We start from the raw sequence: 144,179 nt of genomic DNA on the forward strand, positions 1-144,179 counted from the left end.
AAATTTTTTTTTTAAAGGAGTTGGATCTTTAAACTGTTTTTCTTATATTTCCTGGAATTAAACAACCAGCTTTTACTCCATTTTCCTTGAATTAAATAACCAACTTTTACTTTTCTGCTGTACAGAAGCATTTCCTGCTATTTAATGAATAGCTTGTTTTCACTAGAAATATGCTTCCTATTCAGAGAAAGTAACACTTTTGTTATAAGTATTATCAATGCTAGAATTGTTAGGATCAGTGAGATTAATCTGATCACTATTTTCACTCAGTCTGATGTTATCTCTACTGCTATTACTATTACCGCTTAAGTCTAAGGAAGTCTGTCAGTCATTTCACAATTACTTATTATGGTGAGGTCTTTGCCAGAAAGTATTCTGAGACTGACCTGAGTTTTCAAATCAATATGACATGCTACAACAATATCTCAAATGACTTATTGGCGCAGACCCTTATTCTGGCTCCTATGCTAGCATCGTGCAGAAAACAAAGAAACCACAACAGCCCCTGGAAAAATTTGTTCAGTGTAGGGCTAACATTCACAGCCTGGTGCTGCCCATCTCCCCTGCATCCCCTGGCAGCGTGACTTGCTAGGAATGTAAGGGGGAGTGGCCATAGTCATGCCAGGAGTGGCAGCCTTATGTCAGTGCTTTGCGCAGAGGCTGCTCTAATTTACCCAAAGAGCATAGCAGCCGCTGGAGCAGGCGAAAGGTGTGAAGGTGATGTAAATCTATCTCAACCCCCATCCTCTTGCGGGAGGTGCAGCTTAGAAAGAATCTAACCCAAAGTTAACAAAACAAACATTATTCCTTCCCCCACACCCAGTGATTTGAATGAAACTGAAATTAACATGACTGTTTGTTTAATAACAACATTATCTTAAAATTACATAACACCTTATCATGCCAACACATTTTAGTACACCCAACAATAACAACAATTTAAGCACAGCTCAGTGAAGTGTGCTCCCAGCTAACTCCTAAGAAGTACTGAGCACCCACAATTCCCACTGGACACAGTGGAAACCTAAGATGCTCAGCAGCAATCGCGATCAGGCCCTTTGGGAGCAGAGGAGGCTGTAAATTTGCTCTTTACAACAGAGAACCCTAAATCTGGAGCCTAATTTAAGGCAGAGGGAATTTTGATTTAAATTGATTCAAATTTGGACCCCCATCCCCTTTCTAAAGTTTTACAAAACTATTTACTCTTTTTAACATGTATTTCTTATAAAAAACAATAACGGGTGCTAAATATCTATAATCTTGAGAATTTTATTCCACTGGTAACAATTTGAAGAAAAGGAACATTGAGTCTAAAACATACCTTGAAATATTTGTTTGTGACAAATATTTAACACTTTATTTGCCACTGAGAGCAACTAGTAAAGGTTAATAATTAATATACTCTCTGTGCCTGGGGTCAATCTGCTTTGGAAGGGGAATGGATTACAGCAGTGGTTCTCTTTTTTTTTCCATGGACCACTTTAAAATTACTGAGGGTCTCGCCGGACCACTTAATGATCTTTCCTAATGTAGTTTGTACCATTAGCTAACTATTGAAAAGCGCTTTGGATAAAAGCGCTATATAACAAAAAACCCCTGAATAATAATTAAAGTTATTTTATTCTACAAATAAAAGCACACAACTCATATTTTAATATAAGTAGTCTTACCTTTCTAATGAGATGGATGTGCCCTCTCTCCCCAGTCACATCAGCCCCCGAGCTGGGGGTAGGAAGGATGGGGGGGGGTCTATCCCTCTCTCACCCATTGCAGAAGCCCCCAAGCTGGGGCTGGGAAGGAGGGCGGGGGGGTCTTTCCCCTGCCACTGCGGCCACAGAGCTGAGACTGGGAAGCAGGGCCGTCTCTCCCCAGCAGCTGCAGCCCTGGAGCTGGGGAAAGTCGTCTCTTTTTCTGGCCGCTGCAGCCCTGCACGTCCCAAATTCCTCTCACCCCCTCTTCTCACCCCACTGCCCCTTCCGCCCAAGGCCACCACCCCACCTTACATGTGCATCTTTTCCAGGGTCTAGGCACCTAATTAGTGGAGCCACGCCTGCACAAGTAAATAACACCATTGAAACCAATAGGTTGGCAACTTACCTTCCAGTTACTGTAAATCTCATTTGTTTCTGATTCACAGCAAATAATTCACACAGCTTCTTTGTCTTCCTCTTATCCCATCAGCTGCAGTCAGATTGCCATACGAGCATCTGCTATCTTCATCTATCTGAGGCAACCCAACCCAATTTTGGTGCAATCTATAGTTGCTTCCTTGATTATGCTCGTGATCTCTTTCCTAGAACCCTCTCCTGCTATTCTGTCTTACCAGGTCCCCTTCATTCATTCTTCATGTGTCCAAACCAGTGAAGTCGTGTTTCCTGGATTTTGTCTGCCACATCCAGAAATCATGTTTCCTGGATTTTGTTGACTTCCATCCAGAAATCTGTCTTTGTGCAGCTCCTCTTAGGGCGCAAAGTCATCTCATCACAAACACCTGTGGGTACTGAATGTGTCTGTCATCCATGTTTCTGCACCATACAGCATTGAGGGTTGCACCAGCATTCTACACATTAGCGCTTTTAGTCTGAGTGGCATATAATTGTCATAAGAGATGTTTTGCCACACTCTTCCAGCACTCCCCAGTTTGTACTGTATCTCACATTCAAGCTCACCGTCTTCTGTAACCCAGCTGCTAAGGTACTTAAACTGGTTAGCCTGGTTTAGTCTTACTCCATTAACATATATGTCCAATTTCCCTGTGGCACCTCTACTGGTCCACAGGACCTCAGTCTTAATCATACTAATTTTACATAAGAAAATAAGAACGGCCATACTGGGTCAGACCAATGGTCCATCTGACTCAGTATCCTGTCTTCCAACAGTGGCCAACACCAAATGCTTCAGAGGGAACAAACAGAACAGGGCAATTATTGCATGATCCATTCCCTGTCATCCAGTCCCAGCATCTGGCAGTCAGAGGCTTTGGTACACCCAGAGCATTGGGTTGCATCCCTGACCATCTTGGCTAATAAGTTAATTGAGGATAGGTCAATCAATGGCTATCAATCCTTTTTCATCCCATGCCACCTTATCTCGGCATACCACTGGTTTACTATTTCCTCTAAGTTTTCTTTTGAGGATACCTTTATTGCGATGTCATCTGCATATAGCCGCTTCTCACCTTTTGCTATTGGGATCTTCCTGCTAACATCGTCCATCAATATGACAAACATTAGGGGACTTAAAGCTGACCCCAATGCAGTGTGACTTTCACTTCAAAGGGGCTTGTTATTCCAAAACATATTCACATCACTGTATTCACCAGAGATATTAAATCCTCAGACACTCCATATTTTGTCAGCACTGGTGTGAGCATCCTTTTGTCCAATACCTCACAATACTCCTTCCCTTTACATTTAGTTTATGTAATGCTATAAAGCTTTTCGCCAGCCCGCTATGGGTCATTTTCAAACTCAGTATACACACTGTCTGTGGCACTCTCTTTGGCCTTCTTCACTGCCCACTTGGCAGCTTGCTTTGCTTCTCTGTATTTTTTTTTATTTACGCTCAATGGATTCATTTCTTTTTATTTACGCACCATTTTCTTGTTTCCACTCCCAATGTGATATATGCCATCATGTGCCAGCAATGCCCCTCTGCCATGTACATTGGCCAAACCGGACAGTCTCTACGCAAAAGAATAAATGGACACAAATCAGACGTCAAGAATTATAACATTCAAAAACCAGTCGGAGAACACTTCAATCTCTCTGGTCACTCAATTACAGACCTAAAAGTCGCAATTCTTCAACAGAAAAACTTCAAAAACAGAGTCCAACAAGAGACTGCTGAATTGGAATTAATCTGCAAACTGGACACCATTACATTAGGCTTGAATAAAGACTGGGAGTGGATGTGTCATTACACAAAGTAAAACTATTTCCCCATGTTTATTTCCCCCCCCCCCCTACTGTTCCTCACACATTCTTGTCAACTGGAAATGGCCCACCTTGATTTTCACTACAAAAGATTTTGGTTTTTTTTCTCTCCTGCTGGTAATAGCTCACCTTACCCGATCACGCTCATTACAGTGTGTATGGTAACACTCATTGTTTCATGTTCTCTGTGTACATAAAATCTCTCCACTGTATTTTCCACTGAATGCATCCGATGAAGTGAGCTATAGCTCACGAACGCTTATGCGCAAATAAATTTGTTAGTCTCTAAGGTGCCACAAGTACTCCTTTTCTTTTTGAGGATACAGACTAACACGGCTGCTACTCTGATACTTGTACTTTGTCAGTCCACCTGCCTTTCCTTTGGTTTTCTCCTTCTGCATCATTCACAAAGCTAGCTTGTAAATATAACACTGTTTGAAGAAAACAAACATACATTAAAGCTGTCCGGTGTTAATGGAAAATAGTATAAATAAGAACATTGTGAAGTGTTACCTGATGAATAGGTTTGGCATCTTACCATAGATATAGCTCCTATATGACAGGATCTCTTAACAGCAGGAAAACAGCTCTGTAGATACCTTTGTCATGTATAGAATTTAGTTTAGCTTCCAATGTGTAATCTCTGAGGATATGTCTACACTACGAAATTAGGTCGAACTTAGAGAAGTCAGTTTTTTAGAAATCGTTTTTATATAGGTGATTGTGTGTGTCCCCACACAAAATGCTCTAAGTGCATTAAGTGCATTAACTCAGCGGGGTGCTTCCACAGTACCGAGGCTATCGTCGACTTCCGGAGCGTTGCACTGTGGGTAGCTATCCCACAGTTCCCGCAGTCTCCGCCGCCCATTGGAATTCTGGGTTGAAATCCCAATGCCTGATGGGGCAAAAAACATTGTCGCGGGTGGTTCTGGGTACATGTCATCAGGATCTCCCTTCCTCCCTCCCTCCATGAAAGCAACGGCAGACAATCGTTTTGCTCCTTTTTTTCCTGAGTTACCTGTGCAGACGCCATACCACAACAAGCACGGAGCCCGCTCAGCTAACCGTCACCGTACGTCTCCTGGGTGCTGGCAGACGCGGTACTGCATTGCTACACAGCAGCAGCAACCCATTGTCTTGTGGCAGCAGACGGTGCAATAGGCCTGATAACCATCGTCATCATGTCCGAGGTGCTCCTGGCCGCCTCGGTAAGGTCGGTCAGGAGCGCCTGGGCAGACATGGGCGCAGGGTCTGAAATAGGAGTGACTCGACCAGGTCATTCTCTTTAGTCCTGCCGGCAGTCCTATTGCACCATCTTATGCCAAGCAGCCAGGAGATAAGGATGGCTAGCAGTCCTACTGCACCATCTGCTGCCAGCCAAAGATGTAAAAGATAGATGGAATGGATCAAAATGAGAAATAAACCAGATTTGTTTTGTATTCATTTGCTCCCCCCTCCCTCCCTCCATGAAAGCATCGGCCGACAATTGTTTCAGTGAGGTCTGTCAGGGGCACCTTGAAAAGTTTAATGGAGATTCAGTCCTGCCTGGAATACCAGGGGGAGGGATAGCTCAGTGGGTTGAGCATTGGCCAGCTAAACCCAGGGTTTTGAGCTCAATCCTTGGGGGGGGCCATTCCATGTGACAGTTGTTCTTGTTTCTCCTTGATGTAAAGCCACCCCCTTTGTTGATTTTAATTCCCTGTAAGCCAACCCTGTAAGCCATGTGAGAAGTGAGCTGCAAGGGTGGCTTTAATGAGAATTCCCTTAAAGATTACGTACAAATAGGTCATCTAGACCAGTGGTTCTCAACCCGCAGCCCAATCAGTACACAGCTGTGGCCACAGTGACATCCTCAGGGCCATACAGGTAGTATATATATTGTGTGGATGCAGCCCACACAACACACAGAGAGCTGCATATGTGGCCCACGGTGGTAAATAGGTTGAGAACCACTGATCTAGACTGACCTCCTTTATATCCCAGGTGGCTTAATTTCACCCACTTACCCCTATATGGAGCCCAATAACTTTGGCTAAGGTTAAGTATTTAGGTCTTCAGGAGACTACACTGTTGTGTGCCACAGGCAAAGAGCAGGAGGGACCAAGGAGCCACCAATGCCCTTTTACAGCAGCACAGTAGAACCACCTCCCTCAATGGCCATGGTTAACCTGAAGTTCACACAATGTGATTGTAGACACTGTATGATCTGTGTCAATCCTAACTGTCCTCCAGCAGCAGTCCCACTATTCTCTGGGACACCAATTGATCTGGTCACAATGTTAAACTCCACTGCCCAGGGGTCGCAAAGACTGGAAGCCAACTTGGCAAGGACACCTAGCAGCTCTCTCTGTTTGTGCAACTGCCCAACTGACCATGCTGACCCTATGCACTAGATGCATTTGTGCTTGGAGTAGTTACTGGATCTCTGGACCTGTGGGGAGAAGATGCTGTGTCAGCACAGCCATGGAACAGCTGTAGAAATATGGACCTCTATGGACAGATTGCATGGGGATGCAGGCACAAGGGTACAACAGGGACCCCAGGAGTGCCGTGTGAAAGAAAGGAACTGTGCCAGGCATACCACAAAGCCAGGCCAACAATAGATCTGGTGCTGAGCCACAGACCTGCCACTTTTACAACAAGCTGCATGCCATACCCCAGCACCCTACAGGCCACCACAGATACCTCAAAGGAGCCAGAGCCAGAGACTCCTGCTACGAACAGGGAGGAGGTGGGGGAGATGCAGCGGGAGGGCTCCATGCTGTGAGCCATGAGCTGTTCAAGACTCTACCCCAGTCTAGCCAGTCCTGCCAACTGAGCACAGATGAGCCTGCTGAAGGGGAAGGGACTTTGGGTAAGCGCGTGCGCGTGTATTTGGCCTTACAATGTTTACATTTAAATATAGCCCCCAGACCATCCCCAACAGGTAGCACTGCAACAGAGGTAGAGTTGGTATCTGCTTTTCATTCCCCTATTGAGTGAGTTGGGGGGGAGCCACGCAGAGCAGTTTGGTTATGTACATAGAGATATCCTTTGAATACTATTGAAAGATCTTGATAGAACTTTCATGGAGCTACTTTGAAATCCTCTCCTGAAGGTTTCTCGGGATGGCTGCCTTATTAATTCCTCCATGGTAGGACACTTTCCCACACTACTCCGCGATGAGTTCGGCTGGCATTATTACAGTAATCAGGCTAGCCGCATACAAGCCTGGGTGGCTTCGGGATGCCAGTGGCAGCTGTTCTTTCTGTGCCTTTGTTACCCCCAGGAGTGAGATTTCAGCTAAAAACTCCAGTGCCTGTGGAAAACAGTGTCTGTATTCAATATTATGGTTCTGTCCTTGTATCCAAGTAACAGGGACTAAAATTTTATTGCTTCATGCAACCTAAAATTCTCTCTCCCCCATTCCCCCCACCCCCGCCCACAAAATGGACAGACATGTTTGCTGCCTTTCCAATTCCAATGTTCCACAGTTAATTTATGTTTAAAATCTGTATTAAAATTGCCTGGAGGGGGTTTTCTGTACTGTTTTCCCCACTCAATCAATTTCTATTTTTGGTGAACAAAAGTATCTCTATTAGTTCACACACACACACACACATTGGAGAATGCATAGCGGTACTCAAAGCATGCAGTACTTGTTAATGTACGGCAAGCACTCCACAATTCTTAGCAGCACCCAAAGTTCCAGGCCCTGAGAACATTCCCGCACAGAACACTACTGTGGCTGACCATTAAAGTACTCTTTCAAAGCTTTCCTCACCTGTATAGCTCCACACTTAGCTCTTGTAATGGTCCTTGTGTTTGGCTGTACAAACTGAGCAGGCAGACACTCCACCTTTGCCCTGCACCCTGGCTGCAGCTTTCCCCACTTCGCCTCACAGATATTATGCAGGACACAACAGGCCACTGTAACCATTGGAATATTTTTTCTCACTGAGGTCCAATTGAGTGAGTAAACACTTCCAGCATCTCTGCTGAATGTGCTTGTGTTAGACTGCATGTGATGAGCCAGTAGTTGAATCTGTTCTTGATGCTGTTGAGTGGCCAGAGTATGGCTTCATGAGCCAGGATAGCAAGGGGTAGGGTCTCCCAGTATCGCTACTGGCATTTCACTATCACAGTGGTAATCTGCTGGTCAGGAAAGAATGTCCCTCCTTGCATGTTTCTGAATAGTCCCGTGTTTTTAAAGATACAAGCATCATGCACCTTCCCAGACCAGCCCAAACTGATATCAGTGAAGCATCCCTGGTGATCCACCAACGCTTGTATAACCACAGAAGAATAGCCCTTTCTGTTGATGTACTCTGTTGCAAGGTGGGCTGGTGCCAAAATACAGATACACATGCCATCTATTCCAGCTTGGGAACCCCATTGCTTCAAATCCATCCACATTGCCAAGTCACGGTTCTGCATAGCAGGGGATGTTTAATGGCCCTACACATTTTTTGACAACAGCCTCCAATATGGATTTGCTAACTCCAAAGTGGTTTCCCACTGACCAGTAGCAATCTGGTGTTGCAAGCCTCTGGACTGTTATCACCACTCACTTCTCCAGTGTCAATGCAGCTCTGATTCTGGCATCCCTGTGCCAGAAGGCTGGGGTGAGCATGGCACACGGATCCCGGAATGTGGCCTTTCACATCCAAAAGTTCTGCAGCTCCTGGTGTTCAGTCTATACCTGCATTTTGATATGATCCCACCAATTAGTGCTCATTTCTCAGCCTCAATAGTGGTGCTTCACTGCCTGCAGCTACTCTGCGAATGCCACCAACAACCTTGAATTGTTTTTCTCTATGTCCATTTGCAAATTGTCCTTGAACTCCTCATATCCCCCATTATTGCAATACTTCCAGCAGGTCTGCAAATACTGGAAAATCATGAGCCCTGGTATTTGCCATGTTCATAGAAATAGTGGAGAGCTCTGTGGGCTCCATGCTTCTATCAGAAATGGCAGACACTGAAAAGGGCTGAACGGGTTTGTGGGATTTTTTAAAAAAGGCATGAAAATTATAGAATATGGATGGCATTAAGGGATGGAGAAAGTTGCATGTTGGGAACTTGACCCTTAGCTCTCAGAGATTCCTGGTTGAGCCATTTTCTATTCCACAACATACTGCAAAAAGTTCCCAAAAGGCACTGTGCTGGACAGCAGTATGTGACACACTGGGATACCTACCTGTGGCGCACTGCACTTTGCATTGACACAAGCACTCCTGGTGAGTACACACAGTCAGATGCAAGTAGCCAAGTGTGCACGTGCGTGAGCAATAGATGGACTTTGGCAGTTGTATGCCAACGTAACTTGCATCTACCAATGCTTGTAGTGTAGACATGACCTAAGTGGGTTTAAAAACAGATGTCATTAAATTGATGCAAGCTGGGATATGTGTCGAGACAAGACTTTAGAAAGTGATCATTTTTCCAATTGTGTTGCAACTCATGTCTGTAAATTATCTTATTAACAAACCATTTAAATAAGTTTCCTATGTCTTTAATCAGTGTCTTTGATAGGGAAGTTTCTCAGTAAAATAAAAGAAAACATGAGTTGCTGTAAAATGTGGTAGACTATCTGAAATATATATAGCTTCATGAAACTTAGTACAGAGAAATGTTCTAAATATTTTTCATTTACCACTAGATGGCATTTTGTTCCACGGAAATCAATGGTAGAAATCCTGGGTTTGGATTTACATGTAATAATAGGAAGCAGGAAATAATAGGAAATGAAAATACTTAGCTGATTCAGTTAGTAATTTAGTCTTGATTTTCTTTTGCAGGTTAGAGGCCATTAATGAAAGCTCAATTGTACTAGCAAATGTCTGAGCTTTTCCATTCCATTCCGTTTCTCTTTGGATTGTGAGCTCTCTCACGGGAAAGACCATCTTCATTTTATGCCACATACAGTACTGAGCACACTGTCAGTGCTTAATAATGCACTGCTGGGGGGAAGCTCCTTATTTTTAAATGAAAGACAATTCTAAGCCCTTTCCTGGCTCCTGAATATACCCAGAATATTTGGCAAACATACACTGCTCCAGAGATTGTTACATGTAGCATTTCCTGATGTTACCTTAATGTCAGTTTAACATTCAGGACAAAGAGCAGCATAGAAGAGGCATTTCTATCCAGCAGCAAAGGAGTTAAATGTTCTGCTTGTAATTTAGTATACCTTATATTGGACCATTTTAATTTTAACTCACACTGATTTGTGAAATGGTGACATGAAAATTATTCACATGCCGAAACAGATTTTGAACAGAAGTGGATCTAGGGTGACCAGATGTCCGATTTTATAGAAACAGTCCCGATTTTTGGGTCTTTTTCTTATATAGGCTCCTATTACCCCCCATCCCATCCTGATTTTTCACACTTGCTGTCTGGTCACCCTAAGTGGAGCTGGAGGCGGGGGGTGCCCACGGCAATAGGTCATTTGTGATGGCACCTTCAGTTACACCTATTGGCTTGAAAAGGCCCCACTCATATACTTAAAGCAAGGTGATGCCTGAGAGGGTCAAGAAGGGTCACATGCCCCTTCCCAGATGCCTTGGGGGGGCACATTCAGCAGTGAACCACAGTGGCAAAAGGAGCAGAACGTGGGGCCGTCGGACAGCCCCACGCCGGCAGCTCCTCCCGCAAGGCTCTACCGCCCTCCCTGCCCCCCAATTCCATAGGTAGTTTTAGTCACTGAAGAGTCACCAGGGATGTGTCTGCACACAATTTTATAGTAATGTGGATAAATTAAATTGTTAAATAAGAATCAGCCACAGCAAAATTCACCAAGTAATCAGAGCATCAATACACCATCCAAGGAAACAGTAACAAGAAAGTGTGTAATAAGCAACCACTTACCACAGACAAGTGCTCATTAACACATTTCCTACCACAGTCCTCTGTAAATAGGATTGCATGGCAGGAGAGACGGGACTTCCACACTATTGCTGGGATGTGCACTGGCATGTTTGCAAGGAGCATCAGGGCCTGTGCTACTTGTTCCCTAAAACACTACTAACTATGGGCTTGCCTACATTGGAAAGCTTTGCTAATACAAGTTTTTCTTCTATAATTATACAGGTACAAGTATACTGAAACAGTGCATCCACACCACTTTCTTTAAGCTATTTAAGTCAGCGTGTGCTTTTCTGAAATAGCCACACAGCATTCTGGGCAGATGGCCCATGGTGCAATGTTCCACTGATAGACTCAATGCATTCTGGGATTTTTCTTGCAGCACACAGAGAGATACCTACTGGAATTCCAGAACTTGAGGACAAACTGACAAACTCCCATGATTCCTTTCCTGGTATCCCATAATTTGTCTGGTTTTAGGAGACCAGCACCATTTTCAAACTGCTGTCACATAGCATGGAGGAAGCACTGCTGAGCACTGAGATCCTGAACGTCATTAATACCAACAGGGTGCTCCGGATGTACCTGGAATAATGAAAATGGGTGGCTTTGGATGAGCAGTTAGCCAACCACCAGCATACCATTGAGCAGATGCTGCAAAAGAAGGATGAAGAAACTAGCTAGTGACCCTTAACAGACACGCTCATGCGGACATAAAGCAATGCATAAGAACATAAAAACGGCCATACTGGGTCAGACCAAAGGCCCATCTAGCCCAGTATCCTGTCTTCTGATAGTGGCCAATGCCAGGTGCTTCAGAGGGAATGAACAGAACAGGTAATCATCACGCGATCCACCCTTTGTCGCCCATTCCCAGCTTCTTGCAAACAGAGGCTAGGGACACCATCCCCGCAAGTAGCCATTGATGGACCTATCCTCCATGAATTTATCTAGTTCTTTTTTGAAACCTGTTATGGTCTAGGTCTTCACAACATCCTCTGGCAAGGACTTCCCCAGGTTGACTCTGCGTTCTGTGAAAAAATATTTCCTTTTCTTTGTTTTAAACCTGCTGCCTATTAATTTCATGTGGTGACCCCTAGTTCTTGTGTTACGAGAAGGAGTAAACAACACTTCCTTATTTACTTTCTCCACACCAGTCGTGATTTTATAGACCTCTATCATATCTCCCGTTAGTCGTCTCTTTTCCAAGATGAAAAGGCAGAGTCTTATTAATCTCTCCTCATATGAAAGCCATTCCATACCCCTAATAGTTTTTGTTGCCCTTTTCTGAACCTTTTCCAATTCCAATGTATCTTTTTTGAGATGAGGCAACCACATCTGCATGCAGTATTCAAGATGTGGGCATACCAGGGATTTATATAGAAGCAATATGATATTTTCGATCTTCTTATCTATCCCTTTCTTAATGATTCCCAACATCCTGTTAGCTTTTTTGATTGTCTCTGCACATTGAGTGGATGTTTTCAGAGAACTATCCACAATGGCTCCAAAATCTCTTGAATGGTAACAGCTAATTTAGACCCCATCATTTTATATGTATACTTGGGATTATGTTTTCCAATGTGCATTACTTTGCATTTATCAACATTGAATTTTGTCTGCCATTTTGTTGCCCAGTCACCCCGTTTTGTGAGATACTTTTGTAGCTCTTCACAGTCTCCCTGGGACTTATCTTGAATAGTTTTGTATCATCTGCAAATTTTGCCACCTCACTGTTTACCCCTTTTTCCAGATCATTTATGAATATATTGAATAGGACTGGTCCCAGTACAGACCTTCCCTCTTATCCCCGATAGCCTACTTTGCTTAACAGCCTTTGATGAGGGACCTTGTCAAAGGCATTCTGAAAATCTAAGTACACTATATCCACTGGATCCCCCTTGTCCACATGCTTTTTGAACCCCCACTCCCAAGAATTTTAGTAGATTGGTGAGGCATGACTTCCCTTTCCAAATTCATGTTGACTTTTCCCCAATGCAGTATGGTATAGCAGCAGGAAGACTGCCTGAAGTGTTACAGTTAGTAAAACTAGTGAAAAACCTTGTCTTGCATTATGGTTTAAGATTTTTTTTTCTTTTCAGTTTAGCTTAACCCTGTTCCCAATTGACATGATGATTACCCTATTCTGTTCATTCTCTTTGAAGCACCTAACATTGGCCACTGTCGGAAGACAGGATACTTGGCTAGATGGACCACTGGTCTGACCCAGTATGGTTGTTCTTATGCTCTTTACTCAGAGGCAGATTACAGCAGCAGGTAAAGATAACAGTGTATCTTGCTGTTGCTCAGGGCATAAGCAAGGAAGGGGGTCACAATTTATAGCAATTTGCTGCATAAAATGGCTGCCCAGTCAGCTAGAAGGGGGAAGTAATGGGGAAGCATCCACTGCATGAAACATATCTCCCCTCTCAGTGCACTGGAATCTACGCTGCAGTATGTAGGCTAGGACAAAACTACATGGGTGCAGCCAGGGTGACACCATAGCAATAGAACTAGTAGCTGTGAGGACTGGCCTTGGGGAATGGTAACAGTTTTGCAGACCCATGGATGCTTCTTGCTTCTGTTTATGCTGTATCCAAGTAGGTGCTAGGTGTTTTAGAGAAGAAATAAAAAAACAAGATCCCTGCCTCCACTCTAATGGCCAGAGATCTAAAATGTTTGGATTGTTAGAAATATTATAAGGAAATATTTTATATACTCACACATACGTGACAGTCATAGAAGTTGTAAATCTGCCAGTTTAAAATTCATGACATGCTCAACAAAATGATCAACAGAATTAACAAATGTTTCTATCACACAATGACGGATATATAGCATCTGTTCTTAATTTACCCGGATTATCTATTTTTTCAGCAAAAATCATTAGTCCTTTAATGCAGTTCTGCTGAAAGGCTTTATTTGTCTGGATGCAGAAGACAAAAGCTATTACAAGAAAATTAAAACATTAGTCTCTTTTCTTATGAAATCATAAACAGGTAGAATATAAAGTTTATACTTCGTAAATACAAGCTTTATACTGATATTTTACAGAGCAGAAAATGTAGAATGACTAAAGCCCAGTCTACACTACAGAATTAGGTCAATGCAAGGCAGTTTATGTCCATCTAACTCCATAAGTGTCTACACTAAAATGTTGTTCCCTACAATGTAACTTGCTCACCACACTGGCTTAATAACTCTACCTCTGCAAGAGGTGTAGCATTTAGGTTGATGTAGTTAGGGCAACATACATCAACTTTAGTGGCCTCCAACAGGTGTTCCACAATGCCTCACCACTGTTCTGGTCACTGTTTTGAACTCCATGGCCCAGCAGCCAGGTATGCGCCCCTCCCCTTTTAAAGCTCTGTGAATTTTTGAAATTCCATTTCCTGTTTGCTCGGTGTGGAGAGCTCACCTAGCACATCTAGCAACTTCCCCGCTGACCATGCCAGCTCCACGATGCAGACACGCTCCTGCCTGGAGTACACAGAAGGTGATGGATCTCCTGGGTCTGTGGGGAGAAGAGGCTGTGCAGGCACAACTCCAATCCAGCTGTAGAAACATGGACATCTATAAGTAGATTGCTCATGGCATGGGAGAGACAGGCTACAAGAGGGACATGCAGCAGTGCCACTTGAAAGTCAAGGAGCCGCGGTAGGTGCACCAGAAGGCAACAGAAGCTAACAGGCACTCTGGTATGGAGCCGCAGACATGTTGGTTTTACAAAGAACTGCATGCTATCCTTGGCAGAGACCTCATGACGACTGCCAAGAGTCGCATGGATACTTCGGGGGAGCTGGAGCCACAGGCCCACAAAGTGAACAATGAGGAGGTGGTATTGAATGAGGAAGAGGAGGAGTATGTGGGACAGGCAACTGGGCGAACCAGTGGCGAAGTGAGCCAGGATCTGTTCTTGACTCCAAAGCAGTCGAGCTAGTTCCTACAGTCCAGCATGGGCGAACCTGATGCAGTGGAAGGAACCTCTGGTAGGTGTGCAGGTTACTTTGATATTGCAGGGACACCTCTGTTCATTTACTCTTTTTAAATCATTTCATCTTTTTAATAGTGACAAGGTAGTAAAATAACCAAGTGAGGTAGAGTTGCTATCTGCTTCTCATTCCCATGTACAGTTTGGCAGAGAGGGCCCTGTGGAACAGTTTAGTGCACCAGTATGTCCCATCAATCCTCCGTAGAGATCTCAAGGAAAGTTTCATGAAGGTAGTCTGCAATCCTCTCCTGAAGGTTTCTGGGGAAGGCCGCCTTAGGACACTTTCCCACACCACTGAGCAATTACTTCAGCAAGCACTACTGCAGCACACAAGCTAGCAGCATATGGACCCGGTCTGCAGCCGTATGAATGTAGGAGCTGTTCCCTTTCAGCCTGTTACCCTCAGAAGTAAGACATCACCTAAAATCACCACTGCCTGTGGGATACGGTGCCAGTATTCAGTTCAATGGCTCTTTCCACAGGCACTTATGCCCGTGAGCTATCCCCTGCTTATTGTCCCAACTTGCCAACCCCGTCCCCCACCCCACCCTGTCGTACTCACCCTGGCTGGGACTTCTGCTGTGCTCGCTCAAGGAATCCCAACGAGAAGTGAGAATGTAGTGCTTGCAACTTGTGTGGATCAAGGGGAATGAGTTCAGTATACCAAGTTTCCATTTATCCTGTGAATACACTCACAATACTACCTCTGTTCATTGTATCTTTTGTAGCTTAAAATGTGGCCTTGAGGGTCTCTCCAACCACACCAGCAGAGTAGCTCAGCCAGATGAGGAGTAGAAGGAAGAAAACGGAGGATGACATGTTCTAAGAGACCCTGCAAGCCTCTGGCTCTTCGGATACCAAACACAGGGCTTTCAGGATCACCATCTCGGATGGAATGGACAGATCAGAGAGGAGCAAAGCACAGGACAAGGAGAGAAACAAGCAGCAGGACATGCTAGTGCTTCTCAAGAGGCAAACAAATGCTGGAGACTCTTGTTGACCTTCAGGTTCAACAGACCCATGGTCACCTCCCTCTGCGGCCCACAGAGAACTGTACCTCCCTACGCTCCCCCACTCCCACTCCGTGTGGTGCCCAGGGCCACCACACTACCCCTGCCACTTTACCCTGGAGAACAGTACAGATAATCACAGCCACACATACAGTAACCACGTCCCTCACAAACGAAAACGACTGTTCAAGGTTTCATTTCAAGGTTCTTTTCCTTGTATTTGTAACATTTCATTCAGTTATAAATAGGTCTGTTTGCATGGGTTTGGAATAGAACTCTAGTTCTGGAAACTTAATTCATCTTTATTAGTTCACAACATATACTGGCTGGATCTCACATTATTCAGAGATAATAGCAAGAGGTGCACGTGCAATTTTATGTTAACACCCCCCCCTCCACACACACACACAACTCATTACAAGGTTCACATCAGGGTTCCAAAAAACCCAAGAAAAACAAAAAAAGGCCAGGCAGAACACAGTACAGCAATACACATTATTGTGGCTCACTATTAAAATGGTCTTTCAAAGCCTCCCTGAGCCATATATCTCCCTATTGAGCTTTTCCTATGGCCTTGGTATCTATCTGCTCAAAATCTGCAGACAGCTTTTCCACCTCCTCCCTCCACCCCAGAAGAAACTTTCTCTCCTTTGTTTCACGGATATTATGAAGCGCATAGCAGACAGCTCTAACCATGGGAATATTTTTTTCACTGAGATCTAATCTCGTGAGTGGACTGCAGCTGTGGTTTTTCAAATGGCCAAAGACACATTCAACTGTCATTCTGCACTGGCTCAGCCTGTAGTTGAAGTGCTCCTTACTGCTGTCGAGGTGGCTGGTGTATGGCTTCATGAGCTATGGGAGTAAGAGGTAGGCTGGCATCACAGCATCACTACTGGCATTTTAACATCCCTAATGATGATCCTCTGGTCTGGAAGAAAGTCCCTGCTTGCAGCTTTCTGAACAGGCCTGTCTTCTTAAAGCTACATGACACGTGCATCTTTATGTCGGTAAAATGTCCCCAGTGATCCACCAGTGCTTGCAATACCATAGAAAAGCAGCCCTTTCTTTTGACATACTCTGTGGCAAGGTGGACTGGTGCCAAAATGGGGATATGCTTGCCATCTGTCGCCCCACTGCAGTTTGGTAACCCCATTGCTGCAAAACCATCCACTATGTCCCGCACATTGCTCAGAGTCACAGTCCTTTGTAGCAGAACATGATTAATGGCCCTGCACACTTGCATCACAGCAACCCCCCAGTGGATTTCCCAGCTCTAAATTGATTCCCAATCAACGACAGCAATCTGGCACTGCAAGCTTCCACACAACGATCGCCACTCACTTCTCCACTGGCTGTGGAGCTCTCATTTTGGTGTTGCTGTGCCGGGAGGCTGGGGCGAGCTCCACACGCTTCCAGGAATGTGGCTGAATATCGGAAAGTTCTGCTCACCATCCCCAGCCTGTATAACAATGTGATTCCAACAGTCAGTGCTTGTGTCTCCGGCCCAGAACTAGTGCTCCACCATTTGCAGCTTCTCCGTGAAGGCCAACAACCGTGAATTGTTTCTTTCTGTGTCCAACAGCAAGCTAGCCTCCAAGGAATCATCATGTTCCCCGCAGCTCCTCTGGCAGGTCTGCAAATGCTGCAGATCAGGTGCATTGCACTTGCAACGCTCATCACAATAGTGCATGGATCCTGCACAGCTCTGCTTCTCACAGAGATGGCGGATGCATGGGTTTGTGGGGCTTTTGAAAAGAGACAACGCATTATGAGATGCAGATAAAATGATGGGATGGAGAAAACTGCATCATGGGACATTTGAACCATGCTCCCAGTCACCCCTGTATGACTCATTTGCCCCTGTGAGGTATTGCAAGCCCTTCCCAAAACACCCTGCACTAGATGGTGCTGAGTTGCACTGTGGAATAGCCACCCACAGTGCACTGCTCTCTGCATTGATTCAAGCGCTGGTAGTGAGGATGCACACCGCGGACATAAGGGGTGTAGTGTGGACATGGAAAAGCAACTTAATTACTGAGGGAGCAGTATGTTGTGTAACTTTGGTTGACTTAATTTTGTAGTGTTGACTTGCCGTAACATGCATTTAAAATTCCTTAAGCATATCCATACAAAATATGTATCCATGGCTATTTTATAATACTTACCTGAAGTATGATCAAAATAATTTTATAACTTTTGATTATAAATACTATATACACTGAAGACATTTAAATTAATTATTATTGTCCTTCGGATACATTTGACTGGATAATAGGGTATCAGTAATAACTACATCTACCTTAAGTCTTTTTCTGCTGTTTAGATTTCCTACATATATTATTTAGCTGTAATTTTCCATTTTGTTTTAAATATCATGGAAGCCAACAATAAGCTGCTTTTTGAAACAATTCAGTTTTTTATCTAGGGTACTATTTTGTCTCCAGTAGTGACCTAATACTAGTGATTCAGAAAGAGTCAGACAGAAATGTCCATTATGTTCCTAGCCAGTAATGCTGTTCTGGAAACAGGTGGAGGAATTCCTTCCATGACTATTGAGAAACCAGTTTATGCCGTAAAATTTAAGATTTGAATGCTGTCATTCAAATTTGTTCAACAAGCCTACCATACATTCTCACACCCATTGCGTTCACTCTGCTTGGGGGCAGGCTATAACAATGACTGCTCTTACATACTCATTTCACTGCATTTTTCTGATTAAATCTTCATTCTGAGATAAAAATTAACTATGTAGCTTTACTGAGTAACTGAAGAAAGTATAGACCACTCCTTCCCCTACCTCACCCCTGCAAAAAAAAGTTATTAACAGAAAAGAATTACGTGCAGGTACAGCAAATAAAAATATGGAACGCCATTACAAAAATGGCAAAAGATGATGGGGAGATGTTTTACAGCAAATGAAATAAATTAAAAACTATCAAGTTGTTAATATACGAACTGTAATCCTATTAAGTGATAGACCTAGACCAGCCGTACAATTGGGAGATTAAAAAGCCTCTTTTAAAGGCACAGTCATGCTTTATTTTTTTATAACTTGGAGGCAGGGCCCCATGTGGTGCACACAAGCTAAATTCAGTTGCAAGAGCTCCTGATTTCTGCGTCCATATTAATTTTCATGCCACACTGAAAATTCTGTAATAGCGTGATGTATTTGCAAAGTCATTCCAGAACATACTTTAATTAAATCTAAAAATGCAGTATGTAATCCATGTGACAGGTTTGTTCTAGAGAGAGATAAAAATTATACCTTCATAAACTTTTTGGTTTCCATTGTGCTGTGGAGTATTTTGCAGTGTATATAGGCTGCAAAAAGCTGACATGTCAAATCAGACTCCAGGTATACAGGCTGCAGAAAAAGCTCCCTTTGGCTGCTCATTGCTGGAATATGGGGGCTGGGAGGTGTGTGTGTGTGAAAAATGGCAGGTCATTACAGTCCGTATGCTAGGGGCAAGCAAAAAATGAGGAAAAAACATGAAAAAATTCCAGTGTAGCCCACTGAAAACAAACAAACAATTACAGGGGCAATCCACATGGAGAAAGAAACACCCGGGGGAAAACAAGGAAAGAGTAAGATTTTAAAACCCAGGAAAAGCATTTGGGGAAAAAATACAGAAAGGAACCCATAACAAAATACAAAAATGGAAAACAAGAAAAGGTAGTGGGCAAGCTACAAGGACCATTTTGCATAGAAATGTGGAGAGGGGGAAAAAATAAAAGGAAAAGCTCTGGGAAAATATAAAGCAAAGTTAAAGTAAAAAAATCCATATATATAAAAGAAATACATCTACAGGTGGAAATTAAAGGAAAAAAATCAGATTGGGAAAGATGCAGGGAAGCAAGGCCAATACACTGTTTCTGCATGGCTATTATCTATGGTGTCTAAATCTCTTCCCTGACAGACTGTTTTTCCTTTGTCTTGTACAGATCTAAGTGCACAGTCGCCATTTTAATAACAAAACATCAACAAATGGGACAATGTCTCTGAAGTGAGATGCCTCCTGCATTCCTGCCCTCAAGTGCAGCAGTTGTCAGGACCCAAAAAGTCAGGAAGACAACTGAACTCTTTTTGTTTTGTATTACATTTTTCTTAAACATTTCCCATCATACTAGTGTAGATAAGATTCCTGTGACCATCAGTAGTGCAGTCCAGGCCTGTTCTGTGCAGTTACATGAAACAATGGTTAAAATGCTAACTGCCAGTATATATTAGTGCATTCACAATTACTGACACAGGCAATAATGCAACACACAGTAAGAATTTTCACAGATAATACAAACAAGTAACATTTACAATACTACAAAACAAATCTCTTTACTGCTAATCATTTCACTAGTGAGAGACAAGCAGATAGCATATTACAAGAGATATAGCTATACACAGACAAACTCCAGTTTCCCAAAATAGGTCCATTTCCTCCAGTGTATGAAAAATATATCAAAGAGTTATCTAAAATCTTGTTCAGCTTAATTTAACATCACATTTTATTGGTATCTATGAGGACTCACTGTATTTAAATGTAATGTTATCTAGAGGAACCAATTTATTAAAGTGTATTTTTGCCTTGTCACTGTAGCAAGTTCTATTGTCAGTGTACTTTTGTCTGTCTATAGCAAATTAATTCTAGAGTTTGGATCTAACCTGGATACATAAAATGCCATTTTAATCAGTTTTCTGCAGGCAGTAAACGTGTGATACCATGAAAATAGCTAAGTAGAAAGGTTTGGTTTTTAGTTTAAAAGGGATAGATTTTAAGATATTTTAACCAGCAAGACTGCCATGTGCAAATGAACCGAGAAGTGGGATCAAGGAAGGAGCCAAAACCTATTTACCTCTGATGTGACAGTCCTATTACTAAGCTATTAACTTCAAAGAGCAGCAACAAGAGGGAAAATAACAAGGGGCTAGGGGCATGAAGAAGCAAGATGACAAGAGGATTAGAAATCAGAGTACTGATTAGCCCTGGCTGGAATGATTTAGTTGGAGATTGGTCCTGCTTTGAGCAGGGGGTTGGACTAGATGGCCTCCTGAGGTCCCTTCCAACGCTGATATTCTATGATTCTATGAGTACAATTTGTCCGAGATATTCTGCAGTGGGCCAACAAGTATTCACTAGATCTGAATGAATCGTTTACTCCATGGTTATGACGAGTTTGTAGCCAGATCATTTTCTTAAAAAAAAACTGATATTTTTATTGACTTTTTCTTTTATTACACTAGATTGACTAGAAACAGTTTTGCTGTGAACAGTACGCTATGTCTTCACTGCAAAAGAGGTGTCTTTTTTACATCAAGACGTAAAATCATAGTGGATACAAGATACAGGTAGTTGAAATCAACTCTATACCTCCCACTCATTTACATCAACTCACTACATCAAGATACAAGCTATCCATCACTCATCTCCATTAGGATTCTACATTGCAATAACAACTAACCAGAGACAGTTATCTCGGTGAAGTGAAGACATAGCCTCGGATTGGAAATTTTTGGGGGGCAAATAGTAAATTTGCCAATAAATTGGGGGGAAACTATTCACAAATTCAGATCAAATTCAGCAAATAGCTTAACAGATTCATAGATTCCAACGCTAGAAGGGGCCCATTGTGATCATCTAGTCTCCTGTGTAACGTAGCCCAAAGAACTTCCCCAATGTAATCCCTACAGTATATCTTTTAGAAAATATCCCATCGTGATTCAAAAATTGCTAGTGATAATGAATTCATTATGACCCTTGGTAAACTGTTCCGATGGTTAATTATTCTCAGTTAAAAATGTATACCTTACTTCCAGTCTGAATTGGTCTAGCTTCAACTTCCAGCCATTGGATTGTGTTATATCTTTCTCTGCTAGATTTAAGAGACCATTATTAAATATTGGCTCCCTGGGTAAGTACTTATAGACAAGGGGCGGGCAAACTTTTTGGCCTGAAGGCCACATCAGGTTTCCGAAATTGTATGGCCAGTTATGGGAGGCTCTGCCTCCCCAAACAGCCAGGCATGGCCCAGCCCCCACTCCATATCTGACCCCCCCCCCCCATTTCTCGCCCCTGACTGCTCCCTGCTGCTCCATCCAACCCCCTCTCCTTCCTGCTGGGACCCCTGCCCCCCATTCAACCCCCATTTCCCACCCTCTGACCGCCCCAAAGCCTATCCACACCCCCACCCCCTGATCACCACCCCAAACTCCCCTGCCCTCTATCCAACCCCCCCACTCCCTGCCCCCTTACCGCACTGCCTGGAGCACAGATGGCTGGCGGCGCTACAGCACCAGAACCGGCAGAGCCAGCCACACCACTGCACAGCACAGAGCACCGGGTCAGGCTGCGGATCTGTAGCCCCGCTGCCCAGAGCATTGTGCCAGCAGCGCAGTGAGCTGAGGCTGCAGGGGAGGGGGAACAGCAGGGGAGGGGCCGGGGGCTAGCCTCCTGGGCCAGGAGCTCAGGGGCTGGGCAGGAGGGTCCTATGGGCTGGATGTAGCCCGTGGGCTGTAGTTTGCCCATCTCTGTTATAGACTACTCAAGTACTTCCTTTACCTTCTCTCTGTTAAGCTGAAAAGATTGAACTCTGAATCTATCACTGTAAGGCAGGTTTTCTAATCCTTTAATCATTCTTCAGAGTAACAGCCGTGTTAGTCTGTATTCGCAAGAAGAAAAGGAGTACTTGTGACACCTTAGAGACTAACCAATTTATCTGAGCATAAGCTTTCGTGAGCTACAGCTCACTTCATCGGATGCATACTGTGGAAAGTGTAGAAGATCTTTTTATACACACAAAGCATGAAAAAATACCTCCTCCCACCCCACTCTCCTGCTGGTAATAGCTTATCTAAAGTGACCACTCTCCTTACAATGTGTATGATAATCAAGGTGGGCCATTTCCAGCACAAATCCAGGGTTTAACAAGAACGTCGGGGGGAGGGGGGGAGGGGTAGGGAAAAAAAAGGGGAAATAGGTTACCTTGCATAATGACTTAGTCATTCTTGTGGCTCTTCTCTGAACCCTTTCCAATTGATCAACAGCCTTCTTGAATTGTGGACACAAAACTGGACACAGTATTTTTGTATTTTGCACTGGTGCAACTGCTGCTGAGATAAAATTACCTCTCTGCTCCAAGGACTGCATTAGCCCTTTTGGCCACAGCATTACACTGGGAGCTGGTGTTCAGCTCATTATTGATCACGATCCCCAGATCTTTTTCAGAATCACTGCTTCTCAGGATAGTCTCCTGTCCTGTAAGTATGGCCTATATTCTTTGTTCCTAGAAGTATAATTTATCGTTAGCCACACAGCGAGTGATCCAGATCTCTCTGTGTATCCATGACCTGTCCTCTTCATTATTTACCACTCCTAACTGAAAATTTTATCAATGATGACTATGTTTCCTTCCAGGCCATTGATAAAAATGTTAAATAGCGTAGAACCACAAACTGATCCCTGTGGGACCTCACTGGAAACAATCATTTGATAATTCTCCATTTACAATTACATTTCGAAACCTATCAGTTAGCCAACTTTTAATCTATTTAATGTGTGCCATGTTCATTTTATATTATTCTCGTCAATGCCTTATAGAAGTCTAAGTATATTACATCAACACTATTCCCTTAGCAGCCAAACTTGTAATCTCATTAAAAAAAGGTATCAAGTTAGTTTGACATAAACCCATGTTTATTGGCATTAATTATATTATCCTTCTTTAATTCTTTATCAGTGAAGTCTTGTATCAGCCGCTCCATCATCTTGCCTGAGATTGATGTCAGGCTGACAGGCCTATAATTACCTGGGTCATCCTGTTCACCCTTTTTAAATATTGGCACATTAACTTTCTTCCTGTCTTCTAGAGCTTCCTTGGGGTACCAAGACTTACTGAAAATCAACAGCTGAAAAATAAATGGAAAATAAATTTTAAAATGTCTAAACTTTCAGCCATTTTGACACTGAATGTTAAAACTGTGTTTGAACCATTTTGAAATGAAACTTGACATTTCAAAATCCATTTTGTAAAGGAATTTAGCTAATTATGAAACAGTTTTGGGTTTGAACAAATTTTGTTTTGGGTTGAATGAAATGTTTTCGAGTTTTTTGTTCCTGCAAGAAAAAACAAATAAATCCAGTTTCAGTTCAAACCAAACTCCCCCACACAGTTTGGCCCCAGAACCACATACACACACAGTCAATTATTTACTTAGGTCTGACCCTGCACTCAATATTTGAATAATGGTGGTGAGTAGTGATTTTTCACATAAAACTCATGGTATTGTTTCTCTTTCCTGAGGTGGTGACTATAATTCCTATAATCAGGAAGGGAGTTTGATGAAGCAAAAGGGTATCTGAATGTCTCTGGGAGAAAAGCAAGAATAGTAAAATGTTACATTTCTCTTTCTTTATCATGTAGCCCTTGTTTGAAGCAATTTTCCTATATTAAACTTCTGTAAGAATGAATGACTGCATGCAGAATTTAAATTGAATTTTCTCATCACATTTACACAAAATAATTGCGTGCGCAAATCTAGCTTCAAAGGATGCAGTCAGGTTCCTGTCTGCTTTTTTTTTCTGCCTCTGTATCAGCGCTCTGTGGAGAGATTTTGGGAACCATATCTCTATACCAGGGATCATCAACCTTTGGCACGCAGCCCGCAGGCCAAGGGATGTGCTGGCTGCCGCTTCCCAAGGCCCCCATTGGCCTGGAGAGGCGAACCACGGCCAGTGGGAGCTGTGATTGGCTGAACCTGCGCATGCAGCAGGTAAACAAACCGGCCCAGCCCGGCCCACCAGGGGACTTACCCTGGCGGGCCGTGGGACAAAGCTTACAGATCCCTGCTCTATACTTTAAGGGGTGACCCATACAGAATGCACCACTTTCAGTGTGAGCATGTAAACTTGTAATAAGCTTTCCACAAACATTTATGAGAATAAAACTTAATCAACCCAAATCTTCAGAAAAAGCAAACAAAAGGGGAACATTTTATTTTTAAATTTGAATGCTCATAATTTTTGTAGTATTTGCCCACCTCTATTTTCTACATACTTACTGTATTTATTAAGGGATTATATGAGTTAGCTGTAGATTTACATTACTTTTGTAACTTTACAGATTATTAGCTGAGAGACAAAAAAAAATTAAACTCTGCTATGGAACTCACTGCCAACAGAAATCAGGTTGAACCACATCAGTGACCTACGGGTCATGTTGCAAGACTCCTTTCTGATGTCCATCTTCCGCTCCTGGAACTAATGATGGAAGAATAATTCCTCTAAACAAAGTAGTTTGAATCCAAGGGTAGAGGAATGGAATTTGACTCCTTCTCTAGAAGACAGGGATGTTCTTCTATGTTTATCTAATGTTACACTGACACTTTAGTGGTGAGTTCCACATAAATGCTAACAACCATTAGAGAAAAAAACCCTGGAGAAAGAAGTCTGAGTACACCACTACCTTTTTAGAACAGTTGTCATTTCATTAAAATAGGAACATAATTTAAAGATTATTCTCTGATGATTTACTCATGCAAATTGCACATAAAAGAAAACAGTACAGTTTGTGAAATGTTAAAATGTAAAGACTTGAAATGATAAGTACAGAAGTAGTGTGACACATGTATCAAAACGGAATTCATGGTTGTACAACTAATAACGGTTTTCTCTATTTGCTGAACACAGACATGTTTATTATGGTTCTTTTCCCAACCCCATTCGTTAAATGCTTACATGTCTTCTCACACCTATGTAGACTTATTTTACAGGCACAACAGTTTTATTAAAAAAAATCACTTGCATAAATAAGATAAAAAATGCCTTAGTGTTTAGGAAAGAGAATGATATTGTAACCAATGAGGTTTTATCTAGTTCACCAAAATTACAATGAAACATAGTAACTGTATAGCTTTCCTGTGTAATTCACATTTTGTGCCTTTGAGATAAATTCCCTTCTCACAAGACTTATGGTATATTTTACCACTGCGGAATTTTTTAGTAACTAACTTTTTCCCCCATGAAACTGGTAAAAGTATTTAAACATATGGATTTATCAACTCAAAAATTACTTCCTTGTTTTTAAAATACAAAATATTTAGAATTCCTATTTTCACACTTACAGCACTGAAATGACATACACACAATTCAGATATGTCTTTGTCCAGTTTTGATTATAGTATGATTGTATATTATACAAATTATGTTCTTCCTCTGTATTACCAATTACATTTCATAGATTTAAAAATGAATCTCATAAGGAATTTGATAGCACTGAGATTTAAAACAGTGTAGCATGGAGAAGGAAGAGAAAATGAACTACACAACCCATTATAAATGCATTAAATCTTTGTTATATACATAATGGAATCCTGTCTTACTGCCAAAATTTGCTACTCTTTTGCTATTATACGAAGTTTTCTGACCTGAAAGCACACATCTACTTTTTTCCCCCCAACATAATCTGTTGTAAAATATTGTACTGTATTTTGAACATGAGTACAGAATCCAAATAGGTAATGGCACATTTAAAAAACTCAATATCCTACAGACGACTGGATAATGAGAAAAAGTGTACCTACAATCATCTCATCAGAAACAAACGTACATCATGGAATGTTAGTTATCCAAATTCACACTGTAAATAACATTTTTAAACTGCAATCTATCAGCCAGCATCACATTGAAGGCATCTTTAAACATTCAAGCAAAGATTGCTGGCATAAACTACTGAACCATCCTCACACACATACGCGCACATACATGCCACATTATAATTACATTGTTTCCAAGATATGGTAGATACTGATTTTTCCACAAGAAAGGTATCAAAATTTTGCTACTAAAAGATGACAGTGCTTTCACAAGAATTAAGTACAAGTTAGCTTGCAAATACAAGACCATGATAAAGAAGAAGGGAAAAAGTGTTTAACAAAGGTTTTTTAGGCTTTTCTGGCATCCATACTCGTATATGAGTAAACTCCTTAGTCTGTGATTCAAAAATCCACAACGTATCAAGCTAGCTATGAAAAGTATTCCATATTTGATAACCCTGTATTGTACAATATCTTTTTACTGTTTTCTACTAGCCTACCAACAAAGGGTAGTTGTAGACCATTGTTTTGACAGCAGAAATAAAGCTCCTGCTTTAAAATTAAAGTGTTGAAAAAATTGGCATCAGTTTTTAAAGAAAATCTAGTTAGTAATGACCCTCATCTAGTTTAGGTATGTGCACAAAAGTACTGTATGTCCCTACACCATACTGGCCCTGTTAAACAATTAAAAAAAAAAAAAAAAAAACCAACCAAACAAAACAGTTAATAAGCTAAACAAAATGCTACACATGATACAAAGCAAACATTTTCTCCCAATGTTCTCTCTCTCATAATGTGCAAAACAATAAAAAGGCAAAAAGACTAAAAGCAAATGTACTATTACTGTCTTTTTCTCTTGCCTAGTGCTTTATGACCTTGCCAACATTACAAAGTCAATAGGGACTATGCAGAACTTTGGTATAAAATGTCACATAATATTACTATCACAGTCTTGGGGATGAGCTTTAATAATTCACCCCAAAGTTGGCTGAAATAATACCAAATTAAAAGTGAAATAAACCACATTGTACTTTACACACACTTTACACATTGAGCACAGAAAATAACTAGTAAATCATCTTTTTTTTAAAAAAAAAAATCCATCTTCTGCAAGGAGACTAGAAACTGCTGTTCAGTCTCCTCTTCATCTGCCCATCTTTAAAGCCAAATTTAAATTTAAATTTTAAAAATGAGTAATTTTAAGCTACATATTTTTTTAGATGGAGACTGGTCTTGATTTCCCTTTAAAGTCACAAATGTATATCTAAGAAACTGTTGCAATGCAAGTTTTTAATCAACTTCCTGAAGGCTGTGACTGGGAAGGTGGAGCCATAACGATCTGTGAAAGCACTGGCTCTGGACTCTGGTCCGCCATCTGGGTGAGAACGGATGTGGCTACGGCTTCTGCCTTGGAGGTGGAACTTACTCCGTTGGAAGTGCTGACAGAACTATGCTGAATAGCTTCTGCATGTGGACTATTTGGCACTGAAATGTCTTCAGAACTGTCATCTTTATCTGCAGCTAAAGAAAAAAAATTCACTTGCTGTTTTTTCTAAAATATGCATAAAAAATGTTCAGCTAACAATACGAGTTCTGTAAATAATCACAATTAATAGCACATATACAAAGACATTTTCAAAAATTTATTTTTAGTATAATTGCTATATATATATATATATATATATATATATATATATATAAAGATGAACAGGTAACTTGGTTCGTATTTTTTGATAAACAAAACCAGGATAGAAGGTTAGAATATTTATGGACACAGGTACATTTTCAAATGATTATTCCCACCTATTTAAAACCACAGTTAATTTTGGTTGATTTTCCATCTAGTGCAGGAACTGATGACTACAACACCTGAGTCTAATGATGCACACATATGAGAAAAACAGTATTTATAGTCTAAATGCCACCAGCTGTTCTATAGTTATGTGAATTAATTGGATTCAGATTTTTTAAAAACCACAAGATACTGCATTTGACTAGTAATTCAGCAAGAGAATCATTCTCAGTTTGATCATTAATAATGTTTATGAAAATCACTCTCTGTAATACAGTAAATTGCTATTGCTCAGTTGGACAAGAAAGTTTTCAATATGCAAAATCTTCATTCTTTCAACAGGGTGAAATTCCATTTGTTTTGCTTAGCACTTAAATATCTGCCAATAAGAGTTAATTAATGTATGATATAAAAGTCTTTAAAAATCAGAAGACATCCAAGAACTTCTTTTGTTTGGCTTGCTCTGAATCAATGAAGTACTCAAATGAATTACCCAAACATTCCTGTCCCTAATTTTTTTGATCAGAAAATCCAAGTATTGAAAAAACAAAAAAATTTTCTTCCTGTGCAAATATAGTTTTTTTTTTTTTTTTTTTAAAAACAGAGGCACGATTTAACAGGAATTACTCTTTCAATAAATGCATCAGTTACATTTTACAACACAATCCTTTCATTTAGAACAGAGAAAGTTCATATATATATGGGGCATTTTAGGAGATAAGGAAGTCAATATGAGATGTGAAATCCACTTAATAGATTATCTGATAGACACATATATTTAGATGAGAACATTGTTTAGACATCAAACTTTTATTTTATGTTTATATGTGATAATTGGTAAATTAATTAGTGTTTTAATTAAATCTCTTCTTCCATTGTGTAATCTCTATTTCTGATTAGTCAGATTGTTGAACAGGCATTATTATCCAGTGACAATAAATTGAGGAACTCAGATTTTTTACCTGTAAGTGGTATCTTTCAGGTAAAGTAATTTCAGTTCACAACCGGTTTTTGCTCACATAAAAATGGAAAGTTGAATGATAAATTTAACTGCAAGATTTTTTGGTACCATCCCAAGCTTCCTGGAATGTTGCTTGAGTCTCCTGCGGCAACTTCCAAAGCATTTACTTTTGCACTTAATAACTGAAATGGAGACGGACACCTGGCTAGAAGTTAAGGAGGAAAAGAGCTCCATTCTAAAATGGCGCAATCAAAATAAAGATTTTTATTGAATAGGGTATGCATAGAAAAACTGAATCCAAAACTAAAAAGGATAACAAAGACACAAACAAACACTGTCCAAGGAAGGATACACCAAAGTTTACGATAATAACTAAGAACCTAGCACGGACAACAAAAAAACCTTGAAGGTAGATTATTGTGGGCTGAGGTTTTTTCAGTGCAGAAATACCAGTTGCAAGAATGAAAATTCACTGATGAGCAAGTCAATTCTACAACATAATGAGATCTTTATAGCAGTCCTATATCCACACTAAGAAGGGATTACTTTCAGAGACAGAAAGTAACCGTTTTACACAGTATTGCTTGAATAGAAGCAAAGTCAGACAAACATGCAAGTAGGCAGCCTTGCAAATGTATTCCAAAGAAATGTTAACTAGTATAACAGCATAAGAGTGGCCATACTGGGGCTCACCAATGGTCTATCTAGCCCAGTATCCTGTCTCTGACATCAGCCAGTGCCCAAATGCTTCAGAGGGAATGAACAGAACAGGGCAATTTTGAGTGACCCATCTCTGTCATCCAGTCCCAGCTTCTGGGAGTTGGAGGTTTAGGGACACTCAGAGAATGGGTTGGATAATAGCCATTGATGGACCAATCCTCAATGAACTTAGCTAATTTTTTTAGCCTTGTTATACTTTTGGCCTTCACAACATCCCCTGGCAATGAGTTTCATAGGTTGACTGTACATTGTGGGCAGAAGTACTTCCTTCTGTTTGTTTTAAACCTGTTACTTATTAATTTCATCAGATGACTCATAGTTCATGTGTTATGTGCACAGCTAAATAACACCTCCCTATTCACTTCTGCCATATCACTCATGATTTTTTAGACCTCTGTCATATCCCCCGTTAGTCGTCTCTTTTCTAAGATGAACAGCTCTAGTCTTAATCTTTTCTTGCATGGAAGCTGTACCATACCCCTAATAATTTTTGTTGTCCTCTGCATCTTTTCCAATTCTAATATATCTTTTTTGAGATGGACCAACTGGAACTGCATACAGTAATTCAAGATGTGGGAATACCATGGATTTTTCAAGTGGCATTATAATATTTCTGTTTTATTATCACTTTCCTAATGGTTTCTAACATTGTTAGTTTTGGGGTGCTTTGTTTGTTTTTACTGCCACTGCACAGATGTGTTCAGGAAACTATCCATGATGACTCCTAAATTGCTTTCTTGAGTAATTAAAGCTTGTTTAGACCTCATCAGTTTGAATGTACAGTTGGGATTATTTTTTCAAAAGTGCATTACTTTGAATTTAATATTGAATTTCATCTGCCATTTTCTCACCCAGTCACCCAGTTTAGTGAGATCCTTTTAACTCTTCCCAGTCAGCTTTGGAGTTAACTAAATTGAGTAATTTTGTATTGAGGTGGCAAAATTTGCCACCTCATGTTCACCCCTTTTTCCAGATCATTTATGAATATGTTGAACAGCACAGGTCCCAGTACAGATCCACGGGGGACCCTCTATTAGTCTTTCTCCATCATGAAAGCTGACTGTTCATTTTTAACCCTTTTTTCCTATCTTTTAACCAGTTACTGACCCATGATAAGGCCTACCCTCTTATCCCATGACTATTTAGTTTGCTTAAGAGCCTTTGGTGAGGAAACTTGTCAAAGGCTTTCTGAAAGTTAAAGTACTCTGTCAACTGGATTACCCTTGTCTAAGAGATTGGTGAGCCAGGATTTCCCTTTACAAAAGCTGTGTTGACTCTTCCCCCCCAACACATCATGTTCATCTATGTGTCTGATCATTCCGTTCCCTACTACAGTTTCAACCAATTATCTGCACTGAAGTTCAGCTTACGAGCCTGTAATTTCCGGGATTGCCTCTGGAGCCTTTTCTAAAAATATGTGTTACATTAGCTACCTTCCAGTCATCTGGTACAGAGGCTGATTTAAGCAATAGGTTACATACCAGAGCTAGCAGTTCTGCAATTTCATATTTGAGTTCTTTCAGAATTCTAGGTGAATACCATTTGGTCCTGGTGACTTAACATGGTTTAATTTATCAAGGTGATCTAAAACCTGCTATACTGACACCTCAGTCAAGCACAGTTCCTCTTACTTGTCACCTAAAAAGAATGGCTTGAGTGTGGGGATCTCCTCTGCAGTGAAAACCAATGCAGAGAATTCATTTAGCTTCTCCACAATGGCCTTGTCTTCCTTGAGTGCTCCTTTAGCACCTCAATCGTCCAGTAGCCCCACTTACTCTGGCAGGCTTCCTGCTTCTGATGTATTTAAACAAATAGGGTAATTGTGTCCTTAGCTAGTTCCTCTTCAAATTCTTTCTCGGCCTCACATGTTATATTTTTACATTTGACTTGCCAATGTTTATGCGCCTTCCTATTTTCCTCAGTAGGATCTGACTTCCAGGTTTTAAACTGCGCCTTTTTGCTTCTCACCACTTTTACTCTCCACTCTTTATCCATGGTGGCATTTTTTTGGGTCTTACTTTTTTTTTTTTTAAATTTGGGATAGACATTTAGTTTGAATCTCTATTACGGTGTTTTTTACGGTGTTTATGGAATGAGTCCTATTTCAAGAGTGCAGTGCTGACCTTTTGGAACAGACTGCTACAAAATCCCTATTAATTTAGATAGCATGTTTTTGTGGACTTTGTTCTTTTTTTTTAAATGGATGCTTCAAACATCAAAGGAGACAGAAATGGTATCAGGATAGGAGGGGAAGCTCACTGACTGGTGGCTGTTTTCACACATCTCAAAAGATCATGTGGCAAGGGAATGCAGCAAGATAAAGAAAAAGGAGATAGAACAAATGGCTTCAAAAGCTGTTCAAGTCCCTAAACAGGGCTGTAGCCACCCATGGTGGGGAGCAGGGAGGGAGGAAGGGTGGGAGAGAGAGAGAGTTTATTCATTCAGCGTGCACCATTTGGTAATGGTCACATCCTTGGTATTCCATACCCCATTTCAAGCAGTATACAAACCTCTATTGATGTAAAACCAAATAAAAAGAGAGATGCAAAGAGGTTAGAGATTTGTCCCTGAAAAATAATGGAAACTTCAATGCAATTTCCTGTATTTTACAAAATGAAGAGATTTAAAAAACAACAACATTTTATGAAACTGACAGGAGAGCTGTGAAGTGTCCCTTCTTTCTTGGAGAGACTAAGGAGGTAGTGGATGGAGCATCACTGGAGAAAAGGATGTACAATGGGGACTCCCAGCTGACAAACCTCTTCTTCCCCTGTCAGGTGCTGCTGTTACTGCTCCACCCACTGACTGAAAATACTGAAAGTCCCAGAAACTCCTCAACCTATACACCAGCTCCTTCTGCTGCTCACACTTCAGAGTCCCCTGCCTGGTGAGTCCTTCATATCACCCGCAGACAAAGGCTGGAATTAAGAACTTCCCTTTGAAGAGCAAAAAATTCTACTCAGTGGAAATATAGTGCACTTAGAGAACTGCTCGACACCAAAGGAAACTTTTTTTCCTAAATCTGAAGTCAGAAATGGAGGTGGGAAATTTCCCAGGGTATAAAAAAAAAGATAGAATTGCATTCTGACACAGCTATTGAACAATTAACCTTTTATGTGCCCAGCTGTCAGGGCCAGCATCTTGAGATCCAAATGTAGGAACAGTTAAATCTGGAAGCCACCATGACAGAGTGGCATTGACAGAGTAAATTTGTCCAAATTCAGTGGTCTTGATGGGTTCTAACTAAAACTCAGGAAAAACTGCAGTCTTGGTGACTTCACAATTCTTGTAAGGCTTGCTTCATTTTGACTGTCTTCTTCATAGATAGGAGGGCTCTGCCCACGCACTTTGGAAGTGGGCTACCACGTAGACCAGAATGTGTTGGAAGTAGGGTATTTTGAAGAAATTTACAACAAGATTCGAAGTATGGGCGAATGCCTTCTGGGTACACTAAAAAGTATTGCTACACACTCGTCAGACATCCAAATGGGAAAAAATTGCGAACACTTTCTGCCAAAGGTGTAGTCTGACTAGAGCTGGTTGAAGTTTTTTGACCAAACCTGGAGATTTGGGTCAATCAAAACATTTAGTGAATGTGTGAATTTTGCTATATTGTTTTAGTTGAAAAATTCTTTCAAAAAAAATCTGAAAATATAAACCAACATTTTCATATTTTCTAAATGAAAATTGTGATTTTTCTATTTGAAATGACTTTGTTTTAGATTTCCTTCAATTTTATTTTTAAAAGATAAAGCTCAAAAGTGAAATGTTTTGGGTCAAACAAAACACTTCACTCTTTCCAATTTTTTTTCCTTCGAATTTTTCATTTGCTGCTTTTTTTTTTTCTGGAAATGCCAGCAAACCGAAAAAATCAGTTATTCACACAGTTGTGACAGCTTACATAAGGTTGGTGCAAATGCACAGAACGGACAGAGTCAAGTGCAGAGTGCAATACTGAAGATGAAGTCTCCAGAGATAAAAGCAGATACTGAGGGCGCAAGGGGACTATGGGAATATGTAGGTCAACATCTAGGCAATTCTACAGTAGCCAGAAAATTCTCTAGGGTGGTGGCTAAATCACAGAAAGGGTTGACTTATCCTGAACAATTTGTAGGCAATGGATTTACATAATTATTGTAATGGCGGGACCCCAATTGTTTCTTTACAATTAACTAGAGCAGGAATCAAAAAATGTTTGATTCAATCATGACTCAATTACAATCCCTATTTTTATTAAGTTTTATTCAAATGCGATCATCTAGCGTTCTGGAAGCTTCCTGAATCTTTACTAACAAAGAGAAGTAATGTCCTCACACCTACAATTCTCCAACTACCCTCTGCCCCTTCAAGATTATTCATCCTCCCTCATTTCTCCCCATCCTCCACACCAAGAAGAAGTTTAAGAGACTATATAGGCTTAGCAGCAGCGTATTCCTGAAACTGGGTCCGAGATGGGACTATAGATAGAAAACATAGGGTTTAGGTTTCTCTTGTAGATTACACATACGATTTAAAAATTTTGTTTAAGGGCTTGTTCAAGAAATTTCCTAAACAACTGACCAGTAGCATATCTGCTTGGGAATGACATGAATTTATACGTGACTGACAACTCTTACATTGCTTCAGGGTTTCCTCCAAACAGCCTCATGAAATGTAATCACTTCTCTTTTTGCCTTTTCTGGTTTCTCGCCTCAGAAGCAGGTGAAAGGTACTTAAAGTAACTGGAAAATGCTAGTAAGAAAGAGGGACCTAGTACTCGTGTTTTTCACTCTATGTGAAGCAGAAGTTGTTCAAAAGATCTTTTAAAGATACCTAAATAAATGTCAAAAAATCCTGCAATGCCATTGTTTGCTTCTGCCTGTTTAAGTGCGTTTTAAGTGAAACCCCATTAAATTGTGGACCGAATTGTTAAAGTCATGTCCGCAGGATATAAATTAACTGAGTCCCAGCAGCACACAATACCTTGCACTGCAGGAGTATTCTAATTCTGCCTCTTTTATACCACACAAGATGATAAGAAACTATTTAATACTTTTTAAAAAAGTTCAGCTAACATGGTCATGCTGCTGATGTACATAGGACATAACTTTGTTAATTTTTTTTTAAAGATTTGAAGTTATTTTCTATTCATGCCACAACCACAAACATTAACTAAAACCATTTTAATTGGTACTTGCTATGACTCATCATATAGTCTTGCACAAGTCACTTTGTGTGTGTGTTGCCCCAATATCTGTAAAATTAAGATATTATTTAATTCTCTCAGAGATATTGTGAAGTGCTTTGGACATAACACTTAAACAGAGAGAGATGAGTTTGGTGTGTATGCGCATTCTTTATCTACTTACATGTACCTAGATCACCCCCACACCATATTACTCATTATACTAATCCTGTAGATCATTATTTTGTGTGGCACTGTGCCAAAGGCTTTAAAAAAATACTAAGTGAACTATGCCTGCACGTTCCCTTCTGAACATCTTTTTATACTTATTTTAAAATGTAGTTCCTTTTTTCAAAAATAGATATTTTATCAACTTTACATTCTCTGTTCTGGTTAGTAGTGAGTTAGTTTTACTTTGTCTTTCATAATGAAGACAAGCCTAAGAACTTCAAGATCTGCAGTGATTTATAAATACTGTAGCATTTTTGCAAGTATGAAGGTCAACAGTATTACTAAACATTTAGTTTTTAGAATTTTAATGAAAAAAATCCTTAATTTGGAATTATCTGCCAGTCTATTTAAAAAATGCATACGTTTAATAATTTTTCATGCAAATCCAGAGAAACACATGTATCTTCAAACTAGCAAAATTCAAGAAACCTAGCCTGTTTAGGAAAACCGTGCATGCATAATGGTATCTTCTAGTAGCTTCTATATGAAATTATGTTGTTCTGTCAGATGGGAGCCATAATGGCTTCATTCCTGCAGCAATCATTGTTAATATAAATCCCGAACATATTTCTATATGGTTCCAATTTACTCCAAGATGCTATTTTCCATCCTGTCAAAATGACTGGAGATCAAAGGACTAAGATTTATAAGCTCAAACTGACAAAATCAGTGTTCTAAATATATATGGCAACAGAGAGTTGCTAAATCTCCTGAATCTTTTAAATTAAAAAATATTGCCCATTCTGATGAAACTGCTTACAATGACTACAAGTAAAGATGGTGGCCATTAAGTTTTATCGCAAGCACCTGAGGAACTGTTTGCATGCAATACAAAATGTTCCTTTATTCTCCCGAATTACTGACACTGGCAAATTAAAACGAAGTGGCTACATATGGCTGAAACAATCTTCACATTTACAAATATCCTGAAATATCACTAAATCATAAAAACGAAAGCTGTGGGTTATATATTATGAATGTTGCCTAATGCATTCCCAGCTCAGTTATTTGTTACGAATTTGTGTACAATGGACAAAATTGGCCATTTATTCTAAAACAGCAGCTGGTTCTAGCTCTGTGCATCATATCCAAAAAAAGAAGTTAGAAGTAAGAAAAGCATAATTAACTTCTAAAATGCTTCAAATGTGAAAAATTAAGTGAATAACAAACTTTATTTTACAGTTTTACTGATTTCAGTTTAACTTGAGAATTCTCAGTAAGCCCTTCACTATTAGAATCCTATTTTAAAAATTCAAAACATCTTAAATTCGTATGACAAACAACAGTTATTTTAAGTCAAAACAATCTCAGGGACAGCATACAGTAAGAGCCAGGAACCTGCATCTGATTATTTTAATGGGTTGACTGATCCTGGATGTGCTAGTAAATAAGGACAGCTGTTACCCTCCCCTCAATGGAAATCTCATTATGAAATGGAAGAAACAAGGACCTTTCATCTTACCTAAGATAATGCATTACAGAGATTGTTCACCATATACTGTCAATACTTTAATCATACATACTAGAAGCAGCTATTGCAGCTTAGAGTCCTTTAGTATTAATTTTGGGTATATACGTATAGAAAAACCAACCAAAACTATCTTTAAACTTCAGATAATCTACAACATTTTTTAAACTGAAAGCATTTAGAAAAATAATTGCAAAATATCATATATTCATTCCTGTCTTGCAATAAGCTTGCAGAATTTTATATATTAAATGTTAAATATTATAACTGCACTTCTCATTTTTAATGGTTGCTCAGTTCACTTTGGCAGTATTTCACTGTTGCAGCCTAAGGCTATAGGTAATGGAACATTACTCACTCTGATAGCCAGATTTCTTCTGCATGGCGGTTACAGGGCAATCTTTATGAGCCAGAAGAAGCTGTTTCAGCTGTGCCACTTCATTTCTCAGCAGGGTGACTTCATTCTAAAGGAGAAGAAAGTTATGCACTTTACCAGGCTCAGACTATGTGCATTTCAGAGGTATGTATTAACAGTCTTAAATTTTACAAGATCTTTGAATGCTCATTTAGGGGTAAATAAAACACAGTACACATTTCCATGGCTGCAGATGGCAAAAAAAAAGAACTATTTTTGACTTTAGAACACTGTAATATTAAACTATAGATATTACTTGTAAAAAGATTTTTTTTAAATAATATATGCCATTACATTTATTGTATTACATTTTGTAGTTAGTAGACTGCAGGTTCTACACATAGTCCAATTCACATGATCAGACTGTTTTAAGTCTCTTCTGGATGATTTTGTAGGTTATCTTTCAACCACGTAAACCTAATTTTAACCATCCACATTATAACTTATGTTATAACCCCAAATATGCTCAGTGAGTGTGGAATGAATTTTTTTATAAACACATTTAGACTCTATAAAAGAGTACCTCCCTACAAAATGTAACAGGAATGATAATAGAATAGTGATCTATTAATGTTCTGGTTTTTTTTTTATAGCCATTAACAGGAAACAATCAGTATGCAAGAATCAAGTAATGGGAATGAGAACAAACGCACTGTAGGAAAGAAGAATTAATAATGATACACTCAGATGCAGTGTAACCTAGTAGAGCACTAAACTGGGACTCAGAACAACTGGATTCTGTTCCTGGCACTGTTACTAGCCTGCTGGGTAACCTTGGGCAAGTCATTTCACCTCTTCATGCCTACGTTTCCCAATCTGTAAAAAAGGGATAATGATACTGGCCCTCCTTTGTAAAGTACTTTGAACTCTACTGATGAAGAGCCTGATAACAGCTGGTATTATATTAGACAAGAATCAAAATTAAGAACAGCGTGACATTTTAGACATTAAAAATAGTTACAAACTGTCTTAAGCAACATCAAATTTTTTACAAAACATTAAGTTACCTGTCAATATTTGCTGCTCCCATATCTTTTCAAAATGTATTTTCAATGCAAGTTTTGATGGCTTAATTTTTGCATCAAACAAAAATCCTTCATAGAAATATGCATATTAAAGAGGAGTATGTTCTCACAGTAGCTTATGAAACTTGACATAGCAAAAAATTGTTCAGTTTATCAGTGTGTTACTATATTCAGTAAAAGAGGGGAATAAAGGAAAGAACAGAAGAAAATTAGGTCTGAAAGAGGTCCTTGAAGATAAAATTATGTCAAATATGGTATATATTAGCTTGGAGGTTAGAAATAAAACACTATGGTTTTTAAAAGAACTGAAAAGAACAAAGGCTAAAGAAATAAAATTTATTTGAGAACAGATTTTGATAGTTTACTTTACCTTGCACTAAACAAATAGAAAAGGAGTACTTGTAGCACCTTAGAGACTAACCAATTTATTTGAGCATGAGCTTTCGTGAGCTACAGCTCACTACATCTGATGAAGTGAGCTGTAGCTCACGAAAGCTCATGCTCAAATAAATTGGTTAGTCTCTAAGGTGCTACAAGTACTCCTTTTCTTTTTGCGAATACAGACTAACACGGCTGTTACTCTGAACACTAAACAAATGTAATTCTACAAATGAACATTATTATTAAAAATGTGATTTTTATTTCAAAGGGATAATGTTTTCCTTTAAAACCCCCAACTCCTACCTTCTCATACTTGCAATGCCCCTCTTAGCAATTTAGCAGGTATTTCTTTTCTATTTGGTCCCCCAACATTGCTTGAACAGATACACTGAAAGTAAACATAGCTAGGCAGAGAATGATAATTCTGTTTCACAGAGGATTTCAAGATTTCTAAATTGTATTTTGTTCCTATTTGTGACAACCCCCCAAAATTTCAAATATTTAGGGAAATGGAATTACTGTTTTCTGCCCAGCTTTATAAGTCCTGCCTCCTGGGCAGTCCACATGGCAGGTTGCCCTGGACCCCGGAAGCCCCGGTGCTGGGACTCAGGTTCTCTGTCAGCCAGCCAGCTAGGCTGCTGAGGAGCAGAGGAGCTCAGGCTGATGAGCAAGCGAGTTGGTAGGAAACCAGGCAACTTTTGAAACTTGCTTTGCACACAGAGTTCCATCAGAAACCTACCCAGTTTTCAGTGGAATTTCATCAAAAATTGACATTGTCCTGTGGAATGCTCCAATTTCAATGGTCAGAAATTCAGACAAAAAATGTTCATGAAATTTTTCTTGACTAGCTCTAGTAAATAGGTGTTTGTCTACTGAATTGGCACAAAAGATACCTGAATAGTTCTGAGAATAGGGTATGTGAATTTAATGTTGCTGCAGAAGGAGCAGAGAGAGCTCGAGATTTTAAATTTACTTTCACTCCTCGGGGTACATCCTATGTAAATTGTAGTTTATTAATATATAAAGATAAGTTTAAAAAAAACCAAAAACAAATAGTTTGGTCTCCTTTTAGGAGACGGCCATTTTGACTCCAGAGAATATTCTCAACAAGATGTAGCAATTTTAAACGTGTTGACTATTCAGCCTACATTAGATTGTGTCTTTTTGCTTTTTCTTGTCCACGTGTGTCTAATTTTTATGAAAATTAATTCTGAACAATTCCATATACTAATGGCAGATAGAAGACGAGGTGGGTAATTATCAGCATAACTCCAGAATTGTTTTTAAAAGATAATGGTTGAAAAAGTATTTTATAGCCTAATCCCACGTAGTTTTTAAATTTTTTAAATTTTTTTCTAATAAAAATATGGAAAATAACTCAAAACTTTTATATTTAAGCAGACTTGAAAGTGAAAGATGAAATGTCAGATTCTTATATATAAAATTTAAAAAACTCTGGAGGTATCTAACTCAAATTAGCATCATCATTAACAAGTGAGATGACGCAAAAACACCACCAGCTAACAATGGCATATACTATATATTTATCAGTGTTTAGTGCTAACAGATACCATGCATTTGAAGTTAGTCTTACATGATTTTGATGAAAGTATGAAATTAATCATTCTTAAGTGTACCATAGTGTATATGTAAGTACTTACGTTGTATACAGCATGAAGACTAATGACACACAAGTTCAAGTAAGGGTAGTCATCTGGATATTATTAGAAACCAGTTTTGGAAGGTAATGAAATCAGAATAGAGTGTAATAAAGCTAGACCCAACCTCTATATTCCCTGGCATATTTTTGCTCTGTACATGACAGTTTGAGGTTTCTTCTCCTAAATCTTCATATATAGTATTCTTTACAGAAAACAGGAAAATGGAAGGAAAACAAAGGAGGAATACTTAAACTGGTGTAATAAAAAATGAAAATTTAGATTCATGGCACCGGGCAGGTGAGCTGTCACATCACTAATGTATTCAGATACCATGACAACATCAAGAAGCTAAGTACATGGACAAATATTTGGTTAGATGCAACTAAATATGAAATACATCTTGAGCAAAGTAATAGTGATGAAATACACATTTTCTAAATTCAGAGATTTCAAAATATACTATCAGAAAGAAAATTTGTGGAGAAAAACTAAGTCTCTATTAGATTCCTCATAGCTTGTTTCAACATATCTGTATTCCCCCAGCCAAAAAATACTCTTTTTCTACCTCCAATCCTCATGAGATTCAGCATGAGAACTTCTCTGGCCTGTTGTTGGTTTGAGCCAAAAGCTAACAGGTCCAGACTACATGTATTTGTATATAGTCCATGGAATGGATTAAGCATTTTTGTTGCACAAGGGTTTGGGGGTGTGTGTGTGAAAAGGCAACACCTGTGATGTGTCTGTTCAAGTCACCATAAAGAGGGAGCCATTCAGAAGGGATTACATTATAGGGAAAGTGAAAGGATTATCCTAAAGGAAACCCTATATAAAAATGGGTAAGAATGTGCGGCAAGCTCCTCACGGGCCATGCCCCCTCCCCGCCAGGAGCAGCAGCATCTGCAGGGCCCTGGGCCATCCCCCACCGCCAGGAGGAGCAGTGTCCGCTGGAGCACACGGGCCGTGACTTTTTGGTTATTGCCCTTGAGCTGTCCGTGACTTTTACTAAAAAATACCCGTGACTAAATCATAGCCTTAGTTATAGTAAAACAGACAACAGGGTATGTTTTATTGTTACAGGAATACTGTATTCTGCAATATTTCTGTAAGGCACAGAGGCAATACTTAGAATTATATATAATGTTTGAGATCTTTTAACAAGGAAACATATTGGCTGAGAAAGCCGTCCACAAAAGCAAAAAGAATACAAGTTTTAAAAGATTGCATGTGTGGAGCAACTGATGTAGAAGAGCTTGTATTAAAGAAGAGACTTTGCCGGTTTAACTGAAAATATTGAATGTTATTGAGGTGATGCAAGTAATAGACATTTGTACTACATATATAATAAAATAGAATAGTATCATTTAAAACCAAGAAAATGAAGGGTAGCAATAGGAATTATACACAACCGTTTAACTTAAGAAGGAGATAGGATACTGGACAGTACCAAGAAAGGTTAAAGTAGACTTTATTTGTATAGAAGTGTGTTTATGGGAAGCTAACAGAGAACATGCAGTAAAATATATATCATGTAGAAATTACATCAGAAAGAATATCCAGTCTCATCTTCCTATTTCTATATGTATTGTTTCGTGTCTTCATTCTAAAAACCCTGTGAAATTTAACACAACACTGTATGATACTTGAATTTAGGACAACTACTTATTAACGCTGGTGAAAGACAATTGTTTTTGTTCAATAGCTCAATACCACTTTCAGTCTTTATAAAATCAGTCTATTTTTAGAAATAGCTTAATGATGTCAACAGTAAAATTCAGCTGAGCAGGGCATTTAGCTATTAAACAAAATATGAACTATTAAACCCTAGCATGCAGTCTGTAAAACTATGCTAAGGCAAAGCTCCAAACTTATTACATTTACTATTAAATAGAACATAAGTAATCATGGGTCATTACTGCCCACTATGCTGATCAGCTGTGCCAGGCTGTCAAGTGAAGATCTATTATGGAAATGCAGGATTGATTAATGTTTTCACATAAAGTACAGTTTAATTATTTCTTTGACATTCAATTTTCTTTACAAGTCATTCTGTTCTTCACAGTTAACGGTTTTGGTATTGGCAGACGGAAAGAAATTTCTTTCCCCTGAATTCACTGTTACTGGGTTAACTCTTGACAATCTGGAAGCCAAACGCTTCTCGTATTTTCTTTTTTTAAATGAAGAAAGTCTCTAGGTGTAGATATGGGCCTGATAATGCTAACAGATAAAAGCTATAGAACAGCCACCTAAGTAAGTTTACTCTTATTAGTATAATCCCACTGACCTCAATGGGACATAAATAATGTCAACCATGTGTTTAAGTGGTTGCAGCATCAGCACAAAAGACCCAAAGTAACACAAAATTTTATCTCACTGGTGACCTGACTTGCTTTCCCATTTGTCGCAAAATTTACTTCTATTGCCAACAACATGTGACAAGCCAGATTAATGAAAGTACAAGCAGTGGAGAATTAGAGAATTTTTGAGCTTCTTTTTAGATTTGTGGAGTCTAGCAAATGTTTACCAACTGTTTTCTCCAATAGCTGCCCGGTCCCTTTTAACAGCTACAAGTATTTATGGTGAGACAGCTAATTTAAATATAGATATAAGACAACTACATTACTTTCACTAAAATATCCAAAGAATTGCTATAATTTTATAATATGTCTATAAAATGGAATTTTGAACATAGATACTGAGTATAGCAAAAACAGAATTCCTTTTACATTAATGAAAAGCAGAAGTGTACCAGGACATTTTGCAACTATAAAGCACTAAAAAATGGTATTAAAGAAGTGGCTAGAATGAATATAGTATATAATATTTTAATTAAAAGTTTTAAATTCCACCATAAATATTTGCTGTAGGCAGATATCTGGCATGGTTCTCAAGCTCAGTCATTAATAAATTGCAAACAATATGTTATTTAGCTTGTTTTAAGTTATTGGAAAATTAAAAAATAGAGAGAGTTATGGATTTAAGTTTGTGTATTAGTAAAACTTGAAAATAACTTTGATTAAGAAAAAAAACCACTTACCTTTCCATAACTGTTGTTCTTCAAGATGTGTTGCACATATCCATTCTACTGGAGGTGTGTGCATGCCCCAAGCACAGTAACTGGTAATTTTTCCCTCAGTGGTAACTGTTGGGGCGGCTCGGGCCATCTGCTCATATACTATGCCACGCTGGTACAAAGGGCCCAGCCAACCCTATGCCCCCTCAGTTCCTTCTTTCTGGCCAACTCCAATACAGAGGGGTAGGACGTCAGGTTGTGGAATGGATATGTGCAACAAATCTCAAAGAACAGTTAAAGAAAGTTAAGTAACCGTTTTTTCTTCTTTGAGTGCTTGCACACGTCAATTCCACTGTAGGTGACTCCCAAGCAGTTACAAAGGAGGTGGGATTGGAGCTCATGGACATACTGACTGCAAAATAGCTCGACTGAATCAGACATTGTCCCTAGACTGCTGAGTGATGGTGTAATGAGCAAAGAACGTAAGCACAGACGACCAAGTTGCTGCTTTTAAATGTCCCGGATAGGGAACTATGCTAGGAATGCCGCTGATGATGCTTGCACTCTCATGGAGTGGGCAGTCAGGATAGCTAGTGGCGGAATACCCGCCTGCTCATAACACGTGCGAATGCACGATGTGATCCATGACCAAATTCTCTGAGCAGAGATGGGGAGACTTTTCATCCTCTCAGCTACCACTATGAACAGTTGGGTGGATTTACGAAATGGTTTGGTCCTTTCTATATAGAATGCTAGGGCATGTCTTATGTCCCGTGTGCGAAGCCACTGTTCTTCCCTATTCGCATATGGTTTCAGGTAGAAAACTGGCAGGAATATTGCCTGATTGCTATGAATCTGGAAAACCACCTTCAGAGGAAGCTAGGGTGAAGACATAGCTGCACCTTAACCTTAAAGGATACCGTGTACAGAGGCGCAGATCTCCGAGACCCTTTTAGCCGAAGCAATGGCCACTAAAAAGCTACCTTCCATGAAAGGTATAACAAGGGGTATGTCGCCAACGGTTCAAACGGGGGACCCATAAGTTTTGATAAGACCAGGTTTAGGTCCCATGGAGGGATGTGTTCTCACACTTGGGGTATAGTCCTTTTAGGCCCTTGAGGAAACGGACAGACATCTCATGTTGAAAAACGAACTGGTTATCCACCCAATGGTAGAAAACAGATATGCAAGGTGCACCTTAACTGAGGAAATCACTAAACCTTGATGTTGCAGGTGTAATACATATTCAAGAAAGTCCTGCAGCAAAGACTGCATGGGTGAGACCCCCGCATTGAGAAGCCTATATGGAGAACTGCTTTCACTTTGAGAGTTAAGTAGACCTGGTGGAGGGCTTCCTGCTATGACCTAATAAACCTGCTCCAAGCAAGCCAGCTCTCTGGGATTTAGCCATGGAGCTTCCAGGACATAAACTGGAGGTAGCTGAGCTTCAGTTGAAGTAGTTGACCATGGTCCTGAGAGATCAGGTCTGTATGCAGAGGGAGCAGGATTGGAGCCACCATGGAAAGGCCGAGCAGCATCGTGAATCAGTGTGGATAGGGCCAAGCTGGGGCTATAAGAATGACCTGTACCTAGTCCCGCTTGATCTTGAGCAGAATCTTGTGCACTAGCAGGATAGGAAGGAAAGCATAGTACAGTTGACCTATCCCTGGGAGTAGGAAGGCATCCATGAGCAATCCTGGGCTGTGACCTCAAAGGGAACAGAACTGGTGACGCTTCCTGTTGTGCCTGGTTGCAAATAGGTCTACCTGGGAAGTCCCCCACTGCTGGAAAACGTCCTTTGCGATATCCGGGCAAAGAGACCACTCCTGGTGACTGGAGAAAGACCTGCTAAAGTGATCTGCTAGCTCATTCTGTGCTCTTGGAAGGTGAGAAGCCTCGAGGTAGATTGAGTGGGCTATGCAGAACTCCCACAGCTGAACTGCTTCTCGACATAGGGGACACCGGGGAAAGAGCGAGCCCCTCCCTGCCTGTTGAAACAGAACAAGGCTGCAGTGTTGTTTGTAAGAACCAACATGCTCTTGCCCGTAACGTGAGGCAAGAACACTTGACAGGCCAGGTGAACTGCCCTGAGCTCTCTGACATGGATGTGCAGTGAGAACTCTTCCGGAGAACAAAGGTCCTGAGAGTCCTGAGGGGTCCCAGGTGAGCTCCCCAGCCTAGTGCTGATGTGTCCAAGACCAGGGTTATCAATGGTTTGGGCCATGAAAATGGAATGCTGGTGCAGACCACCAGTGGGGTCCAGCCACCAGTTGAAGGAGGCGAGGACCAAGGAAGGTACTGTAAGAACGGAGCCTAGATGGTGACGGTTTGGTGAGGACACCGAGGCCAGCCACGCCTGGAGGTGTCTGAGCAGTCTTGTATGCTGCACTACATACGTACCGGAGGCCATGTGAGCGAAACGCCTCAGACAATTCTGGGCAGTTGCAATTGACTGGCCCTTGAGGTGCCCTGTCAGAGGACTTAGTCACCTGAAACCGCCCTTCTGGACGGAAGGCTCAGGCCTCGGTAGAGTTGAGCACTGCTTCAATAAACTCTATCCTCTGTACCAGAGTGTAGCAGGGCAGTTACCCCGCTCCTGAAATAAGATGAGTGAGAACAACTGGGGGAAGCTGACCGAATAGCTGACCACAGGCATGGCCAGCTCAGTCAGGGCCCAGCTGGCCCTGATAAGAGTGATGTGGGCCAGGAGCTGTGAGGAGTCTCACTGTAGCCCTGGAGTGGAGAGGGCTAGTTGCCTGGGAGCAGGTACCTGAAGCAGAGCAGTGCTGTGGAAGAGCAAAGGGAGCGGGGGAGCTCCAGCCTGGTAAACCCCCAGGCTGGAGGCCTTGGTGAAGGCCTTCAAAGGTACTGTGCCTGCAGAGATACAGCCTGGGAACAGGAAAAGGCAACAGGTCCTAACCCTTTGCCAATGATGAGTGGTCATTACAGACTGCAGTTTGCCCCGGTGAGCAGGGGCTAGATGATGACTAGCAGTGGCCACTGAGGCAAGGTGGGTTTAGAGGGGAGGGGAGACCCAGAGCGTGGAGGTACTGCTGGGGCAGAACCCCGAGGTAAAGGGCACCGGGGTCCGGGAGGGATACGGAGCCAGCGGCAGGCAAGACAGCGGACAGTAGGAGGTGCTCTGTATGCTGGACAGCTAATTCCAAAGATGACCAGAAAGAGGCGCCGCACCGGTGAGTCATTGCATCGCTACACAGAGTGAGGGTAGATTTCTGTACATTTATTAGCAGGCCTAGGGCAATGAGGAGGATGGGATGATTTAGTTGGGGTTTGGTCCTGCTTTGAGCAGGGGGTTGGACTAAATGACCTCCTGAGGTCCCTTCCAACCCTGATATTCTATGATTCTACATGGTCCTGGACCGGCCGATGACTAGCCAGTCATCCAGGTACGGGTAGACTTGCACCCCTCACCTCCTCAGAAAGGCTGCCACTACTGCCATGCATTTTGTAAACACCCGCAGAGCTGCTGACAGGCCAAACAGGAGTAATGCGAATTGGTAGAGCGTGTGGTTCACGTGTGGAACCTGAGGAACCTTCTGTGGCCTTAGAAAATTGATATAGGGAAGTAGGCATCTCAAATTGAGAGCAGCGTACCAGTCCCCAGGATCCAGGGAGGGAATAATGGAAGCCAGGGAGAGATGCGAAACTAATTTCATAGAATCATAGAATATCAGGGTTGGAAGGGACCCCTGAAGGTCATCTAGTCCAACCCCCTGCTTGAAGCAGGACCAATTCCCAGTTAAATCATCCCAGCCAGGGCTTTGTCAAGCCTGACCTTAAAAACCTCTAAGGAAGGAGATTCTACCACCTCCCTAGGTAACGCATTCCAGTGTTTCACCACCCTCTTAGTGAAAAAGCTTTTCCTAATATCCAATCTAAACCTCCCCCACTGCAACTTGAGACCATTACTCCTCGTTCTGTCATCTGCTACCATTGAGAACAGTCTAGAGCCATCCTCTTTGGAACCCCCTTTCAGGTAGTTGAAAGCAGCTATCAAATCTCCCCTCATTCTTCTCTTCTGCAGGCTAAACAATCCCAGCTCCCTCAGCCTCTCCTCATAAGTCATGTGTTCCAGACCCCTAATCATTTTTGTTGCCCTTCGCTGGACTCTCTCCAATTTATCCACATCCTTCTTGTAGTGTGGGGCCCAAAACTGGACACAGTACTCCAGATGAGGCCTCACCAATGTCGAATAGAGGGGAACGATCACGTCCCTCGATCTGCTCGCTATGCCCCTACTTATACATCCCAAAATCCCATTGGCCTTCTTGGCAACAAGGGCACACTGCTGACTCATATCCAGCTTCTCGTCCACTGTCACCCCTAGGTCCTTTTCCGCAGAACTGCTGCCTAGCCATTCGGTCCCTAGTGTGTAGCGGTGCATTGGATTCTTCCATCCTAAGTGCAGGACCCTGCACTTATCCTTATTGAACCTCATCAGATTTCTTTTGGCCCAATCCTCCAATTTGTCTAGGTCCTTCTGTATCCTATCCCTCCCCTCCAGTGTATCTACCACTCCTCCCAGTTTAGTATCATCCGCAAATTTGCTGAGAGTGCAATCCACACCACTCTCCAGATCATTTATGAAGATATTGAACAAAACCGGCCCCAGGACCGACCCTTGGGGCACTCCACTTGATACCAGCTGCCAACTAGACATGGAGCCATTGATCACTACCCGTTGAGCCCGACAATCTAGCCAGCTTTCTACCCACCTTATAGTGCATTCATCCAGCCCATACTTCCTTAACTTGCTGACAAGAATACTGTGGGATAGCTTGATAGCTATCAATTTCTTGATAGCTCTTTCCCCGGTGTCCCCTATGTCAATTTCTTGATAGCTGTTGAGCTAGTGAAGGTCTAGAAGGCTTTCGGAATTAAGAAACAACAGGAAGAGAACTCCTTACCCCTTAGATTTTGTTGAACCTCTTCCACGGCTACCACCCGAAGGAAATCTCCTGGGCCAAAGACTGTGAGAGGGATCCCTGAAGAGGGACAGGGAGGAAGGCTGGGGACGAGGGGTGAAAATGAACTGTCAAGTATTTCCACTGTGATCAGCACCCAAACATTGCGTAGTGGTACAGAACCATGAACAGATGAAGCAGGACAGGCGGTCCACAAATACAGGGTAAACCGGATCCGGAAACACAGGGACTGGTATAATGTCCTCGAGCATCCCACCAAAAGGCCGGCTTGGAATCTCCTGGGTGTGGCAGACAGTGATGCTGAGATAGCAGGGGGTGGTGGTCTATACGTAAAGCTCCCGCTCCTTTTCTTCTGTGGGTCTTGATGGGCCGGTGGGTCAGAGTTCCTGGAGGACTGTTGAGATTTGTAGTGCTTCCTTGAAGTTGATGGCATAAACAATCCCAGGGACATAAGGGTCACCCTGGAGTCCTTCAGTCCATGAAGCTTCGCACCAGTCTGCCCTGAAAAGAGTGAAGCTTCCTTGAAGGGGAGATCCTGGAGGATTTGCGCAACTCCTACGCATGGCGACTGTGGAAGCCATGGACCTGGCTGCTGAATCTGCTGCATCCAGGGCAGCTTGCACGGAAACCTTCGCTATAGATTTCTCCTTATCCACGAGCGAGAACTCCAGCCTCACCTCTTGCAAAACCAAGTCTTTGAACTTCAACATGGAGTCCCACATGTTCAACAAATCATATCAGCCGAGCAGCATCTGCTGGTTAGCGATCTTGAGCTGCAGACACCTGGTAGAGTAGACCTTTTTACTGAATAAGTCCAGCTTTTTGGAGTCCTTTGCTTTAGGTACCACACCTTGCAAACCCTGCCTTTCCCTTTTATTGGCAGCAGAAAACACTTGTGATTGGGGGAGTGGGGTGGGTGGAATGAAGATAGAGAAACGCATAATCCTGGGCAGGAACAAAGAATTTCCTCTTGGCTCTCTTTGAGGTGTAGGGAAGGGAAGTGGGGATTTGCCACAGGTTTTCACAGGGTCTATGATGGCCTCATTGAGAGGCAGGACTACCTTTTGACGGGCTCATCATGGCCAGAATGTCGCCCAGACTATGGGAGGACTCTTCTACTACTTCCACCTGCATGCCCATATTTTGGGCCACCCTCTGTAGCAACTCCTGGTAGGCCTGATAGGGAGGCAACACCCCTGCTCTTGACACAGCCTCATCATCACCTGAGGGTACTTCTTTTCCCTTTCTGTGCCGACTGGATCCCATGGAGCTGACTGGAGTCTGGATGGGGTGTTGCCTGATGGGGTGGTGGAACCCTTCTCTTGGGGGCCACCGAACAGGACTGCCTCAAGTGGAGTCCTGGGTTTGGTAGAAACCCTCATGGGCTCCAAAAGAGCCATTCCATTGCCATAGGTGCCTCAGTGACCACTAGGCCAAGCACTCAATGGCCCACCTGTACCCCAATTCAGGGCAGGGTAGGGATCACTGGAGGAGTGGCGGGGTCAACTCCTTGGATGAGAGGTGTCTGACCCAACCTCCAACTCCAAAGACAAGGAGTCTCCATCTGGTGACCACAGAGGAGCAGTTCCCACCAGTGATGGAGATCGGTGCTGAGGCAGGGAAGGCTGCGTTGCGGCCAGCATGGTTGGTTTCTCCTTGGACGGTACCGCAGGGACCAGTACCGGACGGTAACTGGGGGCACCTGCTCTCTCCTTCCCACTGGAACCAATACCACCAACGCCTGTACTGCCAGTGACACCAGTACGGACAGCAATAGCAGGTCCCTGGTGGCAGCAAACACCTCCAGTGTGGACAGCATCACAATAGCGCTGGTACCACACTGGGTGCCGATGGTTCATCCAGAACCAGACGCAATGGTGTTTACTGCTGCAATGCTGAGGCAGAGGAGTGGCTTGACTTAGGTTGCATTCTGCTTTGCTCCCCATGCCTGGCTTTCTTTGGTGTTGGGGAACGTCCCCTCTCAGCTGGCTGCTTTTTATGCCTCTTCTTTGGCACCAAGGATGACGAACGGTGCTGGGACTCTCACATGGTTGGAGGAGCACTCCTCACTGACGCCGAGGTGCTCAGTGCTGAGTCCAACTGGCTCGGCTCGGAGGAAGGTCTCAGCGCTGCCTCCATAAGTAGGAACTTGAACCTGGCCTCCTAGTCCTCCTTCATATGGTGTTTAATGTCCCTGCAAATCTGACAGCGATCCCCGAAGTGAGCCTCACCCAAGCACTTCAAGCAACTGGAGTGCAGGTCGCTCAGGGGCAGAGCTTTGATGCAGAAGGTACAGGGCTTGAAGCCCGGTGACCGAGGCATGCCTTGGCACCGAGCATGGAAAAAACTCTAACAGAAAGAGAAAAACAAACTATACTAATGAAGACCAATTAATTATTTATAACTATTAATTATACACAACTATCAGAAAAATAAAGATGACTGAGAAAGCTTGCCATAGCAAAAAGAACAGTTTCAGAGACCATCCCAGGTAGTAAGAAGGAACTGAGGAGTCATCTGGGCCCCTTTACACTGGCGCTATGACTGTGCAGCACGAGAAAGCGCCTGAGCCTCCCAGGCAGGTCCCACTGAGGGAAAAATCTGCAGTGACTGTGATAGAGGTGCACATACCTACAGTTGAAGGGACATGTGCAAGCGCTTGAAGCAACCGAATTTTGGCCAGTAATTGTGGCATACATTTTAATTTCTTCAGTAATCTTCAAAAAGTTTCATTTAGTATGTCTGATAATTGGTGGGATATGCACAACTTATTTACACAACTCCCGTCAATGTTAATAAAATCATGGTGCAGTCAATAGATGGCAGTGAAGAAGCTTATGTATTTTTAAAATCTATCAATATTACCATTTATAAGCCCACACCCATCTACATCTAACTTTGGTGCTGTACATGTTCCTTGCATCATTGTATTATAGTACTCTGAAGTCAGAACTGTTACTCCACTACTATTAGAAAAATGTTTACTGAGCAGTGAGAGAGTTTGCGGAGACACTATGTATTATATTTGAATGTAATTCCACCAATATTGAGGTATAATGCATCTTTTCTTGAATTTGGGTGACAGCTTTGTGTCCTTTACCTAGATTTAAGTCTCATTTGCATAATGGGACAGGATCCTCGGACATGCTGAAGAGCCCTGCAGACGAGGAACTAAGGGTGTTCAGCATGTTGCAGCATTGTGCTCAACATGCCTGCCCACTCTGCAGGTCAAAGAATAAAGAATGGATGTTTGAAAATTTGTTCTTTCTTGCTCCTTGTTATTCTTCCTCTCATTTTGCATTCAACTGTTTTCAGGAAAAAAATGGAAGGACAGTATGGCATAAGTAATTTATGTCAATACATCTTACAATATTTTGCTTCTAAGTTTCATTTAAAAATGTGGATGTCAAGAGATTGAGAACCAGATCCTCTGTTGGTATAAGTCACTGAAGCTCCACTGGCTTCAGTCAACCCACACTAATTTATACCAGCGAGGATCTGACAACCCAAAGTTTTCTGTATATTAATATTCAGGAACCAAAAAATGAATGTTACTGTGATTCTTTGCTTTACTCTCTATCCTATTATATTTCTGATAATCTTCAATAAAAATAAAAGATAGCTATGTTTTTTTTATTTACCTTAGTACCTTACAAGGAGACATTGTTTATTGTGTTAATTCTTATACACTTCTAAGTGGGTGGTTGTATTTTTTTTTGTTTAAAAGCCTATTAAAGAGGCCTCGCTGGCTCAAGTTGACTGATACAGAGCTTAGATCCAGATCGGTAGCAAAATGCCAGTAGCACCAGTTGCCTGCTTTATTGTCTAAATGAAATGAATTGGTAGTTTCAGTTCACTGGATTTGGGTGGGGGTCAACATCACAACTTGGCATTAATTGACACATTCTGGGCAGTCTCAGCAAAGGCACCAAACGCTGACTAGGAACAGATACTGGACAACCCTCTCATACTACGTGGTCCCTCAAAAATAGGGTTGAGGTGCACTGCTAGGGCAGTGGGGTGAAATTTGCACTGCCACTGCCTGTGCTGTACCTGTTCTGTGGACAAATAGAGGCCTTCAGTTTCCAGTGCTGTCAATCTGGCACCTTTCACGAGCACTACATTCACTTTAAAGAAAAAAAACTACAGTTAAAAAATACAAAGGAAACAAAAATCTGAATTTAAGTAACTCAGGCAGTGACACAAATTGATATAAACAAGGCATTTCTAAATTAAGGCTAACATTCTGCCAATGAGACTTCACTTCAATATGGACTTGCTCTTGTTGGTTTGTGTCACAACCCTAAAGTTACTTAAAATGGAACAAAGGCCAAGTAGGTGAGATCCCAGATTTCACATATCTTTGAAGCTGCATAGTCTCATTCTCATTATACCTCTGATTTGTGCATTCACCAATTATGTCTGTTCTGAATTCAACTGCATTTTAGAAAGCTATTCATATTGTAGATCCCATACCAAGTTTGCTCCCCATGACCTCAGGATTGCTAACTGAAAATTCAGATAACTCTTTAGTTCTTGCTTGTAACCAAAAACGAAAATACCTGTAATTGACCATTTAGTGAGCTCAAGTCTTCTGCTTTCTTCTCCAATGACTGCACCCACACTTTTCTTTTTTGTCGACATCTTGAAGCAGCAGCACGGTTTCGCTCTAGAAACTTCCTTCTTTTCTCATCAGGGTCTTCGTTTGCTGCTCTTCTTCGACGACCCCCTGTATTTTGGGTTTGGGGTGTGGGCTGAGCTGGGGAAGCCTGAAGGAAACAGGAACATCATAGTTCAGTGTAACATAACATGTAACTCAAATGTAAGGGTTTGACTTACATGTATAAATGTACACATATTTACATAGGAAAACATCAACAATATTTCTCTAATATTTAAAATATATTTTTTGACTAAAGGAAACATTAGATATACATCTTAATTCTATGAATACTGTCTAATGGTTTTCATTGTGATTTTGCTCACTAGTGCACTACATTTAAGGTTCTGTCAGTATTTTAATCATAACCCACTGGTTTCCAGATTTGTAATCTTGCTGCAAAAATTCATTCCATTTTGATACTTAGCATAAAAGCAAGCCTGAAAGAAATAACTTTTTAGATTTTTTTTTCAAACATTCTTTTACCCATTTTAAAGTTACAGGAAGACAAAATATTTACAGGGTTTAACTTTTAAAAGACCCTTTAACTAAAAATGACTTTGTAAAATGAAATTTATCAGGCAATAACTTCATATAGTTTCTGTTTCTGGTGTTTTCCAAACACCTATCTTCCTAAAACTTAACTATACTTTGGTTGTTATTATGTAATTATTGCCCAATATATAATAACTGCTCATCACAAGGATCTGGACAAAGCATTGGTATTTACTGATCCCTAGAAGAGTAATTTCTTACCTGTTATTTCTGGCTTTTCCAAGTCCCTCTATGCCAGCCCAGACATGGATAGGATCAAAGTAGTTAGAAATGAAAATATCCTATTAAATCATACAGCCCACCCTCTACATGGGCAGAATATAGTCCCCAATAAAAGGACTATTGCATTATAGCTATACAACCTCGGATTTTCAAGTCTTATCAGCTGATAAGGAGGATAAAATTGCACCTTGAATTAACTCTCCTCATAAAGGGACCTGGCTGACTCTGCATGCTCAATACTTGTTATGCAAAAAGTAATAATAAATAAAAATAAAAATCAAAGTACCAATCCTAACTGCCACAGCTCATAATATGAAATGTAGACTGGTATAAAGGGACTTTGAGATGTTAAATTAACAGTTAGGAATTGACCATTTGCAAATATTTCTTACTGATTAGACACTGAGAACTTTCACAGTAGTACTCATTAACCAGATTATACACAGGGTATGTATACCTAGAAGAAAAATTGTGACCAAGTGTTTTTAAAAAAAAAAAAAAAAAAAAAAAAAAAAGATCTGCCTTCTCAGGGCAGCATCTGCAGAGATTGTCACATCAAGATTAACAACATAAAAAGTAGAGGACAACACTGACGTGGCGACATTACACAGTCTCAATCCAAGAGTAGACATTGCTCTTCTGGATGGACTCAGTAAGAAGAGCCTCTTTACCTTGGGCAGCATGCACTTGCTTAACCTAGCCCCAAAACCAGAAGGGGACACGATTTTTTAAAAGGGACGTCTGACGTTCAGTGTTTGAATGGCCTGATTTTCAAAAATGCTGAGCACCCACCACCTCCCATTGCCTTTAATGGGTGCTCAGCACTTTTGTAAATCAGATTTCTTCTTTAGGTGCCTAGATATGAATGTACACGTCCATTTTTGGAAGTCTTGGCCAAGATACCTAAACTTTAAAAGCTGTGATGCCTTTTTTGGTACTTCACAAAAGAACAAACAGGGGATCTGTTTTTCTAATTTTCAAAGTTCTCTGCAGATAGGAAGTGCAAAGCTTGTTCTATAGTATGTATGAAAGTATGTCCCTCAGTCAGTTTCACCAGGCCTGACAGAACAAGGGGAGAACAACTTCCTGACCGAACACACACACAAATTATTTTCAACTGTCTCCTTTTGCACCAAACAATTGTGACGAAAAATTTTAAACACATCTTACTGCTTGATTGTATTGACAGCATTTACACCTCCTATTAATGAGCCTGTTACTGGTTATAGGCACAAAGAGAGAGAAGGTTAAGAATCCTTTTAAATTTTGACCCTTAGTTACTATCTTGACCTGATGAAAAAACTGGTAAGGATAGAGGGAGCTTCATCCTCAATTTTCTGGACAAGCAGATGGCCATTATTAAGACAACATTATGGTTAGAAATCTTCCTAAAGCACTCCACAGAAGCTCTTTTCAAATCCCTGAGAAGATTTTCATGATAAAGTTGAAATCCCATGCAACTATGACAAAGTCTTTGTTTTTGTTTCTCAGCTGCTCTAAAAACCGAACATCACCTCACCTCTAAAAGGAGAACCCTAGAGGAATACTCTAGCTTGATTCTTAAGGCCCTACCAATTGCTTTATAAATCCTGAAGGGAGTCTATCTTCAGGTCTTTATTTTGAACATCCTTAAAAAGACTAGCATGTGATGTTACTGTTCAAGAGATCCACTACCATGTGAGAGAGTTCCAGCTGGGTACTACAGAGCCAAAGTAGTATCCACAGGTATCAGAGAAGAGAGACGCTATACATCTTTTCTTTGAAAGTCTAACTCTAAAAGCTAGAGCTTGCCAACACAGGAGCAATGATATTTGAGAATAAGTATTTCATACCAGCTTTTCCACTGGCAGAAATTCTACAGCTGGGAAAACAGACAGGAGAGAGATACAGATCATCTGATTTTAAGGACACTGGCTAGGGGAAAGAAAGAACTCCTGAATAGACAAAGTGACCAATTGCTGACAACCTCTGTCTACAAAACGTCGTTTTCCTCGTGTACATTAATACCTACAATGGAAAGTTACCATCTGAAATACACTCACTAAAGCATTGCTTCCTTCATGTTTGTCTCTTTCTCCCCCCACAAAAGGGGTGTGTGGTTCTCTTTTAACTGTGCTACTTAGTAAGACTGGATTTTCTAGAGAAAGAGCTTTCCAGACAGGCTCCTCTGACCAGATGAAAGCAAGTCAACATCACACCTCTGAGGTAAAAACTGTAGCTTCTGAAGCCTTCTCCGAGAATCAAGAGGACCAGACCTCTCCCCAACTCCCAATTGCACACCTATTCCCCTTCTCCAACCTAGCTCATTGTTCCCACCCATTTTCATCCTATTCCTAGTCATCATCTAGGATAGTTCTCCCAACATCACCATTTTCACAACACCCAAGAGAGCACAGTAAACTAACTAAATTATGCAGCTGAGTCTCTCATTTTTATATCAGTCAATAACGGCTCTTTCAAGCAAATGGTACCTTAAGCAGGAACCCGAAATGATTGAAAAAATATTTTAAGAGGTGTTCATGATATTCAATATTAAACTAATACAATACCATGGTAACCCTTGTTTTGGTGATATTTTCCAGATGTATCTTAACTTGCTGCACAATTTTCAGTTTACCCCAGAATTCAACGCCAGTGTGCTAAGGAAATCAGGAGGCCTTAGCTTCTTATCAAGTAGGTAAGACAACCCCCATTTTTTTCCAATATTGGTTCATACCACACCTCAATCTTATTTTCAATATATAAAATAAAGGAAAGAGGATCAGAGATTTTTGCATAACAGTAAAAGGTTAGAAGTACATCTTGGCTTTGTTGTCATACCGGTGTTTCTGTAGTTGATGTAGCAGGCTGTTGTAATGACTGTGGTCGGGCTTCCTCTGACTGAGTCCTAATCAATCCACTAGCATGCCCCTTGGCAGTATCTCCATTTGTGACCTGAGGATGCTGCTGAGTCAAGGCAGCTTTCAATCGCTGAAAGTATAGAAAGAAAATATTCTGTCACATTTTTCATAATGGAAGATACTGTGATAACTTTCATTAAATAATAGCTATTTATATAGCAGTAGCACCCATATACTGCTAGCTACTTTCCAAACATACACAATGAGCTCACATTTTAAGGTAAGAAACACACACAGGGTGCAAAAGGATAAAACAATGTTTTGATGTTTCAACAATCTAATTGGCCTTCTACTAGTTGAAAATTTCTTGCAACCATCACTGTAGAAGTGAGTAGTGAAAAGGAATACAAAGAAGGGTAACGGCTTTATGAACAAGTTTAGGAAGGGCATTCCTTCTACAGAGCATCATATGGAAGAAAATGCACAGAACAGTGTAGGAGAAGCAGGGTGGCGAAAAATCAATGATTTTAAAAATAAATAAATACATAAAAAAATCAGATTTTGATAAAATGTTTTTTGAGGAAAAAAGCTATCTAAATATAGTTTTAATTAAGATATCGTTGAGCTATAATGTATTTCATCATGGAATAGGGATTATAAATTCTAATTCTATAGTATGAGACAATATATTCATGTAATGTTTAAGAAAAGTTTTGTAAATAAGTTCCAATAGTTCATGGATTAGGGACCCAATCTTATGGGGTTCCACAGGCTTCTGTATAAATTATTTAGGTTAATCTTTCTATCTATCCAATGGGACTCAGTGCTCAGTCTAGAAGAGACCATTAGAGATGCTTAGTTTTGCAGTTCTCAAACTGTGGATGTGTGTCTCCAGAGGTAACATGCTTGTTAACAGCAAAAATGTTTTAAAGTAAGTAAATAAATAAATAGAGGTGAGAAACAACAGACCTCAACTCTATTGTCCCTCTGCAAATTTATGTACGCAGATTCAATCCCTTACTTCACTCTAAAAGTGCAAAGTTTCAAAAAGTTCAATGAATAGACGACTGTTGGGGGCGGAATAGAGCTGAACAAGGAGAAGAAGTCTGAAGATAAATGTGAGAAGTGAGGGACAAATGCTTTTTTGTTAAAATATTCTAGGTTTGCTGTTGAAGAAAAAATCCAGAATACTTAACTTTGTTGTTTTAGTTAAATAAAACAATTTAAATGTCTTCTTCTCCGAATACAGCATGGCAAGAAAATCCTCCAAATATTAATGATTAACCTGCCGAATTGGAGATAGTTCACTTCCCAATGACTTCATAAATATCTGCTTCAATTACCTTTGGTAAATGAAATAACCAAACAATCATTCATTTTCTGATATAGCTGTAAAACTAATCTGAAAAAGTTTTCAAAATATATCTGTTTAAAAATGTATAGTGTATACCTTCTAAAAATGAAATCTACATCTATCTCTGAGTTGTGAAGAATATGTATTAAGGTTATAACAACCAACAAGAATGCACTTTTATGAAGAAAACCATGATTAAATTGAGTGTTCCTGACTAGTGATTTAAATCATGATTTAAATCAATTTGATTTAAATCAAATCCACCCTGCAGAGAAGTGAACTAATACCAATGATGGAGTGGAGTGGACAGTGTACAATGTGATAGAGAAACAAGAGTGGATAAATACACAGAGACAGTAAACCCAGACACAGGAAATTTCTTTCCAAACCAAATTAAAAAACATCTGGGTGGGTTTATAGTTTGTTTTTTTAAATCATATTCTTTATTCTAAGATGATATCTTGATGATGTATTAAATGATTGACATTATTTCACTCAGATGTGAGCATTAACTAATGTTTACATAGTGCATGGGCTAAATATTTTCAACAATGGATAACAAAAGCTTTTATTAGCTGATTTATTAAGCAACACAATTACAAAAAATAGTAATTACAAACTGTATCTGTATACAATATATTTCAAGAGCCACAGATGATTTTATATATTAACTATATGCTATATTCTAAAACAGATCTCATTGACTGTACTAGTCTATTTGATAATTAAGTTTACAACCGCTTGAAAATAAAAGCTATGCTTTCACTATAAACATGAATTAGAATTACAGCAGATTTTCAACAAAAGCTAATGTATTCTGTTTACAAGTTTATATGCCTAATGTGGTGTAAGGACATAAGAACATAAAAACGGCCATACCGGGTCAGACCAAAGGGGCAGCTATTCCAGTATCCTGTCTTCAGACACTGGCCAACACCAGGTTCCCCAGAGGGAATGAACAGAACAGGTAGTCATCAAGTGATCCATTCCGTCGCTCATTCCCAGCATCTAGCAAACAGAAGCTAGGGACACCATCCCTGCTCATCCTGGCTAATGGGCATTGATGGACCTATCCTCCATGAACTTATCTAGTTCTTTTTTGAACCATGTTATAGTCTTGGCCTTCACCTCATCTGGCAAAGAGTTCCACAGGTTGACTGTGCATTCTGTGAAAAAATACTTCATTTTATTTGTTTTAAACCTACTGCCTATTGATTTCATTTGGTGACCCCCAATTCTTGCGTTATGAGGAGTAAAAAACCACTTCCTTATTTACTTTCTCCACACCAGTCATGATTTTACAGACCTCAATCATATCCTCCCTTAGTCATCTCTTTTCCAAGCTGAAAAGTCCCAGTCTTATTAATCTCTCCTCATACGGAAGACGCTCCATTCACCTAATCATTTTTGTTGCCCTTTTCTGAACCTTTTCCAATTCCAGTATATCTTTTTTCAGATGGGGCGACCACATCGGCACATACCATGGTGTACCATGGATTTATATAGAGGCAATATGATATTTTCTGTCTCTCTCTTTCTTAATAAAAACACAGACGTAGGTATCCTCAATGATTATATTAATAGGTTTGTTTTATTTTCAAAATTTTGCACTCCCACAGTAAGATTTTATTCAGTGTTATCAAACAATTTCCCTGCAAGATAAATTGTGCATGAGGTTGCATCTTTCTAATGATCAGTACTGTACTTAAAACCATCAACTTCATTAAAAACGACATTAGTATACTTTTACAACAAATTAAAAGATTTTTTTATTACATGACGGTCTAAAATACATTAAAATGCACATCTCTCGAATAATCTTTATTATTGCACATTGTTACCTTCTGCACAAACATAAAAGAAAAAACATCAATATTTATTATCCTTTTTTGAATGCCACCAGGCTTAGTGTAAATTCAGCTCTCCCGTGTACCATAGACAAAAGTGCACAAGAAAGGAGGTCATTAATTCAAAAAAGGCAAAATGCAGATATATTGATGAGTAAGGCAGAAGCACTCCCTGCTCCTCACCCCGGGAAGCCCTGGAAGATACTAGGAAGAACAGTAGAAAATAGGCCTGCCACCTTTCTCTGAATACAAGACTCCCCACTACCCATAGGAGGAAGACCACAGATTGATTCCCAACAGGGCTTTACCTAAGGGAAGCTGTGGGGACAGATGGAGACTCATATAGATGCCTCTACAGGTCTGGATAAGCATCCGAACATGTAGATGCTCAGCTATAATCCAAATCTTACGAAGCGCTAAATTGAGATATTTGTGTTTAAATAGCCTAAAATTCACATTCAGCCCTACAACACCTGGAGACTATTTGGAGTTTGATAAGATATTACAAGCATAACTGGCAGTGATGCCCATTGTAAAGGTTACTTAGCACTTTCCATTATAAGTCCCCGCTTTCAGTTGCTTATAAATTTTGTCTAACTTTAATCACTTGCACTGGAATTTTCCATGCTCTCTTTCTTTATTCTCAGACTGAATTTTTTTGGAAAAAGTTTTAGCAAGAGGTTTTGCTAAATCTGAGGCTGAAGAGTGACAAAAACTATTTTTTCCTATGATAAATTTTTCTTTCCAGGAATTTCTTTGAAGAGCTCTGGCACCTCCACGCATTGGAGCATAAACTTGAAATTTGGCAAAGGGGATAGTCCTGATATCAAAGAGGTGTCTTTTGCTGTTTTCATAGAAGTCCATCCAGATCTGCACATACTCAGCAAAGGTTGTTGGAGGCTTACTGCTAAAAAGTCTCCAAGTATTCCATTCTGAACTGATATGCCCCAGAGCCACAGAATTCACTATATACCAACTGCACTAAGCATGCCCTCAGAACTGACACAGTCTGCTTCAGAGCTCGATATCTGAAGACAGGAGGCAATGGCAGGCATCCAAACTCTTGGCCTGCAAGAAGGTGTACTGGGGGCTGTGAGTCAAGCGGAGATGAAGTTCTAATCTCACATTTTCAGCTAAACGATGTTAATTCTGTGAACTTCAAAGCCATTATTGTTAAGCAAGGATTCATACCCTTCCCTACTTTAGGAGGCAGGAAAGGATCTTAATCCATTTTACTATTAAAGTAACAGCTTGGACAAAGCCACTTCTGTCAGAGCCGAGAACAGAACCCAAAGCTCTAAAATGGCAAGTCACATCAGTTGCTTTGCACAACAAATTATACTAAATCTATGTGCTTAGCTGTGGTGCTTGCCTAGATTAGGCTTGCCTTCAGAGCTAGGAATAGAATCCAGAACTCCTAACTCCCAACATTCCTCTGCTATCCTGAAACTAGTTGTGCAAGCCACTGACACAGTGTCTGTAGTAAAATGTCCCCCTTCGTTGACTGGTCCACATAGATGATAACAGCCTACTATCACAATTAGTTATTGCTTTAATTCACGTGTATTCTTATATAAAACGTTAAGGGCACCTAGAATATTGTATGGGCACTCTTATTACAGTGCATAAATCTTAACTAAGTGGTCGAGGTCTAGGCTATCCCTCTAGAATCTAGTCTTGGATTCCTGGTGATAACCCATGCTGTGGAACAATATGGGTTCACCTGATAGCTTCTTTAAAAAAACTGAAAAAAAATTCTGTGAAACTTTTCACCAGAATGTTAAAGGTTCAAAAGTCACTCATAATTTAAAGAAATACAACCTTAATGCACCCCCCTTGTGCATGTTTTATGAGAGTTGGCCAGGAATTTTGGAAGCAGGGTTTTGCTGGAAAATGCCAAGTCATCTAATCTGAAATGTTTTGCAGAAACATATCATGTTCTATGAACTTTGACAACCACATGCTTGGTTCCTTTGGAGCTGTAACTTCTGGCTCTAGCTGTGGTTCAGCTCCTGATTCAGGACTTCCAGCTTCCCTCCTGTGCAGCTGGAACCATTGGAACTTGGGGCTCAAAATTTCCAAAATGAAACATTTAGATTCTGGAACAAGTTTTGCGAGGATTTTCCCTTTTGTTGGACATTTCAAAATATTCTGCTTTTCATTCTGAACTTGGATGATTTCCCCCCTCCTCCAGAATTTTGTACTTTTCCACAAAACGTAAATTCTGACTTTTGACTAGCTGTGTGTGTTATGGTACAGAGGGTTACAGAGAACAGGAAGTATGCTCTCTTGTGTTTATAGTACTAGATGAAGACTCCAGTGAGTTCAAGGCCTTACGTAAGGCTGGCCAAGATCATGCCTGACTAACCTAATTGCCTTCTATGACGAGATAACTGGCTCTGTGGATGAAGGGAAAGCAGTGGAGGCGTTATTTCTTGACTTTAGCAAAGCTTTTGATAAGGTTTCCCACAGGAGTCTTACCAGCAAGTTAAAGAAGTATGGGCTGGATGAATGGACTATAAGGTGGATAGTAAGATGGCTAGATTGTCAGGCTCAACGGGTAGCGATCAATGACTCCATGTCTCGTTGGCAGCTGGTATCAAGCGGAGTGCCCCAAGGGTCAGTCCTGGGGCCGGTTTTGTTCAATATCTTCATTAATGATCTGGAGGATGGTGTGGATTGCACCCTCAGCAAGTTTGCAGATGACACTAAACTGGGAGGAGTGGCAGATACGCTGGAGGGTAGGGATAGGATACAGAGGAACCTAGACAAGTTAGAGGATTGGGCCAAAAGAAATCTGATGGAGTTCAACAAGGACAAGTGCAGAGTCCTGCACTTAGGACGGAAGAATCCCATTCACCGCTACATACTAGGGAATGAATGGCTAGGCAGCAGTTCTGCAGAAAAGGACCTAGGGGTTACAGGGACGAGAAGCTGGATATGAGTTAACAGTGTGCCCTTGTTGCCAAGAAGGCTAACGGCATTTTGGGCTGTATAAGTAGCAGCACTGCCAGCAGATCGAGGGATGTGATTGTTCCCCACTATTCAGCATTGCTGAGGCCTCATCTGGAGTACTGTGTCCAGTTTTGGGCCCAACACTACAAGGATGTGGAAAAATTGGAAAGAGTCCAGAGGAGGGCAACAAAAATGATTAGGGGTCTGGAGCACATGACTTATGAGGAGAGGCTGAGGGAACTGGCACTGTTTAGTCTGCGGAAGAGAAGAATGAGGGGGGATTTGACAGCTGCTTTCAACTACCTGAAAGGGGGTTCCAAAGAGGATGGATCTAGACTGTTCTCAGTGGTAGCAAATGACAGAACGAGGAGTAATGGTCTCAAGTTGCAGGGGAGGTTTAGGTTGGAAATTAGGAAAAACTTTTTCACTAGGGAGGTGGTAGAATCTCCTTTCTTAGAGGTTTTTAAGGTCAGGTTTGACAAAGCCCTGGCTGGGATGATTTAGTTGGGGATTGGTCCTGCTTTGAGCAGGGGGTTGGACTAGATGACCTCCTGAGGTCCCTTCTAACCCTGATATTCTATGATTCTATTATAATGCATACATATAAGAGGATCAAATTAAGGTTACATGGGGAACCTTTATCATAGCATTTCCTAGCTTTTGAGTGCTTGACTTTGCAACATTAAATATTATGTACAAAAAACAAAATTAAAATAATGTTAAAAAGCAGTGACAATGAAGCTCTGCCCCGTTTTAGACTGCACATTTTCCCAGGTTTGCCTGACCACTCTGGCAGGGACACAGGAGGTTGCTGGAACAATTTGCGTGAGGAAGAAAGGGAGTAACTTGCCCCAACCTCCTGCCAAACTAAAATGTCAATTCTAATACCAAACACAGAAGAAAACGGCAGTCATGTGCCGGCAATTTTTACTGAATTCTATATTTTGCAAATTCTAAACTCTCATTAAAATAAGTTAATTTTCTTATTACTGTAAACACAGTGTTGCAAAAAAATAAAACTCCAAGACCTGCCACCAACTGTCTCCAGACAAACAAGAGCAGGAGCAAAGGTTCATCCTTTGTTCACTCAATTCTCCTTACAAAAATGTATTGTCCAATTAGAACCATTTCCCCCTCATTCTGAAAGTACAGCTGGAGTACTAGTAGTTTAATGGTAAAGTTTCTAAAACTGTCAGGGCAATGGACTGGATAATCTAATAAGTCTTTTCTATTTCTAGAGCTGGGCAAATATTTAATAGTTATATCACAAATTTCAGCTCATTTTCTCTTCACAAGTTTTCTGCAAAGACTGATTTTTCTCAAATGTATTATTTTCAATTATCAGCTGAATAACTTCAAATAATTCTTTAACTACAGCTTGTTGATAAGCAGTTCATTGCAAGTACTAAATAGTTACAATTGGAACTATATTTATTAGGTACAAGTTAAATGTTCTGTTTCTATTCTAGTTTTTAAATTAGGTTTCCGATGCAAATGCTAACCATTACAAAATAAAAATTAATTCTGTGCAAATATTCTGTAATATTTTGTTAAAGTTAGAAGGTTCAATGAACACCCCTGCTAGCACAGCCATTTGCTAGATCAGTAACAAAGAAAATGCAAAGAGGTGAGAACATAGGCAAAGAAAAGTCTTTTAAAAATATTAATATTTTCAGGAAAACCTTTTTGCAGTATACATCCAGCTCCATTTTTTTTTAACCTCCTACCTGCCATGGTTCTATTGAACTGAAAACAAAAACCTCTCATACTAAGTTTGCAAAGTTAAAATCAAAGGAAATTCAAATGTAAGGTTCCAATAGCAATGTTAACTCTGCCAGAGTGCACATGCATATTTTCTATTGAAATTTTTCCAGTTAAATGTGTAACATAATGTTACTGCCTATGCTGTGAAATGTATATCATCAGACACACAGGACTTGCAAATGGCCACACTAATATTGTTTTGGAAACTTGACTTCTGTATATAATGCTAAGGTTACACAGTTAAAAAAAAACATTTTTTGCATTTAAAAGTAAATAAACTCTATCTGAAATTTGTTATATAGTTGAAATAAAATAGATATTTACCACAGAAATAGGAATACAAAACAATTCTCTGTTTTAGGCATGGCAGAGATTGAGAGATGTATATAAGAAACTTAAATGATATATTTACTGTAGGTGAAAGTTATCTACAAATGGGTGGAACACTGAAAATCCAGTAAGGGAATAGCTTCAGATAATTTAGAAGAATGGAGTTTAACAAGGAGGATCATTTCTAACAATTATGTTTTTATACAGATTTTGAATACCAGATAAGTATCCAATACTTGCATGTGGCATAGGGGTACACATTGTATTTCAACTGAATAGTGGGGTAGTCACCCAAAATATGAATTTTAGTTTTAAAAATTGGCTACTTTACCACATATATTAGAGATTTATTCTTTATATAGTTATAGTATTATGTGTGAAGAAATAATAATGGCTAATCATAATCTAGATGCTTATTCAAGTGAGGTTAAATCATCACAGAATAAAAATCTGATTTTAAAATATTTTAACATTTTAAATCTTTACTGGTGAAATTTTATTGTGCATGTGTACCCTTGAAAACAAATCCTTATCACATCTGTCAAAATTTGGTAGGAATAGATCACTCCATCAACAGCTCACAGAAAGTAGATAATATTCTCTAGAAACAATTTATGAAAAAGTCAGATCCATATTTCATATCTGCCACAAAAGCTCATCAGAGTAATAACCCTCCTTCTCCTGGGTGTTATCCTACCATCTGCTGCTCTATTACTTATCTTTATTTTGCAACTAATTAACAGCATAATCTTCTAAATTCAGCAAGTTAATTATCATTATTGTGGTCTTTGCAGCATCATCAGTCCTCATGAAGTCTTGTCTCTCCACCCCCAGAGAATGTATGAAAATGAACTAGGTTGGGAGAGGGTCTGTTTCTTTAGAGTGGGCTCATTAGGTGTTTGCTGATTAGCTCGGCATGCAGAGAGGCAGGTCAGAAGAATTCTACTGAACACAAGGTCCCATGCCGGGCTCAACCAAGCTAATATAGGTTTCTGAACATTTGCCAAGCTGCCCTCTGTCAACTCTCAGTAGAAACCCCTTGCAGAAAGCCTACTGGCTACCCACTGTGTTCAAGATATTTCTCAGTTTGTCACAAAAGGCTTTGCATGGAGGGTTCTCCAGAGTAGAATTTTGTTTAAACAAAGACTTTTAATTTACTTTCTTAGGAAACTTCCTGATTCACTCAGAATGTTTTCCCAAATGTTTTTGTCTGCATCATCCTCAAACTGCATGTTAATGACAAACATGCTACATAGCTTGAAGTAAACCATCCTTTTATTATATATATATATATATATATATATATATATACTCATATGCATATACATATATATATACACACACACAGATATCTGAAATTTCAGATTTTCTTCTCAAACAGATCAAAGACCCAATTCTGAAATAACGTAGCCCTCCCTTACAATATGGTATAATATATTTTTCCACATTGCCTACTGTACCTGCATGTGTTCTGGGCACCTCAAAAACACCACACACACAAAAATCAACCTGCATGTGTGGTTTTACCTTTGTGTGTGATGTTAAGAGAGAGTCCTGTATAACAATGGACACTAAGCTTGTCTGTGTGAAAACCCACAATTTGTGCATATGGCACACTTCCTACATGATTTGTAAAGCTGATCTTCATATAAGACTCCTAGAATCAGCTGCACATGAGCTCCCAATGTGATACTGAAAAGAGTGAATGTGATGCTGGGATGCATAAATGGGAATCTCAAGCAGGATAGAGAAGTTATTTTACCTCTATATTTGGCACTTCTGCAACCGCTGATGAAATACTGTGTCCAGTTCTGGTACCCACAATTCAAGAAGGATGCAGATAAATTGCAGAGGGTTCAGAGAAGAGCCACAAGGATTAAAGGATGAGCAAACATGCCTTATAATGACAGAATTAAGGAGTTCTATCTATTTAGCTTAACAGATGGAATGTGAAGGGGTGACTTGATTACAGTGTGTAAGTATCTACAGGGGGAATAAATATTTAATAATGGATTCTTCAATATAGCAGAGAAAGGTATAACATGAACCAGTGACTGGACCATTGGAAGTTGAACCACTGGAATAATTTACCAAGTGTCATGGTGGATTCGGCATCACTGACAATTTTTAAATCAAGATGGGATGTTTTTCTAAAAGATATGCTCCAGGAATTATATTAGGGAAGTTCTATGGGCCGTGCTACATAAGAGATCAGACTAGATTATCACAGTAGTCCCTTCTGGAGTTGGAATCTATGAATCATCATCCCTATTAAAAGCTAACAATAAAAAATATTTTCATAGGAATAAGAGCAACTGACACCTCGTGCCTGACAACATTATCATAGAGTAATGCAAGCTAACACTGTGTACATGAACATCCAACTCAAAAGAAGTACATTAGAATGCCTGTTTTACCTACCGAAATTTAATATTGTATGCAGAAGCTTGAATGCAATACATCTTACTGTCTAACTTCATATCATTATGCTTCAGCATCATGTTCTCTCCACAGGTACTAATGCGGAGAGTGGACTAGATGATACATCTGAGGGAAGGGAACAGAAGGAGACTCCGCCGATTGGAAGGCATGAAATGCACTGTCCTAGGGACGGGGGTTCCATGACCACCGCTCGAAAGAGGAGGCGGCGGGTGTTGGTGGTCGGGGACTCTCTCCTCAGGGGGACTGAGTCATCTATCTGCTGCCCTGACCGGGAAAACTGAAAAGTCTGCTGCTTCCAGGAGCTAGGATTCATGATGTGACGGAGAGACTGCTGAGACTCATCAAGCCCTTGGATCGCTACCCCTTCCTGCTTCTCCAGGTGGGCACCAATGATACTGCCAAGAATGATCTTGAGCGGATCACTGCGGACTACATGGCTTTGGGAAGAAGGATAAAGGAGTTTGAGGCGCAAGTGGTGTTTTCGTCCATCCTCCCAGTGGAAGGAAAAGGCCTGGGTAGAGACCGTCGAATCGTGGAAGTCAACGAATGGTTACACAGGTGGTGTCGGAGAGAAGGCTTTGGATTCTTTGACCATGGGATGGTGTTCCAAGAAGGAGGAGTGCTAGGCAGAGACGGGCTTCACCTAACGGAGAGAGGGAAGAGCATCTTCGCAAGCAGGCTTGCTAACCTAGTGAGGAGGGCTTTAAACTAGGTTCACTGGGGGAAGGAGACCAAAGCCCTGAAGTAAGTGGGGACGTGGGATACTGGGAGGAAGCACGAGCAGGAGAACGCGAAAGGGGAGGGCTCCTGCCTCATACTAAGAAAGCAGGACAAACAGCAAGTTATCTCAAGCGCCTCTACACAAATGCAAGAAGCCTGGGAAACAAGCAGGGTGAACTGGAAGTCCTGGCACAGTCAAGGAATTATGATGTGATTGGAATAACAGAGACTTGGTGGGATAACTCACAAGACTGGAGTACTGTCATGGGTGGATATAAAGTGTTCAGGAAGGACAGGCAGGGCAGAAAAGGTGGGGGAGTCGCATTGTATGTAAGAGAGCAGTATGACTGCTCAGAGCTCCGGTATGAAACTGCAGAAAAACCTGAGTGTCTCTGGATTAAGTTTAGAAGCATGAGCAACAAGGGTGATGTCGTGGTGGGAGTCTGCTATAGACCACCAGATCAGGGGGATGAAGTGGACGAGGCTTTCTTCCAGCAACTGATGGAAGTTACTAGATCGCAGGCCCTGGTTCTCATGGGAGACTTCAATCACTCTGATATCTGCTGGGAGAGCAATACAGCGGTGCACAATCCAGGAAGTTTTTGGAAAGTGTAGGGGACAATTTCCTCGTGCAAGTGCTGGAGGAACCAACTAGGGGCAGAGCTCTTCTTGACCTGCTGCTTACAAACCTGGAAGAATTAGTAGGGGAAGCAAAAGTGGATGGGAACCTGGGAGGCAGTGACCATGAGATGGTCAGGTTCAGGATCCTGACACAGAGAAGAAAGGAGAGCAGCAGAATACAGACCCTGGACTTCAGAAAAGCAGACTTTGACAACCTCAGGGATCTGATGGGCAGGATCCCCTTGGAGAATAACATGAGGGGGAAAGGAGTCCAGGAGAGCTGGCTGTATTTTAAAGAATCCTTATTGAGGTTACAGGGAAAAACCATCCCGATATTTACTATTCTTTCTACACATGGCAGGCGACCAGCTTGACTTCACAGTGAAACCCTTGCTGATCTTAAACACAAAAAAGCAGCTTACAAGAAGTGGAAGATTGGACAAATGACCAGGGAAGAGTATAAAAATATTGCTCGGGCATGCAGGTGTGAAATCAGGAAGGCCAAATCACACCTGGAGGTGCAGCTAGCAAGAGATGTTAAGAGTAACAAGAAGGGTTTCTTCAGGTATGTTAACAACAAGAAGAAAGTCAAGGACAGTGTGGGCCCCTTACTGAATGAGGGATGCAACCTCGTGACAGAGGATGTAGAAAAAGCTAATGTACTCAATGCTTTTTTTGCCTCTGTCTTCATGAACAAGGTCAGCTCCCAGACTGCTGCACTGAGCAGCACAGCGCGGGGAGGAGGTGACCAGCCCTCTGTGAAGAAAGAAGTGGTTCAGGACTATTTAGAAAAGCTGGATGACCACAAGTCCATGGGGCCAGATGCGCTGCATCCGATAGTACTAAAGGAGTTGGCGGAAGTGATTGCAGAGCCATTGGCCATTATCTTTGAAAACTCATGGGGATCGGGGGAGGTCCCGGATGACTGGAAAAAGGCTAATGTAGTCCCCATCTTTAAAAAAGGGAAGAAGGAGGATCCTGGAAACTACAGGCCAGTCAGCCTCACCTCAGTCCCTGGAAAAATCATGGAGCAGGTCCTCAAGGAATCCATTATGAAGCACTTAGGAGGAGAGGAAAGTAATCAGGAACAGTCAGCATGGATTCACCAAGGGCAAGTCATGCCTGACTAATCTAATTGCCTTCTATGATGAGATAACTGGCTCTGCGGATGAGGGGAAAGCAGTGGACGTGTTGTTCCTTGACTTTAGCAAAGCTTTTGACACTGTCTCCCACAAAAAGAAAAGGAGTACTTGTGGCACCTTAGAGACTAACCAATTTATTTGAGCATGAGCTTTCGTGAGCTACAGCTCAGTGAGCTCACGAAAGCTCATGCTCAAATAAATTGGTTAGTCTCTAAGGTGCCACAAGTACTCCTTTTCTTTTTGCGAATACAGACTAACACGGCTGTTCCTCTGAAACCTGTCTCCCACAGTATTCTTGCCAGCAAGTTAAAGAAGTATGGGCTGGATGAATGGACTATAAGGTGGATAGAAAGCTGGCTACATTGTCGGGCTCAACTGGTAGTGATCAATGGCTCCATGTCTAGTTGGCAGCCGGTATCAAGTGGAGTGTCCCAAGGGTCGGTCCTCGGGCTGGTTTTGTTCAATATCTTCATTAATGATCTGGAGGATGGGGTGGATTGCACCCTCAGCAAGTTTGCAGATGACACTAAACTGGGAGAAAAGGTAGATACGCTGGAGGGTAGGGATAGGATACAGAGGGACCTAGACAAATTAGAGGATTGGGCCAAAAGAAATCTGATGGGGTTCAACAAGGACAAGTGCAGAGTCCTGCACTTAGGACGGAAGAATTCCATGCACCGCTACAGACTCGGGACCGAATGGCTAGGCAGCAGTTCTGCAGAAAAGGACCTAGGGGTTACAGTGGATGAGAAGCTGAATATGAGTCAGTATGCCCTTGTTGCCAAGAAGGCCAATGGCATTTTGGGATGTATAAGTAGGGGCATTGCCAGCAGATTGAGGGACGTGATTGTTTCCCAGTATTTGACATTGGTGAGGCCTCATCTGGAGTACTGTGTCCAGTTTTGGGCCCAACACTACAAGAAGGATGTGGAAAAATTGGAAAGAGTCCAGCGGAGGGCAACAAAAATGATTAGGGGACTGGAACACGTGACTTATGAGGAGAGGCTGAGGGAACTGGGATTGTTTAGTCTGCAGAAGAGAAGAATGAGGGGGGGATTTGACAGCTGCTTTCAACTACCTGAAAAGGGGTTCCAAAGAGGATGGATCTAAACTGTTCTCAGTGGTAGCAGATGACAGAACGAGGAGTCTCAAGTTGCAGTGGAGGAGGTTTAGGTTGGATATTAGGAAAAACTTTTTCACTAGGAGGGTGGTGAAACACTGGAATGCGTTACTTAGGGAGGTGGTGGAATCTCCTTCCTTAGAAGTTTTTCAGGTCAGGCTTGACAAAGCCCTGGCTGGGATGATTTAGTTGGGGACTGGTCCTGCTTTGAGCAGGGGGTTGGACTAGATGACCTTTTGAGGTCCCTTCCAACCCTGATATTCTATGATTTAAGCATACACTCAATTGTTCCTTATACAGTACATTTTTAACACAGTCTTAATGGAGAGCGCTTCACAACAAAATGATCAGAGCTAGATAACCATTTTCCTATTTTCTGTCTCTCCAGGAATTTTTTCATCTCTGTTTTTTTTCTTCTCTATATATTTTTTTTGGTTTATTTTTATTCTTTATGTTATTTTCTTGCGCCAGTGTTTTCTCTTTCTCCCCACCCAAGGCAATTGTGTTCACAGTGTACTTTCCCCTGCAGTCTGCTTACAGCCTGTAAGATGATAGGCAGTGATAGTGCAGACTAGAGGAGAGAACACAGCAGCAAAGGAGACTGAACATGGCTATGGCAGTAACAGTCTCACAGCTCCCTTCACATGAGAAGCCAAGACTGTGCCACCCTGAAGGAGTCTGACATTCTCAGGTTGGGGATTCCAGAAAAACAACAATCACACTAAAAGAAAAACAAAACAAAAATCCAACTATTTAAATTACATATTTACAAAGTTAATATGCAGTTGTGCTTGCACATTTGTTTTGTCAAATTAATACTGGTATGAAGTTTGGTTGCACAGGGGAAAAACATCAGAAGAAAACTATCCTATAAGGTTAAACTTTTTTCCAGACTGTTAGCACCAGACATCTCAATGATACATCTTCAAAGACCAGATACACATTCTTTCAAGTCAAATCAAAAGAAGGCTGTAACTAAGAAAATATTTACAGATGTACAATCCAGGCACTGCAGGGAGACTCAAACACATGTGTGGAAGCGGAATAGAGCGCAACCAACCAAATGACAGGCAAACCTAAACATTAAATTGGGCAACTTCAGGCTGGTAACACTTAGAAATGTCACTAGAGAGCAGATTTAGAAATTGAACTGAGACTTCGGGAGCTGCTCATACTTAGAAGATAAAAAATGGGCAGAAGGACATTCTTTAGATGAATACATGAGTGAAGGCTATATTTGGTATGTGAAACGGATTAGGTACCCTATCTCCAACAACTGTGGGATTTTTGTCTTCTAGGAAAGCCAAGATGAAATTTTAACGATGACTTATATCTATTATCAAAGAGCACCTTTGCGGACACATTATTTTTAACTGAAGTTTAAAACAAAATTTCCATTTATTTTAGTAAAGCTCACTCTTATGATTACCACAACAAATGGTGCTATATATGATTTTGAGCTTGCAGCTTTGCTACATACAAGCCATAAGGAAATAGTTATTTATCAAAATATGCAGTGGTTTTATACTCCGGCTCACTCTAAAAAAGTATGCTAAACTAGAGTCAAATGGCAATAAATTATGCGTCCAACATCCATCTAAGGTTCTATTTCCCCACTGTACAGATGGGAAAACAGAGTAAGGGTGGAATTTTCAGAAGCACCTGAGAGAGTTAGGTGCCTAACACACATTGAAAGTTGACTCCAACTCTGCTGCTTTCGCCACGTCATCCCTCCCCATGAAGGATATTAGGAAAGTCAAAGGAGCTTGTAACAAATGGATGTAATTTCTGTTAACCACAGAAATGAAGGGCTGGAAGGGACCTCAAGAGCTCATCTAGTCAAAAATGTGTCAAAAATTAGGTATAATTGGTGGACAAAATAGTAAGAAGATTGGGTATTCTGCCCATCACTCTCTTTCGGAGTCCTCAAAGAGAGACTTGTGGAGGGAAAAAGCTGGCTAATGTGACAATGGCTGACTGAAAGATGAGAGAAGGGGAAAGAGCAAGCTTCACCATTATGACTGCCATTCTTACTATCTCCTGGGACTGCAGGATCTACTGTAACATCATTGGACCTTTGTCAACCTGATTCCAAGATGTCCTGACCATACCTAGGCAAGAGAGCGACTCAGATGACATTGCCACCTCTACCACTTCCAGTGAATCTCAAATATCACCTGGGATTTGAGACTATCACACCACCCACCACTCCCTTTCTAACTCTCGCCTTTTGCCTTCTGTTTAAAGAGAATCTGGCTTAGCTGGCCAAGACTGTATATTCTACAACACTGCTGTAAGCCTGTAACCCAAAAGAGGCAGCTAAAAGCAATACCCTAAACAGCCCAAAGGTGCTACAAGTTTGCCAGGCCTTAGAGCAACTAATAAAACAGTTTGCTGTTCCTTTCTTTTTCCAGCAGTGAGGCTGCAAGTGAAAGTCAACACTAGAGACAGAATCTGCATTTTCTATCTTTGCTGTTCTTTTCTTTCCCCTTCTGAGTGTGTGTTTTGTTTTGCCTTTTAAGAAATGGGATTGGACTTTCACAGCAATGACAACTCTAGCCCTTCTCAACTAACTTCTCTTTTCCCCAAAAGGGCAGTTATTACCATCTTTAATACCATCTAATAGACTGTAAAGTAAGTGGGTTTTCCTTCTAAAAACTCTCTCTCCAGCTAAAGGGAAAAGAACAAGGGATGCTAAAATAAAAGCCTTCCCAAATACTTTACATTTCAAATGCTTTACCAGTTCTTCCTTCCTTTTCGTGCGCTCTCTCTCTTTAATAAAAGGTGAAAAAGATTTTTTAAGGGTGTGTTTGCCATTGCACTAAGTAGACTGTGGTCTCTGTATACGAGACCCCAAACCTTCTTTTACACTCTTTAATGTTGGATACTGTCATAACAACATCGTTGACTCTTTGGGCCCATTTATTCCATCTAAATTAGTACAAAAGACACCATTAGATTCACCTTCCCAGTTTGACAACGAACCATTGATAGCTACTCAGAGTATGGTCTTTCAACTGGTTGTACACCCACCTTATAGTGATTTCATCCAGGCCACATTTCCCTAGTTTGCTTATGAGAATGTCATATGTAACTATGTCAAAAATCTTACTAAAAATCACAATATATCACTGCTTCTCCCCATCCACTAGGACAGTAACTCCAACAAAGAAGGAAATTATGTTGGTCTAGGATGATTTGTTCTTGGCAAATCCATGCTGGCTATTCCTTATCAACCTATTATCCTCTAAGGGCTTTACAAACTGATTAATAATTTGTTCCAGTATTTTTCCAGGTATCAAAATTGGGCTGACTGGTGTAAAATTTCCCAGACCCCCTTTGTTCTTTTTTTTAAAGGTATGTGCTACGCATGCCCTTCTCTAGTCCTCTGGGACCTCACCCATCTTCCATGAGTTCTCAAAGATGACCCCTAATGGTTCCGAGATTGTTTCAGTTAGGCCTTGTCTACGCTACTGCAGCAAGTCTACCTAAGTCATGCTTCTCCGGATACACGAATAACGTAGCTGGGGTTGACACAGCTTAGGCCGACTTACTGCTACCTCTACACCACACTGTGTCAACGGGAGATGTGCTCCCATCGATTTACCTTAATCTTCTCGTTCCAGTGGAGTACCGCAGTGGACTGGAGAGTGCTCTGCAGTCGATTTAAAGGGTCTTCATTAGACCCGCTAAATTGACGTCTGCTGCATCGATCACAGCAGCGTTGATCCCTGGTAAGTATAGACATGCCCTTAGTTTCTTTAATACGCTAGAGTGAATTTTATCAGGCCCTGCAGACTTGAAAACATACAGCTTACCCAAATATTTTTTAACCTGTTCTTTCCCTATTCTGGTTTGTGATCCTTCCCACCTGTTGTAAATATTAATTGTATTGAGTATCTGGTCACAATTCACCTTTTTAGGTAAAACTGCTGCAAAATGGGCATTAAATGTTTCAGAATTTCTGGATGGTATTATCTGTCCCTCGCTAAATAGTGGATTTACACTTTCCTTTATCTGGCTCTTGCTCTCAATGTATTTCTAGAACCTCTTTTTATTGCCTTTTATGTCTCTTGCTAGGTGCCACTCATTTTGTGCCTTTGCCTCATTTTGTCTCTACGTGCTTATGATATTCTTTTGTACTCATCCTTAGCAACAAGTCCAAATTTTCACTTTTTGTAGCATTCCTTTTAGTTTTTCATATCTTTAAAGAACTCCTGATGCAACCATATTGGCCGCTCACTAATCTTTCCTTCACATCAGGATAGTTTGCTGTTATATCTTAAATGTTACAATGTTCATTATGCTCCCTGGTTTACTGAGGATGGCAGAAGATGTTTCTTTGGTGGGAATGATAGTGCTAGTTTTTGCCAAAGGGCAAAAAATTAGGTCATCCCTCCAGGAACCTATGAACATGGTTGCCTCCTTTTGGGCAAATTGTCATGAGTCTTGTCAAAGAAGAGGTTAGGGTCTCAAACACTACCACCACCACATCAAAATCACTTCATCCTGAATTTCTGGAATAGTCAGAATGTCTCAACTGAGAGTGCCTTACAATAATATTGTTTTATATATAACTTGCAAAAAAAGATGCAAGATACTATATTAGAGATTAGAAATTTCAGTTTTTGCATTATAGAAGACAAAAGTTTAACTAATGACAGCTAAAGGCAAACAATAGATAACAGCCCTCCAAGTCACTTACCAACTGTCAAGACATCATCCCTAGGTCAGCAGCCTATTTATTGTCACACTGAATGTCATGTATGCAGCAGACAGTTTTGATGTTAGGTAGCCAGTTGTTTTAGCAAGTTGGGCAACCAGTTGTCTTAGCAATTACGTAAAGTAGGTTTTTATGTTACATTTCCCTAGTGTAATATGAGAAAAATCCACAACAATGAAATATGTCTACACATGACTAAGCTGTCTCTTACAATATCAATAAGAAAGTTCCAAATGAATTCAAAAATTCTGCATCCTTGTCTTCTAGCTAGTAATCATAGTGATATACTAAGAGAAATAGGTAATAAGCCTAGAAATAGTGTTTAACTGACATTAATAGTATCTAGCTAATCCTGCTTATTAAGTTTTATTGACAACCGGAGCACAGCATTTTTAAAAAAGGTATTTTCATCAACTTAGTTTATCAAGGAAATATTAATCAAATATAATTAAATAGTCGAAGCCCTCTATTAGTTTAACAGAGACCATCACAAGTAATAAAAGTAAAAGTAATTACTTTGACATTTGCAGAACTCAGAATGTATTGCAGGTTACATTGCAGCAGTTTCATGTTTAACATGTTTTTACGTGCAAGAAATATACCAGCAAGACATCAGAATTCTGAAAATCAAATGGGAATTTAAAAAATTGGTAACCCAGGGTGCCTGTTGATAATACTGTATTTTCTATCATTCTTAGCTGTTGGGCTATGTAATTTTTTGCTGGAGAAATTTTTCTGTGAATATTAGGTTTCTTGTTTAGTTCTTTACACTTTAATAGAAATAATCATTTTTGTGAATATACGCTATATAAAGCACAACAAATATACACAATTCTGATATATTCTGCTCATTCCTTATTCATAGAGTCAAGAAAGAAAAGAAGAAATATGGTGAGTTTGCTTTTACCATTCCACTTAAAGAAGATAAGCAAACACTGAAGTGCACATACTAGCTACATTCTAATGAGAAAACTAATAAGACTTAAATTTTAAGTCTTGCAGTCTCTGTTTTTCTTTATGCTATTTTTGTGCCTTCTCTATGAGTGACTGCTTTTTCCTATGTGAAATCAAAAGCTTTTACCACTTGTATTTTTTCACATATAAAGCTTCATAAAGTATATTACTGCATGATTTAATCTTACTCTTAAGAATCTAATTTCTTGCCCAACTAAACAAAAATTATTTGGACCTCTAATCTTGAAGTTCTAATAGATTCCACATAGTGAAATTCTGTGAATAGGAGTCTTTTGATCCTGCGGAATACATCAGGTGAGGAAATAGAATTCTTGTTCTTATCTGATCCTCAATTCTTATATTAATCTTTTCCCAGAATTAAGATAAATACATTCTCTCAGAAGGCAGTTACAATTATTTTTTTCCTGACTCTGAAAATGAAGGACTCCTTTTTTCCCCTGAAGGATGAGAGAGGGAACTGAGCAGAAAAAGCCCTTAGTACTGTCCTCCCACCTCTTGCAGCACTTCGGAGGCCAACTCACCCAAAGGGAGCGGAGATAGGAGAATAGCTCTGACTGTAGCAGGCAGTTCTACTCAGAGTTCACTGGTGGCCAATGCACTCCTCAGAGTGGTTGTATCATTTTAGGGAAAAGAGTTTCTGTGTGTCCAGCAGCCTCACCTCACACAGACAGATATTTGATGTGAAAAGGGTCCTTGGCCCATCTCTGGGCGTACCCCTGCACCCTTCCTCACTACTGAATAGACTAGGGTTGGAGTGGAGGCCAAAAAGAAAGTTCACTGCCTGAGGGCCTTCCCAGCCTTCTCCCCACATTAATAAAGGATTTAAGGGATTCATCTCTCTATGCGGTCCTCTCTATCCCCTCCTGCCAGCTCTATAAACAGTCTCAAAGTGGCTCCTGCAGCGGTAGCAACTGGGCTGCCTGCTCCTGCTGTCGCCATAAAAGTGCCTTAGCAGGGTGCTATTGCCCCTACTGCTTTGCATTTAAAAATAATATTTTTATCTACTTACTGCTCCTGATTCTCCTCTTAATTTTTTATATACAAATAAATGAGTGTCAGGAATAATGCAACACTATCCTAAGTAAAATGCATGTAATCTACAAGACAGATTCAGTTTGTGGAGCTCTTCTACCGATGCACATGGGGGACATTTATTTAATTTTTCTTTCATATAGTTCCCATTCCATTTTACAAGAACAGATGGAATGAAGAAAAGTTAAGATAAAAAAGCATTGAAGCAACTAGCTAAGAAATTGGAGAATATACACATTTTTATTGGAAGTGATTAATTAAAGTTTACACTATAATTATGATCCTATTAATGTACATTTATATAACTGATTTTTTTCTTTACCCTTTTTGGTTATCTTCCACCTGTTCCAGGTCATCTTAACAAACCAACTTTTTATGTACATCATACCCTAAAACCTATCAGGTTACATGCCTGGAAGAAGAGACCATAAGCAGCTGGGAATATTAGGAGATGTGTTGTTATGAAAAGCCTGGTTTTTATTTCTATAGTCTTTTCTGCTAAGAAGCTTCACACCATTTTGGTATGGGCTTACCTCTGTAATTCTTCCATTTTGCTTCTATTGGCAGGCAAGGTTCACTGCTGAAGTGATATTAAGCTTGTGTCTCCTCCCTCTCCGAAAGCCACATATACGTCTACTCTTCATTATGAGGAGCGAGACTGAGTTTACAGTTAAAAAATTGGTCTTCTTCAAAGTACATTTCACTGGTGCTGCTAAATTCATAAATGTGTTTTAGTCCCGGTGCTAACAATCATATAAGAATCTGAAATTACCATAAAACCAAAACAAATTGATAGCTCTCATTTTCCAGCATTGAGATTCCAGCAAAGAGCTTGTCTTCTGTAGAAAATAAAATTTATACCGCACAATAACAATGACTAAAACGAACAACTACATCTGTAGTAAGACCTAATTATTAAGAACATTTTTTCTGATTAACCTTCTTGACAATCAATGGAATTCTAACTTACCAATTTTGCCTCTGACTGCACTGGCTGTGGGGAGGAGGGCCCTGGGATTCCTGGGATACTAGGCACCATGGTGACAGGTCTAACAAGCTGACCAGGAAAGTCATAAAAATGAAAAACAATCTTTGAGTATGCCAACATAATACATATTATATGACTGCATTGCCCACTAGAACCAAAACAGCTACCAAAATCTGTAAATCTAAGTTCTAAGGCTTAAGATATATCAGTAGCTTTTTACCCTTCCAGAGTAATTAAAGTATTTCTAACCATTTAAGTAATATTTGGAATGATAAAGATATACTACTCTCACAAGTATTCAGAGCACAAATTACAATAGTTGCCAAAAATATGTAAATCAAGTCCAAAAATCTTTTTTTTTTAAATGTTAGTGTTTGAAATTAAAAAAAGAAAAGCAGCATTTATGCAAGTCTGCATTATTTTAAAATTAAGAATGTATAATAGGTCATGTGTAAACTTACTGGAACTGCAGCAGGGACATGAACATTAGAATTTGTGATTGAGGCAGGAATAGCAACAGGCATAGTTTGTCCATTAGGAAGATGTAACAGCAGAGGAAAAGGACCTGGTACTGGTCTAAGAAAAACAAAGAGGAGGAAATATTTTAAAAAGGACACAAATACACAACAGAATTGAAAGATATTGACATTTCTTATTACAAAGCTTGATACATTATTAATTTGGTTTAACCCTGTCCAAACTTAACACAGCTTAAACTATTTGCCATTTTAACAAGGTATCAATAATATCCACATTCTGTACATTTAACAGTAATTCTGTTTGACATAACTGTGTCAGAGTTATAATGTAAACTCACTGTACTGTTGGAGAATATGGAGCTGGAGGCCGCATTATTTATTAAATTGCGGAAAAAGTGATCAAAAGTACCTTGTAAACTAGACAAAATCTTTTTAGAAATCTGTAAAAAAATATTTTACTATCACATATAACTTACACTATTGGCCTGTTGGAGGATGGAGCCTGGGTAATGACAGTGCTAGAAGTTGGTGAAGGTATTGCCTGCTGAATAATAACACTTGAGTCAGAACTTGTTAGCAATACATTAGGAACCTGCAGTGATGCTGGACGAACTATTGTTGATGTAGGCTGTGCAGTCTGCTGAAGTGACACTTCCTATGGGAAAAATGAAAATTAACCATTGAAATTACAGACCATCAATAAAGCTTGTGCAGTGAACATAGATTACAGAGAAAAATCAGCAATCTTTGTAACATTTACAAAACTTACAGACTGCTGGAGTGAAATGAATTCTGCTGTTTTAAAAAACTGAGTAAGTTCAGCAAAAATATAGGCTCAATAATTAAGGCTGTGAAAAACAAAATCAAGAAAAGCATCTGTTCATCACAACTTTAGGACAAATTCAAGACCAGTTTGCTGAGGTATGAGACATATTGCTCCAATATGCTGTCAGGGTTTATATTAATAAGTCCAATAGATACAGGGGAAAGGAACTAACAATCAATATTATGCTACCAGTTGCATCAGTTCTTGGTAAACAGACCTTTTCAGTATGCCCTGACATAAGGCAAAGAGAAAAATAAAGTGAATATTTATTTTAGGTTTATATAACAGCTGAAACAAAAGGGCCACTGGAATCAGTAAGAACCAAAAAAAAACAACTATGTACATTTGTTACTCCTTTTAAAAACTAATTTCTCTTATTTAACTAGGAATCTATCTAGTGAAAAATACTCACAGGATTCTACAGTTCTTTCACAGTCTTTCAAGATGCTTAGAAATACCCTCACCTACATCTTGACTGAATCTTAAAGAATGATTTGAGCACAGAAGATAGATCACTGTGCTTGTAAACCAGGCAAGTAACAGAACTGGCTGAGGATGTGATTGTCATAATCCTGAGACTGGCAATCAATTAGGATTCAATGAAAATATTAAACAAGCATTTAGCACATCTACACATACCTTCCATCTGAAGACCCCAAAGCACTTCACAGAAGGTAATGAATCAAGGAATTCCCTTTAACAACATGGGATCCTGTATACTGTGCTATAAACTTTACCTACTGTACATGGCAACTACCCCCCAACAAATTAATGAGACAGCACTGCATTATGCAGCAAACTGGAAATTATATGGTAATGTTTGTTATTACTAAATTCAATAACCATTAATTGTACTGAAATAGAATATAAATACTCCATAAAATGAAAACACATAATAAATGCATTCTCTGGACAGGGAGCCGAGCAGTTATCCAAACCAGGATAGGCTAAGATGAGAACCAATTAGTGGCAACTCAAATCAAGATCAGATAAAAGTGATATTTGTAGGTTGGAGGAAGAGATTATTATCTCCACCGATCGAGGAAGCATACCCACTGTTTGTTCTTTATTAGATCCTCTATTGCTCTTGGAGGTACGTACAGGTAGCAGCAGCAGAGCACTTTATCTGGACTTGGTTTTTATCTTTCCTTTGGATGCAGGCCTTGTCCAATTACCTATGCCTTTGTTAGATTTGATTGCTGCTGTACTCAGGACAACATTTTAAAACTATGAAAAAAAACCCTTCAGTTAGTACAGATTTCAGCGCCCCACTTATTAAATGGTATTTCACTTAGCGAACATATTACACCTGTGCCCTATAGGCTGCACCGGCTTCCATTTGATTTCTGAATGAAGCTTATGTTGTAGATTTGGACTGATAATGCCCTGAATAGTTAGGGACCTAGCTGCCCTAAAGACTGCTTCTCTTTCCATGGTGCCTTTTGAATTCAGAAGTGGTCAAACTGGAAGCATTTCTAGTTTAAATAGGAATGGATTGGCAGCATGGCTTTTTCAATAAAGAGACCTTCAGCTTTGAAGCTTGCTCCTCACCAAACAGCCAAACACAACCTGCATTTGTTGCATGGCTCCATCAGTCCTCCTAGATTTTGAACAAGGGCGTGAAGCATTTCATTGTGGGAAACCAGAGGAGGACTGCAGCGGAAGAAATCTGCTGTGTAGATCTCCTAAAGGGTAACCTTGCTCAGGTTAAGTTTAGGAGCTGTGCAGAAGGAGAATGTGGTTGCCTTAAAGAGCTCATAAGTCCTGCAAGAGTAGAGCTGTGATCCTGAGCAGCTGACAAGCACCAGATGGCAGCAAATTCCTCCTGTAAGTCTTCTTTGATAATAAGATAATGCAACTGCTTCAGCTGCTTTGCCCATTCAGCTGCAAGAAAAGGTCTGGTGGCTCAGGTCACACTCTCATCCTTGATGCACTGAATCATGAAAGATATCCCTTCTCCCTGCCTCCCACTCTGTCCTTTTAATACCAGAAGTATAATAGCCAGTAAAGAAACACATTTGTTTCCCCTTTGGGAAAGGAGGGGACTGAAAAGCAAGCAGAACCTAAGAAGGCAGACAAAATGTTAGGCTGATAGCAGGAAAACGGACATTTTGTGAATTTATATGGTAACCTGGCAAAAAACAAACAAACAAAAGTAAACTATGTGGTCATTTGTACAGCCACAATCACATTATCTAGCCAGGATTAGGGTTGTGGTGCTGGGACGGTGCTGGTGGTCAGTGCCCCCTCATTTGTCAAGGCATTTATCAACAAAAATCACAGAGCAGTCCCTAAACCTGTGACTTTTACTAAATTTACCAATATCACGCCATGATTTTTTGATAAAAAGCTGTGACAAATCTGCAGCCCGATTTATGATGTATAAAGGTACCCTTTTTAAAAAAAGTTGTTTTTCTTATAAACAGAACAGGAAACTCATGGACTAAATGAAGAAAAGTGAGTGAAGTGATCTGCGATAAGAGAATGCCTATTCAACTGAAAAGCAAGATCTACAAGATGGTAACTGGGCCAGCACTTTTGTATGGTTCTGAGTGCTGGACACCGAGGAAGAGCCAGGAGCAGTTCTTGAATACAGTGGAAATTACTGTTAAGATGGATGCTTGGAGTTATAAGGATGGACCATGTTTGGAATGTACAATTTGAGGAAGTGTGAAGGTGGTACCAATTATAGGAAAGCTGAGGGAATCCAGACTTAGATGGTTTATTTTCATATGCCCAACATTGGAGGAATATATAGGAAACAGGATGTTAAACCGAAAAGTGGAAGATAAGAGATGGGCTTGAAGACCTGAAACTAGACGGATGGATGTTATACTAAAGGATATAATTAGTTGTGGCGTTTCCGAGGAACTGCTTCAAGACAGGCTGGAATAGAGAAGGATTCAAAGAGCCGAACCCATGTAAATGAGACTAAGACAAGAAGAAGAAATACCAGGAAAAATCTGCTCTCTCCTAAATTTGTTGGAGGACAAGTGGGAAGAATAAGGGATGCTTATTTTAAGCAAAATTTAACTGAAGGGTTGAAGGCTTTGAATCTTTTACAATATGACTACCATCACTGTACAATAAACAATTAGGTCACCAAAGTAGTTCCAGTAAATATATACAAAACTAAATACATTGCTGTGAATGTTCTTTATAAAAATGTTTTGAATCCAGAAAAATAAGTTCCTGACCTTTTCATCACTGGTAGTGGACTCTGGATGAGGTAAAGGACTATCCTGATGAGTTGTCTCCACAACTGAAGGCTCTTCAGTTTTATTTCTTATGATTGGTGTTGCAAGAGGAGACAGATCTAGAGGCATCTAGAAGAGTAAACATACAAATAAACCTGTTAGTCACTCAAATTAAAATATGTAAAAACAAAATAAGCTGCTGGGGAAGGTATCAACCCTATGGAGTAGCGGCTCTGTTCTCAAGGAGCACAGGCCATCTAAAGCAGAGCCAGCTCATTAAGCTACCCCATCATTCCCACTTCTACATGACCTTCAGTCCCTTGGGCAGATGTCTGGTTCCTCTCCTTTCAAGTCCTCAGGCCAGCCAAAGTACAGGCCAATCCCCGTAAGTTCTGTAGGAGAAAAGTGTTCCTTTCCTGAAAACCTTAGGAAGTTAACAGCTGGGAATGGACCCTACGGTATTCGGCTTCACAAGATAGCCATATTCTCCAGAAAGCCACTCCTCCTGTCCCTGCCTTGTATTATCTTCAGTCCCTTGGGCTTCTGCATGGCCTGCTCTCTTCTAGTACTCTGAATGCTACAGCTGGCCATACTGACTCTAACAATTTGAGAATGAGGACAATTATGTGACCATTTATCTGACCATGTAGGTCACACTGTATTGGGCTCCTTGTCTGTAACTGATTACATTTTCAATTCAATCATAAGCAGCTTGTAATGAAGAACTCTCAAAATCACAAATACCACTTTACCACATAACATGCTAAAATTTTAAATTACATTGCTAAGAATAAAGTTCAAAGTTTGAAAACACTTTAAATCTCAAAATATATGCAAGTCTAAGTTGGAAATCTCAACCTCAGGCAAAACTTTTTTAAAAAAACGTAAAAAAACACACAAGACTCATTTTTCTTTCCCAGTAATTTTCTGTTTTCTTTAGCGTGACTGCAGATTTGTTCTGAATAACTGCTCTCCATTACAACCTAACTTCTACTTTATTTTGAACTCACATCATGAAGTCACAATGGGATGCTTATTAAATCTTATAGTTATCAAGCAAATGATTACAATCACAAGTATGGCATCAAAACCTTATGTAAGTTCCGAAAGCTAAGGGAAAAAAATGTTATCAAACAAAGATATTGAATAATTATTGAAAAAGACAATTGTTTAAAAAGAGAATGGGAAAAATATATTTAATTGCTTAAATGGCTTCACATTGTTAAAATCTGACAGAAAAACTTTTAAGGGCATGAGGACTACATCTGGAATCCCTTTAAAAATATATATTTTAACCAGTATCACTGATACTGGTTAAAGAAAGAGAAAGTCCAGAGTATTTAGTCAGTGACTCACATATTGCAAACTAGCCCATCTGCCAAAATACCTTAGAGCAAAATAATTCTCTCCAGAAAGATTTTTACCTTTCATTATACTCTTCTATCTGGTTCTTTTAAGAGACAACCAAACTTTATTAAAGAGAGAGAAATTGTTTAGGAGTGCCCCTTCTCCCTATACTCTTCCAGAACATGGAAGTTAAAAGCCAGAAACTAAAACCTCTGAAAACCAGAAAATGCAGTTAGATAACTCCTCCCACACGATACTCCCTATTAACCCCATTCTCCTTTGATCACTGCTCATGCTCAAATAAATTGGTTAGTCTCTAAGGTGCCACAAGTACTCCTTTTCTTTTTGCCCTTAGGAGTCACTCAGGGAGATCACAGTACAATATCCCTCCCTAAGACATGAAGGTCAGCTGGGAGGATGAAGAGCAGTGTTGAAGAAACTGCAAAGAAGTTTAAAAAATTCTTTGATCCCTGTAGCCTCCTGAGATGGCAGCGAGCACTCTGGAAACCTCCTGCAAGTACTCACAGGCTCAACAGTGCTACATATAATGGTGTGAGACAGTGGGAACATATTAGTGAGAGTCATAATTTGGAGCTGTGTTGGGCACACAGAAAATGGCAGGTGACAGATTTTGTTAGGGATCGTAAGGTACTATTATATTCCCAGTGCCTCTGCTACCTCCACACAGAGGCAAAGAAAACCAAAGATGTGATCCTGCATACCTTTGTACATGTGAATAACTATATTTATATGAGTAAACTTTTTCACATTGGTAAGTGTTTGCAGGTTTGGGCCCTAAGCATTTATAAATGGGAAGGAATTAAAATGAAAGACATCACATCTAAATGTATTTAAATAAAGTTAATTAGGAAAGGATTCAATTCAAGTTTACACAAAAATTCAAATTTGTACAATAAGAACAAGTGTGGTGGTTTTGGTTGTTATCAACATTTGTCTTTCAAATGGGATCTGTCTGTCAAAGGGATTTAAACGTCACTTTTACTGAAGTAGTAAAATCGGTTCTCAAACCATACTTCACTTTTAGTCACTGAATTTGATTACCACTGTTTAACTCATTACTAATATTCAGTTGTTAAAATAATGTGTACTTTGTTAAAGTGTTGTCTAATCTGTATACCTGCAAAACAATTAAAGTATTAGAGTTATTCCTTCCACCTGATTTTATGTATATATTTTTTCCTCTTGTAAGAACTGGATTCTTTTCAGAACCATTTACTCATCTAGGGCCTCATCAAAAGCCTATTGGAGTCAATGGAAAGGTGCCCATTCACTTTAATAAACTGTGGATTGGGCCTTTAAATAATTAAAAGAAAGCAGTAAAGCCAATTAAAGTCACATTGTGTAAAATGAAGCAGGTGTGTTAGTCTTTGCAGGATTGGGGCCTAAATTTGTATTCTCACCACACAACTTATATGTACACTTCTGTGTTGATGACTGATGCATTTCAAAGTTGAAAAACAAAATAATGAGAACATTAATTTTTTTAAAGCGTACATTCCAGTATGACATGGTTCCTCTGCTTTATCAGAGCAAACAAATCTCTCAGTACACTATATACTCCCAGACCAAAAAAAAGAAAATGTATACAGTAACTTCTAAGCCCAATATTGCCAACATACTTTTTTAATGTCATCTTCTGAAGCCTTTTTGAATTCATTTTCAAAAGGACTTGCTAGTTCATTGAATAAACCCACTTCTTCACAGTTCTTCAAGAATCTAGTTGGTGTTGGTGTCTGATCTGAAATGAAATTAAACATTTTTTTCCCCAAAATACCATTTAGTAAGTACATGTTATTACTATTTTCAAAATAAAAATATGAAAATACCACCAATGCCCAAGTTTTAATTACTGTGGTTATTTATCCTAAAGTTAACACTAAAGCAAACAACCACCTAGCTAAAATAAGGACTCTTCTTTAACATTATTTAAAAACAAATTTAAGATCCAACTTTTCCCTTTAATTATAGAGACTTGCAGCCCATTCTACCTAAAACCACTATTGCTAAGGTTACCAACTCATTTATTTTAAATAATTTTTCAATTAAAGCGGGCATATAACTCTTCAAAACTTTCTGGCAATTTAATTCAAAACACATTTGATATTTTTACTGTGTGTGTGTAAAAATAATATTTTGGCCAGTTTGGAATATTTCTGTGCTAGTTTTTCTTAAAATTGCTTATTAAACAACTTAGCTGTCAGTTATTTCATAAAGTGGGTTTTGCTTCCACCTATTTTGGAGAGAGTCGTTAGATCTGAAAAATATTTAAATGATTAAAAATAGACACATCAGATACATGGGCCAATTTTCTTAGATTTTTAATGTTATTTTTAATAATACACTCTATAAATAAACATTATGATATGGATGAAGGCTCGTTCCCACTTTGACGGGGGCACACTTTGCTATGCCCTGGTACAAATTAATAGGTGTAAAACCCAACAATACACACAAATGGGTGAGCAGAGATTGCTATCAGAGGGAAGCCTTTCATTAGACTTGCTCTTCTGTTGAGTGGAGTTCCCTCTTACCTCATCACTTTCCACTTTCATATACACACTAAGTAGCAGGCTACAATGTAGGCTTGAATGGTTACATACATAAAGAAAAATCAGATAAAAATATTGAATTTACATTAATAACTGTTAACTTTTGGAAGGTGGCATTCACTTGTAGTTTTGGTAATTAGGAAGATTCTCTCATTCAAAACCCCAGGGATAAGACTGGAAAGGGAGATATGGAATGTGGCCAAGAAGTTTCCTAGGCCTCCAAGGCACACTTCTTTTTCTCTTTCATTCAGGCCAGCCAGAAGTAGAACTGTTGCTCCACCTGCTGGAGACACACAACTGAGCTTTGTAGACCAGTAAGTCCCTCATGGTACAGATACAGGGGAAGATGTAATGAAAAGTCTGAGTTCTGTCTCCATTTGTTGGCTGAAGGAACAACTCTTAAGTGCCTGGATTAGCAGAGAGGATCCTGATGGAATCATGGACCTGTTTTGTATTTCTTCTTTTATTGTGAACAACAATAGGGACTACTGCTTTTGTTATTCATATGCTGTGTCATCTGTAAGTTGCATGCAAAGTGTGGTGAAAATAGTATCCCAAAATGTTTTGATTTAAAAGATGTTTGCATAATAAAACTAGAATCACAGCACTTCCATTGACTATTGTGTGAATGACTTCTGTACTCATTTTAAATTTATATTTTGGATAATATGGAAACTCCCATTTATTTCACTTAGAATTTATGCACTGTCAGGGGAAAGTAAGCTGTTTTACTGTACAGTATGTATTATAAATATAGGAGATAACATTACACAAGGTTCCACTAATTTCAAGGGGAGTTCGTGGATGACAGTCGGTGAAGATCATGGAAGTACTGTAGCGCACTTGGGAAGGCAGATAAAGAACTCTCTCATTGTTTCACTGACACTCACCTGATTGCCGGATAGATGTCCCCCACAAACTGCACACACTGCAGATAGCATTTATGGTATTTAAAAGTCTGCCAGTTTTTTTTAATTGTAGAATTCCATTTGTCTGCCTCTCCTAATAAATTAGCAACTTGGGATAACAGAAGGTTGGAAAGAGGGGCTAGTGCATTTGTACAATTAAATTAGACTGCTCCACCAATGGAAAATGTTTTGACTATATCCATAGTGTAGTATATGCTCTATCCCCAAGAAGTTCAAGAGGAGCTTACTTAGCAAAATTTACAGTTTAATGGTTCATTCATGTTTGGTCTGTGTCTATAAGAGCCATAGACTTAACAAATTTAGAGAGGAACTTTTTAAAGAAATAAAACAATAATAAGAAAATAAGATTCTGACTGACCAAGAAAGGCAAAGGGATTCAGAGGTGAAATATTGATTTCAGATATTGTAAATAAGTAGTTTTGACTTAGACAAAATTAAAAGGCTTGTCTTCTTTATAACAAACTATTTATTTTAAAATATTTACAATACTATTGATTGATTTTCTTGAGACAACTGAAGTCTGTAAAATGTGTAGTATTTTTAGAAAAAAACTATTTCAACATACATGTAAACTATAAGGGCAACCAAGACCTTGGGGAAGTGTTTAAGTGTCAGATGAGGTTAGACATAAAAGGTTATACAGTATGTGCTTTAACTTATGTAAGCATTCATATAAGAACCAACTATTGCAATATTGACAATCCTGTATTTATTCTATATATATATCACGCGAAGAGAGGTGATTTAGATAGAAATGTATAGAAATGGATAATGAATACATGTTGCAAATCTTTACCATACAGGAATTCTTTGGTATTTTCTTTCACCAGTCTACAGAAGTTATATCATGTACAAAACCCCACAAAATTTGTGCACATTCCAGGAGAAAGATGGATAATTTATTAATAAAAGTATATACTAACCAGCCACAATGACACTGTCATTACGAGCTGGACCAAATTTCAGTGTCATCTCATGTTTATGTTTATGGACAGCCAAATGATCCTCGTTGGTAAAACGCTGTAGCAAAAAGTTTTAAAGTACAGTTAAAACTTTGAATTTGACCAAAGTGAACGTAATTATATGGAAAGTCATTTTCACAGCATGTAAAACCATCATTATCGCCAAAATATCAGTTGATTTTTTTTAAACATACACATCTGTTCTTGTTAATGCTGGATATAATATTCTCCCATCAAGTGGTCAGAAAGAGTTAACTAAAAAATATATATATATATATATACACACAATACTGATAATGAATGTCCACAGTAATTAAGTAACAACACTATGAGTCAGTAAAAATCAACATAAAACAAATTTTTACTTTCTGATACTGTGAAGAACCCTACAGTCATCAAAAAGTCAAGATACACGTTTGACACAAAGGGAGTATTATAAACATTTATTGTCTTTGAGCACAGTAACCTCTGTGGTTTTTGCAATTACAGAAGAGTGGGTTCGCTGCCATAGCTAAAGTTGAACATGGTTAAGGTTGAACATGGCTTTTTGTTTAAGGGTTGACCACTGTGAATACTCTAAAATCCACATGCCTATTTGGATTGTCTTTGCTGTGCCGCATGGATCTGTAGAGTAGGGTTAATTATCCATAAAGGGGTCATTTAAGCAAGGGGGGGGGGGTCCCCAAAGATACAATCCCTCAGCTTTTTATAAAATCTTTTTTTTTTTTTTTTTGCACACACCTGGAACTCAGATTATGGCTCCAACAGTCCCCAAACTGATCTCATTCACTCAACATTTAATTTAGCTAGCATATGGCACCCAGTCAATACAATACTGAAAAAGTTATTGACAGAGTTTAGATCTCCAGAATGGTTTTTGCCAAAACTGATGAGCCAAAGAGATGGAAATGCACATGTCCAGCAAGGGTGCCAGGCAGGCTGTTGTCACAATAACTAGAAGGCTTCAGGGCCTCATCTGGAGTACTGTGTCCAGTTTTGGGCCCCACACTTCAAGAAGGATGTGGATAAACTGGAGAGAGTCCAGCGAAGGGCATCAAAAATGATTAGGGGTCTGGAACACATGACTTATGAGGAGAGGCTGAGGGAGCTGGGATTGTTTAGCCTGCAGAAGAGAAGAATGAGGGGGGATTTGATAGCTACTTTCAACTACCTGAAAGGGGGTTCCAAAGAGGATGGCTCTAGACTGTTCTCAATGGTAGCAGATGACAGAACGAGGAGTAATGGTCTCAAGTTGCAGTGGGGGAGGTTTAGATTGGATATTAGGAAAAACTTTTTCACTAAGAGGGTGGTGAAACACTGGAATGCGTTACCTAGGGAGGTGGTAGAATCTCCTTCCTTAGAAGTTTTTAAGGTCAGGCTTGACAAAGCCCTGGCTGGGATGATTTAACTGGGAATTGGTCCTGCTTCGAGCAGGAGGTTGGACTAGATGACCTTCTGGGGTCCCTTCCAACCCTGATATTCTATGATTCTATGAAACATGATGTGTTCATTGTACTCATCTATTTTGAGTTCTACCCCTGCCTTTGGCAGCTTTCAGAGAATGTGCATTGTGCACATCCTTGCTCTTTGCCCGTATATGCAGGGCTGCTTTTGGAAGTTTTACCAAGACCAATGTTTCTGGTTTAAGAACAATATTTTAAATTGCTCTAAAATCCACATGCAGATTCTGATTTTACTTTAGAAATATTGTCCAGGAAATGACCATTAATTAAATAGAGAGAAGATGAAAGACCACTAGACAGAATAACTAAATCACAAGTCAGTCTTTGTTTCCTGACCAATGGAACTGAGTGTGATCAAAAGGATAGCAAGTCAATGTGTCATTGGTCAAGGGGTATCTACTACACAACTCACTCTCAGGAGCTTTTCACAATTTTTTCAAATTCTTATTACTTTGCTGGGACACCGCTGAGGAATGTGTGTACAGGGGAGGTGTCAGAGCAGTGAAGGAGAATGGGGGGGAAGGGCTGGAGCAGGACAGGAATTGTGAGGTTGGGAGGTGGGCTTTTCCCTTTAGGGCTGTATTCTGGCACAGCTACTGAGGGACCCAAACATACCAAGGATAATTCAAATGCTGGTTTGCCCCACACTCTCCTCTCCCCTAGCCCTGCCCGGGCCAGGTAGTGGCAGTAAAAGGAGGGTGGAGGGGGGTGGAGAGGGAGATTCCTCTCATTCACAGCCCCACAGCTGGGGGCTAGGTAAACTCAAGGAACCAGGGGGCTCCTGCCTCTCAGAGGGGGTCTTAGCCCCTGTCCCTCCCACTCTGCATGTAAGCCAGGACCTGGGGGGTTCCAGCCCTTCATGGGGAAGTCTAAGTCCTTGCCTCACCACGTAAGAGCCAAGATCTGGATCCTCTGCTGACGATGGATGTCTAGAGCCTCTTCCCCATACACTATGGCCAGATTTGGGGTAGATACTTTTTCTCCAACCACCCGCCTCCTCCTGGTTTCAGCTGATGGAATCCTCATAGCCCCACCACCTTCCCACCTGCCTATAGCCCCTCCAAGATCACCAGGGCACGGAGTGCCAAGGAGAAGGGTGGAGCTGGTAAATGTGTGGAAAGGGCTCAAAGCAGCAGGCATATGGAGGGAATGTTGGAGGAGATAGAGCAGTGTCAGAGCAGTAATAGAAGAGTCTGAGCAGCTTGGAGGAATATGGGGCTTGGAGCAGTAAGGGGGGGGGTGGAATAGTGCAGGAAAGAGTGGAGTGAAAGGGGGGTCAGAGATGTGCAGCAGGTGATACTGTAGTGGCTTCAGCTCTGCCCCCACCAAAACCCCACATCCATCAATATTAACATAAATTATACGTACTTACATGGCTCCTATCACTGTAGTATCCGAGTGCCTCAATCTTTAACTACAGTAACTCCTCACTTAAAGTCGTCCCGGTTAACATTGTTTTGTTATGTTGCTGATCAATTAGGGAACATGCTCATTTAAAGTTGTGCAATGCTCCCTTATAAGGTTGTTTGGCAGCCGCCTGCTTTGTCCACTGCTTGCAGGAAGAGCAGCCCAGTGGAGCTCGCTGGTGGGGGCTTGGAACCAGGGTGGACCGGCAGCCCCCCTATCAGCTCCCCGCTCCCCTAAGTTCCCTGTGCAGCAGCCGCCCAGCAGGCTATCAATTGCTAGCAGTTCAGCTGTCCCTCCCCGCACTGCCATGTGCTGCTCCTGCCCTCTGCCTTGGAGCTGCTCTCCAGAGCCTCCTGCTTGCTGGGGGGTGGGAGCAGGGGTAGGAGAGGGGGGCTCCCTGCTCCTGCACCCCGCTTACCCCATCTCCAATGATCAGGGAGGACACATGACAGGGTTCAGGACTTAGGGAGCTTCCTGGCAGCAGCTGCTGCGGTATCAGCTTGCTGATTAACTTGACAAGGTAGTGTACTTAAGAGTGGTGTCAGCCCACTTAAAGTGGAAATGCGCATCTCTCTCTCACAGACGGGTGTGGGTCTCTGTTTGCCATGCTGCCTCCCCTCCATTTGTGCTGCCTTGTAGAGCGTGAGCTACATTAACAACGAGTTAACCCTTGAGGGCTCAGCCACTTGTTAGTTCATCATTTAGCAGTAAGTCATTCCCTGGGAAATATCCCACCATCTGACTCCATCACCTCAACCAAGCTTCACAATCATCATCGCTGTGTACAGTATTAAATTGTTTGTTTAAAACTTATACTGTGTGTGTGGGGAGGGGGGGCGGCGGGGCGGGGTCTTTTGTCTGGCAAAAAAAAAAATTTCCCTGGAACCTAACCCGCCCCATTTCCATTAATTCTTATGGGGAAATTGAATTCGCTTAACATCGTTTCACTTAAAGTCGCATCTTTTAGGAACATAACTACAACGTTAAGTGAGGAGCTACTGTATTTACATTCACAACACCTCTGTGAAATAAGGAAGTGTTATCATTCCCATTTTACAGATAGGGAACTGAGACTCAGAGACACAAAGTGACTGGTCAAAGGTCACACAGGAAGTTTATGGTGAAGCGGGGAATTGAAACTGGGTCTCTCAAATCCCCAGTCCTAACCACTGGATCATCCTTCCTCTGATGACCTCACTCCTCCCTTCAAAAAATGCTCCCCTCTCCCAACTCTACGTTAGTCCTTGCACCGTTGCTGCATCCTTTCCCCAGTTTCTCAAACTGCATGTTCCATGCTAATGCCTGCTTCTCTGTGGACAGGAGGGCTGAGGAGAGAGAACCAAGCTGTGCCAGGCAGGCAGAGAGATGAGGAGATGATGTAAGGGCACTGAAGACACTAATGTGCGGCCAGTGTATTCTGCGGCTGGGATAATCCCTGCCAAGGAGATAGAGGCAATGGAGGTGGAGACCTGGGCTGTGGTACACGAGCACACTGAGGAATTATTGTGCTTTTTTTTTAAATTCAAAGGAAGTTAAATTCACCGAAACTTCATTAAAGCAGAGTTAATGTTTCCCAGTCACACTTTGTGCCCTTCCAGAATGTGGAAAATGGCTCAACTTAAACCTCTGAAAACACAAAGTTAAGGTACATGCCACCCCTGCAATGCAATCTTAACACTGCTCTTTTAGAGCGATTCCAATTACATACATTCACAGCATAGATGCTTCAGAACACTTGGGAACAGAGCATACAAGCACAGTAGGATAAAGTCTAGTACCTTCTCTTTTCCAAGGCAAACCTTGGGTTTACATCAGGTGTAGGAAACTACCTACCTACCCTTGTCTACACTCAAACACTGAGTTTACTCCACACAAACCACCCCAGATTTGCAAAAAATGTTACCACACTTTCAACCTTGTCCTGAGGATTTGCTCTGAGACATTACCTTCACTTATCCCTCAGAAAGCCCTGGACACCACTGTCATGTATGCCATTACACTGCTGATAATCTTCATAACAAGGTAACTGGCACAACTCTACTGACAATCTATAAAACTCAGTGCTGAAGTGAAGCATACTTGATCCCTCAAGGTATACCTGCACCTCTCTTTATATCACAGACACAGCTCTACCAAGTTGTTCCAATTAATCCCTCCACCATTCAAAACAAGTACACCTAACACAGTGAATATAGCAGATAAGTCCGTGCAGATAAGTTCCACATATTTGACTTCTGGCATTTAACACAAATAATGGGACATGCTTAGTCCTTTCTCAGATCTACATAGTATAGATTCAGAGATTTTTAAGGCCAGAAAGGGCCATTAGAACAGAGATTCTGACTTCCAGTATGACACAGGCCAGAGAATTTCATCCAGTTACTGCTGCACTGAGCCTAATGCCTTGCGTTTGACTAAACCATCTTCCAGAAAATAAACCAGTCTTAATTTTAAAAGATCAAAAGATGGACAATCCTCCACTTCCCTTGACAGTTTATTAACCTTTGCTCTACCCTACTGCCAGCTCTAGTGAAAGTACAGTAAAGGTTATATTGTTGGGATAGAATGTACCCTTAACCCTGCACTGTGGGTTTTCAGAAGTTTAAGTTTGCCACTCTCCATATTCTGAAAGGGCACAAGACAAGTGAAGGCAAACAACTCTGGGCTAATGAAGTTTTGAGCATTTCGTTTATTTTTCTCAGTTAATATGGATTTTTTAAATCACTGAATTTTTAAAAAATTAAATTCTTGAAGAGATGCTATCAACTTAAGTGCTAGTCAGTTTTGTTTTTTTTTAATTAGCTAACAGTACTTTCAGGTATTATTGTCTACCTGCCCCTGACCCCAACTCTACATAAAACTTTTTTTAAAAATGTAAAATATCCTAACAAACCAAAGTGGAAACTGATCAACTTTACAGGGAAAATTGTTAAACAATGTAACTATTTTGTCAAATGCACAAAACATTTTATTCTACTCCCTTTCAATTATATCAATCCTCAAGGATTCCTGTAACAGGCAAAATATTCAGAGAGAAATTTCATTTTTAAATTGATGATGTCCCTTAAATCTATTTTTATTTAAAACATGGTGAATATTTCAGTGCTCATGAAAATGAGGGACCTGTGGCACTGCTAGAGCAAGGCATAGTGCAGGTTGGTTTTCCCTTTATTGTACAGCAGCAACGAGCACATATTTTACCTGCTCACTGTGCATGCAAGAAGCTACAGCATTTACCACGACGACAAAAACCACAATTCTCAATGATCTCTACGACTGTATACTTCCATTTTTTATAAAATTCACATCACATGTGTTACTTCTGAAACCTGCCACACAATTGAGTTTTCTCAGTCTCTAACTCCATGGCATAGAGCCCAAAAAGCTAAGCAGAAATTACTTGAAAGAACAATGTTTCAGATTAGGATTACTCTTGATTTCTTTCAAATATAAGCATAACTTGAGCAGTCATTAGTACATAGTAAGAAACAAAGAAGACAAGCCTAAAGGAAAATGGCTGATTAACTTCAATATTATTTAACATTCTTTCAAAAATAAAAGTAAGCTGAACTCTTAAATGTAATACTCTAAAATTCCCTTTAAAAAAAAATCAAAGAACATTCACCTCCCTGAATCTCTCAATTATAAACATTACAATCAGAAGTTAAATACACAATTTGATGTTGAAATGATGATCAGTCTCACTTAAACTGACAAGAAATCAAATTCAGAGTCAACGTTACCACTCAGTACTTAGACACTGCCACACAAATGGTACCGTACAAGACTAAGAACGAATCCTAGAGATGTACTAAAATAAATATTTTTGCTTCTATAAAGCAAGATTGTGCAAAAAACAAAAATCCCCACGCAAACCAAACCCCACTATCTGCAAGAATGCAATGACTTTTCCTTACAGAATAAGCATAACTTGAGCAGTCATTAGTACATAGTAAGAAACAAAGAAGACAAGCCTAAAGGAAAATGGCTGATTAACTTCAATATTATTTAACACAGTGGAAAATTTCACTCATCTACATGTGGAAAACCCCTACAGCTATGGGCAGCTACATTTTCTGACCACAGATTACATACCTACATAATCATCATAAGAACAGGTAACAATTAAAAGGTCTTCAGTCTGCTCAGAAGGAGCTAACCACAGGCTGCCCAGATGTGATGTGAAATATTAACTTTAACTCTATTATGAGAGTTGTGTCCATCTAACTATCAAGCCCTAGTTGTTCCTTAAAGTTAGTGTGCGCTTCATTTCGTGGTATAGGCTACCACTCCAACTACAAACTGACCCAGGTTGGGAGATTCACACCCTGGCACCTCCCCTGAAGTCTACATATGTCTTCCTCACTACCCCTGCAGGAAGGACCACTTGCAAGTTCGCAGTGGATACTGACAAAATTGTGAGCAGATAAAATAAAAGTGAATATTTCATCACTGTTTGCATCAAGAAAACCTCAAGTATTACCTAAAACCATAGAAACTGGACCAGACCAGTACAGAAGGGAAGAAAAACAAGGTTAATAACCTAGAACAAAATATAGTACCCCTTTTCCAATCCTGTTGTGAGTTGAGAAGGCATTATATGAACATAAGAATGGCCATACTGGGTCAGACCAATGGTCCATTTAGCCCAGTATCCTGTCCTCTCACAGTAGACGGTGCCAGAAGCTTCAGAGGGGATGAACAGAACGGGGCAATTATCAAGTGGTTCATCTTCTGTCATCCATTCCCAGCTTCTGGCAGTCAGAGCCTTAGGGACATCCACAGCATGGGTTTGCAACCCTGACCATCTTGGCTAACAGTCATTGATGAATCCATCCATCATGAACTTGTCTAATTCTCTTCTGAACCCACTTACACTTTTGGCCTTCAGATCCGTAGGCAATGAGTTCCACAGGTTGACAGGGCATTGTGTGAAGACGACATACTTCTTTATGTTTGTTTTAAACCTGCTGCCTACTGATTTCATTTGGTGATCCCCAGTTCTTGTGTTATGTGAAGGGATAAATAACACTTCCTTATTCGCTTTCTCCATCATATCCCCTCTTAGTCGTCTCTTTGCTAAGCTGAACAGTCCCAGTCTTTTTAATCTTTCCTCATACGGAAGCTGTTCCATACTCCTGATCATTTTTGTTGCCCTTCTCTGCACTTTTTCCAATACTAATACAGCTTTTTTCAGATGGGGTGACCAGAACTACACACATTATTCAAGGTGTGAGCGTACCATGGATTTATGATATTTGATAAATTTATGACATTATGATATTTTCTGTCTTATTATCTATCACTTTCCTAATGGTTACTAACATTGTTAGCTTTTTTGACTGCCACTGCACACTGAGCAGATGTTTTCAGAGATCTGTCCTCGGATAATTACAAGATCTCTTTCTTGAGTGGTAATAGCTAATTTTGAACTCATCATTATATATGTGTAGTTGGAATTATGTTTTACAATGTGCATTACTTTGCATTTATCAACAATGAATTTCATTTTCTCTTTCCTGGCCCAATCACGTGGTTTTGAGAGATCCCTTTGTAAGTCCAAAGCAGGCTGCTTTGGACTTAAGCATCTTGAGTAATTTCTATATTGTCTCCACATTTTACAACCTCACTGTTCACCCCTTTTTCCCGATCATTTATGAGTTATACTGAACAGCACTGGTTCCAGCACTTAGCCTTGCGGGACCTCACTATTTACCTCTCTCTACTGTGAAAACTGACCATTTATTCTTACCTTTGTTTCCTATCTTTTAACCAGTTACTCATCCTTGAGAGGACCTTCCCTCTTGTCCCATGACTGCTTACTTTGCTAAAGAGCCTTTAGTGAGGGACCTTATCAAAGGCTTTCTGAAAGTCCAAGTACACTATATTGAGCAGATCACTGTTGTCCACATGTTTGGAGACACCTTCAAAGAATTCTAATACGGTTACTGGGGTATGATTTCCCTTTTACAAAAGCTGTGTTGACCCTTCCCCAAAATATTGTGTTCATGTGTGTGTCTGATAATTCTGTTCTTTACTATAGTTTCAACCAGTTTGCCTGGTACTAAAGTTAGGCTGACCAGCCTGTAATTGTCAGGATTGCCTCTGGAGCCTTTTAAAAAAAAAAAAGTTATGGTTCAGCTCAAAATGGGAGGGAAATTTGGAAATGCACAAGACCCAGAATAGGATTTCAGCTCCCTGTACAGCCTATTTGTAAGGGATTTTCTCTGAAGCTAGCCAATCAATGGGAAGGCTCTCTTCCTGAAGCATGGTTAGAACCAGTAGACTAGTACTGGATTATTATCTAACCAATTTAGACTAGGGAAAATTGAGATGTTTTCTGAAACTTAAAGTATGCCCCCAGGCTTCACTATACAAGCACCCTGCTATCATTTAACCTCCACAGATTTCATGAATACTGGAGCTATATTACACTTTGTATTGCACTTGTTTTTCTGCTAATTCCTTCTAGAGAGTTAAGAATGTGATTACACAAATTAATGCATTATTTGTTTCCATTTAGAAAATTACAAATGCAGAACTAAAACAAAGTGTTTTTTGTGACAGAGATATGACAATTGTGGGGTTTTTCTTTTGTTTTTCTTTTTTAAAGACTCTATCCTTCTGTAGACAGTGTTTTTGAATTTTTTTAAAAATTCTTGCTATCACCTGCTTTACAAAATAATTACAGCATGCAGTTAACTTTCCAGCATCTGTCATTAAGAAATATTTCTACTCTTCAATCTAACATAAAATACATTTACCTGTGTTTGTCTACTTGACCAACATTAATAGATTCAAAGCATCCTATTACCTGGCCACATCCAGGGGCAGTGCATAAAAAGGGTTTGTCATCACTCATATTCCACAGGTCTTTGTATTACCTAGGTTGAAATAAGATTTAAAAAAAAAAAATGATATCTCAAAATATTTAAAAGTAATTGCAACAAGTTACCAATATATCAACCTCCAAAGCCTAGGCTGGAAGAATTACTAAAGATTTTAGTATTCTACTAGCAAGAACCACGCTGCCTCTCTTCTGATTGCAGTGAGCTAAGAATTTGATAATACATGCAAACAAAATGCACACATACAAAATGGGAAATGACTGCTTAGGAAGGAATACTGTGGAAAGGGATCTTGGGGTCATAGTGGATCACAAACTAAATATGAGTCAACAGTGTAACACAGTTGCAAAAAAAAAAATGACCTTCATTCTGGGATGTATTAGCAGGAGGGGTGTAAGCAAGACACGAGAAGTAATTCTTCCATTCTACTCTGTGCTGATTAGGCCTCAGCTGGAGTATTTTGTCCAGTTCTGGGCACCACATTTCAAGAAAGATGTGGACAAATTGGAGAAAGTCCAGAGAAGAGCAACACAAATGATTAATGGTCTAGAAAACGACCTCTGAGGGAAGACTGAAAAAATTGGATTTGTTTAGTCTGGAGAAGAGAAGACTAGGAGAGGGACTAGGATAACAGCTTTTAAGCACACTGCACCGCCGGCGCAATGCTCTGGGCGGCGGGGCTGCGAGCTCCTGGGGCAGCGCAGCTGCAGAGCCCAGCCTGACCCGGTGCTCTGTGCTGCGCGGTGGTGTGGCTGGCTCCAGCTGGGTGGTGTGACTGTAGCACCGTCAGCCACCGGTGCTCCAGGCAGCGCGGTAAGGGGGTGGGGGGAGGATGGGGGTTTGGATAGAGGGCAGGGGAGTTCGGGGTGGTGGGGGTGTGAATGGGGTTGGGGCAGTCGGAGAGCGAGGAACAGGGGGTTGAATGGGGGCAGGGGTCCCAGAGGGAAGTCAGGAAGGAGGGGGGAATTGAAATGGGCAGCAGGGGGCAGGGGTTCTGGGGGCGGCCAGGGAACGGGGCGGGGCGGGGAAGAGAAGCAGGCCACGCCCCCCTCTCCTAACTCGCCTGCCATACAATTTCCAAAACCCAATGCAGCCCTCAGGCCAAAAAAAGTTTGCCCACTCCTGGTCTAGATAATGCTCAGTGCTGTCATGAGTACAGGGGAGTGAACTAGAAACTAGATGACCTCTCGAGTTCCTCACAGTCCTATGATTCTATGATAATCAATGGAGTAATATTTCAATACATATGGCTTTGAGGGTATGTTTTACAAGTCCTGTGAGATAGATACACAAATCCAAATAGGTACACATAGCAGATTTTGAGCATGCATCTCAGTTCGAAAGACAAATTATTAAAAAAACTGTATACCACATGTGTAACCTGTGAAGCATGTTCCACAAGATATCACTTAGGCAGTTTTTATAATTGGAATAAAAATATATTGCAAATGCCTGGTTTTTACAAATACAAAAAAAATAAATAAATAAAGCGTAGCAGATAACATCCAAAGAGACAAGTGCACAGCACCAATAAGCTAGGGAAAACAACTCATTCCCTGATTTTCTCATGATCTACCTTTAAAGCCAAGTCAGTGTATTAGCAATGTCTATGCACATCTCCACAGAAGAGACGTCTTTTTAAAAAATAATATTTATAAAAATATACATTTCAATACCACTTCAGAAATGCTATAACATTAATAAAATAAATAATAATAATATTTACCTAAAGACTTTATATATGTATAAGTCGTCAGCAGAAGACCAAAATGCTACTTTACTTAGCAATGCTCTAAACAGACAGAGACAGAGACACACATGTCTATACCTGGCAGATTTCACATGTAAGCCAAATTTCATAAGGTGAGCAGTTTAATCACATTCTCCTTTTCATGGCAATGAACTGTAATTAAAGAAAACAATTATTGTGCATGCTAAATAAACAAAATGCAGTTATTCCCTTATAATGTGTCTGGACAAATTATAAAATACCATTCATTACCCTGGATCAGGTTCAGATTGCACTGTATTCTTGCTATTTATGCATATACAGTATTTGAGTTTCTCTCTCCATAAATACAGCCTTCCTTCTCAGAACTACTATTTTTCAATTTAATACACAGTTTCATGCAAGCATGAGTGACGCAGTTATACTGACCTAGCTCCCGGTGTAGACAGCACTATGCTGATGGGAGGGCTTCTCCCTTTGACATAGCTACCCCCTCTTGGGGAAATGGAGTACCTACGCCAAAGGGAGATGCTCTCCTGTCAGCGTAGGTAGCTTCTTCACTAAGTGCTATAGCTGCTACAGTTCTGTAAGTTTAGAAAAGCCCCCAGTTTCCTTAAGAGCCTTTGGTGAGGGACCTTGTCAAAGGCTTTCTGATATTCCAAGCACACACTATCCACAGAATCATCCTTATCCACATGCTTGTTGACTCCTGAAAAGAATTCTGATAGATTGGCAAAGCAGGACTTCCTTTTGCAAAAGCCGTAATAATTCTTCTCCAACAAATCACGTTTATCTATATCTGACAATTCTATTCTTTACTCTAGTTTCTAACAATTTACCTTGTACTAAAGTTAGGCTTACCAGCCTGTAATTGCTAGGATCTCCTCTAGAGCCCTTTTTAAAAACTGTTGTTACATTAGCTACCTTCCTCTGGTACAGAGGCTGATTTCAGTGACAGGCTACATACCACAGTTCGTAGTTCTGCAATTTCCTATTTAAATTCCTTCAGAATTCTTGAATGAATACCATCTGGTCCTGGTGACCTATTATTGTTTAATTTATCAATTTATTCTAAAATCTCTTCTACTGACACATCAATTTGGGACAGTACTTCTGATGTGGGTATCTTGTACATCCTCTGTAGTGAGGACCAATGCAAAGAATTAATTTAGCTTCTTTGCCATTGCCTGGTCTTACTTGAGTGCTCCTCTAACACAGGAGTTTCATTACTGTCTGTATTTACAAGAAGTCACTGTATAAAGAGAGAAACCACAATTCTTTAATTAATCTAAAATCTCAAAGAGGTGGGAAAAAATCCAGAACAAAAATACAGGAACACTACTGAGAAGAAAAACAAAAACAAAAGTCAGACTGTTTCTAACTAAATGTCTCTTATCTGGATCCCTGCAAGTATCAAGATACCAAAGAAGAGTAAGATCTACTTATAAAGATAAGTCTGAATTGGTTTATATGAGATACAGAGACAGGTTTTTAAAAAAAAAAACAAAAAACAAACCATGTAAAGAGAAGCCAGAAGAAAAGAAAGGGATGGTGAAAGAAAATGCAATTGTATTTCTTCAGACCAGCAGATCAATAACTAAATAAATATCCACAGACAGAGCCTCCTTCTCTAGGTAACCAAGAACAGGAATGGTACTGGATAGTATTTGTGGATACAACAGGTCAGTAGAGGGCCAGCCCATTTTAACATTCAGAGATAGAAGATAAGGAAATGAAGCAACCAAACTGCTTCATGAACTAAAAAATGACAAATACTCCCAGCCCATAAGTTTATTTAACCCCCATAAGAAATAGATTCAGAAGTTGAAGAAAAATACCATTGAAAAAAGTATCTTTAGAGAGCTCCAATGGACGGTGGTTTCAACTGCTGCTTTGCTAGATGAAGTAAGCAATGGCAGCTTTATTAACAGAATGTGCTATGCACTGATCAAATCTGCTTCTCCTCCAAACAGTTTGGACGTGAAAAGTCATGAGACTTTTGGGAATGCCTAAATTTTCACTGGATGCGAATTCTCTCTAGTACATCACTAACCTTTAGACATGAGACAGCTCAACTCTTCGTAGATAGATCCATTAAACTGGCCGTTGTCACTGATGTATGTCATTGATATCCACTGCTTACAGACTTGTTCCAAAAGGGTAGAGATCCCACTCCCCTTTACTAAATTTGTCTCACAACCACAGGATAGATCTTCTGGCTACTACACACACAATAAAGGAGAGCTCGTGACTCTAGCTATAAGCACTTAACTGAAAAAGCAGCAAAGATATAGTGCAAGAGGTTCCAAGGTATTGATTCTATTACACACACGTTCAACACTAAAGGACTTTGACTACCTCAGATCAGGAGCAAAGAGATTATTCCAAGAAGAAACACTTAAGAGTCTCTGACTTTGGCTGCCAAGGGAAAGGTTGACATATCAGAGTTTGAATGCCAAGACAAACCACGGACTGAAATTGTTCTGCTATTCCCTTCAAAGCGTTCATGACCTGTCCCAGGTTTCCAAAGGCATTCAGTATTTGTTGAACTGTTAAGCAGGCTGTTGATATGTACTATCATCATTTTTGTAAAGATTTAAAGGAACACAGGCAAGTGCCATGGCACAAAAATGAATGTCTAAACTCCAAGTTACACTATAGATAGCATCGTTAAAAGAATATTGGAATATGCAGTCATCATGAATTTCAATGGATGATTCAAAGTCTTCCCAGAGAGACTATCATCCTAGTTCTGCTGTACTTCATTCCAATTTTTTTTTCTTGGTTCAGTTTCAAATCTAACATGGGCTAGTCTCAGTTAGGCCTTGAAATTAATTAACTAAACATTGCTGGATCTCTCTCCAAGGGGCACTGGTGGACAACTATATATTGGAGCTAGTTGAAGCAGCTCTGTAGCCTTTAGGATTTCCAAAGGCCTGAAGACAATCATGATGAAGAATGAGAAGGGGCACAACTACCTCTATGTATCCACCATGACAGTATACCTTGTTGTTAATCTTCAAAGTGGCAACTTAACTCCATACCAGAGGAAACAGTACAGTACCAGAGTGCCTCTAGCAGATCTAGCTTGTTGCAAATACAGTAGAACCTGAGAGTTACGGACACCTTGGGAATGGAGGTTGTCCGTAACTCTGAAATGTTCATAACTCTGAACAAAGCACAGTTTGGGCTCCAGATCCAGCAGCTGAGTTTGCAAGCTTGTCCCCATCCCTACGGGGCAGGGGAAATATGTGGTGTGCTGTGCTATGTGTCCCTCCCAGCCAGGGGATGGAGGGTAAAAACAGTACGTCCCCCTCCTGGTGGGGGAGGGGTGGAGGAGTGAAAGAGGTGCAGACCCCAGCACTGCTCCTGCTCGGCTGCCTTGGGCTGGCAGCCCCAGTGTCTTGCTGTAAGTGGCTGCCCCACGCGTGGGCACAGTATAGTATTTGCTTTTGGGGGAGGGGGGGGCAGGAGGGAGTGGTGGTGGTCTCTGCTGCTACCTGATTGGTTACTCCCAACTTCACTTGGTGTCCAGTCAGTCCGTAACCCTGGTGTCTGTATCTTTGAGGTTCTACTGTAAGCCTCTCGTCTATTTCAGGATTTGAAATGTCAAAAGCTTTGCTATCTGCCTATTCTCCCTTTTAGTACAGGATTAGGACAATATAAAATAGCACACAGAGTGATTATCTGATTTAAATCTATTGGGTTGAGAGGGAAATAATCCTTTATTTTTTATATTTAATTTCTGATCAAAAGTCAAGCCCTTTGAACAGAAATAAAAAACGATTCAGAAACATATTTTGAGTGAACTAGAACTGACCCTAGACAGAAAACCTCTGAATCATATTGACCCCAAATGGGAATCAAACCCAAGAAAACAAAAAACAGTTCAAAGCAGTAGGTTCAATCATCAGGAGGTAGGGAGGGTCTTTTCAGGATGCGCCAACCTTGCAGAGAGAGGAGCAGAGACTACACTTCCCAAGAAGCAAACAGAAATGAGAGGAGGAGGAGGGGGAGAAAAGTATTCTGGGATTGATAATTCTCTCTATTTTGCTCAGGTTGACGACTCCCCCTGGAAGAGAACTACCTCTCTCAGAACCCCTCCCTCCTCTCACCATCTCCTCCTGCTTGCTGGCGAGTGCTAGAGGCCAGTAACTCAGGCTTCAGACATGATAGGTGAGGCAGGAGGAGTGTGAAACACAGGACTTTTGATTAACTTCAGAATGTAAGGCTTGCTGTGCTTCCGGGCTGTTCCTGGCTTTGTTTCCCTGACCCTGAAGTTCCTTCCTGATGCCACTCTAACAGTCACTCTGCACAGGCTCAGTGATTGTGTTACGCTATGGGAGACTACTTGAAGGAGGGATGGAGGGACTCTGAAGGGCCTGAAAGGAGGAGGAAGGAAGGGAAGGGAGTTCTAGCTGAAGGGGGAGAGGTGCTGTATCAGTTCTTTTCTGACTAATAATAACCCCATTATCACCTCTCCTCCCTGGCTGGCTGGGCCTAAAACTTCTCCCCTCTGTCCACTGATTCAGGGAGGTTGGTTTGTTTTTTTCAGACAGAATTATTTCATATTGATTCATTTTAATGTTTGCAGTTCCCTGGTGGTGAATCTTTTATTGTTTAATAGGCCTGCTGCTTTCCTTTGCTGCTTTTTTTTTGCATCCCTGATTTCAAAATTAATTACTTAATTAATAACTTTATCTTTCTTTTTTAATCTTACAAGAATGTTGGAATGTTCTGAGTTGCATTAAGTCTTTGAGGTGATTGGCTTAAACACACAGAGCCAATTAAATACAGTACATTGCTCCGGCCATTCTGCTGGCCCAATTGCTAATCACTCGCAGCCCCAACAGAGGCTACTCTTACCTAGTCCCTCATGTATGTCCTTGATAACATGGGGTATGGGTATTATGTGACTTGTGATTCATCCTAACCCAAAAACCCGGCTCATAGTTTGAAAATGTGACACATTTCTGCAGAGAAAATTTTTTTAATGAAATTCCATTGAGAAAGTTCCTGAATAATACAATAATAAATATTCCTTTGCTACGAGTTACAATGCAAGCATAAGAGCGTATAACAATCTGCCGGAAATGTATCTGAACCAGTTCAAACAGGTTCAAAGTTTTCTAAGTTAGTGTCTGAACCAGAGTTAGGAAACATTGATAAACTCACACTGAACCAAAATTTAAATGGTTCGACTCTCTGCTTTGAAAGGAAAATAAATAAGTTTTATTGAAGTGAACTATTCACTGGACAAAGGTCAAAGCTAATCTGGCCTCTGTTAACATTATTTTATTGCAGGACACGGCATAAGGTAGTTTTATGAGCATGAGACATCATGCTGTAATGGGCTGCCAATTAACACCTGAAAAACTGTATTTTGACAAGTTTTGCAATCTTTAGGCTTAAATATAAGGATCTGACCGGCTATGGTCAGAAAGAACCCTCTGAAAACCACCATTTGCACATGTGCCATAGAAACTTGCTAGAGCTTGGCAGGTAAATTCTCCAAATATTCTATCTGTACCAAGCAAACTCCACCCCTACACAGCTCCTGTTTTCAACTGCGCTGAACATGCTCTAGCCCAGGGGGCTGAGTAGGCTGTTCCCTGCAATTGCTTCTCCCAGCTGCCAGGGGCCGGAACGGAAGAGACAGATTGTCCCTCTTGCAATCTCAATGGTCCCCTGCTGTTGTCCATGGAAAAGGAGAAAGCAACAAGACTCAAATGTAAGAGAGATAGAAATAGGAGTATGAGGTAAAGAAAACCACAAAAACCACATACCCATCCTGACCCTGGAATATAATGCAGAATTATTGAACCTCAACATTCCTTTGCTAGCCAGGAAAAATCTTTAAAACCCACAAAGTGTGTCTCCACCTCATCTAGTGGCTGCTCCACAAAGAGAATCACAGCATACTACGATTGCTACCAGTTACTCTGTTAACTATCATCGTAGTGGTCTCTGATGTGGAGGTAAAGTTTCCAAGCCTTCAGACCACCCATCTGGCTCAACAATTAAATTTTCAATTTGCCCCCCCCTTCTTTTTTTTTTAATTAAAACACCTGCAAATCAAGCCCCTAGTGTTCAGTTAGACACCCAAACAATGAGGAATAAACAATCTGTGAAAAATCTGGCTTATGGGAGTTGCTGCACACCACATAGGAATCCTGTGGCAGTAGATAGAATCAAATCCCAGAGTAGCATTCAGTTGCCTTAACCACAAGTTTATTCTCTCTCTTCCTGCAGTTCGCGGCTTCATTCACTATACTCTTTCCAACTTATGCAGCAAATGAGGTAGGGATCCGACAAACAATAGCCTCATTCACTCCACAACCTTGGTTCATCTCCAGAGCACCAGTCATCCTGCACTATGAATAAGGCAGAGGGTCTGTGGGAAAAAAATGTGATCATACAGTTGAAGATTGTATTATAATCTTCTTAGCACATGCTCAGTGTGCCTCAGGAGGCACGTGACCAGGATGCATCACCGAATTTGGTCCACTGGTGGTATTATAATGAATATGCACAAGGGGGCTGAATTAAGGTTTCACAACCAGTCTTAGTTCTGGCATTTCCTAAACTTCCAAGTGTTTGACTGTGCAACCTTAAAGTTCTCTGAATGTAATTTTTAAAAAGGTAATTGAACATTTGTATTATAGTAGTGCCCAAAGGCCTCTACTAGGATTTTGTCCCCTAATGCTAGCAGCACAAAAACACATAATAATGCTCTCTGCTCCAAGGAGTTTATAATCTAAGATTACAAGTGGGATATGATGGATAGAGGGATACAGAAATCAAATATATATAATTTTGATGGGCATAATGTACAATAAAAAAAATCTTCAAATATATATAAGTGCCAACTATCCTCATCTGAGTCATAATTAACTTAACACTGATTTAAGTGTCATGGCACAGTTGGGACCTTGACGAGAGATCTGGGATCAGCTCAAAGAATAGGTTCCACGTGTAAGAAGGTGCAGAATCATATATATGAGAAGGTGACAAACAGCTAAACAAGACTAGCATAGTTAACAGAACAGAGAAACCATGTTTAATGTGATGAGAGACAAGCAAAAGCACATAGCTAGGGCAGAATTCTGAAGGTTGTGGGAGGTGAGGACAAGAAGCTTGACTTTGATGCACTGAAATAGGAGGAGAATGGACTCAGGAAGATGATCTTAGAAGCTGCACTTTATGTCCTTTGGAATCATATGACTCTTTCAGCCATGTTACCCTAAGACATTTGGTTTATGTAATTCTACCTGTCTGTCTGTCTACTGGTATGCTGTATTGCCTTATCCCTGGCCTTCACGTGTATGCTTTGATGTTAGTCCTACGTGGGGAGAGATGTATGGAAGCAACACAGGTGGCCTTCAGATACCAAAATAATCTGTTTAAGATGCAGCAAATGGAAACGGGAAAAAGGAAATTGTTTCCTTGACAGGTACTTTTGAGCCAGCCCTGCGATCCTTGTATTATTTATACACATGATAGAAGTAAACTAAAGAACGTGGTCAATGTTAGGCAGCCAGACCAGGTGACCTTGATCAATACCACTTGCATAATCCTTTCCCCAAAATTAGATTGGGCTTGTAAGAAAAACATTTCCTCACTTGTCATACTGTTTCTCTGATCACAGCCACATCTTTAAATAGGTGTACAGTAAAGTAACTTCACCCGAAATTGTAACTAAGAAAATAAGAGTTTAAAAGTAGTATTTACCCATCTGTCAATTACTTTACCCATACAGAATGCCTCCCTCCAGAATTCAACATAATTTAGCATGAGACTCAAGCCCTATCCACAATGGTAGTTCAGGATAACATGGCTTATCTGATCAGTATGCAAAGGCAGAATAGTGTAAGCATTTAAAAACCATTTCTCTAGATTTTTTCACCTTTCGAATCTATAAATGTTTTAAAGCTTATGCAGAATCTACACTGGCCAGGCAAACGTTTTAAACTTGTTTCTCTGACAGGTTTTCATTACCAATATAGGTGACACTTTAAACACAGTCTGAAGGGCAACAGTGCATCTCATCTACAAGAAATGCTGAAATAATTAATGATTTACAACATACAGAACTTACAGTAATGATAGTTGATATAGTGTGTGTCTTTTGGGCCTTTCAACTACAGGGCAAATTTCACTGTATCAAATGAACAAACTCCATACACCTGTCCTTCACGCAAAAGGCTAATACTTTATCAACATTAATTCATCAAGATCAAGTTATTTTGACATAACTAGGGTTTCTAGGCACTACGGTAATACAAATAATAAATAACATAATGATGTTCTATATGAATGCAAAGCTTAATCATCAAGCCCAAAGCATCGCACTTAAAAAGAAAAGAGTGCAAATGGAAGTGGAGTGGACATTAGCTAGAGTACTTGCTATACTGTATTTGAAGTTTTTACATTTTAGATTTTTAATTATTTTATTTTTTGCAGATCACGTCAAAATCCATTCATCTCTCGTTCTCTTCTTTTCCACCACTACGGGTGGATGGGTGGTAGCCCATAACTGAATGTGATGATACAATGAAAATGTAAAAGCAAACACTATTTTTAAATGCGGAAACTGAACATTTCTTTGAGCTATTAGGCTACCTAAACAGTAGTGAAACATACTATATGCACTGATGACTGCTAGTAGCCCACTTGGTCTGCACTGCTGTTATTAATGCATGGCTTTGTTTATATACACAGAAAAATTACCCTAGATTCTTTTAATAAAAAATGTTTAATGCAGGCCTCTTGGATTTGAAGGGGCATTAAACTGTATCCTTAAATCCTTATTGTACTACAATTAAAATAAATATTGGACAGGTAAGCCAGAGCAGGCAAGGAAGAATGGTCACTTAAAAATAAAAAAGGCATGTTTGATTTATTTAATTCCTGATTCTTGTTTTCTTACAATGTCTTTTTCAGATAAGAACATAAACGTAACAAAAATCTGTTTAGGTGATTGACAATAAAATAAGCAGTGATGCAGACTATAAGAATAAAAAACTGAACACAGGAAAGTACGTTTATTTAAAATATTTACTTTAAATTTAGGTATTAGTTTTCTACTGTTCCAAGCTTAACATGGGGAATCTTAGTTTGGATGGGGTAAAGGGACAAAGGAGCAAGAGGAGAAGTGTTCAGGTTTTTTTTGTTTACCGGATTAAAATTATCTAAAGTTAAAAGCAGTATCTTCTAGAGCCAAAAAGAAACAATACAAACCAAAATAAGTAACAGAGTTCTAAATGCTAGCTCACTTTCTACACTTTTATACTTTCTGGGTGAGATTTTAAAAAGCATTCCACTCTAGCCTAATCTTAGTTCCCACTGAAGTTAATGGGAATTATACCATTATTTTTAGGGGAGGAGAGCTGGGATGATTTTGAGCATTTTTGAAAGTCACACCTTTCACTTCAGTATAGAAGTTGGTAGATGAAAAATCTACCAAATTAAAGTACTTAATAAATAATGAAAAATAAAACAAATTAAAATTTTTAGTTTAAAAAAAAAGTCACAGCTGCACTGACCTGGAGGGGCTGGAACAGCTTCTCTCAGATTCCTAGAACACAAGCAGAAAGCTGAAACAAAATGAAGTTTATTTACTCCTTCACATTTACAGGAAAATCCACCCTCCCCAAAGAAGGGGGTAAATGCCTCGTTTTACAGACCTATTGGATACCACCACCACCACCACCACCAGATTTGAAACACAAAAGTGTTTAAAACACAAATGAGATTCTCCCTACTGTAAGTCAACCTTCTGAGACAAAGTATTTGACAGTCTGGACCAAGGGGTTTTCATCTGATGTTCAAACTTACTAGGCAGAGAAATTACTACTGGCCTCTCCCACCCAGCTATACTCTTTACAAGCCAGTTCCTGTGCTTTCCTTAGCACAGGATATGCTCCAGTGTACTGCCATGAGGCTTTTGTATAGGGTTGAAGGGTGTTTAAATGACAATTTCTGTGGTGTGTCAGAGTCCCTGCACAAGTGGATCTTCTGAGCAATGTTCTGTCCCTGCAAAGGAGAGTGGGGGCTTGGTCACTGAAGCCTGTAGGACTACAAATGAGCTGGGTGGGCTCCACTTTGAGGCACCACTTGTCATAAAAGGACAGTGCTAAAGAGAGTGAGGCCTTCAGAATACAGTTTAGGAGAATTTGCAGTAAACACTTTGAGATGGGAATGGAACCAGGAGCCTAAGCTCCTAACACTCACTTACGAGACAGGAGCTGTGCAGAGGGTGGAGGATTCACTACCTAAAGCAGGGGCTGGAAAACTTTTTGGTCTGAGGGCCACATCGGGTTTCAAAAATTGTATTGAGGGCCGGTTAGGGGAGGCTATGCCTCCCCAGACAGCCAGGCATGGCCCAGCCCCCGGCCCCTATCCGACCCCCCCCTGCTTCTTGCCCCCTGATGGCCCCCGGACCTCCCACCCCTAACTGCCCCCTGCTGCCTCATTCAACCCCTCCCCCTTCCTGACTGCTCCCCTGGAACTCCTGCCCCCATTCAACCCCCCTGTTCCCCACCCTCTGACCACCCCAACCCCTGTTCACACCCCTGGCCCCTGACCACTCCTGGAACTCCCCTGCCCTCTATCCAATTCCCCACCCCTTACCACGCCGTCTGGCTGGAGCCAACCACGCACCGCGCAGCACAGAGCACTGGGTCAGGCCGGCTTCTGCAGCTCTGCTTCCCCAGGAGCTCGCAGCTCCGCTGCCCAGAGCATTGTGCTGGAGCTCAGGGGTTGAGCAGAACGGTCCCGCGGGTCAGATGTGGCCCACGGGCCATAGTTTGCCTACCTCTGACCTAAAGGCAAGGAGAGCCAGAGCCTCCTACTTTGCTGTTGCCACTATTTGCCTTGCTGTAAGAGGCCATTTTGTTTGCCCTGGGAAGAAGACTTAAAGCTGGGCTTGCTCTAGTGGGTCTTGACGAAGAGAAAGAAGGGATCTAACAACTACAGCATCATGAAGAGATCTAAGCACAAATAGCCACAGCATTTTCTGCCCGTCTGAATGGCTAACTGCTTTATGAGGTTCCAAGAAGAAAGCAGCGGAGAGAGCACATAGAAGGAGCACAGCTAGACAGAAAGTAAAAAAAAGTCTGAAGCTGATGATTGGTCACATTGCCAACCAATCCAAAAAGCAGAAGGAAACCCATTTGTCCAGATTGTCAAATGACCTCAAGTAGAAAGATCCAGTACACAGCCCAACAACATCAGCAGACCTAATTATGGAATGGGGTATGTGCAGAGGAACAAGGAGAGTATGACTTGGTGAGACAGGGACAGAGCTGGAATAAAGGTGAAATTTTTCTGTGTGAAAGGCAAGTGGAAGGGTAAGCACTGCAGGCAATATGCAAGAGATAATTTTTTGTGTGTTGAGGTTTTTTGATAGGAATATGAAAAAGTAAAATTACTAATACTGATACAAATACAGGGAAGGACCAAATAAGCAAATATGAGTTTGGGTGATAGGATATAAAAATAAGTTTAAATACATTCATATTCTCTTCTAAAGTGTATTTTATGTCCTTAAAAACATTTCTGTTCGAAACATTTCTGTTTCTACTGTTACTGAAGCTACAACATCCTATGATAAACTACATAATTAGCTGAATCTGGAAACAAAGGTGACTTACAGTTTGGCAAAAATAAAATTTTAGTTCTCTCAGAAATTTCCACAATAATATTCTTTTCTAAGTGAATTATGATTTATCTTCTGAATTCACCTGTCTGGGTTCTTATATCTCAAAATTTCTCATGGAAATTCAGTTAATCAGAAATGAAAACTCTTATCTTCTGTCACTACAATATGCAAGGTCATTTTTACTGTTTCAACTTTATTAATAAAGCCAGAAAGTTCATTTCTACATTGTTTCACACCATCATATAGCTATGAATTTGATACAAATACTCATTTCTGAGTTTTTAATATGAAGAATTGTTTCACTGGTAAGATTTCTGTTATATAAAACAGTAGATTTTAGAAGGGTCTTTACCAAAATAATAGAATTGACCACTTTGAGCACTCCTTTGTGAAACTTGTCTGCATTTACCTACAAATGGAAGTGTTCTACACTTCTTGGACTCAGTCAAAGCCAAAACTTCCTCACTGTAAGAACAATGCAACAGACTGCATAGGGAGGTCATGGAAGCTCCTTCACTGGAGGTTTTCAAAAGGAGGCTGGATAGGCATCTGTGTTGGGTGGTTCAGACAAACCAAATCTTGCAACTTGGTGCGGGGTTTAAACTAGATGACCCTTCCAGTCCCTTCTACCCTATGATTCTACATCTAAAACTTATGTTGACCAAGCTACATTGCAGCAAGATGTCATTAAGCCCTGGCATAAACACCATTATTCTTCCATCCACCTAGCTACTGTCTGTTGATGGGGTGGATTTACTAAAGCAATGGAAAAACCCCCTCTGTCGCTGTAGCAAGTGTCTATGGGCTGGTCTGCAATGGAAAGCTATATCAGCTTAGCTATGTCTTGCATGTTGCATGTAAGCAGTGCTAGGTCGATGGAAGAATTCTTCAATCAACTTAGTTACCACCCTTAATTACCCTCCTACAGTGACGCGAGAATCCCTCCAGATGCTGCAATAAATGCTACAGCAATGCAACTCTGCCACTGTAGAAATTTAAATGTAGACTTAGCCTATGCTACAGTGGCATAGCTCCAGCTGTGCCTTAAGTCACGGAGTGTGAATCTTGCCCTTACTCAAGCCAATGGCAAAACTCTCATTGACTTTGATAGGGCCAGGATTTCACCCTGAATTTCTACTACTTAATTAATGCAGAATACTATCAGGAACAATGTGGCATAGATTTGGAAACATATTACAGAATTATGTAATAATCCAGACTTTCTACTTACATACACTTTACACATATATTTTCCTGCTAATAATCATCTTTCAGGTACTACCTACTTTTTTTTTTAAACTATGTTTTCCATTTATATCAAATATGCACTTTTGTTAATTATGGGGACAATAACTACTTGAAATCCAGTCATTTTCACAAAAATTAGTTAAAAGTCCTTTGAGAAGCCACACAACTACCTTTGAGTTTTTCTGCCAGTTTTTGCAGTTTTACAATCAGATTTTTTGAAGTGTCCTTCCATTATTGTTATGTGAAAAATTAGGGAAAACTCAGTGCTGACAAATAGACAAAGGAAAATTGAAAAAGGTTTGTTTTTTTCCTAATCTCTTTAGAGTAGTAACATTTTAAGATAGTAATCATAGGTATTTCTTGTAACAACAGTAAAGGTATTTCAGATAGAAGTGTGATTGGTAGGTTAACAGTGTCCCATTAATGCCAGGAGAATCTACATCTGGTGTCATATAAAGTTGTTTTTATTTATTATATGTTCTGCATTAACATCCTACAGCTCCAAGAAGGAGCAGGGACCCTTTGTGCTAGGTGGACAAATATGTAGGAAAGCAGTACCTGCTCATAAGGGCTTACAGTCTAATTTAAGATGAGATGTAACAAGTGAGAGTAACAAGCAACAAGGGATGGTAGAAGAGATGACAGGTGTAACAGTAATAATAAGATCATGCAGTTAAATAAGCTAGCTAATGCGCACCACTTGATGACTTCAGTAAGTATTACTATATAATACTGAACCATACTATGCTTGTTACTGTGAAAGTCTTCATTACGTTCTTTTTAAGTGGGAATTTGATAAACATTTTCTAATATTGGAGGTGCACCAGGTAGAGATCAGATAAAATTTCAGAAAAGAAATGTATGTCAGCTAAGAGTTAAACATTGGCACATGGCTTTTATTTTTGGTCTTAAATATCTACAGACAAGAAGCTTAAACAAAGAAAAAAAACCCAAAGATGAACTAGAATGGCTAAAAATGGAAGAAGACCTTGACATAATAGGCACATCGGAAACACAGCTGAATGTCAAAAATTAAGGGAATACAGTATTATCTGGTTTCAGAGTAGCAGCCGTGTTAGTCTGTATTCGCAAAAAGAAAAGGAGTACTTGTGGCATCTTAGAGACTAACCAATTTTTTTGAGCATAAGTGAGCTGTAGCTCACGAAAGCTTATGCTCAATAAATTTGTTACTCTCTAAAGTGCCACAAGTATTATCTGGGTCTATCCTATGCAAAACCAAACAGATTAGATTATACAGTGAACCCAAAAGATTTAATACAACCAAATAAGACAACATTTCTGAGTAGAAAGAAGGCTATACGGCAGAATCTGTATGGCTCCAAAAATTCCTACTAAGAAGAATACATCTATACCAACAAAATTAGGCTTACTAGCCTCCAAATCAAGAAAAAGATATTGAGTGTGCAATGAAGATCAAAATATTAATGTACAACTTAACTACCCAAATATAAAATGATGATAAACAAATAAGTTGCCCATCCTCCCACCCAAAAAATGCATTTTTATTATTATTCATTTAAATTTCTGTCGGTAACCTTTAATGTAACAAGGAATCCTGGTGAAGTTTAGTGTATTTTTTGTTTTTTTAAACTTCACACACTGCAATGAGGCCCTTTGAATCTGTAATATGCTATATAAATGCTAAGTGTTATTTTCACAATGGTGTTTTAGTAGGTGTTACAACTACGAGATCAGAGCAGTGTTCTACCTAATCCAGCATCCTCTCTCTAGCCCCAGTTCTGCAAACATTTGTTTTAAATCAATGGGGCTATTTCTAGTAGTAAAGTTAAGCATATGCATATGCCTTTGCCGCATTGGGGCCTCTGATAATAGCCACTACTTCAGAGAAAAGTTCAAGAAATCCTGCATTTGACAGTTATGGAATAACCTGCCCATAGGGGATTTTTTTCCCGACCCCATCTGCTAGTGGCTGTCTTATACTCTAAAGCAGTAGTTTCCACCATTTTTTCCATTTGCAGACCCCTAAACATTTTCAAATGGAGGTGCAGATCCCTTTGGACATTTTAGACAGTCTGCAGTCCCTTGGCCACGGGCTTGAAAACCACTGCTGTAAAGCATAATATTTTATATCTAATGTAAGTGCAGATATTCTCAGTGGCCACATATATGGCTATTTTTGTTTGTTTTAGTTCTACTAAACTCTTGCACTCAAGACAGCTTGGGGCAATAGAGGCACTAAAATCCAGGATTCACGGACTGGGATATAAGGGAGATTTGAACAAAGATTATGCTAAATGGGGTGGAAAGGAGAAAACAAAAAGGCCAGAATTCATTTATTTGGAGAAGCAGACAGCCTAGAACTTACTAGTTAAAATTCAAAAAACCTCAAAAATTCATTAATTGTGGGGTCAAAGAAAGAGATCAAAATGTATTTATTTTTGGAAAGAACAAACAATTTATTTGAGGGATGGATGGGGAAAGAAAAGGCAACCAGAATACATGTGAGATAGGAGTATCCCAAATGATTTTATTTGCAAGACCAGAATTATTTTATAAGTGGGGGAAAGTCAAGAGGTTGCAATGTAAATTAAATAGGTAGAAGGATGTGGCAGCACATGAAGTCCCTACCTCCAATTAGCAAACTTAATCCTGAGGCAAGAGAGGATCACATTAGGAAAGATTTTCAAGCCCTATAATATAACCATCATGCTTTGAATGTCTGGGCACCAGTGCTGCCTCACATAAAGCATCTTCTTGGTGGACCACAAGTAGCTAAGAGGTTAGAGATATTGAGAGGACCCTAGAGAAAACACACACAATTGGCAACAGTGTCCAGCTCCCACTCACCAGTCACAATGGTGATGGGCGCAAGCAGACCACCACAACCCAGGCCAGGCCTGAAACAGACACAGGTCACGGAGGTTCGTCCACATGCAGGGGCAGAGCGACAACCCCCTCTACGGCAGGTCAGCTCTGCCCAGCCCTCCCCTCTTGGCAGCTGCTGTGGGGCACCTAGGGTCTTCCATCTCCCTCCGCCCTCCTCCCTACCCAGGGCAGATACAGGCGAAGAGAGGCTGGCTCGGCCCCCTCAGCGGCAGGGGGAGGGACAGGCCTCGCCGCACCCCTCAGCCCTCCCCCCGCAGCAGCGGAGAGAGCGGCCCCTCCGCCCCCAGGGACGGGTGGGAGCCTGCTGTACCTGTCAGGGCAGGCCGCTTCCGGGAAAGGAGCCTCGCCCTGGGGCAGGCGCGGGGACTAGCCTACCTCGGGGGCGGGTAACGCTCTCCTCCGCGCTGGCTCCGGCCCGGACCTCGCGCCTCTACGGGCGGCGGGGGCCACAGGCCGCGGTGGGGGCGGGGGTCTCTAGGGAGAACGGCGCCGCCATGTTAATGCCTCTCGGACACCCCCACTTAGCCCAGGCCGCGCCGCCCCCCTTCACCCGCCCGCTACGGCTGAGGCGCAGCCGCGCACAAACCCCGCTACAACGCGACGGAGGCGCTGCCGGGCTCCCCTTCGCCGCGCTCTGTTTACAAACTCACCCCGAGCAGATGGGTCGAACCGCACATTAAAGGCCCGGTCCCCAACAGGCTTCCGTCCCTTCTCGCGATAACTCACTGACATTCCCCAAGGCCAAAGAAAAGGGGTCACGTGACTCACGGGGTGCTGCTGGTGGAGGTACAGAGCAGGCCTCTGATTGGCTTGGAGGATGGGGCCCTTTAGTGTCTGTGTGGCCGGAAGTGGTAAGCAACAAGTCACCGGCAGTGGAATGGGATGGGGGAAGGACGCTGGTAGTGGCATAAGCTAAGCAGGGCCTGCAAAGTCACGCGGGTGAAAAGGGGACCTTCAAGAGCTGTTACTGGTTTAGTTGGCGACTGTCGAATGGTTACTCTTCCCTCTGGGTTTGAACTGAAAATAATGCGGGGGCGTGGTTGAAGCAAATGCACTTTAGATGAAATGTAAAACTGACCCCTTTGTGGTAATTTAATTTACTTTATCTTTGGGGCAGGGACCATCATTTTGTTCTGTGTACAATGCCTAGCAGCACAATGGGGTCCAGGTCCATGACTGGGGCTCTAAGGGGCTATGGTGATACAAATTAATGATAATTAAAGATGCAATTATATATCTGCAAAAGTAGTGTTAGCTTGAGTGTCACAACCAAACTGCATCTTCAGTAATTCTACTTTGTCTTGCTAAATTTCCCCTTAAGTTTCAATTAAATTTAGCATTCTTCACTTACTGTCCTAAACCATGTTTCTGGGCTCTGCACAATGGCTGGTGAAGTGATGCCTTTGTACACTCAAAAACTTTCTCTCTCTCACCAACAGAAATTGGTCTGGTAACAGATAGTACCTCACTCACTTTGTCTCTCTAAAAAGAAAAGGAGTACTTGTGGCACCTTAGAGACTAACCAATTTATTTGAGCGTAAGCTTTCGTGAGCTACAGCTCACTTCATCGGATGCATACTGTGGAAAGTATAGAAGATCTTTTTATACTCTCAAATCTTGGGAGACAGGCCAGTCCTTGCCTACAGACAGCCCCCCAACCTGAAGCAAATACTCACCAGCAACCACATACCACACAACAGAACCACTAACCCAGGAACCTATCCTTGCAACAAAGCCCGTTGCCAACTGTGCCCACATATCTATTCAGGGGACACCATCACAGGGCCTAATAACATCAGCCAAACTATCAGAGGCTCGTTCACCTGCACATCCACCAATGTGATATATGCCATCATGTGCCAGCAATGCCCCTCTGCCATGTACATTGGTCAAACTGGACAGTCTCTACGTAAAAGAATAAATGGACACAAATCAGATGTCAAGAATTGTAACATTCATAAACCAGTTGGAGAACATTTCAATCTCTCTGGTCACGTGATTACAGACATGAAAGTTGCGATATTACAACAGAAAAACTTCAAAACCAGACTCCAGCGAGAGACTGTTGAATTGGAATTCATTTGCAAATTGGATACAATTAATTTAGGCTTGAATAGAGACTGGGAGTGGTTAAGTCATTATGCAAGGTAACCTATTTCCCCTTGTTTTTTCCAACCCCCCCCCCCCCCGATGTTCTTGTTAAACCCTGGATTTCTGCTGGAAATGGCCCACCTTGATTATCATACACATTGTAAGGAGAGTGATCACTTTAGATAAGCTATTACCAGCAGGAGAGTGGGGTGGGGAGAGAGAAAACCTTTTGTAGTGGTAAAACACCCATTTTTTCATGCTTTGTGCGTATAAAAAGATCTTCTATGCTTTCCACAGTATGCATCTGATGAAGTGAACTATAGCTCACGAAAGCTTACGCTCAAATAAATTGGTTAGTCTCTAAGGTGCCACAAGTACTCCTTTTCTTTTTGCGAATACAGACTAACATGGCTGTTACTCTGAAATTTGTCTCTCTAATATCCTGGGCCTAACACAAGGACAGCAACATTGCACACAACCTTTGTACTTTGTAAAGTACTTTGAGATCATGAGGGAGAAAGGTTATAATATATATGTAGGAGCTTTACACAACTGTAAAATAATTCTTGATTGGACATGGGGCTTGAAAGGCTTAGAGCAGGGAACAATGGGGATTTTATACTTTCCAACTAATAGGTGCTGGGGGTGTTGCCACACCATCTGGCTTGAAGTGGTTTCTATCATATACAGGGTTTACAGTTTGGTTCAATGACTCAGAACCCTCACTATACAATTTTTCCAGCACACCTGTTCCAACTATACCACTCCCATCTTTTCTCACATAGCACCAATTTCTGAGGAGCTACATTTTAAAATGTACCAGCTCCTGGCTTCTAGCACCACATGGCTTGCAGCACTGGTTGCCTAAAAGTGATTAGAGAACTGTGGGCTACAAGGCTAGTTGTTCAGTTCCCTGCCTTTCCTTAGTCTCAGATTGGCCCAGAAACCTCGGGGTGGGGGGTGGGGGGGACAGGAGGCAAGAACAGATAAAACAGGAGACACACAGCAGCAGGGACAAGATGAGGAGTAAGAACTGCCGATGCTAAACCCCAATATATCCCACTCCACCATATGCTATAGAGCCATTATAGTGGCCTAGATCTGGTTGGGGAGAAAGCAGAGCAATCTCTGAGAAGAAGCAATGAAGGTCTCTATTAACTGCCTCTGTGTCAGATACCAAATGAGCTAGGACTAGAACAATCTACATAGCAGGTTTTCTGAGTTCATGGTGTTCAGAGTGCCACCAGATTTTTTCCTGTTGTGGTCCATACTAGAAGAGCAGGTGATGCAGTTTTCAGTAAAGTCAGTCCAGTGAATACTCTATCACTATCTATAGTATTGTCCCATCAGACTGGCATTTCATTTTGTGCCTGTCTCTCTGTTTCCACAACCTGTGTAAGAGTTTTCTGGTATTCAAGCTCCTAGAGGGATGAACATTATCAAAGCCTGTTTGATAAACCTTTGCTGTCCAATCACAGTTATGATGGTGTGGCCCTTGCTGTCCGCTCTTCAGAATATTTGAGCTAATGACTCTGAATATAATCAGTTTTAAAATCATCTCTTATGACTGCATTTTTTGAGTGTTCAGGGTAAAGTCCTATAGGAAAAGGGGGAGAGTTAATGGAGATTACACTGATTATGAGCCCCAGGAGGATACAGGATGGGTTGAAGAGGATTACAAGGGAGAATAGGAATGGAAAGAACTTGCAGCCAGAGGGAACAGGGGATAGACTGGATAATAGCACCGTCACTAGGAAAAGACAGGTCTATGTGATTGGGGACTCTTTACTGAAAAGAATAGAAAGGCCTGTAACCAGAGCTGATCCAGAGAATAGGAGAGTATGCTTTCTTCCAGGTGCTAAGATACGGGATGTAGACCTGAGGTTGAAAAGGATTCTAAAGGGAGCGGGAAAGAATCCCCTAATTATCCTTCATGTGAGAACAAATGATACGGCTAGATACTCGCTGGAAAGTATTAAGGGAGACTATGCTAGGCTGGGGAAGACGCTTAAGGAAATTGAGGCTCAGGTGATCTTTAGTGGGATTCTGCCTGTTCCTAGAGAAGGGCAACAAAGGTGTGACAAGATTATGACTATCAACAGATGGCTTAGGCAGTGGTGCTATAAGGAGGGCTTTGGGATGTATGGCCACTGGGAGGCATTCATGGATAGAGGTCAGTTCTCTTGGGATGGACTTCATCTGAGTAGGGAAGGAAATAGACTTCTAGGATGGAGGCTGGCACAACTGATTAAGAGAGCTTTAAACTAGGAATTAGGGGGAGATGGTTGGGAGACGTCCAGGTAATCTCCATGCCAGAATTTAGCATTGAGAGGAAAGAAAATGAAGTAAGAGTGGATACAGCCGTGGGTAGGAGGAAGGGCAGTGTAGATACAAGTCTAATAAGTTATACTGGTAGTAAAATGACTGTGCCTAATAGGGTACAGAATGTGAGCGAGGCCAAACAGCAAAAATTAAGATGTTTGTACACTAATGCGAGGAGCCTAGGTAACAAAATAGAGGAACTAGAGCTACTGGTGCAGGAAGTGAAACCAGATATTATAGGGATAACAGAAATATGGTGGAATAGTAGTCATGACTGAACTACAGGTATTGAAGGGTATGTGCTGTTTAGGAAAGACCGAAATAAAGGTAAAGGTGGTAGAGTAGCACTGTATATCAATGATGAGATAGAATGTAAAGAAATAAGAAGCGATGAAATGGATATGACTGAGTCCGTCTGGGCAAAAATTAAATTGGGGAAGAAAACTATTAGAGCCTCCCCTGGGATAGTGCTTGGGGTGTGCTATAGATCACCGGGATCTAATTTGGATATGGATAGAGCCCTTTTTAGTGTTTTTAATAAAGTAAATACTAATGGAAACTGTGTGATCATGGGAGACTTTAACTTTCCAGATATAGACTGGAGGACGAGTGCTAGTAATAATAATAGGGCTCAGATTTTCCTAGATGCGATAGCTGATGGATTCCTTCAGCAAGTAGTTGCTGAACCAACTAGAGGGGATGCCATTTTAGATTTGGTTTTGGTGAGTAGTGAGGACCTCATAGAAGAAATGGTTGTAGGGGATAATCTTGGCTCAAGTGATCATGAGCTAATTCAGTTCAAACTGAATGGAAGGATTAATAAAAATAAATCTGCAGCTAGGGTTTTTGATTTCAAAAGGGCTGACTTTCAAAAATTAAGGAAATTAGTTAGGGAAGTGGATTGGACTGAAGAATTTATGGATCTAAAGGTAGAGGAGGCCTGGGATTATTTTAAATCAAAGCTGCAGAAGCTATCGGAAGCCTGCATCCCAAGTAAGGGGAAAAAATTCATAGGCAGGAGTTGTAGACCAAGCTGGATGAGCAAGCATCTCAGAGAGGTGATTAAGAAAAAGCAGAAAGCATATAGGGAATGGAAGAAGGGAGGGATCAGCAAGGAAAGCTACCTTATTGAGGTCAGAACATGTAGGGATAAAGTGAGACAGGCTAAAAGTCAAGTAGAGTTGGACCTTGCAAAGGGAATTAAAACCAATAGTAAAAGGTTCTATAGTCATATAAATAAGAAGAAAACAAAGAAAGAAGAAGTGGGACCGCTAAACACTGTGGAGGTCAAGGATAATCTAGGCATGGCCCAATATCTAAACAAATACTTTTCCTCAGTCTTTAATAAGACTAAAGAGGATCTTAGGGATAATGGTAGCATGACAAATGGGAATGAGGATATGGAGCTAGACATTACCATATTTGAGGTAGAAGCGAAACTCAGACAGCTTAATGGGACTAAATCGGGGGGCCCAGATAATCTTCATCCAAGAATATTAAAGGAATTGGCACAAGAAATTGCAAGCCCATTAGCAAGAATTTTTAATGAATCTGTAAACTCAGGGGTTGTACCGTATGATTGGAGAATTGCTAACATAGTTCCTATTTTTAAGAAAGGGAAAAAAAGTGATCTGGGTAATTATAGGCCTGTTAGTTTGACATCTGTAGTATGCAAGGACTTGGAAAAAATTTTGAAGGAGAAGGTAGTTAAGGACATTGAAGTCAATGGTAAATGGGACAAAATACAACATGGTTTTACAAAAGGTAGATCGTGCCAAACCAACCTGATCTCCTTCTTTGAGAAAGTAACAGATTTTTTAGACAAAGGAAACGCAGTGGATCTAATTTACCTAGATTTTAGTAAGGCATTTGATACCGTGCCACATAGGGAATTATTAGTTAAATTGGATAAGATGGGGATCAATATTAAAATTGAAAGGTGGATAAGGAATTGGTTAAAGGGGAGACTACAACGGGTCCTACTGAAAGGTGAACTGTCAGGCTGGAGAGAAGGTTACCAGTGGAGTTCCTCAAGGATTGGTTTTGGGACCAATCTTATTAAATCTTTTTATTAATGACCTCGGCACAAAAAGTGGGAGTGTGCTAATAAAGTTTGGGGATGATACAAAGCTGGGAGGTATTGCCGATTTAGAGAAGGACAGGGATACCCTACAGGAGGATCTGGATGACCTTGTAAACTGGAGTAATAGTAATAGGATGAAATTTAATAGTGAGAAATGTAAGGTCATGCATTTAGGGATTAATAACAAGAATTTTAGTTATAAGCTAGGGACGCATCAATTAGAAGTAACGGAGGAGGAAAAGGACCTTGGAGTATTGGTTGATCATAGGATGACTCTGAGCCGCCAATGTGATATGGCTGTGAAAAAAGCTAATGCGGTCTTGAGATGCATCAAGAGAGGTATTTCCAGTAGGGATATGGAGGTTTTAGTACCGTTATACAAGGCACTGGTGAGACCTCACCTGGAATATTGTGTGCAGTTCTGGTCTCCCATGTTTAAGAAGGATGAATTCAAACTGGAACAGGTACAGAGAAAGGCTACTAGGATGATCCGAGGAATGGAAAACTTGCCTTATGAAAGGAGACTCAGGGAGCTTGGCTTGTTTAGCCTAACTAAAAGAAGGTTGAGGGGAGATATGATTGCTCTCTATTAATACATCAGAGGGATAAATACCAGACAGGGAGAGGAATTATTTAAGCTCAGTACCAATGTGGACACAAGAACAAATGGATATAAACTGGCCACTAGGAAATTTAGAATAGAAATTAGACGAAGGTTTTTAACCATCAGAGGAGTGAAGTTTTGGAATAGCCTTCCAAGAGAAGCAGTGGGGGCAAAAGATCTATCTGGCTTTAAGATTAAACTCGATAAGTTTATGGGGGAGATGATATGATGGGATAACATGGTTTTGGTAATTAAATATTCATGGTAAATAGGCCCAATGGCCTGTGATGGGCTATTAGATGGGGTGAGATCCGAGTTACCCAGGAAAGAATTTTCTGTAGTATCTGGCTGATGAATCTTGCCCATATGCTCAGGGTTTAGCTGATCGCCATATTTGGGGTCGGGAAGGAATTTTCCTCCAGGGCAGATTGGAAGAGGCCCAGGAGGTTTTTCGCCTTCCTCTGTAGCATGGGGCACGGGTCACTTGCTGGAGGATTCTCTGCTCCTTGAAGTCTTTAAACTACGATTTGAGGACTTCAATAGCACAGATATAGGTGTGAGGTTTTTCTTGTAGGAGTGGTGGGTGAAGTTCTGTGGCCTGTGTTGTGCAGGAGGTCAGACTAGATGATCATAATGGTCCCTTCTGACCTAAATAAATATCTATGAAGTCAAGTCTTTTGGTGCTTCTGGGGGTAGTTAAGTTGGGTCCCACCAGCTAGGATCCGTAAGTGGGCACAGAGAGCTGTGATTCTGACTCTCTGGTTTTCCAAGAGACATTAGATGGATCAGGGAGCCAAGACTATGCCACAGAAGTGTGCAAATGGGAAAATCCATACAGTAAATGTCCTTCATTCACCCGGATCATCTAATCACCCTTTTTCTCTTTGAGGATGGTTGTTTCTTGGCTATCAGTTTGTTGTCATTTTAAAAAAAGTTATTGCTTTCATTGGCCTTGGTTTTGGGGTGCTTTACCAGTTAGTTGTTTATTGACAAGGTATTTATGTTTTTTGCACCCAGCTGATGCCAACAGTGTACTTCCTTGTGACGGGGCTGGGCCTTTCTCATAGGTGTCATTCATTTAGGCAAGACTGGTCTGTTGCAAAGGAACAGAGTAGGTCTTGTTAAGATGAAGCCTATTCAGAGTGGATAAGAGATCCAAAGTCAGAAATGATCTCATATTGAGAGCTGATTGGAGTAATTCAGGATTATTTGGCAGGTGGTCGATTGAAATGATAGTGCATAATCATGCCCAGAGGTTATCCTAAGCGCCTCTACAGAGGCCGGAATGAGGCCATGTTATGTGGTGAGCATTTGGATGAGGAGATGTACTTTAACATTGAGCAGAGCGATAGGCATACCTCTGGACAAATCAGATTTGAGAATTCTAGTCTGGACCAAATCCCAATGTTATCTGGAAGAGTTACTTGTATCCAATTTGGTTCTGAGCCTGTTGTGGCTGGAGAGCAAAAGGGTTGCATTGTTCAACTTTTACTGATGGATAGAAAGAAAGGCATGTTTTTGGTTATATAAATATTCTTATTGCAGGTTTTAAGTTTATGTTAGACCATAAAACAATGTGCAGAGCCTTTATTTCCAACGTTGCAGGGTTGTAACAATTAGTTAAGACACACTCAAGAACCAGAATGATTACTGAATGACTGAAAAAAACAAATGTATAGATTATATCCTAACATATGACAATGATGTACAAAAAATACACTTCAGAACTGGTAGGGATCTACAGTACCAAATTAAGTAGTAACTTCATTATACTTTAAGAAAATCCAGACAACGCTTTACAGATCTTCATGTGTAGGCCTAATCCTCATATTAATCTTACCTATTCAAAGGCAAGGAGATTTTCTGAATTATAACTAGAAAAACTTTAAAATTCTTTAATTTATATTTTCTGTGCTTTCTTGGCTGGCTGTGTAAATGATTACATCTAAGCTTTAGTCATTAAATGTATGATGTGATCACTCAGCATTGCTCCAAGTTTTTTCACTTGTTGGCCAAAAGGTAGTGGTCATGCTCCACACTGTAACATGGGCTTTGTCTTCTCTAGAGAATTAACTTGTTGTGAGTCACAAGTTTTCTTGTTAACACACTCCATATACAGACACCATCACCCTCCAGTTATATCATAATCTTGCCATATGGTGAGCCATTCATCATGTTTTGAGGTTTGGGCTAAGCCACGTTAGCTTGCTCCTTTATGCTAACTTTAAGTGACTGCAATGAAAATGTGCAGCTACGACCAGTCACAACAATCGATAATGGTCCACCAATCCCTTTCCAGAAGTCCCCAGAGCACCTATTCCTATGTTCTGTCTTGCCATCTACCTGTGCTCTGTCCCCTACCTGGAAGTTGGCTACCGTCCTATAGTTCTACTCAGCATCTTTGGGCCCACACTGCTTGAAATACCTTCAACTTTTGTCATCTCTGGTTTCCAACACAGCAGTGAGAAGAATGCTTGCCAAGCATACTGCCACCTGGCCGGAGGATGATACTAAAATCTTGGTTGACCTTTGGCCTGGAGTGAGAACTGCCCACCTATAAGATTCCTTAGCCCAAAAACTGCTGGCCAATCGTAGGATCAACTGGACTGGACAACGGCGCAGGGAGAAGAAGAATGGGCTCAAGGTGAGTTATTGGAGGGCCAAGAATAACAATTCCAAGCCCCATGCCACCCAAGAGCTGCCTGTTTTATGAGGTGCTGGATGGTGTTCTATGCATTGTCCCGTGCGCAGATCCCATTTCAGCCTAACCTCATCTGTGAAGTCAGGATGGGTGCAGGCTTGGAACTTGGATGTCTGTAAAGACACAGAAGCCACCCCTTGGTTGTGAACAGCCAGCCTGGAGAAGACCTCAGTCCCAAATCACAGGATCTCTTTGGTAAACCGAACTCCAGTGAGCACAGTAGGGTGGAGGAGCTTTTCATGGAAGAACCAGTGGAGGATATAGCATCTCAGCCAGGTAATGTGGGCACAACCATTATTGTTATTGTAAAGTCAGAGTTCCACTTGGTCTATACTTGTGCAAGGCAGGCCTCCCTCTGCCTCCCCCATAGCTCTAGCCATTTTGCAGTTCAGCTACTACAAGACACAGAAAGATTTCCCATGCACAATCAGAAGGTCTTCAGTCTGAGCCCTGGAATGTCTGCTCTCTCCTCTTCCAGCCCGGGATCTCCAACAGGACCACATCACCTAACACCACAGTAGCTTAGACCAAGCTTGATATAATCACCAATGCTGCTGCTTCATCAGGACTGATCTCCCCACCCACCTTTCAAGAAAAGTCTCCCCTATTACAGTGAAGATTTTGCTTAGTTGGAAGGTTCTGGTACTCACCATTTTTTTCTAGGAATGTGCGTTAACAAAGCTTGGAATCTGGCAGAAGCTAGCAATCACAGCAAGGCGGTGAATGGAATGGCATGAGATAAAAGTTACAATTTCTTTTTCCAAATTCCACAGGAAGGATGTAAAACTACATTGAGACTCACACACATTCAGACCTTTTGTTTGTTTGTTAGGAACTTTCAAGAGAGGCTCGGATATAGTGAGGGAGGAGAGGACACCTTAGAGACTGCTCTCTGTGAGCTAATGGTATAGAGCCTGAGCGCCAAACAACAGAAGAGCTGGTACTCTCCAGGCAGTAAGACCAGCATCACAAAATGGAGTTCAGCAACAGCAGGAGGGCCAAGGGATGGCTGCAAAGGAGGACCTAGTGTCAGAGGAGACGTGAACTCTGGCTGAAAAGGAGATGGTGGCACGGTGCCTTTGCCATGATAAGGAGATGAGGGAGCAAGACATGGCATGTCAAAGGGACGCCTGAGAGACTTTTAGGGATCATGAGCCAATTAATTCCAAGTTCTACTGCCCAACCCACCTGTCCAGTCCCATCACTTCACTTCCATCGCACCATGTCTTCCAGCATATGTACAAGTCTGGGTGTGGGAGAGCAAATCAATGAGCCATAGCACCGCACACCATCAGCAGTAGCTGCTGTGTTCTGCCCCTATTTCTATGCAGGGGAACAAACTGATGTAACAGTGCACATCAATATTTTCAGTTTATTTTGCTCTTTGCTGTTTGAATATTTTGCACTGTTATATTCTTGCTTACACCTGTTATGCTGGTTTTCAACTTTGTAATGCTGGCTGGACTGCCCAAATATATTTACCTTCAGTAAAGCTTTATTTGGCCACATGCTGGAGTCTGGGGTTACAATGGATAACTGCAAGAAACTGAAATTGACATGTCCACTTTCATACCAAATCATCCAATGTTGCATTTCATATCATGCCTCTGGCCAAAGTGTGGCACCAGCCTCAGTATACTCCATGAAGCTCAGGGATGCCAGAGGCATGCCCTATGGTCTTTGCTGTAATGAGCCCTGCACCACTATCAAGAGGTCCACTAGTTGGTTGTCTATAAGCAGACTACAAACTCTGGACGTCTTCAATCCATTCTGCCCAAAATATTTCTTCTTACCCTTGTATATGTTACAAAGTATGCAACGCACCCTAATCAAATGTATGACATCATACACACTACAGTCCAAGCAAGTCTATGAGGAGCACCATCTTGTCTTCAGCCAACCATAGGCACATTTCACCACCATCCTGCACCTGCTCAGTGTCTACTTGTACAGTGTCCTGCCCATTTGGCAGAAATTGGGATACGCCTTCATCAGCTAGTACAGTAGAGGGTAGCCGGGTCATCTAAAAACAGTGGTCACAAACACCCGTAGATGATTGTGTGGCTAAGAGGGAATAAAGTACTAGCTAGCCCAAGCTGAATCAGACCAGACCTCTGGAAGTCCCTAGAAGCGGGGCTGCCTGTGCCACTGCGTCCTATGTAGATGTCTACAGTGGTCCATAATGAAGTAGTAATCTTTCCTGATCAGTACTCATTTGCTCCAGAAGGGGAGTATAGGATGGGAACACGTGTGGGATTAATAGCACCGGCACAGTTTGGAAACTTCATCCATTCAAATTCTGCATTTTAGAGGGGAATATTTCCCATCTGAACTGCCGTGTGTTACTGTAGAGTAACAAGTTCCTTGTGTACGGTGACCATTGAACCAACCCCAAACTTATCACGGACAGATCTAGAACAATCCAAGGTTGCTAATTTCCACAAGGCAATAGTAACATGATTCCAGATAGTTATTGCCTCTCTCTTCTGGGTGTTCTGACACACAAGGGCTGGGGTGGGCGCTTTGCACAGCTCCATGAATGTAGTTTCCTCATTCAAAAGCTCTGGACCCTGACGCTGCTGGTTATCCTGTGTTTCACAATGTAGTCCCACCAGTCTGTGCTTGTGGCCCTGATCTAGAAGCAGCAGTCTGCCTACTGTGCCTAGGGATGTCTGCCAGGAAAGACAGCACTTGCTCGGTTCATGCCGCCATATCTGCATAATGCTGGCCTTTTTGTCTTGTGCTTGTATCAGCCAGCCACCTCCACCATCTTTTTGTGGCAAATTCTGCAAAGGCACATCAAATTATTATTGTTTCAATAAAAAACAGCATCTGTCAGTCCCAACCGTTAAGACAAGCAGATTACCTCCTTGAAGCTCAAGGAGGTAACAGAACACCAGCTTGCATCCTGGCAATTTTGTGGGCCTAGACCATTTCTGCCAACAATCTCCATAGGGGTCAGACATGTTGCCACATACCCAGGGTTCACTTTCATAGGACATAAGTTATGTACCCAGAAATCTTTGCATTTCAGGATTGAATACAGCACCAGTACTGACGCAGTGTGTGACTACATATGTGGGGTACTCAATGCTGTTCTGCAGTGTGGTCATGCTGTACTGACTTGTAATGTCCAACTTGAAATTACGCTGCAGTGAAGACAAAGACTATGTCTCACAGCCAGTGCTGACACTAGCCTCATGCTCCCAGAATACTTAGTTCCTACAGATCAGATGTGGACGGGTGGCTTTCTATTGTAGTTGGCAGTTTAAAAATCTTACCACTTTTGAGAGAAGGGGTTAGACCGCCTCAGTCATAACCAGTATGTGTTATGTTGCATATGAGCTATTACAGAGCACAAAATGCCTGCCACCACTTTGTCTGCAATCACTATACTACCAGAATCTATCATTTTAAATTTTAATACATTGAGCTGGTTACACAGCTCAATAAAACCAAATTATATTGTAAGAATTATGCCAAGTACCTGTATCTCAAAACACTGAAAGCAGAAAAATAAATGCAGTTTGCACACTTTAAATACTATTAGCAAGTATGGAGTGCACTTAGCCAAAATTTACTGATCATTTGAAATATCTTCAAATTAAAAAAAATTTAAAGTATTTCAGGAAACTGCACTTGACTATGAACTACCTGACAATTTCTAGTTTAGCAACAATATTTTCCTATTATGAAAAATGCTTTTTTCTGCCAATGTTACTGTACAAAAAACCCACAAGCAATATGAAAAACGGACAGTGGAAAACCAGTGCAAATGACTATACACAAAATGCTTTTAATGCATAAACAAATTGAACATTATAAAAATATAGTTCTCTTCTAATCTTTAATTTATTAAATTCTTAGATAATAGTTGAACATACTAGCAATTCGAATTTCAAAAAGTGTGATTTTTAAGTTGACAATGTTCCTTTAAATAAAATACTAAACTTTAGCTAAAACATTTTGCATTTTTATTAAAAAATTCCAGCAGCTATAGTACTAAAAGCATCTTTTGTGGTTGATCCAAGACAGTAAGGCAACCTTTATAAATGAAGCAGGAAAATGTTATGTAATTTAAACATTGCTGATTGCTAAACAGAGGTGCTGAATAATATCAGAATTATAGCTCCTTAAAATGCAACCATAAGATTTACATATTTATTCAATTTAATAAAAGCTATTTGCAATGCAAAGTATGCATACAACAAAATGTTAGCATTATCACCAGAACAAAGTTTAGTATACTGTGGACACCTGAATCCAATTAACATAGAGTCACACAGTTAACAGGGCAATGAAATTTCCTCAGACTATGATTGCTAAAATGCAATGGGGAAAACGATAGGATCTTCATTTACAAGTCTGTTCTTTGAACCAGAATGTTTATGCTCTTAATCGATGCAGAAAAAACTTACTGCTATAAATGTAAACTGTTTCCTTTAGTTACATAAACATTTATTTTAATTATACCTAAAGCAACAGCTCAATTAGATGCAAAAATCACATCTATATCTCACATTTAATAGTCTTATTGCAGTGTCTGAGGCTTGTTGATCATTTAATGACAGTAAGCAGTTCGTAATGGGTCAGATATTGTCAATTCAAATCATATTTCTATCTGAAAAATTTAACTATAGTAGATCCTAATGTAGCACCTAAAATTCCTCTGAGGTTAAAGAATAAAATGTGTTGGGTTTTTTTGTTTTTTTTCAGTTCGTCAATTATTTGACCTCTCAGCCCTCATCCTCAAAGGAAATCTGCATAACACTGGGAGCTTAAACTCACAACTTTGTTAGACTAAAAATCACAGACTCAGTAAAGACACTGAATTTATGGCTTATTAAAACAATCTATAATCTAATGACTCTCCTTTTTAGTCCTATTACTGCAGCAGTGTTAACTCCCCACTTTCTCTTGAATGGTCTATTACAACATGTGTTAACTCCTTATCCTAAACAATCTGTTCCACCTTGTATTTAGCTGTGACACTATGAGTAGTTTTCCCAGACCTGAAGAAGAGCTCTGTGTAAGCTCAAATGCTTGTCTTTCACCAGCAGAGGTTGGGCCAATAAAAGATATTACTTCCCCCATCTTGTCTCTCATCAGTTGTATAATCATTTTCTGTTTGGTTAACAGCACATTGTCTACCCAGAGCTTTGCAAAAGTATTTATCAGTAAATTGAAGAGGCTACAAATAGACATGTACATAGATTAGAAGAGTAGGAGATGCAGGAGGAGGAGTGTCTGCAAGCATCTTTGGTAATGTTACATATGGGTCCACCAAAAAGACCCTTCTAAATATTAACAGCAGAGCCAGGACTGTTTTTTTCTGTGTGTAAAGTGCCTAGCACAATGAGATTCTAATCCATGATCAGGGCTACTAGCTACTGCACTACAAATAATAATGAAGAAAATCCATTGTTAAAAACAACCTCTTAAGGCCATATTTTTTTTCCAAGAGTACTCCATTAAAAAAAAGTCAGTTTAAAAAAAAATATCAGCTTGACCAGTGTCCCTTTAAATTTTCACTCAGTTTGACATTATAACCTGAATTTTGCACCCCCTCCCCACTATAAATCAAACAACAGAATATTGGTCTCAAGATGGTAGATTATCTTTTATGGGAAAGGTTGGATTTATTTGAGATCAGCTGGATACATGATTTGACATCCCAAAGAATCTCAATAACTCTTCTAATGGGCAAGTCTGTAGTTTTGTTATGGGTTTGTACAATCCCTAACATACTGGGAGCTTAACATACCCCCACCCGCCAGCATTATCACAATACAAATGGCAAACATGAATTATTACTTAGCAAACAACATAGATGATGGTTCATTTAGCTCCTCAAAGGCTGGTGTTGACCCCGAAAGCTTGTATGGTATCCCCTCCCCAAGCCTCTTCCAGTTGCAGAAGGTAGGTGATTGATTAGGCCTACTTACATTAACCTCATAAGTGTCGTGTAGGTAAGGCTCCCTTACTGTGTACTTGAAACAGTTAATATACACTCAATACTAAGATGCCTGCAGGCTTAACAAAGGTTTTAGGATAGAATATTGAAGGATAATATGCACATATGAAAACAGAAACACGTTACAGTGGCAGCTTTTTGCTCTTGAGTATCTACTAACAGTGAAAAATAAATTTACTTCAATACCAAAATTACAAGTGTTCAATTTGTCTTTTATATTAGGGATATTTTTAAACAATAGTCTTTCTGAATGTCAAAGACTTTTCTGCTGCCTGCTTGATGTTTAAATGTTTTTCAGCAGCAAGACAGCTGACTAAATAGGGGGAATAATGGAACGTACTTAGGTGGAAGTAAATTTAAGGTTACAAAACTCCAAGAAATCCTATTTTAAAATTACTTGCAACAGGTAGAAGTTTCAGGGACAGAGTTTAATATGAACATTAGTGATATTTTTCTTGCTGGGAGGTTAGAACGAGCAGTTGTGATCATCCAAGCCTTTAGCAGTTTGTTGCTACCAAATACGCCTTCTGAGAGAGGTAAAGGGTCTCATGCATTTATTTAATATTGCTGCCACATGGAAGGTTGTGACTGGATTTTCAATTTTCTTTTAGAGCTAGTCATAACTACTTTTACAATTGTGCTAGTAAGGCAGCTAGGACTGAATTATTGCAATGTTTGTGGTAGAGAAAATGTGGAGTTGTGTACATAATTGTGTAAAAGACAGCCACAAGATTTAGTGTACAGGTTATTTAACAGCTCAAATTATATTGCCATGCCTACTTTACCAAAAAAAAAAATATATATATATATATATATATACACACACACACACACACACACCCCCAGCTTCTTTGGGATTTTCTGTACTTTCCATACAAATTACTTCTATTTCATAGCAAGTAGTAGCCTTTAAGTAATCAGAGTTAGCTAACCAGTATATGCATTAAGTTAGCACTACACTTGACCTCACGGCCTAATCTCCTCCACCAAGAATGTGTGTAGTTTGAGAAAGTGATCTCTCAGATGAACACTGTAGTTTAGACAATCAAAGCTGCATATGGTCATCAGTCCCATTAATACTGTTAAAGCAGAATCACTATAGAACAACACACCTGGTATTTTAAAGATTTCCTGCATATAGACAACTCTGACCCAGTTTGTAAACTGATATTTAAAGAGTCTGAGACACTGGTCAAGACTGACCAAGATTTGGATACAGGAGATTGGACTGCAGAACCACTTTTGAGCAATGAGGTTTGAAACAGGCCAAGCTTCTGGACCTATGGGACTCTTAAAAGACAGTGGACTTTCTTAAAGTAGCAGCATTACCACAGTTTGTTGAGCATTTAAAATCAGGGGTAGTCAATTAATTTTTATATCAAGGTCCAAATGTCTTGGTCAAGGTACAGTCAAAGTCCAGATGCCAGAGAAAATAAGTAGTAAATAAAGATTTCAGGGTCTGTTCAGAAACATCTGACAGTCCAGATTTTATCTTCCTATTGACTACCCCAATTTTGATCCTTAGATGAAAGGTGCTAAGGAACACATTATCAAGTTCAGCAGTATTGGAATTGAACATGGGAAGAGGAAACAAAATGGTTTTAGTAGAGGAAGATAGGTCTAAAAGTTTAATTGTGGTTCTGAATGTTATTTCAAAAGTCATTAGTATTTCATATACCTAAGGTCACCAATAGCCTTAGACAGGTTATTTTAGGGGTCTTTAACCAGAAAGATGACAAATGCATCAAACTTAAAATTAAAATTGACACGATATATGCAATAACTACATAGAGAAAGCCTTTAATGTGCATTTCAAACTTCATGGCGTTCTGTTTGAAGTTATGGTTACGGGGTCCTATACTCCATGTGAATTCACTGGGATCAGGAGAAATTTGTGGTGACTGCAGGTCAGCATAGGCCCCCATTTACAGTTTTTCACATTAACTAATATCCTTCCCCCCAAAAAAATCATACCCAATACAGAGTGTTCAAATTAATAAATGAAGGCCACAGCCAGACAGTTAAAGTTATTATCTTTAATGAAATGACTTTGGAAATAATGTTCATTTCCACGACACCAACATTTTGGGAGCCTCAGTAAAATACATACAATTACATTTGTAGTTTACTAATGCCAAAATTACGAGCAGCAGATCTCTTCACATTGCAAACAGGATCAAGAAAGCAACCATCAGACAAAAGAGACCCATAGCTTCAGACAGGGCGAATCCCAGGATAGCATATGAAAACAGCTGCTGCTTCAGAGAGGGATTTCTAAAAGAGAACGTGCAGGTATAAGATTGTTTTATATACATACAAATTAAGAATTTATGCTAATTTAGTTTGATGCATCTGACAGAGCCAGTTAAGGATTTTAAATTACTTTCATGCTACAGATTCCCTCCTAATAGCAGGGAAAACACACAGTAAACCCACACAAACGTTAACAGAGTTAACCATACAATCGTGACCTCTAAATAAGTTAAGACTGGATTTAAATTGTGTACACTGCATATTAATATACCCATGTTTGGGTATGACATTTTACACAAGCACAAGATTACAAACATGAAGGCCCTGTCTATACAAGTGCAAAACCAAAAGAGCCTTGGTAGACAGAGATATCAACATGGAGAAAGTTCATATGCAGTAATTACCTACCAGCCTAAGATTTCTCTGGTTAATTCCACTGGTGTGCAATGCACACAATTGAGTATTCCCGGGGGCCTGAGTTTGTTATACATCCAGAATTATTCTGAACACCCTTGTAATATTTAGGTGGCTTACAGATAACCCATAATACTCAACTATTTCTGCCTTAGATGGCTTGCCAGCCCCCTAAAACTGCAACTGAGTATACTTGAGGAAGTGTGGGAGGAAAGAAGTAATTATGGATTAGTAACTTGTAACACTTGCCTCCCTGCCCCTCTCGACCCCACAAAAAAAAAAAAAAAAAAAAAGCAAGCACAAATGTCAATTTGAAACAGTCATTTTTTTTGTAGTTTCAAGAGATAAAGTAACTAGTTTGGTTAGAAGGATATTTTTGTTTCCTGAATGGGAAACAAAATCAGGCATTTAATGCCAAGTTGATACTTTGTAAGAGTGTTCATAAATGGAAACAAGTTAAGGTGTTTAAATATATTTTTGTCGGGGGGAGGGAGGGGAGAAGAGAAAGCAGGAACTCTACAGCTAGTTAAGTAATTTCATGCCTGTGCCAGTTGCTATCTGCTCAGTAGTAAGATTCGAGATACTACTGTATGGGAATTAAATGAAATAGGGGAAACAAAATTATGAACACAGTGAACTAAGATCTCTCCCTCTTTAAAGGTGTTTCCCCTTCTCAAGCTCCAACAGTGGAATCACTAGTCTGAAATTGGTTGCCATGGAAGTAGTTACTGCAGTAACTCTATAAAGCTGCATTTGGCACAACATTAAGAAAAAGATTCTTGCTACAGCCCTGTAATCAACCTTACTTCTTAAGAACAATCCTGATAATTGGGTTAAAAGAGGCACAGGATCTCAAGTTAAATATTAACATCCACCATCCAGTTTGTCCCTCTGTTAATGTAGGATTGTCCCCTACAAAATATTGTTAAGCTATATTCAGTCTAGGATAGGTTTTGGAGTCTCAGAGTTGAAGCTAGTACTGAAGAACTAAACATGAAACACTGATTTAGCTGTAGCTGGTTTGCCCTGAGAAGTCACGTAAGGTTTGCATATACTGAATTCTGGAATATTAGAAATTCAGCACTTGTGCCTGGTGTGCCGTTACCTAATATTCTAACAGCTTGACATGTTAGAAGAATTATTCGAGGGGCTTTACTTCAACTCTACACACTAACTGTTTTAGTGGAAGTTTATCAAGACTTTGCTACCAATATATATCTTCAAGTTTATCATTAAATAGGTTTGCATGCAACTTAAGTGATATTAAAAAAAGGATTACCTGGCATAGCCAATGATTAGACTACCAAAGACTGTTCCGATACCAGCACCAGAACCAGCCACTCCTACTGTGGCAGCACCAGCACCAATAAATTTGGCAGCAGTGTCAATATCCCTGCTGACAGCACTAGTCTGGAACTCTCTAAGTGCTACTTGGGAGACAGCATTCTGGGCTCCATTGAGTGTTGAGCTGCCCTGAGAAACAAACATGAAAAGCATTTAAATACAGAGACAAACTGAGATCTTCCAAAGCTATTTTGAAGTTTTGAGTTATTCTACCATTCTTCTATTACAAATACAGTAAACCAGAGTGGTTAAAGAGTTTATTAGAGTCTGTGACTGGAAGTTTAGACTTCTGTATGTTACTTGCAGAACATAAAGGACTGTAGCTTTGATGGGAGAAAATGTATTAGATGACCCTTTAGGATCTGTCATACAGTCAATATTTTAGTTAGTAAAAAGAAAAGGAGTACTTGTGGCACCTTAGAGACTAACCAATTTATCTGAGCATAAGCTTTCGTGAGCTACAGCTCTCTTCATCGGATGACTGCATCCAATGAAGAGAGCTGTAGCTCACGAAAGCTTATGCTCAGATAAATTGGTTAGTCTCTAAGGTGCCACAAGTACTCCTTTTCTTTTTGCGAATACAGACTAACACGGCTGTTACTCTGAAACCTTAGTTAGTAAAGTACATTTGAAAACTAGGATGAGAACACTTGGGCTCACCAGAAAGTTTAGGAAGCTACAGAGTTTAGTTTATAAGGTACCTCTCCAGTCCTGACCTCTGGCTTAGACAACACTGATGCAGAAATTGGTCTGTACAAGACTCTTGATCCTGCACGGATCTGTAAGAGAAAATAAAGTGACATATTTGACTACAAACATATTTCTACATAACTGCACTGGCTTTTAATAGTGATTTTTTTATATAAGATCAAGGACTTTGCTAGTCACTAAGTCTTTCATCTTAAGGTCAAGGCAGTGGACATTGACAATCTGCAGACATTGGCATATCTAGCAATGTCAGTGCAAAATAAGAAGAAAGCTTTCATTTATCACTTGATTCCCTAACTCTCAGTCCCCTTTTCTGGAATGGGTTCTTTATGTCAATGTTCATGCTAATCCCTTATCTGGAGCCATTGCTAAACAGCACTGTAATACTGAGAGCAAATAATGTTTTTATTGCTATTAGATAAATCACACTTAAAACAAAGGGTGAGATAACACATTTTAGAAATTAAAATGAAAGCAGGACACTGAACATTTGTAACCCGACACTAATCAAGTTGCTACCCATTTGTTTATATCAAAACAAGTACTTCTGACTTGCTTATTTGTGAGTATCATGCTATAGCTGAACAGTGAAATACAGAAGACTGCAAGAATAATTCAGATCTCATTTTGAAAGGGTAACTGCCCTCATGTTTCAGAGCTAAGAAGAATAAAGTAGAAACTTGAGTTTTTCAGCAGTAATAAAAATCCACTGCAATGCACTTAAAAATCTTTAGCTACTCTGTAAGAAGGAATTGGTAACTTTTGAGAGACAACACCCAAAATTAAATCTAGCAAGGGAGGAATGAATGAACCCTCTCTCCAGCGCGGCCTGCTGGTGTCCTTGGGCTCCCACCGCTCTAAGGTCACGGTGACTCGTACCGGCCCGTGTCCGCGGCAGAACGGGGAGGGCGCCGGCTGCGCCGAGTGATCCCGGCAGGGGCGGAGGGTCCTGCGCAGCGGAAGCGATAAGCTGGAGTTTGACCTACAGCAAGGGGCTGAGCGGGCGCCAGGCCCCACGAGCAGCGCCCAGCCCTCGGGGCGGGGGGATCGCTTCTCTCCCCCCAGATCCCGCTACTCACCGCGGAGCCCGAGGCTGCAGAGAAGGGACTTGACCTACAGCAAGGGGCCGGGGGAGCCAGGCCACGGCGGCAGCTCACTCCTGGCACTGGGGAAGCCCCCGCTGCAGCCTCACAGCCGCCCCCTACCTCCCGGAGCTGGGACCTGAAGCCAGCAGCCTGGAGGGGGCCGCGCGGGAGCTGTCCCGAGCCGCAGCGGCGGCGCAGCCGGCGGCACTCACCAGGGCCGGGGAGGAGGCGAGCTTCACGCAGGCGAACATGGCAGAGGGCTGCGGGCTGGCGCTGTGTCCCCGGGGCCTCCTCGGCGCTGGAATCCGCCTCTCTGCGGAGAGAGCAAGCGCGGTTAGGGCCGGGGCGCCGCGAGGTAGATGGGGGCAGATGGGGCGACCGTCCCCGGCTCCCCCCACACTTACCGGCTGCAGCGGCAGAGGTCGAGCGGACTGAATGGGGTGGGGTGCGCAGGCGCGGCGGGGGCGAGGAGCGCCCGGATGTAGGGGGGGGGGAGGAAAACGCTGCAGCCCAAGGTCACTTTGTAGCAACTTTATTGGTCCCCCCGCAGGGGGCGGGACTGAGCCGCGCCGAGCGCAGCCTCCCGCGGCCTAGCGTCCGCCGCCCACGCTCCGCTGGCGCGCGCCCGGCTTGGGGCTTTGCGGCTGCGAGTCCCGCTTTCTTCCCGCGCTCGCCTTCCTAGCGTCGTGCCAGGGCCGTTCGGCACCGAAATCCCGCCGAGGAGCCGGGCCTGAGGGCCAAGCAAGCATGGGCAGGCGCCAAAGCCGCAGTGGGAGCTGGTCCCTGCCCCGCAGAGCCTACAGTGTGTCCCAGCTGCCCCGCCTGGGCTCCTGGCGTGGCTCCTGGGCGCTAGGCCCCTGGTACTTCCTTTGAGAAATCATTTCCAGTGGCACCACCTTTGTTTCCACTGCTTTCACACGTCACAGCAGTGCTGCCCCTTTTACTGGTCCAAAAAGTTTTGGATCAGTTTTTGTGCTCACTTTCTTTCATAGTGAAAATGCTGCCAAGGAACCACAACCATTATTCTTAGGGGACAGCTCCCTGCAATGTTTTATGCCATAGCCCCAAATTACAGGGCTTGGTCTTTGCATTATTGTTGATGACATGCAGGACAAGAGTATGTTGACTTGATACTGGGAGTTACATCTCAAGTAAAGGGCATCCCTAAAATAGTGGAGAAGTTTTACCCTAGTTAAAACATTAATGCAAAATAAATGCAAAGACCAGAACTAAGACTTCCAAGAAAAAATTGAAGTTGCTTGTTAGTACTTAACTATGATAATCCAGGAACAAAGAATGCAGGACCATACCAACTAAATGAGGGACTGGAAAGCATTAATGCTAAAAGGATTTAGGAGTCATATTGGACAAGTAGCTCAGCATAAGCTCCCAATGTAATGTTGTGGTCAAAAGGGCTAATGTGATCCTGGGATATATAAACAGAGGCGAACAGAGGTAAAATCACCTCCCTACACCACCTTAGTGAGACCGATTCTGGAATACTGCATACAGTGCTGGTGTTTCCATTTTAAAAAATATGCTGGAAAAATGAGAGGATGCAGAAAAGAACCACACAAATGATCCAAGGGTTGCAAAAAATACAGTGAAAGACTTAAAGAGCTTCAACTGTTTAGCTTATGTCAAAGTATCATTCTGGGGAAAAAATACCAGGTACTAAAGGGCTCTTTAATTTAGTGGAGAAAGGCACAGCAAGAAACAAAGGCTGGAAGTTAAAGCTTGATAAATTTAAATTAGAAATAAGGCATAATTTTTAACAGTGAAAGTGATTAACCATTGGAACAAACTACCAAAGGAAGTGGTTGTTTCCCCACCTCTTGTCTTCAAATTAAGGCGGTATGCTTTACTAGAAGATATACATTAGTCAGACAAATTATTGAGCTCAGACGGGGGAGCCAGGTGAAATACAATGGCCTATGTTATACAAGAGGTCAGACTAGATCTAATGGTTCCTTCTGACCTTAAAAATCTATTAAGCAACAAATTAATTATTTTGTAATGGACATTGGTGTACCCATCAGTGTACAAGACACAGAAGAATGATCACTTCCCCAATCATCTTGCATTATAAAAGGTCAAGCACCACAAATCAGACATAAAACACACCAGGTGACCTAGAGGAAGGTTCTGTCTTAAAGCTTTTGTTTGTTTTTCTGAATAGTTAAGTGGTGACATTTTTACTAATGTAGCAGTGTGGAAGAAAAGAGTTCTAGCATTGGTAGCAGTGAGGCCTTATTCTTGCAGTGAGCTCTGCATGAGCAAACCCCTGCCTGTGTGCAGAGTCCCACTGAAATCAATCGGACCCCTCCAGGCACAACAGGGGCTATCCCTGTGGAGCTCATTACAAGATTTGAGCCTAATGCGGCAGGACTTTGGGCCTGAACTGGCAAAACCCTACTTATGTGACTAGTCAATTGCAGTACTCACTTCAGTAAGGGTTTGCAGGATCAAGCCCTTAGTAAGTAAAATTCCTTTTGAGAGAAAATGTAGTTACACCAAGAATATGATTATAGAGCTCTATGTTTTAGTTATCTCACTTCAGTGTCACAATGATTTCCATTTCTAGTACTTTAATAAGTTTGAGGGTTTTTTAGCTTAGTTTTTTTGGGATAACAGTTTTCAGATTGACATATCAATGTTCTTTACTAATGCTGCCAAAATAGGAACACACACTTTTTCCAGAACATTTCAAATTTTGCATAAGCCAATAAGAAAAATTAATCCCTAATGCACATTTTATCTTGTGTAATCCAAATTATGAAATGTTTGGAAAATGCTTAAATATTTTCTTTGCTACTAATGATTCCCACCACTGCTGTACATACAGAAAGAGAAAGGGAGCCAGAGAGTGTGCACGTTTTGCTCAGTGATGGATTTTTTATTCCCAGGTCCTCAATGAAGGCACCAAATTGAGAATTAGGACTTGTCTACATGTGGGGAGTATATGAAGCTTTCTGCTGCATGTCTGGTAAAGCCCTGTATGCAAGCTTCACCACTAGCATGCCCTTGCCACTTTTCACTTTGCATTGTGCATACACATGGAGACGGCTTGTGAACGGAGGGTGTTCTGTTCCTAGAAGATATCCTATTGTCCTTTGCTTCATAGCCCTGGTCTACACGAGGAGTAGAGGTCGAATTTAGCAGTATTAAATCGATTTAACCCTGCACCCGTCCACACGACGAAGCCCTTTTTGCCGACTTAAAGGGCTCTTAAAGTTGGTTTCTTTACTCCACCCCTGACAAGGGGATTAGCCTGAAATCGGCCTTGCCAGGTCGAATTTGGGGTAGCGTGGACGCAATTCGACAGTATTGGCCTCCGGGAGCTATCGCAGAGTGCTCCATTGTGACTGCTCTGCACAGCGCTCTCAACTAGTGCACATCTTGGGATTCTTTTCACTGTGAGTTGTGGGAAGCCAGGTGACTTCAAATTTTTGAAAAATCCCCTATCTCCACCCCATTAATTTTTGAATTGCTGTTGGCCAGCCTGGACCCAACAATGCTCTGCTCCACTGTAGTGGGAGCTGTGCATACACAGAGGCTGCTTGGGGTGTCTTTCAGCACCCAGAGCTGGACGAATTCAGCTTTGGAGACTACCCACTGCATGTATAACGTGTCAGCTTCTCCAGCAGCACTAGGAGATTCAGTGATGGGGAAAGTGGGATGAGAGAAAGGAAGAAGTTGGTACTAGAGGAGCTGTTCCTGGATCAGCTACACAGAGCAGAGCCATTTCTGGGCTTGGGAGACCAGCATAGATTGGTGGGAAAGGATTGTTCTGTGGACCTGGGACGACCAGTAGTGGTAAGAATTTCAGCATGGGAAGGGCTACCTGTGATACCCTGTATCCCCCCATTCACCACTGTTATACGCTTATATGTTTTGTACAAAGTATGCCTTGTGAGGTATCATTTGAGAAGTCACAATCTGTTGACCATTACAATGCTGCTGAATTGTATGGATTACAATTGTATGTGAAGTTAGCTATGTGTTTGTTACTGAAATATGTTGTGAGTCTGGGAGACGCCCACAGGTGGCCTTTCGGTGTCAACAAAGGAGCAACTACCAACCCTAAGACAGAGTTATATTAGGGCTAGCCAGCCACATGTTGCTGGCCCATTAATGAAAATCCACCCTCCCTGTGGTCCCTCCTGAAGCACATAGACAATGGAGGCCCAGTGTCTCAGCAGGTACATAGAACATGTGACCCCTGACTCCTCCATGTTTGGGACAGTATCTTTCCATGCACATGGATTGGGGCAGTATAAATAGGAGACTGACATCACCCCCAGGCCTCTCTCCTCCTCCACCTACCCCAAAGGCAACAAGAATGCTGAAAAGACAAAAACTTTGAACTGGGGAGATTGGTTCCAGGCTGAGAAGGGAATTCAGCCTGTGTATTAACAACTGTAACCTGCCCACAACATCCAGTTGGGTGAGAAAAGCAGTTTGATTAAAATCTTGTTTAGTCTGATAAAGTTTAGAATTTAGACTGTGATTTTACTTTTGTTTCTTAGGGTAACCATTTCTGTCCTTTATGCCTACCTGTAAGTGTGTAGACTCACCCCTGCGGCACCTCCTTATGGTCTTCATTGGGAATTAGCTCACCAGACTCCAGAGCACCCTCTACAGGCCAGTGATCTGTCTTACTGCTGGCCCCGCATCCCTCCCAGACTTGGTGCCCCTTGTCTCTTGGATGGCTGCCCCCTGACAGTACACCCACTGTCTCTCAGGATCCCCCCCACCTTGCCTCAGTGTAAGGCTACTGCCAGTCACCAACTAACCCCTTGTATCAGGGGCAGACTACAGTGTAAAAGCCACTCATCACTGGCAAAGAGGGGCTTGGACCTGCAGCCTCGGCCTACCCATGGGCTGCCCCTCTGCAACCCTAGTACCTACCTGGCCTTCTACTAGGCCGCAGCCTGGGATTTTTCCAGGCCAGAGCACCTCAGCTTACTTGGCCGCACCCCAGCCCTGCACCAACCAAGGTGCTTTCTGCTCCCTACAACAGGTCCCTCCCTATCCAAAGACAAGTGACTGAGTGTCAGCTCCTAGCTCACTGCCTACTTATTAGGCCAGCTGAGCCCTAATTGGGGCGTGGCCCCAGCTGACCCTGGGCTACTTGCCCTAGCCATAGCCCTCTCCTGGGCTCTTCTAAGCCTCTCAAGGCAGGAGTGGGTGTCTACCCCGCTACACTACCACTTATAATAATTTAAAATCTATTTTTCTGTAGTTAATAAACTTATTTTAACGTTTTATCCTGACTGGTGAGTTTGTCTAAAGTGCTTGGGGAATCTGCTCAAATCACAAAGGTTGGTGCATATCTACTATCCTTTGACAAAGTGGCGAACTAATTAATGAGCTTGCATTGCTCAAGAGAAGCTCTTGAGCAGTGTTAGATGGTACGTTTCTGGGGCACAAGGTTGGGGGGATTTGCTGGTGTTTCTCTGTGTATGGTTCATGAGTGGCTTACAGAGCATTCATGGAACTTAGCTAGGTGTGTCCCTGCATGTTGTTGGCTGAGTGATCACAGCACCTGGAGGGGTTTACTGCTTGTCACTAGCACAGCATTGAGAGACAGCCCAGGCTAGAGAGTTAAGGGGGCTCAGCAGTCCCACAGTTCCAGGTTGTACCCTGGGGATCTGTCACACTAACTTTTTTGGGCTGACCCTAGAGTTGCAGCAGCATACCAACATGCACTTTCCCCATAAATGTGAAGAAGCAGGTTGCCACTGACACTTGGAAGCTGGCCACTCCAAAATGCTACTATTTCATGGCCAACCAGTTTGGCATGGAGCGATCAAATGTTGAGGCCATTGTCATGCAGTGCATGATGCCATGGAAAAGGTACTATTGCACTGGGTTATAAAGCTGGGTAATGCTCAGGAAATTGATGGCTTTGCAAGCATGGGGTTCCCAAAATTTATCGGTGTAATTAATGGAACCCACATGCCTATCATTTGCCCCCCCACACCAGGGTACAGAATTTATAAACAGAAAGGTCAATTTTGCAATGGTGCTCCAAGAGCTGGTTGACAACTATGGCAAGATTACAAATATAAATGCAGGACAGTCCAGAAGAGACCTGATGCTGTGATCTTTCGTAACTCAAGTGTATTTGCATTAATGGAGAAAGGACTGTTTACCCCCAGCATAACACTATGGACATTAATGGAGTGAGGTTTCTCCAGTTATTCTGGGATACCCAGCTTATCTCCTGCTTCCCTGGTTAAATTAAGCCTTTCGCAGGTTGCATGGACAGAAGGAAGGAACTTTTAAACTATGAGTCAGCAGTTGCAGAATGGTTGTGGAGTGTGCATTTGGCCATTTGATAAGGAAAGGGTGCTGTTTGTGGAATAGGTTGGAAGCAGCAGAGAAAAAGTTCACCATTATAGTAGCATGTTGTATTCTGTGAGACCCAGGGAGAAACTCTTACTGATGGGTGGGAGGCAGAGGTGCAGCCAGCAAGGTAACCTATAGAAAACGGAAACACCAGGTGAAATATTGTTAGGGATGCCTATTGTTCTTATTTTGACTCTCACGCCTGAAAATGCACAGCTGTTCATCCAACTGTTAGCCTGTTGGGGTAAGGGGCAGGGTGTGTCATTGTAAGCTATAA

The 144,179-nt window shown here is 40.8% G+C and overlaps 2 protein-coding genes across 4 annotated transcripts; both read right to left on the reverse strand.

Annotated features, from left to right (window-relative positions):
* Positions 1–37,056: 37,056 nt before the first annotated feature.
* Positions 37,057–116,725, reverse strand: ATF2 (activating transcription factor 2). 2 transcript variants are annotated; one of them, XM_075117972.1, is made up of 13 exons: positions 116,620–116,724; positions 109,737–109,787; positions 100,291–100,365; positions 98,429–98,498; positions 88,706–88,802; positions 85,924–86,042; positions 82,937–83,065; positions 79,390–79,568; positions 78,896–79,010; positions 78,417–78,503; positions 56,402–56,551; positions 52,707–52,913; positions 37,057–37,170 (listed from the first exon to the last, which is right to left on the reverse strand). In XM_075117972.1, exons 4-13 carry the CDS (start codon positions 98,474–98,476, stop codon positions 37,057–37,059), a joined length of 1,245 nt encoding a protein of 414 aa, XP_074974073.1. In that variant the 5' UTR covers positions 98,477–98,498; positions 100,291–100,365; positions 109,737–109,787; positions 116,620–116,724. The 2 variants fall into 2 exon arrangements, with proteins under 2 accessions (XP_074974073.1, XP_074974074.1); XM_075117973.1 differs by lacking the exon at positions 37,057–37,170 and adding an exon at positions 52,253–52,271 and having other exon boundaries at positions 116,620–116,725.
* Positions 116,726–133,765: 17,040 nt separating this feature from the next.
* On the reverse strand, positions 133,766–138,057 carry ATP5MC3 (ATP synthase membrane subunit c locus 3). Of its 2 annotated transcripts, none has more exons than XM_048870519.1 (5): positions 137,953–138,057; positions 137,761–137,861; positions 136,472–136,534; positions 135,691–135,884; positions 133,766–134,018 (listed from the first exon to the last, which is right to left on the reverse strand). In XM_048870519.1, the coding sequence occupies exons 2-5, from the start codon at positions 137,797–137,799 to the stop codon at positions 133,904–133,906; spliced, it is 411 nt and encodes a 136-aa protein (XP_048726476.1). In that variant the 5' UTR covers positions 137,800–137,861; positions 137,953–138,057; the 3' UTR covers positions 133,766–133,903. The 2 variants fall into 2 exon arrangements, with proteins under 2 accessions (XP_048726476.1, XP_048726475.1); XM_048870518.2 differs by having other exon boundaries at positions 136,457–136,534.
* Between the last annotated feature and the right edge of the window lie 6,122 nt (positions 138,058–144,179).

The sequence above is a fragment of the Caretta caretta genome, chromosome 11, assembly GCF_965140235.1.
Source record: "Caretta caretta isolate rCarCar2 chromosome 11, rCarCar1.hap1, whole genome shotgun sequence".
NCBI lineage: Eukaryota > Metazoa > Chordata > Testudines > Cheloniidae > Caretta > Caretta caretta.

Excerpts from the sequence above, each read along its gene's own strand:
- ATF2 (XM_075117972.1), bottom strand. The coding sequence starts at position 98,476 with ATGAGTGATGACAAACCCTTTTTATGCACTGCCCCTGGATGTGGCCAG. Across the intron at positions 79,569-82,936 it reads CCACTACCAGTGATGAAAAG|GAAGTGTCACTTCAGCAGAC; the intron begins GTCAGGAACTTA and ends TTTTTCCCATAG. Across the intron at positions 78,504-78,895 it reads ATGTCCCTGCTGCAGTTCCA|CTTGTTAGACCTGTCACCAT; the intron begins GTAAGTTTACAC and ends TTTCCTGGTCAG.
- ATP5MC3 (XM_048870518.2), bottom strand. The coding sequence starts at position 137,799 with ATGTTCGCCTGCGTGAAGCTCGCCTCCTCCCCGGCCCTG. Across the intron at positions 136,535-137,760 it reads TCGCCTCCTCCCCGGCCCTG|ATCCGTGCAGGATCAAGAGT; the intron begins GTGAGTGCCGCC and ends TTTCTCTTACAG. Across the intron at positions 134,019-135,690 it reads CTAATCATTGGCTATGCCAG|AAATCCCTCTCTGAAGCAGC; the intron begins GTAATCCTTTTT and ends GTTCTCTTTTAG.